The sequence below is a fragment of the Diabrotica virgifera genome, chromosome 7 (genome assembly GCF_917563875.1).
Source record: "Diabrotica virgifera virgifera chromosome 7, PGI_DIABVI_V3a".
In the NCBI taxonomy this organism is placed as follows: domain Eukaryota; kingdom Metazoa; phylum Arthropoda; class Insecta; order Coleoptera; family Chrysomelidae; genus Diabrotica; species Diabrotica virgifera.
Genome location: NC_065449.1, coordinates 235204924 through 235349102, shown reverse-complemented (window position 1 = coordinate 235349102; position 144179 = coordinate 235204924). Strand labels below are relative to the sequence as shown.

The following is a 144179-nucleotide window of genomic DNA, read 5'->3' as shown; positions in this document are numbered from 1 at the left end:
ACAGAATTACCTGAATAATTACCATTTAATTATTTGAACTTATTTTCGTTTTAAAAAAAGTTTTATCATCAGTGGCCTGCTTTTGGCCGCCCCTATTGTTGGCCGCCCGTGTGCGATGCACACTTTGCACACATGGTAGCGGCGGTCCTGACCTCCTATTTTGGTAAACCTCCATCGATTTGCACGCAAATTGGTGACTAGTTAGAGCAAACCTCAAGAAATAAAACTGATTTGGTGCCAACTTGCACTTTTACCCAGGTGGTGAATACCACCCCTTAGATGGAGGGACAAATGTTAAGTAAAATTTGTTATATCATGTTATTAAAATAAATCAATACTTTTTAAGTTTTTAAAGATCAAAGATTTGTCTATTTAAGAGGATATGCGTGAAGTTATGGATGATAAAAGAACATATTAATTAATTGTATGTTAGTAAAATATTATTTTTATATTATTTGGATATTTCATTAAATTTTTTCTATCAATATAAACTGAATATGTCCAGAAACTGGGGGTGTCCAATAATGGGTACATTTGACATATTCGAATACACTTTTGCTAAATTTATAATATAGAAATTATATAAAAATAATATTTTAGTAACATACAATTAATTAATATGTTCTTTTTATCATCCGTATCTTCACGCATGTGCTCTTAAACAGACAAATCTTTGATCTTTAATAACTCAAAAAGTATTGATTTATTTTAATAACATGATATAACAAATTTTCCTTATAATTTGTCCCTCTATCGATTTGTGGGGATATTTTTAATAAAATAGGTTTCACCCCCAAGAAGGGGTGGTATCCAACCCCAGGGTAAAAGTGCAAGTTGGCACCAAATCATTTTTATTTCTTGGGGTATGTTCTAACTAGTCACCAATTTTCATGCAAATCGATGGAGGTTTAACAAAATAGGAGGTGAAAACCTTTAAAGACTACACTAACTTTCCCCTTTAAACCCTTGTTGCTACTTCCAGTATCCACTAAGGTGTTATCCTGAAAGGGGTCATAATTATCAATACACAATAGACAAATTTCACATGCCAAACTCCATATTACTTATGACGATGATTTTTTGGCTCTACCTCTTAGACTATATGGTCGCTCCACCAGATTTCAATAAACCATTTGGTGTTACATTTTTGTCGAGGGTTTCTGTGTTCTGTTAGTGTTTTTTATACTGTGTGCTTTCTTATTCGGAATACTTCATTTATGGTAATTTCTGGTGATTGTGATTCCAACGCAATATGTTGATTTCTGTATATATGTATAACTTATTTAGATGTCTTATACATGCATCCTTTGATCTCGTATAAAGCTATTAGATCGAATAGATTGAAGAGTATGATCAGAAAATCTAAAACTTTAATCGTTGGCATTCAATTACTGGTGACAATCTGAATTCGTGAATTCTGAAAATTTCAAGCTGAACGAACGATGAATAAAGCAGATTAAGGAAATCTAAGATTGCATTTCACAATCCATCAATTCATCTAGGTAAAATTCCAATGAAACTGGTTTCCTTGTACTCAGATAAGAGGAGTAAAACTTAAAGAAAATGGAATACAGTTAATATTTAATTTAGTTAATATAATTTCAAACTTAAATTGTGGCATACTCCCAAATGAAATACTAAATTGCATAAGATGTCAGAATGAAATTGTTTTAGAAGTTAATTATTTCATTCCATTTCAGCAAATTATTTTATATAATTTTACTTAGTAATACGGTTGGTTGTCGTTATGATTCAAAGCAGACTACATGCCTCTCTGAAGATCCCAAAAAGGGCGAAACGCACGTAGGAGGATAGTGGTTGTATCTGAAACGGGACTAATTATTAATATTAACTGGCTTTTCTATTTGATATAGTCTTTTGCTTAATAGTAGAATATTTCGATTTTATTTTAAAATAAATTTTAAATTTTTTTTATAGTTATGATGCAGAAAATGGTATCTCTGCCCGTGAACAAGGTCGACCAAAATCTGCAGAAATTCTAGGAGTCCAAGGTGACTTCAAATACACCGGAACAGATGGCGTACCAATCCAGCTAACATACACTGCCGATGAAAATGGATTCGTCCCCCAAGGAGCTCATTTACCTACTCCTCCACCAATCCCAGAAGCTATCCTAAGATCTCTTGAGTACAACGCTGCCCATCCCGAAGAAGATGAGAGCGGAAGACAACCTGGAGGATTTAGAAGACCATAACTGGATTTAGGAGTATTTTAACTATACGAAATGACGTTTCTGTGGTATTTAATTTATACGAATGTGATGTTTATATGTTGTAATATATTTTTGTGAATAATTATACGTGCAAATAAAATGAATGAATTGTACATTTTTTCTACTACATATAATATTGCTCATAATCATCATCATCAGCCCTTTTGAGCCCATTGTTGAACTATGCCTCCCGTAGATAATTCCATTGCATCCGATTTGGAGCAGCCCGAATCTAGTCCTACTGGATGCGCTTGATGTCATCCGACCACCTTAAACATCATGTCTAGGTCTCAATTCTAAAATTTTCGTTGTTCACTTTCCATCTTTTAATCTGGCAACATGTCTTGCCCAGTTCCATTCATCATCATCATCATCATCATCCTCCTCCACCCTTTGCGTCCACTGCTGGACATAGGCCTTCCTCATTTTTGTCCATTGTGCTCTATTTTGAGCACTTCGCATCCAATTTCTTGAAATTTTCTTGAGATCGTCAGTCCAACGAGTAGGTGGTCTTCCTCTACTTCTTTTGTCTAGTCTCGTCCTCCACATAAGTAATCTCTTCATCCACCTTCCATAACTGATTCGGGCTACGTGTCCGGCCCAGTTCCATTTCAGGGTGGCAATTCGGGAAATTACATCGGTAACTCCTGTTCTTCGTCTTCGTTTCTAACTCGGTCATGAAGCGATATACTCAGCATTGACCTTTCCATTTTTCTCTGGGCTATTTGCAGCATTTTAAAAGTTGTAGCAGTCAATGTCAAAGTTTCGGCACCATAAGTCATCACAGGCAACACACATTAGTCAAATGTTTTACGTTTTAAAGAAATTGGTATAACGCTTTTAAAGATCTCTTTGAGTTTTCCATACGCTGCCCATGCTAGGTGTACCTTTCTTCGTAGTTCGCTTGTTTGGTTGTCTCTTGTGGTCTTTATTTCGTGTCCAAGGTATATGTCCTTTTCCACTAGCTCTACTTCGTTGTCTCCAATATTGATATTTCCGCTAGGTACTAGGTTTGTCATGAATTTTGTTTTGGAGTTCAAATACAGCGTCATAATTCTTTTAACAGCGTCCATGATACAGTTATTTCCTAATTAATATTTTAAACAATGATCTCTCCATTGCTCTCTGTGCTACTTGTATTTTATTGAATACTTTTCCGGTAATCGTCAATGTTTATGCTCAACATTTAGAACTGGGAGTACAAACTGATCAAAGACCATCCTGTTCAAGCACATAGAGGCACCTGTTCTCCTGTTTAACTTTGTTGTTTGATTATCTCTTCCAAATTTAATCTCGTGGCCCAGATATTTTTAACGCTGTATATTTGTTCAAGTTACGTACCATTAATTAAGATGATTTTTGTCCATACAAGATTGGTTATGTATTGTGTTTTGGAAAAGTTAATTTTAAAGCCAACTCATGTACACGAGCTCTGAAGGTCTTGAAAAAATTAGAAGGCACAATCTACCCGGTCTGCAATAAGGCCTACGCCATTTGCAAAAATTTTTAAGTTGGTCATAAACTCCCCATTTGTGTTGACTCCAATATTTTTCCAATTATTGTTTCTCATAACACTCAGTAACAGAGCGGTAAATAGTTTAGGAGAGCTGGTGTCTCCTTGCCTAATACCTCTCTCTAAGGTGAAGGGAACTGTATTTGCGTCTGCAGTGAGAATTTATTATAGCGACACAAATGTAATTCATCTTGAAAACATAAACAGCACTATCAGATGTTTACAGCGTATAAAGATATGGTGGAAAATAATAGTAGGGGAGGAAAGTATAGTGGGAAGGAACAAGGAAGCAAAGAATGTGGAGTCGCATTTGTGGTGGATAATGATTTTAAGTCAAAAATCATCGACTTCCAGGCAGTCAGTGAAAGGATATGTAAGTTGAGAATTCGCACCCACTTCTTCAACCTAGCAATGATAAACATTCACTGTCCAACAGAAGATCAAGAGCAACATACAAAGGAAAGCTTTTACCAACAACTGGATATAGTATATGATAATGTGCCAAAAAATGACATCAAGATTATAATGGGTGATATGAATGCTAAAATAGACAAGGAACCGCAGTTCTATGGCACAATAGGAAAACACTCTCTGCACAATGAAACAAGCGAGAATGGGGAGTTTTTGATAAACTTTGCCACCAGTAAAAACATGGTTATAAGTTCCACATGCTTCCCACATAAAGGCATACACAAAATGACATGGATTTCACCATAACCACAACCAATCAAATTGACCATGTCTTGATAGACAAAAGGGCAGCCAGTAGTATCTCCGATGTGAGAACACGACGAGGAGCATGCTGTGGATCAGACCATATTTTAGTACAAACCAAATTTAGATGCAGAGTTAACAGGAAAAGAAACGAAAGACAACAAAGAATAAACAAACTGGACCTGGAAAAACTGAAGATTCAGGAATGTAAAGAGAAGTTCGAACAAGAAGTCGCAAATGAGTTAAGGACGCTAGAACTGCACTCCATAGAAGGCAAATGGACTAATATCAAAACAGCAGTACTGACAGCAGCAGCGTCCAACCTGGGAAACAAGAAAAGGGAGAGAAGAGCAGCATGGTTTGATGACGAGTGCAGACAAGCAATAGAGGAAAGAAATGAAGCACACAAAATGTACATAACAAGAAGAACACGGGAAAGACGGGAAAGACGAACATTATTTGAAGTCGCAAGACGGAAAGCGGACAAGACATGTAGAAATAAAAAGAGAGCCTATGAAAATGGACAAATAGAAAAAATGGAAGAAAATTTCAAAAACAACGAAATTAGAGGGGCTTATGAATACCTAAAAAAGATAAAAAGTGGGTATAAACCTCAAACAAGTCTATGTAAAGATGAAAGTGGTCAAATAATCAGTGACCAACAGAAAGTCACAGAAACCTGGAAGCATTATTTTCAGACACTACTTGGAACTCAAGTAGACATGGAAGATGAAATGGGTATGATCTACGTAGAAGAGAATGGAGTAGAAGCTCCAACCATAGAGGAAGTTTTCGAAGCCATTAAGGCCCAGAAAAACAATAAAGCTCCGGGAGTTGATGAAATACCAGCAGAACTATATAAGGTAGGTGGCGACCACCTAGCAAGTCACATCCACGCGCTCATCAAAGACGTATGGCAAGAAGAGAAAATACTCGACGACTGGAAGAAAAGTATAGTATGCCCGATCTATAAAAAAGGAGAATAACTCCAGTGCAAAAACTACCGTGGAATCTCTCTACTATGTACAGCATATAAAGTCCTCACGTATATTATAAACCAGCGGCTCCAACCACTAGCAGAAAATATTATTGGAGAGTATCAGACAGGCTTCCGACGGGGAAGATCGACACTGGATCAAATATTAACAGTGAAACAGATCTTGAGCAAAGCATGGGAACACGATGTTGATGTTCATAACGTGTTTGTAGACTTCAAACAGGCATACGACTCAGTCAAAAGGAACAAACTATACTATATATTGGCTGAATTGGCAATACCACACAAGTTAATAAGACTCATTAAAGCCACAATGGATGAAACTCAGGCATGTGTACGAATACAAAACCACCGGACAGACTTTTTTAACATTTCGCAGGGACTAAAACAGGGAGATGGGCTGGCCCCAACATTGTTTAACCTGGCACTGGAGTATGCGGTTAGGCAAATGCAAACTGGACGAGGAAATCTACTGACCAACCGAACGGTTCAACTGGCCGCTTATGCTGATGATATTACAGTAAACAGCGACGCACAAGCCCTTTTAGGAGTCCGTGTATGGAGAAGAGCAGCCACAGACAGGCAAGGGTGGAGGCAAAAAATAAAGGAGGCCAAGGCTCAATTTGGGCTGTAGTGCCGTAGAAGAAGAAGAGGAAAGTATGCTAAATTTGCAGTTACTCGAGCGTTATGGAGACCTATTGGGTTGTAAAGAGTAGGTCCTAAAACCAAAAAAAGTTAAGTACAGTTTTCCATTTAAGTGGGAATTTTCATTTTTTTAATTTAATTTTCCATTTCCAACAACAGTTTTTTCCGATTATAGCGCCATCTATCCATATTTCGAAAAAATGTCTCGAATAAAATTTACTTATTTTTACGTAAGGAATTCAAATCTGTAATAAAAAATGGGTGCTCCTATTTAATACTTTAAAGTAACCTCATTCCACTTCCGTGGGGGGTCGTGTTTGGTGCCATTCGATAATTTTTCAAAAATATTGTTTTCAAAAATATTGTTTTCAAAAATATTGAATAAGCGTATTTTTCGGTTTTTCGATCTGATGTTTATTTCGTGAAATATCGCGGAATTATCTATTTAAAAATTTTTAAATTACCCCCCTCTCACCGTGGGGGTCGTGTTTAGTATCATTCGATAGATTTTTAAAAAATATTGAGAACATATTTTTTAGTTTTTTGATCTGATCTTATTTCACGAAATATGCGCCTTTTTCTTGTGAAACTTTGTAAATCACCCATTTCCTTACGCCCCGCTTAAACTGTCAGATATTTTAAATATACACTGCCTGCATATACTTAACTTGCCTTAACTCCACTGTATTAAGATCCAATATATGGTAGGGGTATATTTACAGGGTACAATAAGGTTTCTTCCCATGTCATAATCTGACGCGTTCGAGTAACTGCCAAAAATTTCTGCTTGGGTTCCCCTACCATAAGTCTTCGTGATAAATTTCATAAAAGTCATTTAGAATAATACATTTCACCATTAGGACTGCCATTTTGTATACTACATAAAAAATATACATAAAGAGTCCACAATACACGTGGAGTTAGTATTGTAGCTTGGTCATGAAACTGCACATGAAAATAGACACTGCAAATGACACACTTGAATCAGAGCTATTAGACTTTAAATAAGTCATTGAAAAAATCTGAAATATAATATTAAGGGGTACGGAGCAAAATACAAGATTTTGACGAACGTCAAAATTTTAAATTTTTTAAATGTATTCATTTTTTTCGAATCCTGAGAAAACTAATACTTACCTACATATTTTTGAAAAATTTAAACGCAGATTGAAAGACTACATTATTACCAAGGGCCGAAAGTCCCTGAAAACTTCTATAATGTTTATTTTAATAAGTTAAGGGGAAGAAATTAAAAAAATTAGTGTGATTTTTAATTCCAAATATTTCATTCAAAAGAAATTTTTTATTTATTATGCGACTTTCGTCACTCGGTAATAAAGTAGTCTTTCATTCTGCGTTTAAATTTTTCAACACAGTTTTCTCATGATTCGAAAAAAAAATGAATACATTTTAAACACATTGAAAATTTTGACATGCGTCAAAATTTTTTGCATTTTTCTCCGTTCCCCTTAAGGGGAAAGACGCAAAAAACGTCTCCTGTCAAAATTTTCAATGTATTTTAAATGCATTAATTTTTTTCGAATCCCGAGAAAACTAATAGGTATTTTTGAAAAATTTAAAAGCAGAATGAAAGACTACGTTATTGCCGAGGGCCGAAAGGCCACTAGAATAAACAAAAATAAACAGTTTCTTTTTAATGAAATATTTGCAATTTAAACTCGCACTAAATTTCCTTTTTTATTATTCCCCTGTAACTTATTAAAATAAACATTCTAGAAGGTTACAGGACCTTTCAGCCCTAAATAATAATGTGAGTTTTCATTCTACGTTTAAATTTTTCAAAAATACTTATTAGTTTTTTTAGGATTCGAAAAAAATTAATACATAATTTAGAACATATTGAAAATTCTAGTTCTCCAAGATGACTTCACAAGTACCGGAATAGATGACGTACCAATTCAGCTAACATACACTGCCGATGAAAACGGATTCGTCCACCAAGGTACTCACTTAGCTACTCCTCCACCGATCCCAGAAGCTCTCCTTAAAGCTGGTTTTCGCCATTGCTACGATTTATCGTTTTTTTTTATTACGGTACATCACAGCGATTTATCGTTTATATAAGACGATAAATTAAAACTACTCGATCGTTACGATAAATTGCTCGCATCTTTGTCCAGTTTTTTATTTGGTTCATTGATGCTTGTGGTCCAAGCGGGGATTTTTGGAGTTACTCGAGTGCGTCAGATTATCATATGGGGAGAAACCTGGTACCCTGCAGATGTTACTCTACCATATATTGGCTCTTAACACAGGGGAGTTCGTTAAGGGTGGCCCGAAAAAAAATCTATCCTTAAAAAAACTCGAAATTGTCAGATTAAGATAAGGTAAGTTCAGTACATGCAAGAGAGTGTAAATTTAAAAGTCTGACTATTTGGGCCGGGCGTAAGGAAATGGGTGAGTCCCAAAGATTCAGAAGAAAAAAGCAAATATTTGCGAAATGAATGACAGATTGAAAAAATTAAAAAATATTTGCTCAACATTTTTTTAAAATCAATCGAATGATACCAAACACGACTTCCCACGGAGAGAGGTGGGGGGTACATTTAATATTTTAAATACAAATCCCTCGATATTTCGCAAAATGAACATCAAATCGAAAAACTGTAAAATACACTTATTTAACATTTTTAAAAAATCTATCGAATGTCGTCAAACACGACCTTCCAGGAAGGTGGGGTGGGGGTTACTTTAAAATCTTAAATAGGAGCCCCATTTTTTATTGCAGATTTGGATTCCTTATGTAAAAATAAGTAACTTTTATTCGAAACTTTTTTTCAAATTATGGATACATGGCGTTATAATCGGAAAAAACGATTGTTGGAAATGGAAAATTAAATTAAAAATGGAAAGTCCCCACTAAAATGGAAAACTTCACTTAACTTTTTTTTATTTTAGGACCTAGTCTTCACAACCCAATAGGTCCCCACAACGCTCGAGTGACTGAACAGTTAGCATACTTTGCTCCCCTACTAATTTTCTTGCTGCATCATTGTGGTCTTCTCTTACTGAGATGGTCGTATTATCAGCTAAGCTAAGGTATATAGCTGTTGTTTTCTAAAACAGGACTCTCGCTTGTTTATATAAGGTACAAGACCGGGTCGAGTATACTTCCTTGTGGCATTACTTCTTTGATTCCTTGTTAAACTTTTTATAGAAATCTAGCTTCAGGAAACAAAATCTTGACAACTTATAGCATAGTAAAAACCATTCTATTTAGCTAGATAAGCCTTCTAGATCAACAAAGCAAAAAATGTTGATCTGGGAAGTTTATATCGAAGCTAGTGCATTCTTCTCTCTTAACACGATCCTTTTAAAAATCTCCCAATTGGCTGAAAAATACAAGTAATCATGACATCCATACTAGTATGAAAGACTAAAGAAATTATAATTGCGTTCATTTTTAAATATAATTAAAATTTTTATTTACATCATTAAAATATAATTAAAATTACAAGAATATTATTTGATGAAACATTATAGTAGGGTAGGAAAGTATGCTAAATTTGCAGTTATTCGAGCGTTATGGTAACCGATTGGTTTGTGAAGAGTAGGTCCTAAAACCAAAAAAAGTTAAGTAAAGTTTTCCATAACGTGGGGGACTTTTCATTTTTTAATTCAATTTTCCATTTCCAACAATCGTTTTTTCCGATTAGCGCCATCCTATCCATAATTCGAAAAAATGTCTCGAATAAAAGTTGCTTATTTTTATGTAAAGAATCCAAATCTGCAATAAAAATTGGGGCTCATATTGAAGATTTTAAAGTAACCCCTCACCCCACCCCCGTGGGGGTCGTGTTTGGTGCCATTCGATAGATTTTTCAAAAATATTGAATACGTGTATTTTGCAGTTTTTTGATCTGATGTTCATTTCTCGAAATACCTCTCTTCTTGGGGGGTCGTGTTTAGTATCATTCGATAGATTTTTGAAAAATATTGAATACGTATTTTTCAGTTTTTCTATCTGACGTTCATTTCGCAAAATATTCGCTTTTTTTGTGAAACTTTGTGAATCACCCATTTCCTTATGCCCTGCTTAAACCGTCAGATTTTTTAAATATACCTTCTTTTTGCATGTAGTTAACTTACCTTATCTTAATCTAACGATATCGAGTTTATCTAAGGATAGATTTTTTTCGTGTCCTCTTTAACGAATTCCCTTGTATTAGTATATGGTAAAGGTACATTTATAGAGAACAAGTTTTCTCCCCATGTGATAATCTGCCGCGCTCGATTACTGCAAAAATCCCCGCTTGGGCTCCCCTACCATTATAGTGATATTAAAAACTGTAACTGACAGTTCAAAATATTGTTCTAAGTCTATGTCCTTGTGGCATATTAATGCAATTTGCTTTTATAGTTAAACATAAGCCACAATAATTTTTTTTGAAATTAAGTCTGACAATGTGACCGTTCAAATAGCTGTCTTCTAATCAAAAATGGTAGGGGTTATTTAAAAAGAGGAGTTTAATACTTACATAATAATTATTGTACAGTGGAACCTCGATAAGTCGGCCCACGATAACCCGGAAGTCCGGTTAATCCGGACCGATTTTCATCAGACAAACATTTCAACAATAAAAATGTATGTATTTTAAAACATTTTATCTGTAGCCGCTTCTGGAATGTCTTAAAAATATCGAGTGTCATTGATAAAACTTGGCTTCGACCATAATATAATATTTGAGAGATAATGGGTATTTGTGTAATTTGTACGGTAAAAATGACTCATGGCACACGGCGGCAGCGGCGCTGAGCGACGTTCATTATCCATTATCGGGCTATCGCAAACAACAGGCACCTTTTATTCCTTTATTTATTTTCAACTCTCTTTTAAAAAATTATTTTTAGAACAATGGTCTTTTAAACTTTAAACGATGAAAGAGCCACTGTTCTTAAATAACATAACATCGCTCCGATGGCAGACGAAATTGACACAACCGAAACTGACTGAGTTTTTTTACCTAGAAATGAACAATACTCTATCTATACTGTCTATACTACAACTATAATAGGTAAGTTAGATGTGTACTGTGCATATATATTTCATGTTGTTTTAATTATAACGGACTTTATCTATAAGTATACCGTATTTTATTAATTTTTACAATGCTCTCCGGCTAATCCGGATTTTCGATAACCCGGATCGGCCGCGGTCCCGATTAATCCGAGTTATCGAGGTTCCACTGTACTTACTTACGCTTACGTAGAAAACATCCTTGTAAAATCATCAAAGAACTTGCTGTCTGTTTTTTTTTTCATTTCTAAAGAATGTCTTAAAGCAACTGCACCATTATTCTTTGTAGGGGTCGAGATATAGGTAAATAAGTGTTACGAAACAATAATTTTTAATTTTCATCGAAATGTTATTTGCCTTAAAACCAATACGCATATAATGGCTTGTACAGCTGTGTATTTATATATTCACAATCTGCCTATAGTTAGTAATTACCATATAAAATAATTTAAAGAAGGCTTAACTAGGTACTGCTCATTAACAAATATAAATAAGAGAAAATAGGACATATTACCAAATAAACAACTAGACCCAGCAAAATGCACATGGTACACCACACCTTTCTATAAATTATTAAATATGCACATCACCTATACCATCCTGATGACCTTTTGCATAGAACTAGATGTATTTAAATGACAGAAATGCAGTTAAAAATATGCAAAATACTTTGAAAAATAAGAAGTGGTCATTGCAGATGATACGTATTCACTTAACTAGATTTTAGTATAAATATGTACATATTCAGAATTTGATGCACTTGAGTTTAGTGTGGCTTACTGGCAAGATGATTTCTTTGGTGAGTTTTCACGACCTTTTAATTTTTTTTTTATTTCAGTTTTATGTTAACAAATATTTTACTGGTAACTCTAATAAACTGCTAAATAATATAAAATAATGCTAAATATTTTTTCAAAAATGTCTTTAAAAATAATTGTTTTTTCATATAAAAAAAAACTGGGGCGTTGATGCAAAACTGGTAAATACCATTAATTTTTTTTCAATTTTTTTTATTGATTTCATGAAGATTTAAATGGATTATTTTGTTAACACTACAGAACTCTGCTTGTGGAGTATTTGACCCTTATGTGTTCCCAACAGTGTACAAGGTTGTAAGGTTGCTGGCTGGCCGGGTCAGCTCATCTTTCTTGTTAATTCTCTGGATAAACTATGTAGTTACTACTTACTTCCAGTCTGTTCTATTTCTAGCTCCGTTTTTGACTTCACTTCATTTTAGCCCAATTTTTTCGTGTTCGCTCGTTGTTTTATTCCAGCTGTGTTCTTGTCTTCCTTCTGGTATTTCCACAAAGTATGGCCAAACCATTCTATTTTGCTTGACTTTAGTAGATATTATATTAGTTTGTTTTTCATTCGTTTTCTTTCTTTCTTTCCCATAGTTTTATATTCGTTTGTATTCGTAGTAGTTTGATCCTGTTCCCATGTTTATGCTCCATAAAGTAGTAAACTTTTTATGCGACTGTTAAAGATTTTAATTTTTGTGTTGTGAACAAGGGAATAAAACAGGGAGATAGCCTCAGCCGACTCCTATTCGTCATAAATATTGATAAGTTAATTAAAAATGTAAAGATAAGGACCAATCAGTTAAAAACAATAATAGGCTATACACACCTAACACCAGTTATGATAGAAGTATGCGGACGACGTAGTTCTCATAGCAGACAACACGAGAAAGGTGCAACGACTAATAATTGATATATTGACTGAGGAAACAGAGAAAATGAACTTAGAAATAACTATCAGCAGACAAGAATTAGAGAGGGTGACAGCCTACGAGTACCTGGGAAAGCTAGACTCAGCCAGGAAACAAAAATACATGTATATAATGCAATCACAGTACCAACTCTTCTACATGCAAGCGAGACATGGGTCACAAATAAAAGACATAAAAGTGCCATAAATGCAGCAGAAATGAAGCAGCTGAGAGAAATAGCTGGAAAGACGAAGATAGACAGGGAAAGGAACGAAAACATCAGAAACGTGCTAAGCCAGGAACCAATAGAGAAAAAAAATTGAAAAAAAACTGAATTGGTTTGGATATATAACTAGAATGAACGAGCACAGACCAGTGAAGAAGGTGACAGATGCCAAAAGACAAAAGAAAAGAAGAAGGGCCAGACCTAGAAAGGGGTGAATGGTGCAAATCGAGGAAATCGGGACAAACAGAGGGAAACAGTGCAACAGATAAAGGAGATGGTAGGAGACCGGAAGGCGTGGAAGAAATAGGTAAAAGATGGATAGGTGATGCTAAAATCCGACGCTTTTATAGGGCATAAGGAAAACCAGAAGAAGAAGAAGAATTTTTGTGTTGTTTCAGATATTCCGTTTGCTAAATTTGATTTAAAGCGTTGAATGAATATTGAACTTTTATTATTCCCTTCTCTATATCCCCTTTACACTTACCGTTTCTTTCCATAATTTTTCTCAAATATGTAAACTTGTCTACTTCTTCTACTTCCTTACCGTTTATCATTTTATTATTTCTACATTCTATTGTACATACTATTGTACAGAATATTGTACTTCATTGTACATACTATTGTACAGAATATTGTACATTCCGTAGGTTGAATCTTAGTATATACTTAGTTTCCTTATTTGATTGAAGGGATTCCTTTCAGTAAAGAAGTTTTGGGTTAACTTTATATAGGTTGGGCATGATACATTCAATGGTCGGTAAGCATTTTTGGATGTACTAAGGGTTTTATTAGAAAGTTGGGCTAATTTTTCGTGATACGTTAGGTCTATTTTTGACTAATTCTTTGTAAAAGAAATGCTTAAGCCTGAGGCACTATTACATTTAATATGTACCAATTATTTTTATTATCTTGCTTGAATCATGACAATACCGGATTTGCTAGCAGAGTCTACAAGTATGTAAGAGAAAATAAATTTCAGAATTGGCCAGAATTCAATGCCCTACATTTATCATTTTTAAGCTATAGTGTTGTCTATTAATAATTTGTTAATATTAGAGGAGTTTCTTACAAATAACCAGTAAAATTTAAGTACTTGACAGTTGATCTGTTTTCGGTTTTTAATTTTGTATTTTCCTAGTAAACATAAAATATAGATATGACAAGGCAGTTAGACGAATTTTCCTTTTGGAATGACTTTTTTCCTAGTAATGTATTATGATGAACACTTACAACTCTGTTTAGTGAAATCAGGATAGAAAAAATTACAGTCATTTATTTTGATTTACTATTTTTTATGTAATTTTCACCAAAATTTTCACCAATAAAAGACATTATTCGTTTTTATGTATAATACCGTATACATGCAAAATATAAAATATTTAAGTCTCAACTTAATTGTTTCAGGTATTATTTTTGACAATATGTGGGTGCGCTTTTGGTCAATATAGAGAAAAAGTACTAGTCAGGCCCAATATTGCCATTACTCCTGGACAAGTAATTAGAATTATTAGTCAAACCCAAGAGGGACCCAACCTTGATGGATCATACGCCTGGAGGTAAAAAATGATAATATAAATTGTGGTATTATGGTCAGAATATAGGTTTCGTGATCAAATTGCATATTTTTAGTCTCTTCCAAAGTAGTTCTAAGGGATCTGTCTCCTCTATGGATATGGTTTGAAGCATATCTAAGGCACCTTCTCGAAGAGCAATAATCAGGTATACAGTCTTTTCTATCTAGGACCATCATGTAGTTTTTCCATGACAATTTTTCATCGTAAGTTGATGCTTTAACACGAACAGACCCTCCACTCTTTTCATCTTCTTTTCAATCTCTTCCATGTATTCTTCAAAAGAAGATATCGGCAACAACTTTACTTTTTAATGAAGCTATTTTATCGTCAAGTGAAGAAATTTCAGAAATGATTTTATTTTCTAAAGAAACAATATCCGCAAAACTTTGGAAATATCAGAAGAAACTTCTGAAATATTACCAGAAACATTGCTTTTCAGAGAAGAGACATCATTAGAAACTTTAGATCCTAAAAAAACAGTATTTACAGAAACTTAAAAATATCAGAAGAACCTTTATTTTTTAACGATGCAAAGTATATGTTTAAGTACAGCATTTCTGTCCTCAAGCATATACGTTTATGGATTAAGACCCTCTTCTTTTAGGGGGTCCTTTATCCGTTGGATCTATTTAAGCCTTTTTCCAACAGAATCTAATTCTCTATCTTCAAGTTCACGTCGTAAGTCCGTTACTTCTAAGTCGCTAATTCTCGTAGCCATTTTTCCTAGAATTTATTTAAATAACCCAGTTCTGCCACCAATATAGTACTCATTTTAATTTATTTACAGTCTTACTACACACCAACACTACTACTAAAAGTACAATTAATTTACAATAATATTGATTACTTGACCGAACAAATTTATATTTTAACCTGATCATCAAATTTAAATTTCTCCAGAATACCATATATATTTCTCGGGACTTGGAGACACATCTGAACCCTTGCAACCGTAGAATACCTTGAATTTATATCAACAGCTGGTGGTCTCACTGAGACGCCAAATTTTAAATGAATCTGTATTTTATAATTTTATTAATCAGAGAAGTTCTTTTGCTAGTACTGTCAGGAGAAAGCCTCTATAAATTGTGTCCAATATGTTACTCTAGTTTATCATGTTATATATTATTCATCTTCTTCTTTAAGTTCCATCTTCTATCGAAGGTTGGAAATCATCATGGCAATGCGGACCCTGTTGACTGCCGCTCTAAATATCTCTGCACTACTGCATTCGAACTATTCCCGTAAGTTCTTAAGCCAGGATGTTCTTCGTCTTCCCACATTTCGCTTTCCTCGGATTTTGCCTTGCATAATAAGTTGTAATAATGAGTATTTTTGCCCTCTCATCACATGTCCCAAGTACTCAAGTTTTCTCTTTTGATAGTTAGTATTATTTCCGGTTGATTTCCTATCCTTCTAGTTACTTCCACGTTCGACATTCTTTGAATCCATGATATTCGTAGGATTCTTCTGTAACACCAAAATTCAAAGGCGGCCAACTTATTCAAATGGACTTGTTTCAACGTCCACGCTTCCAAGCCATAAAGAAGAGTAGAGAACACGTAACATCGAAGCATCCTTAGGCGTAGTTCTAACCTTATATCCCGACAACAAAGAAACTTTTTAAGTTTAATGAATGATGCACGTGCTATTTCAATACGTGTCTTAATTTCTTTGGTTTGGTCTACATTTGATGTTATCCATATTCCTAAGTATTTGTAGTTATCCACACTCTCAATCACAGTATCTTCAATAGTTAATTGGATGTTTACGTGTGCTGATTTAGTTATGATCATGCATTTAGTTTTCTTTAAATTCATCTTCAGTCCGTACTCATGACAGCGTTCATTAAGGCGTTGCATTACGTTCTGTAAATCATTGTTATTATCTGTTATTATTACTGTATCGTCTGCAAAACGTAAGTTGTTCAAAACTTCTCCATTGATAGATATACCTTCTATTGAATTTGAGAGCGCTTCTTGAAATACCGCTTCACTGTAGACATTGAAAAGTAGTGGAGACAGCACGCAACCCTGACGGACTCCTCTCTGTATTTTGATATCTTGGGTGTCCTGGTTGTCAACTCTTATCTTGGCAGTTTGATTCCAATATATATTAGATGTAATTTTCATGTCACGACTGTCAATATTTTTGCTTTTTAATATATCTACAAGCTTTTTCTGTTGAACTTTATCAAATGCCTTTTCAAAGTCTACAAAACATAAGTACATATCCTGATTCATGTCCATGCATCTCTGGGCCAGCACATTCAAGCCGAACAAAGCATCTCGTGTGCTCATACCATTTCTTAAGCCAAATTGTGTGTCACTGATTTCATATTCGAGAGTTTTAACAATTCTACTGTGTATTATTTTCAAAAATGCTTTAAGTGTGTGACTCATTAAAGATATTATTCATAGTTTATTTAATACAAAGAGATATCAATCCTGTTTTAGTTACGAAACCGAAAATGGCATCGCTGGTCGTGAAGTTGGACGACCAAAAGCCCAAGACATCGAAGAAGTTCAAGGTGAAATCAAATACACAGCTCCAGATGGTTCACCGATTCAATTAACTTATACTGCTGATGAAAACGGTTTTGTTCCACAAGGCGCCCATTTGCCCACTGCTCCACCAGTTCCTGAAGCAATTTTGAGATCTTTGGAATGGAACGCTGCTCATCCGGAAGAAGATGATTATCTTAGGGGAGCTAATACTATTGAGGGTTCTGTTAGATATAGGAGACCTTAAAGTAAATGATTAATGCTATGTATTTATTCTGTATATGTGATTTGAAGGTGTTGTTATGGTTATATTTTTGTAAAATAATATTCTAGCAAATAAATAGTGATCTCTATGGAGAGGCCACTAAAAAACTCTTTCATTTATTCATTTTGTACATTATCGCGGCACAAATCTGAATCTTTTATTACTATTTCGTTTTCTTATTCAGTTTGCTCTTGTTCATAGTCTAGTGAACATATATTATTCTTGATCAGAAGTGAAAGTAATCTTTATATTATTGAAGAGTTTTACAAGGAAATTTTCGTCTTCTAAGAGCTTTACAATTTCACTTTGAATGATATCTGGACCAGATGCTTTTCCAATTTTTATTGTTTTTTAAATTAATATGGGTAAATTATTATTATAAATTAATTATTATTATATTCAAATTTAAACGGCTGGTGATATATTGTTCCCTGATTATATATTTTTTAGTTCTTTCATTTTCTTTAGATTTTTATTTTTATTTATTTTTAAATTTGGAAACAAGTAAAGTGTGGTTGGTTGGAAAATCTGCACCAGAGAAAGTCACTTATAATGCCAAGTTTAAATAATCATTATACAGGGTGTCCCGAAAAGATTGGTCATAAATTATACCAAACATTCTGGGGCCAAAAATAGTTCGATTGAACCTAACTTACCTTAGTACAAATGTGCTCATAAAAAAAGTTACAGCCCTTTGAAGTTACAAAATGAAAATCGATTTTTTTCGATATATTGAAAACTATTAGAGATTTTTTATTGAAAATGGACATGTATCATTCTTATGGCAGGAACATCTTAAAAAATATTATAGTGAAGTTTGTTCAGCCCATAAAAATGTTATGGGGGTTTTGTTCCCTTAAACCTCCCCATACTTTTGTATACGTTTCAATTAATTCATTATTGTGGTACCATTAGTTAAACACAACGTTTTCAACGTTTTAAAAACTTTTTGCCTCTTGGTATTTTTTCGATAAGCCAGTTTTTATCGAGATGGGGCTTCTTTTTTAATATATTTATATAAAAATTTTATGGGGTTTTGTTTCTTTAAACCCCCCAAATGTTTGTGTATGTTCCAATAATTAACACTAGAAAGTCGGAGGGGCCAATTTGGCCCCTGTTGCGATTTGAAGTTATTGTAGTTTTTTTATTTGAGGCAATAATAATTTTATATTTTATGACCTTTAATATTTTGATACAAAGACTTATTTAACAGAAAAAAATATTGTTTACTAAATTTAATAAATGGCTTTTCTAACAAATCTACCATACAAGTCTAAAGGGGCCAAATTGGCCATGTGTAAGTTATTATCGTTTTCTGGGAAATTCGAAGAGCCTTTCTTTCAAATTCCTGTCGAATGTGTAAAATTATACTTATGTATGTTTATTGTAAATGGTTAATGGTTACACTTATACTGGTACTGATCATCTACGTAATAAAGATAAAATTGTTGGTGAACACATGTGAACAAAAAGATACAATTTTATTGTGGGTGTAGAGGACCAAATGACGCGTCTTTATACTACAAACGTAACTTCAAGACGATGGCCTATGTACTTACGTGTTTTATAATACTCTTGACTTGGAAGTAATAAATGCATGGATTATTTATAAAGAAATAACTGGAAGTAGACTCAGTCTTTGTAAGTTTATTCTTCGGCTGTGTGAAGAATTATGGGCCCCATACCTTGCCTCTTGAAATCTGGAACTACGCTTAGCAACACCAGGTCTAATATCACTGTTACTATCCAAAAACGACAAAAATATCAGTTGAAAATATTTTGTAAAGGAAATTATACTTCCAATCATTGCCGCGGCTGTAACAAGGCAATGTGTGGCAAATATCAAAAAATGCAAACTGTATGGTGTTCCGAATGTTTTTGATAGGCAGAGAATATGTTAAACAATGAAAGTAAAAAATAAAATCAGATTCTATCGTCTAGAGTAGATTTAATTTCTTTAAACTGAGTTTTAATTGATTAAAGAACGTTGGGCCAAAATGATTTTGATGATGACTTTCTAGTGTTAAAGTATTGTTGTGGTACCATTATTTAACACAGTGTTTTTAAAACTTTTTTGCCTCTTAGTCTTTTTTTGACAAGTCAGCTTTTATCGAGATGTGCCTTCTTTTTCAAAATATACCTAAAACTGTAAATTATAAATAAATTTTTAGATTATTAACAGGTCTCTATAATAATCGTACCTACTTAACCATATACAAATATGTGGTGGATTCGACAAATATTCAAAATAAGTCGATAAACACTGGCTTATCGAAAAAGTACTTAGAGAAAAAAGTTTCTTTTTTTAATTGGAACGTACAGAAAAGTTTGGGGGGGTTTAAAAAAACAAAACCCCCATAAAATTTTTATAGGGTGCACAAATTTCACTTTAATCTTTTTTTAAGATTCTGCTGCCATAAGAATGCCACATGTTTATTTTCAATCAAAAATCTCTAAGAGTTTTCGGTATATGAAAAAAAATTGATTTTCATTTTGTAATTTCAAAGGGCTGTAACTTTTTTTGTGTGCACTATTGTATATAGGTAAGTGAAGTTTAATCAACATATTTTTTACCCCAGAATTTGTGGTATAATTTATGACCAATCTTTTCGGGGAACCCTGTATAGTCTGTCTGATTTGTGATTATTTTTTTATTGTCTTGTGGCGCTTTCGAGGTACATAATCTGTGATCTGGTAACGTCAACCATGTACTCAAAACAATCATGCTCTATTGTTTGCAGAATTGAAGAAGTCTGTTACCTCTTTCATAACATACTTAAACTCTAGTGCCGTTTATTGCAATCGAACATCATATACATTAAAGCTAGTTTGGGGTCTGAAAATCATGAGTCCAATCTGACCGGAAATATAGAAAATTTAATTTGCGGTACAAGATACCGTGCTCGTGCTTAATAGTTAATTTAGAATAATTGAAATAAATTAACTAAAGCACTATATATTATAAACAAAACAACAGATAAATGATCATTTAATAAAAAATAAAGCGAAACTAAAAAATTAAAGATAATATATGGAACCAATACTGTCAATAGCTCCTCAGAAATCAAGTGTAGACTAGTGAAGGCCCTAAACAGCTAAATTAATTAAAATCTGAAAAAACCGAAAAATTGCAATGATTACTAAGCTCAATGGAAGCCCTTATTTTTCCCATTGCTATACATACACAACTGCATTATGGAGCTGAACACTAAGATCGAAGCCTTTGAAATGAGGGTCTACAGAAAAATTCTACGTGTGTATTGGACCTCTTTTTTTTGGGAGGTGAGAATCTTCTAAAGACTTCTGGGAAAGTGTCCTAGGTGTGTTGGATTCAACTCTGTACGCCTAACCGTAGCGAGCCGCCTACCAACTAAACTCACCTCCTCTTTCTACAACCGGCGATCCAGGAACCGACCTTAGCGGGCATAGCTCTGACCCACCAGCCTAACACAGAACCACCCTCTCAATTCTGAAAGCTTCGTATAAAACATAGGATATTAAAAAGTAAACCGAGTACACCTAAATTATACCACATAGCCAGAAGGATTGGACTATAAGTAATAGGCCAAATGAAAACTCTGGAGGAAAAATATCTATGAAAATCCGTCCATTTGGCACAGAATCGCTGCCAGTTAAGACAACAAGCTCATTATATTATTTAGAGTCTTTTCACGCCCTAAACAAGGGATCAAGGAATAAAGATTAGGGAATAGCAAATGCAAAATATAGGAATATTTAAAAAAATGTACTATGTACTTGAGGTAAAAAAATTGTGCTGAAAATTTCAAATTATTTTTATATTTCACACATAGGTACTCTAGAGACATGTCGATATTCTGATCGCCCAAACTTAACTCTTTTGATTACAAATTAAAATTATTTAAGCTAAAAATCTGAAATTTGCAAGATAGTGAGAATGATTTTTTGCTAATTTTTGATTAGTTTTACATTTTCAAAATGCACAGTTTGGTCACTAAAATATGTCCTTATTTGAGGATATCGTGAGTCTATAGAATTAACATATTAGATATATTATTCTTTTTAAATAGTGACAAAAAACAAAAACTAAAGTATTTTATTCACTAATGTATGGTATCTTACAAAACAATTTTTTTTTCATTTAAGTATACAGAGATGAAAATTGCATTAAATAGGTAGGTATGCATTGTAAACACCAGTCATAAGTAAGTATAGAAACATATTTCAAGTCAGCACAAGTACTTAGTGGACGAAATAGGATGTCCATAATCGGGGACAATAATGACAATATGTTACAAGGGTAAAAACACGTGGAGTTACATAAAAGAAACTGTAGAATAGGTTGACCCCAATTGAGGACATGGTGAACGAAAGAGTTAAGGCATGCCAATGAATCCGAATAGTAATATTGCTGAAAACTCAGTCCTCTTAGATTCGGACATTTTACAAGGCGAGGAAGGCAAATAAACAAAGCATCTATTGAAGCAAGCTAGTTTATAACAGCTTACCAAAATATTTTGTTCACCTTGTAAGAGTTTTGCATACCTAATTGAAGTTAATACTCCAATTAGGGTTACAAAATGGTAAACGAACAAACTGTAAACAACATATAATATGTGATAAAATGTAAATAAATATTTTCTTGGCTTCTTTTTTTATAACGGATAATTTAGTTTTATTACACTAATTACTAATTATCCACCTTGTATAATATTTAACTGCTATTTTGACCCATTATGTTTTAATAAATTTTAAAGAAATATAAACCTCTAAATAATAAATACAATTATTATCATTTTAATAATAGCAGTTGTTATAATAACATGTAAACAAGAAGTTTAAATCATTTGCTATTGTTGTGTCCTAATATATTCAAAACTATAAAGATATCTCTAGACACCTGCCTTTTGTTGTCTATTATTATGTAACTCATAACTTACAGCTATTTGAATAAACATAAAGTTACGTTTGAATGTATTATACTAGGGTTTTTTTCAATTGATTTAAATCTTGGAGAATTTAAATCGAAGCGAACACGAACGAACGAACGAACGAACGAATTCGTAGGTGTTCGTTTTATAGTTATTGCAGGACTTGCCGAAAAAAAAAGGAGGAAGAGAGTGTGGTATTCGAGTTTGTTACAAAAGAGAAAAAAGGAGGAGGTGATGCCTTGTTAAGAGATTTAATGACTGACAATTTAAGCCAAGTTACAAATTTCTGTATAAAATAGAACAGAATAGAAATATGCCTTATTGTCACTGAAAATTTTTACAATTTTATTGACAAAGCTTACATACACTCAAAAGAAAAATAATAGAAAAATAATATTAATAACAAATAAAAACTATAATTTACTAAAATTATATAAATCGTCAATGTACAGTATATAAGATATAAAAGAAAAACAAAAACAATTTATTGCAAAATTTTTATATATTGCAAATTGAACATACTTACAACAACTAAAATACAACATTAGGAACTGACAAGTTTAAGCTACTGCTATGAAACCCAATTTTCTTAGTTATTCATTAAGAAATTCTTCTATTGAATAACATGGTCTTTTAGATAGATGTCTTTTAGTCAGACAAATAAAAAGAGAACACTGGGAGAGTCTCTCAAAACAGATGGAACACGACTTCTACGGAACACAAAAGGAAATATGGAGAATGATCAGAGGACAAAGAAAAGAGATGAACGAACTAATAAAAACGAAACACATTCAGAAGGAAACTTGGGCAGACAATTTTCGATCCCTGTTTACTAAAGATAACGATAACGAACCACCAACACCTGAAGTGACAACAAACGAAGAAATAAATATTGAAGAAGCAGAGGTAACGGAAGCATTAAGGAAATTAAAGAATAGAAAATCACCAGGAGAGGACAGAATATCGAATGAACTCCTAAAGTATGGAGGACAAGACCTGACAAAACAATTATTAAAACTAATCCAAAAAATAATAAAACAAAACAGAATACCACAAGAATGGAGATCAAGCATCGTAACACCTCTCTTCAAAAAGGGAGAAAAATCGGACCCGGAGCATTACAGAGGAATTAATTTATTAAACACAATACTAAAATTAACGACCAAAGTGATAACAAACAAACTGAATAAAATTATAACAGCAGAAGAACAACAAGGTTTTAGGTCGGGAAGATCATGCCCCGACGGTATATTTATAATGAGGCAGATTCGAGAAAAATCGTTAGAATAAAACAAACCGGCATACTTATGTTTCGTGGACCTTAAGAAGGCATTTGGCACGGTCAAATTAAAGGACGTTATCCATTTATTGTACGCAAGAGAGGTACCTCTAGAAATAATTTAAACGATCGAAAATATCTACCAGAACAACACAATAAAAGTAAAAGTAGATGAAGAACTAACTGACCCAATTGAAGCTGGCAAGGGGATAAGACAGAGAGATTCCCAGGGTCCTCTGTTATTCAACCTGATCATGGACGAAATAATAAAAAAAGTAAGAACAAAAAAGGATACCAAATGGGAGAAAAAAAACTTAAAATAATCTGCTATGCAGACGACGCAATACTAATCTCTCAAAGTGAAGATGATTTACAACGTATGCTGCACGAATTTAATATAACTGCTAGAAAATGTAACATGTTAATCGATGGTAAGGCGCTGTGGGATAGAGCTAAAAGTGCAGATATACGAAGGAGATGCAAGGTGGACAACATTACTAACTGGGTGAAAAGCAGAAGAGTAGAATGGAACGTCCACATAAGCCGAATGACAACAAATAGAGTAGTAAGGACGGCGAGAGACGGTTCCCCAATAGGAAGACGATCAGTGGGAAGACCACGAAAACAATAAAAATTTCCTTTAGAATGAAATAATTGAAATTAAAAATCACACTACATTTTCTCTTAGTTTTTCATCCCTGTAACTTATTAAAAGAACCATTATAGAAGTTTTCAGGGACTTTCGGCCCTCGGTAAAAATGTAATCTTTCATTTTGCATTTAAATTTTTCATAAATACTTATTAATTTTCTCAGGATTCGAAAAAAATGAATCCCATATAAATAGCATTGGTGCCGAAAATACGTACCCATCCCCTTAAGTGAGTAGTCGCAGAATGTGTGGATTACCTTCAGGTTGCATCTTGTATTTAGTTTGAAGATAAGATATAGAACCCTCGGGCTTGTGCACTTAATTTTAACTATATTTTCAAAGTAGATTCAGTTATATGATGTTAAGACGATGTATTGCATACAAGAATATTGTTGTTTTTCATACTATTATATCATTAAACGGTGAGTAAGTTATTGCATAAATCTAAAATGCAAATGTGTTTTTTAAATATTTTTCAAGATACATATTAATACCCATTTTACAAAATTATCAATTCCGACTGATGTACGTTGCAAAGTGCAACAGTTTAATTGGTGTAGTCTGTTATTAACTATTCTAAACAACGGAGAAAATAATATAGTTACATAAAGAACACTTAGTTGGTGAGTAGAAAAAGCTTTGGACTTCATTCTATTTTTGGCTGCAATCTTTTAAATCTATCATTAAAATGATAGCAAGCTAGTATGCAAGTGAATATTATTAACTTTATAATTGCGTGAAATTTTAATTATAATATCGTTGGTTTACACAACAATATTGTTTACAATATATCAATATTACCAAATACATCAATGTATTAATATTAATGTAATATATTAATGCGTGAATAAAAACGACAACACAATTTATACCAACGTAGAATTTAATCATCATCTTCTTCAGCTCTCCCCTTTTCATGGCTGCTGTTCCTTACTCTTCTTCTCTACTCATTTCTGTTCATCGAGTCATCTTCATTTAAAGCTCGCTAACATCCAACAGCCCCATTATCATTATCATTAAGCCGTACTCATCCGCTGCTGGACATAGGTCTTTCCATCTGTCGCTGTTTTGTTCGGCTTACATCCAGTAACTATTAACACTAGTGACTTATGATTAAGTGATTCTGATTCAGTGATTCTGCTCGTGATCTCCTCTCGACAAAACGTTTTGTCCAGCGGTTGTCTGATCATCTGGCCATATGTCCTCCTCAGTTCCACATTAGCGACACGATTCTTTCAACAGCATCTGTTGATTTTATTACACGAGGTATTTCTTCATTTGCGCTTCAGTATTACAGGAAGATACCCAAAAGCTGGCGCTCCATAGCGCTCTGCCCCGTATAGAAATATTGAGAAAACAAGGGCATTCACCAGTCTCATCTTTATATTTTGAGAGATAGATCTGTCTTTACAAACTTTAGTTAGGCGACTCATCGCATTTTTTGACATACCAATACGTCCCCGAACTTCTGCTTCAGTTACCATCGTTAGTTATACTAGACCCGAGATAGACAAAGGTGTTTAATATCTGGTATTCCTGCAACATGTTAGTCAGTTGAATAGTGTCGAATCTGTCGACCACCATTATTTTTGTCTTAGCTTTATTGATTTTCATACCAACTTTATTGATTTCGTACTCAACTCTTCGCAGGAGATCTGTATGGAAATTTCTGTAGTGAAATGGAATAAATATAATAGGAGCTTCTAAGTTCTACCCTGTATGTTCCGCTACTTTATATTAGATAATTATGTTTGATGAATTAGTCTATAATTAATGTTTCCTAGTATCAACAATTAGAAAATCCTCACGCTAAGCTATTGATAGATTTTTCCTGTATAGATTGTGTAATGGTATCTATAACAAATTTATATTTGACCAAGAAAAATTAGCAGTGCACAAAGGTCACTATCATAAACCTAAAACAAAGCACAAATACCCATGAAAGACCAAAGAACAGATTTATCACGATTATATCACTGTACTCAAGAAGTAAAAACAATATCTATTAAAAACAAACAGCGGCTATTATAATTGAGGAGCATTTAACAGCTGACAGATGACGATAAATAGATATGTACGACAGGGATATATACTGTCTCCATTATTATTAAATACGTGTTCAGATCACATTAAACATAAGCCGAATGACAACAAATAGGGTAGTCAGTACAGCGAGAGAGTTCCCCAATAGCAAGACGATCAGTGGGAACACCACGAAAACGATGGAACCACAACTTACTAGAGGCACATTGAAAAAACAGACAGAGTCACGTCTATACAAAAAGAAGAAGAAGAAGAAGAAGAAGAAGATCACATTATGAACCTTGCTCTAACTGATATAGACGAATAAATACTTATAATTGGAGAAAGATACGTGGATGACATTGTCATTTTTGCACACAGTCTGAGAGCTCTCCAGTTGCTTGTCCCCATAGCCCAGGCGCCCAGGGTGGAATATACCAAGTATAGCAGGATAACGCCAACTAGCGCCATCTTCACAGACTGAAAAATAAGTCAGACGCCATGTCACCGGCCCGGAATACGATTGACGTAACTGCAAATTTTGTCAATTCCTGTTTATTGCGTAATTAACTTCTAAAATACTGTGTACAGATGATACAAAAGCGACAGAACTGTAACTATATGCTGAACCACCACAGGGTAGTTGCGTTGTTATTGAAATACGCACCATTTTATACCTTGTTTCAGATGAAGAATGGCGCAACTGTAAATACGCTCGAAAATGGGAGGACTATTATATTAAGATAATGAAATTTGGATCAATAGGGATGAAAATAAGAGCCATCGCTGTAAAAATAGACGGCATAATAAATATTTAAAAATATTTTTTTTCATGTCAAAAATGACGCAACTGTAGATAGGCTTGAAAATGGGGGGATTAAAATAAATTTAGATAATGAAATTCGAACCCATGGGGATAAAACTAAAAGCCATCGTTGTTAGAATAAACGCCATACAGACACTCCGGACCCTTACTGTTTATTTAATTACTATTTTAAATATTTAAAAAAATTTAGATGAAGAATGACGCAACTGCAAAAAGGGTTGAGATGGGAGGATTAAATTAAGGTAATGAAATTCGAACCATTGGGGATAAAAATAATAGCCATCATTTTAAGAATAAATGTATATACCGATACTCCTGGACGATTATTCCTCATTTAATCCCTATTTTAAATATTTAAAAATCGTTTTTTTGCTCTCCTGAGAAAGTTGGCTTTTTGCAGTTACGTCATTCTTATTCCGGACCGGCGATATTGCTTTCGCAACGATAGTGCTAAGTTAGTCCAGAGAAATAGGGTTTTTGTTGGGACACTTGAGCAGCCAGTTCGCAAATGGGTTTTTTGGGTACTATATACCTAATACATTATAAACACAAAAATGCCCGTTACAGGTAAAAACAGGGTAATTAAATATCTTATTTAGAGCATTTATTTTTTGTAGATGAGCAAAGGTTCAAAATGGCAGTTTTTAAATTTTGGTTCGATCATTTGTTGCTTCGCTAATTGTAAAATAAAAATAAAATTTTGAAAATAAAAAATTTGCTAAAATTCCTACGAAAATGAACTTAAGACTTTGAGGTTACATGAAATGTTGACACAACCAGTACATATCATACACAAAAAATTTCAAGACTAGTCGTCAATTACTTTAAATTTTATTCAATTTGTTTGAATGTCATGAAAGAAGAACACTTATATTTTCAAATCATTTAAAAAAATCAATAAAATGTAATTTTTATCATTCTGAAAACATTTTACTAAAGTAGAGCTACTTTTTGGCTTAAAAACAAAAAGAATAACTTTGTTAATATTGACTGTAAAGTAAATCTACTTTGGGATTTCAAAAGCTGGTATTTTTACACGAATTTAAAATAAAAACTTTTCGCCTAGGTTAATTGAGATCAAAGTGAGCAACTTTTATTATTTAATTCACAGTTGCTTCTATATACATACATAAAATTCTCCTGTAATAGTATTAGTTACCATACTCCTCCGAAACGGCTTGACCGATTTTTATGAAACTTTACACGCATATCCCGTAGAACTGAAAATAGGTTTTAAACTATTTTTCATACCCATAAATTATAAGGGGGGTTGCTCCCCTGACATTTTTGGACAAAATTGTCTACCTTAATTTTATATGGTGTAGAATTAAAAAATACATACAGTCCTTAATTTTCACTCTTCTATCATCAACCCCTATTCTTTAACCTTCGGATGACCAAGCGGGGGAAATTGTGACCCCAGCGTATGTTTTTCTTTGATAAATTCAAAAGTATTTTCAATTTTTAACTCATTATTTTTTTATTTGACTTTAATATCATTCTAAATATCCTCATCTTTTGAAATAAAAAAAATTCCCTATATTTTACGAATAAAAAATATATTCTGAAGTTGATGTTTAGTAAAATAGCGTCTATTATATGTAATTCCAAGTAGTTTTACGCTAATGATGTCGACTTTGCAAAGTAACAAGACACTTACTCAACATACACACTACACATGACGCTAATACTTATGTTGTGACTGGCTGAATGATATAAAGTCCATGCCATAAAAAAAATAAAAAAAATAAAAAAAAACTTCATTTTCTTGTTAGCTGTCATTTTTGACATTTTTGAACTGGGGTCATTTTTCCCTCCCTTGGTCATCCGTGTAATAAAAAAAGGTTGGTCATCGGAAGGTAAATAGTCATCTATATTTACATCTATAAAATTCACTTGTTACAGTGTTAGTTGCCATACTCCTCCGATGCCGCTTGACCGATTTTTATTAAATTATATAATATGTATATTCGGTAAGACTTATAATCGATCGTAATCTATTTTTCATATCCCTGAGTAATAAGGGGGGTTCCCCCTAACATTTAGGTCGAGATATGCGTACATAACGTACTCTACAAGACAACGAGTTTATACAAATTAAAAAAATGATAATAATCCATAAACAAGCTCCGGAGATATTAATCGCAGCATATGTTTGCAGACTCAATTTTATTTTTTGAGTGCACGGATTTTAATAACTCCCTCCACCGACCATGAATCGATTTCGTTAGAACGTCATTTTTAAAGCTTTATTAATCACTTTTTTGAAGTTCAAAGTTTACTCAGATTTTTACACATAAACCATATACCTTGAGCTTCAAAATGGCGTCAGTTAGGTTGCTTAATTGTTATAAACAAAGTAGCTGTGAATTAAATAAAAAAAGTGGCTAACTTTGGCCGTAATTAACCTAGGAGAAATTTTTTTTTTTGAAAATTTGTGTAAAAATACCAGTTTTTTAAATCCCAAAGTAGTTTTAGTCTAGAATCAGTATTAACAAAGTTATTCAAATTGTTTTTAAGCCAAAAATGACTCTACTTTAGTAAAAGTTTTTTAATAATAGACTTTTTAATAATTTTTCCTAAATACTTTGAAATTATAGCTATTCTTCTGTCACGTGGTTTCCACAGAACTGCTAAATCGTTATTATTTTCTGGACAATAATATTATAAAAAAATCACTTTGGGATAAACCAATTGAATAAAACTTAAACTAATTGACGAATCTTCTTAAAATGTTTTGTGCATTATAATATGGACTGTTTGTCTCAACTTTTCTTGCAATAAGAAAGTCATAAGGTAATTTTCGCAAACGCTATAGTAAATATTTTATTTTAGAGATTTTAGTTTTATTTTTAACCCTGCTGTCCCGTTCGAATCAACTACACAAATGTACTGTTCGGGTCAATATGACCCAACTATGGTTTACGCTCCTTAATGGAAATAAAATAAGCTAATGGTGATAAATAAAACTTAAAACAAGAAATTATGGTTAATTAAACAAAAATTATGTTGTTAATGTAAATTAAACCTTATTAACAGAAACAAAAGGCATTTTTTCTTTCAAAAACGCCTAGTAACAAATATCTACAAAAATCTAATTCAGCTTAGAACTGGGACAGTAATTAAAAGAATGGATTTTACAAAAATATGTTTGTGATATAATCCAACATAATAATTTGTCTTGTTATCATTTTTACGGCAAGTTTACAGCGTGTTCGTTTAGCAGGCGGAGTTAGATTTAATAGACGTTCACTAGCATTTCCATCATGTCTACTTGTTCCTGCTCGTGTCCTTTTTACGAATTCGTAAGAGCCTTTAGTTATTGGTATATTTTTTTGGAAACGATGACAGGATTTATTAGTTTTTTCCCAATTCCTCAAGAAAAATTCGCCGTTTTTTCAATTGATTGGTATTCCATTGGAAATTTATTGATGCCCGTAACACGAACGCGTTGTAGGCAGAAATGTCCAGTAGATTATAAAAAACAATCATTGGCCAGCGATTTATCTCTTCTCGTATACGTGCCAACAAGCTAATCTAGAGTATCCACTGCTCTCTTATTGGAAATTTAATCTAAAATAATTTGGGGCTTTTTCATTTGATGAAAGTGATGCATGATGCATCGATTCATGATGCAAAGTACTCATAAGAACAATATTTTTATTATTTTTGGGAATATTGTCAAATCTTGCATGAAGCAAAAAAGACGAGCTATGATCTTCTTTATTCGCGATTTTTGCTGGAAGCTCCGGTTTATTTTACTTATAATCCCCGGCATTGTATCTACTTTGTTTTAGAAGAAATTGTTCTAAATTTTACGATGTAAAAAAGTTATTATACACGTAATATTGTGGCATTCCAAATCACTACTCAAGTCACACATCACACGCATTTCTGTATCGATCTGCAATTTTAGAGCATAAGAAGTTTTACTGTTCATAATTACATAAACCCCAAAGTTTTGTGCCATATTTCGCTGGCTTGCTGGAATGTACCATTTGAAGGGAGAGCGGCCTCTAAAGGCAACTAGTTGCTTATCGACGGTAACATTTTCATCAGGGTTAAAATTTATTTTTACATTTTCTACCATGTTTCATAAATTTCACGTATTGCCGCAAGTTTATCAAAACGTCTTTTATCCTGTCTAATAGTTTTGTTATCAAAATAGTATTATTTGCAAATTTTTGTAAATATATCAAGCGACATTGTTGATCTAAATATAGTACGACCCGTTTCTTCATTCCATAAACTTTTAGTTGATTCACCATGGGACTTATAAACTCGAGCTAAAAATAAAAGACCAATGTATGCTTGAAAACCAACTTTATTCATGTCTTTCCAGTTGGTTCCAAATACACGCTGTCCGTCCATGTTGGTCATACTTATAATTTGGTTTGCAACATCGTCCAGCTATACTACAGTTTATTTTACAAGTTTTAGCTTGCAGAAATCTGTTTTTATTTACAGACGTATCCGGCTGACAAACACACAGGTACTGCCAATATAGAATACTGCCAACTAAACACACATACACAGGTAATTTTTAACGGTTTAAATACGCGGGTCACATTGACCCGAACGTACCCTAGGTAACAATTTCATTTTTATCAAAAAAATCAGGAAGTTGAATGTTTATCTCATATGCAAATGAAAGACCTCATATTAGTTAATAAAGTCACGAAACACCAAATCGTTACGCCGCGTAATAATTTGTAAAATAAGAAATAAATTATTTTTTGGGTCAAATAGACCCGAACAGGACAGCAGGGTTAAATTTCCGAAGCACCAAATGATCGAATCAAAATTCAAAAACGGACATTTTAACCTTTGCTCATCTACTAAAAGAAGTATACTATAATAAATAAGATATTTAATTATCCTATTTTTACCTGTAGCGATTTAAACGAAAAAACTGCCATTTTTGACCCTTATTTGTTAATAACTAAAATTCTCGTCCGAACTGTGACGGGCATTTTTGTATTTATAATGTATTAGGTATTCAGGGTGATTCAATAAGAATATCCAATCTCTGAGTTGTAGATTCTAGACCTCAAAATATTAAGATTTAACCCAAATCACTTATATAAATTGTGCGTCGTTACTAAGTTACAGGGTGTTCTATTTAAAAATTTAATAACGATTTTTACCCAGTACTTTAAAACTATTTGACATATCCTTGTCATACTTTGCAGAAAGTGTAGTTGCCGTACACCCTACTAAATTATGATAAACAAACGTTTCTGGCTAATACCAGAGGCGTACATGACAGGGGACAGTGCATGGTTTCCCCTTCCCAAATTCTACGCTACTGGCGAAATTGCTATTTTGGCACAATCTTTCGATTTTCCAATACTTTCTATGTAAATAATATACTCTTCATTCGTAACGTTAAGGTCATTAGTTTTCGAGATATTTGAAGTTAAAATTAAACTTTATAGTTATTTTGATTAATGTATTGTGCCCCTTCATTTTAACTTCAAATATCTCGAAAACTCATAATTTTATCGATACGAATGAAGAGTATATTATTTGCATAGGAAGCATTGGAGAATCTAAGAATTATGCTGAAATGGCAATTCCATCAGTGGCGTAGAATTTGGGAAGGTTCAACCATTAATTTTCCCCTGTACGCCTCTGGTAATAGCCAGAAACGTTTATTTAACATAAATTAGTAAGGTGTGCAGTACCTACACTTTTTGGAAAGTATGATACGGCAATTTCAAATACTTCTAAAGTACTGGGTACAAATAATTTTTAAACTTTTAAATCAATCCTCCCTATTACATAAATATTAACTATTTGTATCCAGTATTTAAAAAGTATTTGATATATCCTTATCATACTTAGCAGATAGTGTAGATACTGTACAACCTACTAAAATATGTTAAATAAAACTTTCTGGCTAGTACCAGAGGCGTACGACAGGGGAAAGTGAATGGTTGCCCCTTCTCACATTCTACGCCACTGGCGGAATTACTATTTTATTGCAACTTTTCGATTCTCCAATACTTTCTTTGTAAATAATATACTCTTCATCCGAACCGATAAAATCATTAGTTTTCGAGATATTTAAAGTTAAAAATGAAGGAGCACAATACATTAATCAAAATAGCTATGCCGTTTCATTTTCAACTTCAAATATGTCGAAAACTAATTACTTTAACGTTACGAATGTAGAGTATATTACTTGTATAGAAAATATTGGAAAATCGAAATATTGTGCTAAAATACAATTTCGCCAGTGGCGTAGAATTTGGGAAGGGTCAACCATTCACTTTCCCCTGTCGTACGCCTCTGGTAGTAGCCAGAAAAGTTTATTTATCATAATTTAGTAGGATGTACAGTACCCATATTTTCTGCCAAGTATGACAAGGATATGTCAAATAGTTTTAAAGCGCTGGGTAAAAATAATTATTAAATTTTTAAATAAAACTCAGTAACTCAGTAACGAGCCATATTTTATTTATATGATTTGGTTTAAATCTTAATATTTTGAGGTCTAGAATCTACATCTCAAAGATTGGACATTCTTAATGAATCACCCTGTATAGTACCAAAAAAAACCAATTTGCAACCTGGCTGCTCAAGTGTTCCGAACATGGTATATTTTTGCCTTATTTCCCTGGCGTAAGTGTGTTAACTAAAATAAATTTATAGGTAAACAATAATAAATAAAAAAATAAAAAATTTGCGTTCTTATTTGCTAATTTCTAGTACGAGTAGACTACCTACTGAACCAAAGTCCGAATATAAAGGCGCCAATGCTGAAGCGTCATTTGTATCAGACCTGCAGTATAATACTATTATTTATCTTTTGTATATCCAATATTATTAATATTGTCAATCAAACTAATAAAAAAATTGATCATGCATGCTATATTGTTGATTCTAGGTATATCATTGGAATATTTTAATTGGATTGATAACGCAGTTTTTACTTCATAATTTGGACATTTTGATAAAAACTCTTCAAAACTAACTTTTCTAACCATCTGAATCATAAAATATTTGACATTTGAACTAACACAACGCACTAGACGAGAAGTGTACAGGGTGTCCAAAAACTCTGCTGACAAACGAAGATCGAAGATTCCCAGATATTTTTAAGACAATTTAACCCAATTCACCAATAGTCCAGAGAAATAAGGATTTTCTCAGGACACTCAAAGATTCAGGTAGCTGACTACTTATTTAGTTATTGTAGACCTATAATAAGAAAACCTACCTGTTTCCTGCCTAGAATTCGCGTCCGTTTTTTAATTAATTATTAACACTTCAGTGCAAAAATCGCAATTTTTTCGATTTTTCGCACCCCATTCAAAAGCTAAATAGTTGGCATAAAACTACAAAATTTAATTTTTTAGAACATTGAAAAACCTTCAAAATGCCGATTTTTAAAAATTACAAAGTTAATTTGTTGCTAAGCAAACTACAAAATCGTGAAAATCGTTATTTGTTAAGAGGAAACAGTAGCGATCAACAGGTAGCGAAAACGCGTTCCAAGATTGCGGCTGTAATTTTGAATATTTTTTCGAGATATTTGGCACACGTATTCGTAATATAATAAAGAATGGAGGGACAGAGCCCAATTTGAAAAATATACTAATATGTGGAAATTACTCTGTAATTAAATACTACATTAAAAAAAACGAGCCTGTACCGCCATTAAGAAGAACAAAAAAATACACTTTCTTCAGATAAACTTTTTTATCCGATGCCTAGATTTTGTGTCATTTTGGAACTACTAATGAAATAAAAAAATTTAGTAGTTCCAAAATGACACAAAATCTAGGCATCGGATAAAAAATTTTATTTGAAAAAGTGTATTTTCTTGTTCTTCTTAATGGCGGTACAGGCTCGTTTTTTTTAATATAATATTTAATCACAGAGTAATTTCCACATATTAATATATTTTTCAAATTGGGCTCTGTACTGCCATTCTTTATTATATTACGAATACGTGTGCCAAATACCTCGAAAAAATATTCATAATTACAGCCGCAACCTTGGAACGCGTTTTTGCTACCTGTTGATCGCTACTGTATCACCTTAATAACTTTTACTAAAACTACTTCAGAACTTTAGTGTTTCACCCAAAGTTGGGTATTGGGGTACTTAAGAAACCCCAAAATTTGAGACCGACCCATTAGTTAGTTGAAAAGTTATTCTATTTGTTTATCTCAGGGTCCTTTATTTTGCAATGACATAAGACAGAAAAAAATGAAGATAGGGCAATTCTGCGCATGCCAAATGAAAGTAGAAAAGTGATACTATCAACATGTACTAAAAAAGATAAAACAATTATCTAATACAATCAAAAATCCTAATGACACATTTTTGAAATTTTGTAGAACCTACCAGTTTTCTATAGGCAAGAAACAGATAGGTTTCCTTCCTACAGTTTTACAATAACTAAAAAAGTAGTCAGCTACCTGGATCTTTGAGTATCCCGAACATGGTCTATTCCTAGCTTATTTCCCTGGAGTATTAGTCCGAAAATGCTTCCTAACAAGGTAGAGAGAGCTCTTTGAAGATGGCGTCTTGTGATTAGTTTTTTTTAATCCCTCCAGAATGCTTCTTTTTAGAAAAACGAAAACTGGTACACCTATTTATCTTCCAGCGACCCATCAACGCCATTAACTGCGGATTTCTTGTACCGGTCATAGGCGTCGGTTATGGGTATGCCAACGGTCATTTTTTCGCATAACTTTTTGTCTTAAACTTTTTAGCATTTTTGATACTAAATTATTAAATTATGAGGTACTCTAGTACTAAAATATACTTTTGATTCAAGTCGGTCGAATGTACCGTTTTCTGGAAAATTCGATTTGAAAATTTTTCGTTTTTTTTAATTTGAAAAAAAATATGGAAAAAAATTTTCAGATACGTATTTTCCCGATTAAAGAGTAATTAAATATTAAAGAGTAATTTTTATTACTAGAATATGTCAGAATTTGATAATCCACTGTCAAAAATTCTAAAAATTAAAGACAAAAAGTTATGCGCTAAAATAAACGATAAAATCGATAAAACGATAAAATAAATAATCGATGAAATCCATTTATATCTGGAAGATAAATAAAGTTTCAAATCGATTTTTCTAGAAAACGGTGTAGATATCCTTCCGACTTAAAGCAAGAGTACATTTTAGTACTAGAATACATACTTCACAATTTAATAATCCAGTATCAAAAATGCTTAAAAGTTAAACACAAAAAATCTTACGATAAAATATATGTTGCCCTACCCAAAACGGACGTCTATGACCGGTGCTAGAAATTCGCAACTGATAAAATCGATTTATCCTGGAAGATAAATATGCGTACCAGTTTTCGTTTTTCTAAATATAGGCGGTCTGGAGGTATTTAAAAAAAAACTAAATACAAGAGGCCATCTTTAAAGAATTCTAGCTCCGTTCTTGGACTAGGTGAATTATGTTATTAAGCTGCCTTAAAATTATTTGAGGAATCTCCTGTCTTCGTTTGTCAGGATAGTTTCTGGACAGCATGTATAAATAGTTGTTACAAATAACAGCGTATCCCGGATGCGCATACAAGATTACAAGACCGGAAAAGTATAATGAGAAAATTGGCAATTAAATTAAAAAAAATCGTAGTACACTTACGTAGTATCTCAAATTCAACAGAGATCGATTATTTAAAGAACATTACTTGCCCAAACAGTCAATCAGGCTTAATTTTTAAGGGATATTAAGAATCTTTTATATTGTATTAAATTTATTATTAAAAAACAGTTTGAAAATAGGTCGACTTTTTAGCCAAGGTAAGTATTGGTCCAAAAGCTGTGAGACATTTTTGAGTAGGTATTTTAGGCAACCTGAAAATTTTTCAGGGGACTCTTCCATGATAGCCTAATACAAAACTGTCGGTCTGGCTGGAGGGTAGCGGTTATTTTCCCCAAAAATCCCCCCCAAATTTAAAAAAAGGGTAAAAATTGTTATTACAAAAAATATCAGTGGCGTGACTTTAAAGTAAATTTAAATATTCAAATATAAAGAAAATAAACAAGCCAGACGATTTGAGGGCGATTTTAACTCTGCATGATACTTGCATGGGCGTCCCAGGATTATTTCCAGGGGATGCATCTGAACTTCAGAAGATTTCATCTGAATTTGTACACACTATTAACGAGTATAAAATATACAACTATACATACATAGCTATGTATATTTATGCCGGAGAAGGAGGTGCAATTGTTATTTTGACAGGGTATTTTTTAATATTAAAAATAAATATTCTAAAAAGACAGGTTTTTGGTGAAATTTTCCAACTGCCATATCATCAAACAAATTACCCGTGCATATAAATGAAAAGCGCTATAGGTAAGCTGCACTGTGAGAAAGGGCGTATACCGATAGCTGTTTGCGTCCTCTGTTCTAGCGGAGAGAGTCCGTTTGCTCGAGAAAAATCACGTGACCTGGCGATACCCATGTTGTTGTGCCTCGAAACGTTAGAATAATTATTATATATTATAGTTTTTTAAGTAACTTTTTCTTAATTAAAAGAAAATAATACGTACTATACAATAGATTTTGCAAATATGATAGAAAAAGACAAATTTATTATTATAAATATATAGGTAAAAAAGTATAAAACTATAAGCTAAATGAATTCGGTGTCCGAATCTTGTACTTCTTCTTCAAACTCCTCATCTGAGCTTAAATATGCATTCACTTCTTCTTCCTCAGACTCGTCAGTCGAAGCCTGCACAATCACGGGCGCATCTGAAGAAAGACTTGCCATTGTTGAGATGTGGTGTTATCGAATAATGTAAAAAATATCATGGACACAACACGTAGCAAACACGGAAACATTAAGAAAGATGAAAAAGGAAAAAGAAATACTCAACACTATGAAGGAAAAAAATGAGCTACTTTGGTCATATATTAAGAAATAAAAAACCTGATGTGATTGGTTAAATAAGGAAAAGTATTAAGTAATGGTTATATTATAAGTAAGAATACGTAGCAACTCAATTAATTAATCACTAATTAATTTTTAATTAAGTCTAAATACATTTTACCACTATTTACAGGTCAGGTAGAAGAGGAATCTGAGTCTCGAGGGCAGTCTGACGAAGAAAAAGAGAATGAATATTTAAGCTCAGATAAGGAGTTTGAAGAAGATGTACAAGATTCGGACACAGAATTAATTTAGATTATAGTTTTATACTTTTTTACCTATATATTTATAATAATAAATTTGTCTTTTTCTATAATATTTGCAAAATCTATTGTACAGTCCGTATTATTTTCCTTTAATTAAAAAAAGTTACTTACAACAACATGGGTATCGCCAGGTCACGTGATTTTTCTCGAGCGAACGGACTCGCTCAGTTACAACAGAGGACGCAAACATCTATCGGTATACGCTCTTTCTCACACTGGTGCTTACCTATAGCGCTTTTCATTTATAATGCACGCGTAATTTGTTTGATCACATGGCAGTTGGAAAATTTCACCAAAAAAAACCTGTCTTTAAGAATATTTATTTTTAATATTAAAAATACCCTGTTAAAATAACAATTGCTTCTCCCTGTCCGGAAGGAATGTACATAGCTATGCATGTATAGTTGTATATTTTATACTCGTTAATAGTATGTATAGATTCAGATGAAATCTTCTGAAGTTCAGATGCATCCCTTGAAAATAATGCTGGGACGCCCATGCAAGCATCTTGCAGAGTTAAAATCGCCCTCAAATCGCCTGGCCTGTTTATTTTTTTATATTTGAATATTTAAATTTACTTTAAAGTCACGTCAATGATATTTTTTGTAATAACAATTTTTACCCTTTTTTAACTTTGGGGGGATTTTTGGGGAAAATAACCGCTACCCTCCAGCCAGACCGGCATTTTTGTATTAGGATATCATGTAGAAGTCACCTGAAAAATTTTCAGGTTGCCTAAAATACCTACTCAAAAATGTCTCACAGCTCTTATACAGTATGTCCCTGTAAGTTGTATCCATATGGAAAACTTTTTTATTATTAATTTTACGAAACAAAGTTATTTTTCATAAAAAGCTCTGCATGGTCCAAAACCTAAGATTCAACCATCAGATATCAAATTTTATGAATATTATACCAGGTATGTCAAAAAGTTTGAATTTCACTCAAGAGTAAAGTAGCTTTATTTTTCACAATTTTGAAAATTGCTATTATGAAAAGTTGTTTGGAATTAAAAACTATATTCTAATATGCAATTACATCCTTCTAATTGAAAAAAAAAATTTTTTTTGAAAAATTATGGATAACATTATTTTCAGTAATTTTAATTCTAATAACTCTTTTATTATTAATTTTACGAAAAAAGTAATTCGTAATAAAAAGTTCGGCATGGTCTAAAATAGTCTAAAACCTAAAATACAACCATCTTATGTCAATTTTATACGAGGTGTGTCAAAAAAGATAAATTTAGATCAAAAGTATAGTACCTTTATAGTTCAAAATATTTCAATAAGAAGGATGTAATTACATACTGAAACATTGTTTTTAATTCTTAATAACTTTTCATAATAACAATTTTTGATATTGTGAAAAATAAAGGTATTTTACTCTTGAGCCCAATTCATATTTTTTGACATACCTTGTATAAAATTGATAAAATTTGACATAAGATGGTTGTATTTTAGGTTTAAGACCATGCAGAACTTTTTATTAAGAATCACTTTTTTTCGTAAAATTAATAATAAAAGAGTTATCAGAATTGAAATAACTGAAAATAAAGTTAGCTATCCATAATTTTTCAAAAAAAAAATTTTTCAATTAGAAGGGTGTAATTGCCTATTAAAATATAGTTTTTAATTCCAAAAAACTTTTTATAATAACAATTTTCAATATTGTGAAAAATAAAGCTACTTTACTCTTGAGTAAAATTCAAATTTTTTGACATACCTCGTATAATATTCATAAAATTTTATATCCGATGGTTGAATCTTAGGTTTTGGACCATGCAGAGCTTTTTATGAAGAATGACTTTTTTTCGTAAAATTAATAATAAAAAAGTTTTCCATATGGATACAACTTACAGGGACATACTGTATAATATGGTTGTTGCGTCCTTTTCCACATTTTTTAAAAATTTTGCATCGAAGTCGTCCAGCCCTGCGACTTTTGTGTGAAGTGTGAATTGTTCTTCCAGAGTTTTATTTTTATCTTCTCTGATAACTTTTCTCGGAGCTTATCCCTCTCTAGAGAGATATGCGTCGTAGTCTTTTCCCTCGGATTCTCTTCATATGTCCATCATACTTCATACTGAATATATTGCCGGTAGTCCACGGTTTTTTTCTATTTAGCTATCTATGTTAGCAGTAAAATGCGAAATTTCTCGGGAGAGCAAAAAAACTATTTTTACAACGATGTGTACATTCTACAACGATGGCTTTTATTTTCATCCCTATTGGCTCAAATTCATTTCCTAGTGGCTCGAATCTATACACAATATTTTAGAAGTTAATTACGCAATAAACAGGAATTGACAAAATTTGCAGTTATGTCATTGTTCTTCCGGGATGGCGAATTGCCATACTCAATGCCATTAATCTCAATAATTATAACAGCCGCCCTGTATGCGTCTTTTATTTAAAGCAACTAATTATCATTTGTACTTTTTATTGGCAATTAACCATAGGTTAAACGTGATTTGATATCACTTGTAAATTTAAATAAATGAAAACAATTCCATTCAATCCGTCTTTATTTACATTAAACACCTATTGGCTATCGATTTATGAGCTTAAATTTTTTGACCAATAATTTAGAACAAAACCTGTTTGTTATTTTTACGAAGGTGATTAGCGATTTCCGAAAAACGTTAAGTTGACAGATTGCTAGATTATTGAGGTAGACCTAAATGAGTATGATACAACCTGTTTTTGGCGACAAGTATATTATTTATTATTTAAAATCCCAATCAATGATGGAGGTCACAGATTTCTAAAATAGTTTTGAAGAATTAAACCGCAAATAGCAGTGAAGATTGAAACACAAAAGTGGAGACAGTTAAAAGTTAGACATAAAATTTTTGAACCAGACTACGTTTTTAAAAAGGAGAATTTATCGGTCAGTATTAGAAAAGGTCAGTAGATATTTGATCGTTATGTTTCTGTTCTCGTGGTGTTATAGCGTAGATTTTTTCTATATAGGTCTTATTTTATTTCACATCAACCATGAAACTTTTAAGCGGTGGTGGTAGAATATATTGTAAAATAAACACAGTTATAACATGTCACCCAATAAAATATCATGGCTATAATTCTGGAAGACTTCGTGTTTCGAAGATCTGTTCTTTTGGGCTTGACTCACTACAAAAAGCATGCTGGTGCTAAGCCCGAGAACCTCACTAAATTTATTTGAGGTATTCCTAGTCATATAGAAACATAGAGTTATAAAACCAACAGAAATGTTTAACAAAAAGAATTAGGCTAATATACATACAAAATTGGAGAAATATGATCATATTATGGAATATGCATTAAATAATAATTAATTATTATTTATTTACAAAAGTATAATACAGCTATAAGGAAATATCAATGACTGAGGTCAGTGTAATTATCACTATTATCTGCTAAATTAATTACAATAATTACAATAAAAAATTGTCTGTATAAAGACAGGAATTTTCAACTTTTCTCAATGCGCAATTTCTCCGCTCCTTTTATATTCCCACGGTCTCCAACTTATAAAAAATTTGTTCCATCGGTCTTCTTTTTGTCTTATAGTGTGACGGGCAAATCTCCATTTCAATTTTGCAACTTCTTGTCTAACATCCCTAACTTTGGTTTTCTCTCTTATCCACTCGTTCCTCTTTTTATCCATTAGTCTTATGTGCAACATTTACCTTTCCACTGCTCTTTGCGTTTTTATGATTTTGTCCTTGTTTGCTTTTGTAAACGTCCACGATTGGGAACCATAAATAAGAACAGGGAGTACACGTTGATTATATAAATTGGGCTTAAGATGTTGTGGATATCTTTTTTAAGGATGTCGCTTTATTTGCCAAATGCTGCCCATGCCAATCTAACTTGTATTTTGATCTTTTTTATAGCTACGGTTGTTAAAATTCGCAATAAATCTTTTTTCGTTTATATTTCTTCAAAACAAATATTAATAAATATCAAGATCTCCATGGACCCAACCCAAATAAGATGTACATTAATGCCATAATTATCTGGAAAGTCACTTTTTAACGTGGATTTAGTTTTGGCTTCTTTGTGAATCATATTTTCTTTTTGTAGCAGTTGGCCCCTTCTCGTTTGGGGGCATTAAGTGTATTATTCAAGCCAGGATTTTCCCATTTCTTTCCCCTTCTGCAGTACTGCCCTTTTTCAAGTTTTTTGTGTCTGTCTACTCTCCTTCGGCCTTGAAGATTCCAACTCAGCGCACTTCTGGTAATGTCATCTGGAGGTCTTGTGGGGTCATCATTTGGTCTTATGATAGAACACGTGATATATCGAATATTTAGATTTAAAATTAGTACAAGGAAACCACTTTAAATGTTTGACTAAGCAAAAATTAATGAGTTATTTTTATTTTTAGTAATTATTTTAAAAATAAAAACCTTCCAATAAATTTTAATACATGATAATTTAGTAACACTCAAACTACTAAATTCAGGTATTAGTCCAGGAACCGAAGCTTTTCACCTCGCAATTTTTACAGAATGGACCGATTTGCTTGAAAATTTGAGAATAAGTAGTGGATAGTTCAAGGATCAAAAACTATATGATGCCTAAAGGCGCTTTTACCATGGGGGTGGTTGCTACCTCATGTCGGGGGTGGAAATTTTTTATTATATTTTAACCGCAAAGGTTGATAAAAACATTCATTCTAAGCAAAAAATGTTATATACAATTTTTTGATAAAATTAATAGTTTTCGATTTATTCGCTATCGAAAGTGTTAGTTTTATATCAAAAATCAATGTGCTATCGAAAAAATCAATGTTTTTCCATAATACTCATTTACGATTCACTCAATTTTTGCCGTAGAAAAACTTGTTTTAAACCAAGTTCTTGGGAATTAAATAACCGACAATTTCATATTTAAACATTTTTCGTATCTCTGATGGTAATGTTTCTATTCTGAAGAAAATGGCATTTTTTACCAAACTACAAACATTCGTTATTGGCTTTTAACTCCAGTTTTTTAAAAACTAATTTTTCTAAGCCAGTCAAACTTCTAGAATCTATTAATAATACATAAATAAAGAAGAATGAATAAGGCCAATGACTAAAAACACCGCTAACTTACATTATTATCCTTCCAATTGGATTTCTCTTCTTTTTTTCTTTTTCAAAAAAAATATATTGATTTTTAACCGTACCTTTTTTATTTTTTAAGATATTTTTAAATTCTTTAAATTAGTTTCAACAAGTTATCCTCGAAAAATGCATAGTTCTTCCGTCTTTTGACTTTGAAACTGCAATATTTAACATTTGACGAAGAAGAGCTAACATATAATAAAGTATAGCTCGATTACTATTGGTCTTAAAAAAAATTTAAAAAACAGTTTTGTTAATTTTTTTAAAAGGTACATTTTTGTTAAAAAAGTTGTTTTGATAAAACGAAAACTTTTGGAGTTATTAGCAGAAAACTTATTAAGAACATTGATTTTTCCCGATATAAAACTAACACTGTCGATAGCAAATAAATCAAAAACTATTAATTCTATCAAAAAAATGTATAGAAAGTTTTTTGCTTAGAATGCACGTTTTCACCAACTTTTGTGGTCAAAATATATTAAAAAATGTCCACCCCTCAGATAGGGTGACATCCACCCCTATGGTAAAAGCGCCTTTCGGCATCATATAGATTTTGATCCTTGGACTACCCACTACTTATTCTCAAATTTTGAAGCAAATCGATCTATTCTGTAAAAATGGCGAGGTTTTGTCCTATTTTAAGCTTCATAACTTGGACTATATTATGCTTACGTGGGTTTATTTATTGGGTTCTTAATGTAGTGTTATTTAGTTTCGTAGTATGTGGATACATATTATTACGAAAAAAAAATAGAGTGGTTCTTTAGTGTATCAGAAAATATTTTTTCTATTGTCCTTTTGTATTAAGACCGTCGCGTCGTTGTGTTAAATAACTAAAATTTATTCAGAAATTAAAAAGATGTCGGCCAGTTCAACATTGTACACCACGACAAAAGATCTGAAAGAGATCTTAAATCTAATAGAAGAACCTTAATATAATACCTTAATAATACTTAATCAATTAATGTAAATACAATATGTAATCATTCATTTTGTTTAGGATGTTTTAGGTGAAAATAAAAAAAGTACTTAAAAATTACTATGAAAAATGACAAAAGAGGAGTCATGCTCACAAGCCTCTCAGGAAAAGCTATGGACGAGGAAAAACAAGTTGATCATTCAACTGAATTATTAAGTGATAATGTAGAAAATGTAGCTAAAGGTAAATATGTTAATATTAATTATTTTTCTGGTTTTTTTTATTCAAAGTCGAGACTACAATTCCGTAGCTTTAAAAACTGTATATGAATAAGGCTCTTGAACTCCATATAATGTGGAGCATAGAGATCCAGTGAAAACGTGCCACCAAGTCCTGTTTTGTGTTAAAGTCTTCACCTTATTATAGGAGATTCCTTGACCGCTCATCTCGTCCTTAAATGATGTTGGCTAAGTTTGTGTTAAGCTTCCTTTCTTTTTCTTTGGGGATTCCTCTCTAGGACAGTCTTTGCAATTCAGTGACTATTTTTACGAAGTGTGTGGACGTGTGGACGATCCAAGCTTACTTTCTGGACTTTATTTCATTCTCTATGACCGTATGTTCGGTCAGGTGTAGCACATCAAAGGTTTTTGTCTATTATAATACAGTGGAACCTCGATAAGTCGGATAATCGGGACCTCGGCCGATCCGGCTTATCGAAAATCCGGGTTAGCCGGAGAATATGGTAAAAATTAATAAAACACGGTATACTTACAGATAAACTCCATTATAATGGCAAAATCATGAAATATACAGGGTGAGGCAGATAACTGGCCTATTAGAAATATCTCGAGAACTAAAGGCAACAGAATCATGAAAATTTTAATTATGGGGTTTTGAAGGATGATCTATTAAATGAAAATATTTTCATCTGTTTGCAACTTACGGTTATACCGGAAGTTGCTCATAACTTCGTTTTTTTAATGGGACACCCTGTATATTTTTACATTTTTGGATTCTCTTCGATGTATTCTTTCTTAAAATATGAGGATTTGTAATGTTATACATGGTATTTTAAAAGATAATTACGTTTTTTTATTAATTTCGTAGCACTATTCACACCCTGTAGAATTGTAGTAGTTTGACAACTAAAACTTTACTTACGTTCAAATGATTTTTAATATAGTCTACTATTATTAAGAATCATTAATATAGCTAAATTATTAATTCTAGTATACAGGGTTGGTCGAAACTCGGAATGAGTATTTTCTGAGTTTTCTTAAATGGAACACCCTATATTTTAGTATTGTAATGGAGTGATATTTTATGGTACTTTTTTATTTCTTAAGCATTCCCTATACCTAACTGCTTTAATTTGTGCTTAATTGTTAGTCGCACCAACAATCTTAACTACGTAGGTATTTTTATATCTAAACCATTATTGGTAATTTTAAGGATCAGTCTGGATTAATACGTATTTATTTATGAAAAATTATTTGTGATTGAATATTTTCACGGCCAACCTAATAAAATTTTACGTATTTTTTGTTGAAATTAATGTTTAGTTTTAATCACCAATAACTCACAAATTAAAGCAGTTAGGTATAGGGAATACTTATAAAATAAAAAATCACTATGAAATATCATTTCACTGCAATACAGGGTGTTCTATTTAAGAAAACTCAGAAAATATTCATTCCGAGTTTCGACCAACCCTGTATACTAAAATTTCAAAATTAGCTATACTAATGATTCTTAACAATAATATACTATATTAAAAATCACATGAACGTAAGCAGAGTTTTTAATGTCAAACTATTATAATTCTACAGGGTGTGAATATTGCTATGAAATTAATAAAAAAACGTAAATATCTTTTAAAATACCATGTATAATATTACAATATCTTATATTTTAAGAAAGAAAATATTAAGGAGAATTCAAATATGTAAAAATATATAGGGTGTTCCATTTAAAAAACCCAAGTTATAAGCAACTTCCGGTATAAACGGAAGTTGCAAAGAGATGAAAATATTTTCATTTAGTAGGTCATCCCTCAAAACCCTTATATTCCAATTTTCATGATTCTGTTGCCTTTAGTTCTCGAGATATTTCTAATAGGCCAGTTATCTGCCTCACCCTATATATGCACAGTACATCTAAATTACGTATAGTTGTATATGTTACCGGCCAAACCAGATTTCAGGATTTTGGCCTAGGCCAAACTAGTTTGTCATGAACGCGTTAGGATAAACTAGTTCGGCCTAGGCAAAACTAGTTTGTCCTGAACTCGGTCGGAACGCGGCCTAGGCCTAACTAGTTTGTTCTAAACGCGATAGGATAAACTAGTACGGCCTAGTGTGAACATTATAATATATCTACAAAGCCAAAATAAATAGATAAACTGAATAAAATACTCTGTAATTGGAATATAATTTTTTTTATTAAAACAAGAATGATTCGTCGTTAAAACTAATGGATCATTGGTGATACAATTATATTATACAAAATAATCAATGTTTTTTTATAAAGGCAACAATTCTTATAGCTTAATTATAAAAATTATGATTTATTTTCCCATGTAGTGCTTTGGTGGCACTTATAATTGCGGAGTATCATTGCCTTCTTGCACTTGTATCTGTTTGTGGAACCGTTTTTGTTACAGCTGCGTTTGACAAAATCTTGTCCTGATCCAAGTTAATGTCTCCTAGCTGCAACCTTTAACGATATTTTAGAGCCGTAGTTTATAATATGTGCTTGCTCTCAAAAAGTTTGGTGGCAAATGACGAATTCTAATTTGAAAAAAAATTATCCAATGCACCTGAAAAAAAAACGTGTTTCACAAACAGTTGGAAGTGCAAGAAGGCAATGATACTTCGCAATTCTAAGTGACAGCAAAGCACTTGCTGTAAAAATAAATAATAATTTTTACAATTAAGGCACATATACAGGGTGAGTCACCACTAACGGGACGGAAGATTACAGCGAAATGGTAAAAAATTTGAAAAAAATTTTAAATGAATAGTTTGTAAGTTGATAAAAGTTACATTTTAAAATTAATTTGAAATATACAATGTGTCCCAATAAATGGCGGCGTATCAAAGTTATATTTTTCTTATCGAATACCCTGTATTTTATTGCATTTTTTAATTGTACCCAAAAAATAAGGTATAGTTTCATAAGGCTTCCCTATACCTATGTACAGAGTGTTCTGAGTTATGCTGGCTTTTCTTAAAATGTAAAGTTTTAAAAGAAGGCTTATTCTCAAGTTATTTAAGAAATTATAAAAATATTACTTTTACATATAAATTGTTGGATATTGGTTAAATGTAATCCATGATTAATTATTACACATTTATCTAGAGGGTGTTCAAAATTTACAGTTTCATTATTGAAGTATTCAATGTGTCATATGATGCTTATTTTAAATGGAACATTATGTATATTAATAAATAATTATACTTAACAAATTTACCTCTTTCGAATGGTATATGGATGTCCTATACCTAGGTCTCATAGTTCTTGTGTAATTTACAATTATATAAGTTATTAATCCGTAAATCGATTTTAAAACAAAAGATGAAGTTAATTAATGTCATTGTATGACATTGTCATTTTATGACAATACGATCTGGTAATTATCTTATAAGTAATGCATTCCATGATTGATTATTACACATTTATTTACAGGGTGTTCAAAACTTACAGTTTCATTATTGGATTATTCAATGTAGCATAATATGATGGTTATTTTATTAGAACACCATGTATATGAATCAATGATTATACTAAACGCAGGTTTCTCTTTCTAATGGTATATATATGTTCTATAACAAGGAGGCATAGTTTTTGCGTAATTTACAATTTTCTTAAACGGTACATCGATTTTAAAAATATTTATAGTCACTCTCGATTTTTAAACCCATCATCTTGGCATAGTTGTTATGAGTGTAGTTGTAAATAAATATGTAGGTATATGTTTATTTGCTGATTTGTAAAATAAATTTTTTCGTTATTAAAAATAACTAAATACATAACGAAACATATAGAATCTTAATAAAACAAATGCATAAATAATACAAAATGAACCACAACTTAGTATAAGTAAAAAATTATCAGTTGTGTAATACATGTTCAAAATGTTTATACAACAAGCGATTTTAAATGATTTGTTTACATTATTTAACATAGCTGGTGTTATAGACGCAGAAGCATTCGAAATTCTTAATTTCATAAAAAATATCATCTGAAGTAGTAGAGTAGGAAGTGTGGCATTTACAATATTTTTAATATAACCCCACTTAAAAAAATTCATCTTGGTCAATCCTGGTGACCTAGGTGGCCAAATATAGGTATGGACCGAATCTATCTATCCATTTATTTCTAAATTTTATGTTGAGGTTAATCTTACATCACGTCAAAAATAAGCTGGAACTCTGTCGTCCAATTGGAGCCACATGTTTGTTCGCACGCTAAGTTGAAGGTTTTAAGATGGATCCAAAAAACTTGTTTTAAGAAATTTAAAAAAGTTGCTCCATTCAGATTTTCGTCAAAAAAATATGGGTAGATAACGTATTCGCTCAGAATACTGCCCCAAACATTAACACTTCACCAACACATCGGTGTTGGTGATCAACAGTAAAATGTTTGTTTACTGTACCATAATAAAATGAAAGCTATGTCTATTAACTAGACGATTATTATGAAAAGTAGATAGATTCGTCTGTACACAATACATTCTTAAAAAAAATCAGGACCATATAAATAATTAATCAAAATCAGGACCTTCTCCAAATTCTTAAGTCTATAAACGAAAAGGTAAACGTTCCTGTTCTGTCTAATGCTGGTGTAGTTGAGTTTTATACTGATGATAGTGGTTTTTCTTATGTATTCTACATATACTCGTTTTACTGATTTCCAATTGACTCGAAATTTTTCACGTGCTAGTATTTGGGTTTTCCGTAACAGAAAGCAGGACATCAAGTTCGTTGACGTCATTAAAAATAAATGGTTCATTTTTATTTAACTTATCGTACCTATGCAACATTACCAGTAGCACGGAATCTATCGAGAAATCTCTCAAAAACGTCATTTTTCTATCAGGATACTACTCAGAGACAATTTTAAAAATATTCCCCAGTGCAAAGTAGCATGTCTACTCTTTCATTGATTGCGTGATTATTCATTTTTAGGAACAATTAAATTTGAATGTAAAAGTCATTTTTAAGTTAAAAAAAAATTTGAATATTACACACGGATGTTTATAGTTTTGATAATTACCAGGCCGTACTGTTATAAACTGGCAATGTCATACAATGACATTAATTAACTATATCTTTTGTTTTAAAATCGATTTACAGATTAAGAATTTAAATAATTGTAAATTACGCAAAAACTATGACACCTAGTTATAGGACATCCATATACCATTCGAAAGAGGTAAATTTGTTTAGTATAATTATTTATTAATATACATGGTGTTCCATTTAAAATAAGCATTATATGACACATTGAATACTCCAATAATAAAACTGTAAATTTTGAACACCCTGTAGACAAATGTGTAATAATTAATCATGGAATACATTCAACCAATATCCAACTATTTAGATGTAAAAGTAATGTTTTTATAATTTCTTAAATAACTTGAGAATAAGCCTTCTTTTAAAACTTTACATTTTAAGAAAAGTCAACATAACTCAGAACACTCTGTACATAGGTATAGGGAGGCCTTATGAAACTATACCTTATTTTTTTGCGGACAATTAAATATGCAATAAAATACAGGGTGTTCCATAAGAAAAAATATAACTTTGATACGCCTCCATTTATTGGGACACCCTGTATATTTCAAAATAATTTTAAAATATAGCTTTTATCAACTTACAAACTATTCAATTTAAAAATGATTACACTCTGTGTGGTAAATATTTACATTTAGTCTGTGTGGAGTATGAAGGGAACCATTCTCGTTGGAAATTTACCGCGCTGAGCAGATGGGACGTGAATTGTAAATTGTAGAATTCCCTCATCTTCCTTAGTCTCAGCATCCGTATGGCTTGCAAATTGTAGAAGCCTCGGAGGTGTAACCAGAGAAGGTTCCCATTGTTTTCATTCTGGTGGGATGTAGAATAGCATTATGTTGTTTTATATGCCATTAGGGTGAAAACTTAGTCTCTTTTTATTCAATTTAAATTTTTTTGAAATCTTTTACCATTTCGCTGTAATCTTCCGTCCCGTTAGTGGTGACTCACCCTGTATAATGACTATTGCTTTTATAAAAAAAATACTCATTATTTTTTATAGTATGATTGTATTACAGAGAAGAGTATTTTATTTAGTTTAAATATCTATTTATTTATAGTTTGCAGGTATACTATAATGTTTATACTAGACCGTACTAGTTTATCCTATCGTGTTTAGGATAAGCTAGTTTGGCCTAGGTCAAACTACTTTATCCTGAAATCTGGTTTGGCCGGTAACATATACAGTATTAAAAATAAAACGGGATAATACCCGAAGGTTGGCTGTATACCATCTAGTTAAATAAAATTAACATGAAGTAAAACTCCCTAGTGTAGTTGGTATATTTAATAAAAATTCTAAAAAAATTTTAAAAATCCAAACGGATTACGTTCAAAACGTTTTCGGACTTATCAGTCCATCATCAGTGAACTCTCTGTCCTTGCTAAATAGCCACAATGCCAAACACTGATCAAGATGTATGTTCTAAATACATGGTGAAATTTGTTAAACAATTTGGCTTACATTGGATGCCGACGGATTAGTACTAGGTACATGATGTTCTACTCCATTAGTTAAGAGATTTGTTTATTATGAATAGGTCTACATTGAACTACGTTTAGTCTGTCAATGATGGAATCGAAAATTGGAGAACTTATTCTTGTTTAAAGTTTTTTGTTGATCAGATCTAACCTTTAAGTTAACCAAACGTTGTAATTTATTATTGACTGTATTGAATTTAACTGAGCGAGAGTGATCAACCTTATCCTGAATGTCTGACATTAAAAAATTGATGTTAATATAACCTAAAGTATCAAGTAGAGAATCATATGTTACCTTTAGTTTACAATTGATGTAATTAAGCTTACTGTAGTGCTTAGATTGACAGACTAAACGTAGTTCAAAGTAGACCTATTCATAATAAAAAAAATCTCTTAATTAATGGAGTAGAGCATCATGTACCTAGTACTAATCCGTTGGCATCCAATGTAAGCCAAATTGTTTAACAAATTTCACCATGAAGTTAGAACATACATATTGACCAGTGTTTGGCATTGTGGCTATTTAGCAAGGACAGAGAGTTCACTGATGATGGACTGATAAGTCGAAAACGTTTTGAACGTAATCCGTTTGGATTTTTAAAAATTTTTTAGAATTTTTAATAAATATACCAACTACACTAGGGAGTTTTACTTCATGTTAATTTTATATACAGTATTGTTTATTTCTTTTTAAAAAAACTTAGTCAAAGTGAAAAAAATTTTGTTTTATCTGATGAAAATCGGTCCGGGTTAGCCGGACTTCCGGGTTATTGAGGCCGACATATCGGGGTTCCACTGTACTTCCAATGTATGTAAAATTATCCCCATTTTCAACTGCGAGTTGTTATTAAAAAATAGCAAGTATTTCTGGCATTGATTCACATGTATTGGTTTTTGTTACTACATATAAATTTTCTGACCTATCTTATTGGCCTATTACAGACCTATTCAGTGGAAAGTATTGCCAATGGGTAAGTCACATCTCGAAACCTTTTACACATAGTCCATACTGTGTATATATGCACGCATTTAAGTGAAGTTATCTAACTTCATTGTGATAAAGCCTGTGTATAAAATGTGTCATCTTTACAAACACAAGAAATATATTTTTTATAATATTATCTACTCTAAAAACTTTTGATAGAAATGCCGTGTGTGATGATCAAGAAAAATTTTGTTTAAATTAAAAATTAAAAAATAGTGTTGAATTATTTATTTATAATATGCGTGACAAATATAATAATAAATTTACCATGACCTCCTAAACTAAAGAAATTTTGTCAAATAAACAAAACAACGGCAAATTCCAATATTATCTGCGACTTAAATTTAAACTAAGTATGGTAAGCAGACACCATCAAATAACAAATATTTAATGAAAGAAATTAGAAAGGAGAAAACAATTAATTTAGTAATTGATGTTTTTGTAGCAAGCAATGAAGTACAAAATAAAAATATTTAGATAAATAACATGAGAGTTCAAAAATAGAAAATAATTGAAAATAGTAATCCAGAGAAAATTGTAAAAAAATTTTAATAAAAAAACGAAAAATCATCGATCAATTAAACAATCTGTTAAATTTAACTATTAATGTAAAATTGATCAACAACAAATACGTCAGGAAGTCTGATTGATAAGTCGAATAATATAGAATTTCTATAATTTCTTATTTAACAAAATATATAAATAAATAAATTTAAAACATATTAATAACATAAATCGTTTCTTGATAAAAAATACTGAAAACATACTTCATCTTTAGGAATCTTATCTTATTTTTCCTATGAATTGTTATATTTCAGTAGAGTAGTGGAGAAAAAAAAAACAAAATTATCTTAAAAATAGCCTAAATAATAATTACTAAAGTTGTCTTATTTTTCATAATTCTTCTATTTTTAGTTAATAAAATAGGAAAACGTCATTGGCAGGTCCTTAACATATGTTTTCTAATATTTGCTGCCTACTATTCACGGAACAGTCTACCAGTAGCCATTGTTGCTATGAATGATCGCAACTCAACGATAAATTCAGATATTCCTGTAAGTATTGTATATAACATAAGAATGATAAAACATTTTTACAAAATCCACAAGGAAAAATACCTGGCTGTATACCGTTCATTACAAAAAAAAATATTGAAAACCCTCAAAGTGCTACATGTAAATCACAGAACGTTTTCGATCTTAAAATATCATCATCAGTGGTGATACAGGCTAATCACATGCTGAGCCACCAAAAATACATCGGTATAAACGCTTTAAATGATTTAAAAATATATTATTATATCCATTATTATTAATAAATCCATGCGATGGATAAAATTAACTTTGATATCGTATGGATCCTTACAAGGCATATGGGTTGCTTGTCTGAAGGATATAATATGTCCTTACATTACATATCCACCGTTCGTAATGTAAGGATATATCCTTGAGTCAAGTTCCCAGTTGGGGAACCTCCTTGGAGAGTCATATGATGCCAAAGGGTAACTATATTAATTTTTATCTATCATTTGAATTTATTAATAGTAATATAACATATTTTTAAAAAATTTAAAGGGTTTTTACCCATGTATGTATTCTTGGTGGCTCAGTATGTAATTAGCCTGTATCAGCACTAATGATGATCTTTTTAGATCGAAATCGTTCTGTGATTTAGATGTAGCCCTTTAAGGATTTTTTGATAAATACATATACAGGGTGTTGCATTATTAATTGTCCATATAGTTACTAGAGAAACCACAAAATACGAAGATTTAACCTAAAACACTTAAATAAAATATGGTTCCTTACTAAGTGTTTTATCTAAAAATTTAAAAATTATTTTTGCTTAGCATTTTAAAACTTTTCAAGGTATCCTTTTCATACTTGGCAGGAAGTATAAGTACTGTACAAACTACTATATTATGTTAAACAATCGTTTCTGGATATTACCAGAGGCGTACGACGGGGAAAAGTGAATGGTTGACCATTTCCAAATTCTACGCCACTGGCGAAATTGCTATTTTAGTTCAATTTTTGGATTCTCCAGTACTTTCTATGAAAATAATATACTCTTCATTTGTAACGATAAATTCATTAGTTTTCGAGATATTTGAAGTTAAAAATGAAACGATACGGCTATTTTGATTAATGTATTGTGTCGCTTCATTTTTAATTTCAAATATCTCGAAAACTAATCATTTTATCGTTACGAATAAAGAATATATTATTTATATAAAAAGTATTGCAAAATCAAAAAAATAAACTAAAATAGCAATTTCGTCAGTGACGTTAAATTTGGAAAGGGTCAACCAGCCACTATCCCCTGTCGTACGCCTCTGGTAGTAGCTAGAAACGTTTATTTATCTTAATTTAGTAGAGTGTACATTACCTACACTTTCTGCCAAGTATGACAAGGATGCGCCAATAAGTTTTAAAGTACTGGGTACAAATATTTTTTAAATTTTAATCATATGAACCATAATATATCATAAATTAATCACAATAACTGTGCCATTTCATATTTAACTTCAAATATCTCGAAAACTAAGGACTTTATCGTTATAAATTAAGAGTATATTATTTACGTAGAAAGTATTGGAGAATCTAAAAATGGTACTAAAATTGTAATTTCTTCAGTGGCGTAGAATTTGAGAAGGGTCAACCATTTACCATCCCTTGTCGTACGCTTCTAATAGTAGCTAGAAACGTTTGTTTATCATAATTTAGTAGGGTGTCTTTAGTAGTCGCACTTTCCGCCAAGTATGAAATGGATGCGTCGAATAGTTTGAAAATGCTGAGCAAAAATTATTTTTAAATTTTTTAGATAAAACACCCTGTAACTCAGTAAGGGTGTTTTAGGTTAAATCTTCGTATTTTGTGCTAAGGTTTCTCCAGTTACTATATGGACAATTATTATTGAAACACCCTGTGTACTCTTTATAAAGAATTCTTAATAAATCTTTTCTACAACCGTGTTAAAAATGCAATTTTTAGCACTCCATAGGAGCGTTAAAAATGCTACTTTAGGGCAATAGAACTTTAAAATTTTTAAGGCACTGCAGTTAAAAGTGAATTGTCAAATTGTGAAACGTCAAAATACTTATTCTTTTTCTCATGATCATCTTTCAGTGCGTCACAGTTTTTCAATTTCTTTCTAACGCATTAAATTGTATGTGACAGAAAAAAAGGCACGTCGGTGATTACTTCTAGTTCTGTGATTATTCTAGTTGTCGATAGATGGCGCCATAATTAAAAAAAATAATTTTTTTTATTAGATAATAATATTACAAATATAATCTGTACAATTTATAAGACTATACAAATCAAAGAAAATACCATTTTATAAATGCAAGAAACACATTTGATTTGTTTTTATTCTAAATTGAAAATAAAATGTGACAACTGTCAGATTTAACTAAAATGTCATGTTAGAATAAATGTCATAAATGTGTATTATCACGGACTTACCCTTTTTCCTATCATTTGTGACGCACTGAAAAATGATCATGAAAAGGACAATATTTCATTTATTAACATTAATATTAATAGTACAACTTGCGCAATTTGAAGAAGGTCGTTTAAAAGGTTTTTTAAAATTTAATTTAAACTGTATTATTGCATTTTTAACACGTTTGTAGAAACAACTATTAAAATTTGTTAGAATATAACAACAATAAAAGTAGATGTTATCCTATAGTTGTTATGATTTACATATTGACAGTATAGGCAGTTTTGATGTAATGTCAGGAAAAATATAAAAATGGAATGCCAGTCAAGTTCAAGTTAAAGTTTTTGTAGGTATTGTCTTGTTAAGTCCTTGATTAGTGGGATGTCCAGATCATTGTGAAGTGTCTGGTTGGATACATACCATGGAGCTTTACTTATCATACGGAGAATTTTGGATTGGAATGTTTGGAGTATCTTCGTATTTGAAGGTTTACTGCAGCCCCATAGTTCTATTCCGTAAGACCAAACTGGTATAAGTATAGCTTTGTAGAGAAGCAGTTTATTTTCAAGAGATAACTGAGACTTCTTGTTAAATAGTTAGTTCATATTTTTTAGTTTAAGATCTAATTGTTTACGTTTAATTTTAATGTGTGTTTTCTCCAACGAACTGTCAACACTGTCAGTGTTGACAGTTCGTTGGTTTTCTCCCAAGTATTTGACAGCTGGCTTGATGGGAATCGGAGTATTATTTATAGAATCTTGAGGACATGTAGATTTTCTGGTTGTAAAAGTAACTTGGACTGATTTGCTGGCATTAACATTTATTTTCCATCGCTTGACCCAGTTTTGTAATTGGTCTAAATGGTTTTGAACTTTTTGTGTTGCTACATTAGGGTCGACATCCACTGCTAAGATTCCCTTATCATCGGCAAAAGTAGCTAAGAAGGTATCAGTTCTGGTTGGAACATCGGCTGTAAATATCAGATATAGAAATGGGCCAAGAACGCTACCCTGTTGTACGCCAGATTGGATGATGTAATAATTTGAGAAGTTGTCTTCAATTTTAACTTGGAAATATCGGTCAGTAAGATATGATTTTAGAATAAAGTATAGTTGGTCTGTTAGGTGTAATTTCAGTTTATAGAGGAGACCTTGATGCCATACCCTATCAAATGCCTGTTCTATATCGAGAAACACTCCAGCGCAAAACTTTTTCTCTTCAAGAGTTGTTATAATTATATTTACTATTCTGTGGCATTGTTGGATGGTTGAGTGTTCACGTCTAAATCCGAGTTGGTGTTGTGGTATAATTTCGTTTATGGGGACAACTTAATTGAGAATGAATAAATTATAATTGTTGATATATAAGACGTTTGTTGAAAAAATATTGTATAATATACGTGTTAAAAAGTACATTTTTAAAGCACTCATGTGAATTGCAGGATTCGCTTCGCTCATTCTGGAAACTTTCACATGCGTGCCTTAAAATTGTACTTTTAACACTTATACCATAAATAACTATTTATAGTCGGTTCGCTAAACTCAAACAAAACTGGCTAGTGATCTTAGTAAGTAATCTTGCCAATTTCGTAAAATTGGCAAAAAAATAATTATCAAGTACCTAGTTAATAATTACTAAATAGTTATTAATTTTGCCAATTCTAGCAAAATTGGTCAAAAATAAAAAAATTACCTAATAAAATCACTAGCCAGTTGTGTCTGAGTGTAGCGAATAGACTGTAATAACATTTTTGATATATTGAAACGTGTTATGAATACATTTTGGGGTTGCTTGTATCTTTGGATCTTTTAAATCTTTGGCATCACCTCAAAGTAATATAATCATTTAAGCATGTTTAAATATACTTTTAGATCCTATAAATTTTCATTCTCAAGATTAGTCAGCTTATTTGGCATTCTATGGGTACTATGGTTATATTGTAATATTTTGTTGATGAACTGTGCTAATTGATCTGTCATCACTGCAATTTTGTTTCTGTTATTCCTTCACTTTCACTAAGCTTATCGTGGTTTGTTCATTAGTTTTAATTTGCGGTATTTTTGGTACTGTTGGACTCGCCTGTTCTTCTCAGTAGATGCTTTTCAAGTAATACTCGTATATTAACCTGTTTTCCCCGATGCCTTTGATTTCTACAATGTATCTAATTTTTTGCCTCTATCCCTTTATGAATAATATTCACATTTCCTTCTGTAATTCAGATCATTGCATAAGCGTTTAATTATCCATGTAGTCTAGGTATGCTTTTTTGTTTTCTTTACATTTTTCTTCTATTTTCTTACAGAACCATGGCGTTTTGTTGTAAAATTATTTATTCTTATTTATTACCTTTTGGCCGAAGAATTCTTTTGCACCGATTAAAATATGTATTTGATGTTATTTTTAAACAGCTCTACTCTACCCCAAGCTCCTGTTGTTACAGACCGGAAGCTATTTCTAGATCAATACTCTAGCTTGAATTCTCAGAGGGGTTGGATTTTTGGTCAATAACCAAGGATCTGATGAAGTTCTTATTCAGATTCTTATTCTGGTAGAACTAGGTTTTATATCAGTATCTACTCTGTTTTATAACTTTGCCAGTGTTCCATTTCTAGCGCGCATCGAATGGAAGTGGTATGTAACAGTGAAAGTGCGTGCGTTCAGAGCTTGGCAAGCAGGTGGCGCTAGCTGGTGATAAAGTCCTTTTCATGAGCATTTTTCAGTGCGTCACAAATGATAGAAAAAAAAGTAACTCCGTGATAATACACATTTATAACATTTATTCTAACATGACACTTTAGTTAAATCTGACAGTTATCATATTTTATTTGCAATTTGGCATAAAAACAAATTAATTGTGTTTATTGCATTTATAAAATGATATTTTCTTTCTTTGATTTGTATAGTCTTATAAATTGTACAGATTATATTCGTAGTTATATTATATAATTCGTAAATTTTTTTTTCGATTATAGCGCCATCTATCGACAACTAGAATAAATGTTATAAATGTCTCTAATCACAGACGTGCCTTTTTTCTGTCACATAAAATTTAATGCGTGCGAAAGGAATCGAAAAACTGTGACGCACTGAAAGATGCTCATGAGAAAAAGAATACTAGCGTTATAAGTTATCATTAAGTAATTTAGATATTATGTCTCATATACATAATTTAATTTTATTTTCAGACATTCAATTGGACCAACAAAAACGTAGTCATCTCTGCTTTCTTTTTTGGTTACGTACCAGGCCAAATTATAACCAGTTGGGTTATTACCAAGGTAGGAGTAAAATGGTTTGGAGTTTGTGCAATGGCGATATGCTCTCTTGTAGGAATGATTACCCCTCAAGTGGCGATGTGGTTTGGATATAAAGGAGTAATAGCGGTGAGAGTTATTCAAGGCCTGACTCAAGGATTTGCGTTTCCCTCCGTGCAACATTTACTAGGTGCGTGGGTTCCTCCTAATGAGCGAGCTGGTTTGGGAGGAACTGTATATTCAGGTAAAGTAGTAGTATATTTATTCAATGGGATTATCCCATTATAATGGGCTGTATACCATAGTTTAAAAAACTCATACAGAAGTAAAAACTTTAAATTGTATGCTGGTATAGAATCGTTTATTAAAAACTATCAAAAATGTTATCCAAATGGATTTCAAAACGTTTTCGTTCTAATTCAGAACATCTTCAGTGCCTAGAATAAATTATTTCCACGTTAGATTAAAGCAAAAAAGTTGAAATTGGGACTGTTAGAAAGAAAAACATGTGGGAATACTTATATTCTGCTGAGTAGTTTGATGAAACTAAATTAATCTAAACTAATGAATAAAATGAAACTAAATTAATCTTTCATCTTGGCAATTTACAATCGATGACGTCACACATTGAACCATGAAATATACCCGCATTAAATCTAAAAAAAATCCATAAGTTTTTTCTGGAACAGGGAGTTGCTAATTTAGACTTTACAATAGATTCTAATATGTCAATAATTTAAATTGCATTTTCAGACATTTATTAATTACCATTAAATTTTACTAAAAATCCAAATCAAACTACACTTTTGAAGTTTTTAACCAAAAATTGGCTTTATCTTGTCATGTAACGCCACTCTTGTCATATTGAATATCCATTTCCTATTTTATCAATTGGTCTGTGCCCTGTGCCCATTGAACTGGCATTTTCGAGCAGGGAAACATGTTGCCCTTTGAGCATGTATTCTAATATATCTAACAATATCGACTTGTAGTCACCATATTTCATTAAAATATAATATGTAAACCATATATTATGGGGTTACCACTTTAAAAAGTGTGCTAGTTTCAAACTACTCAGCAGAATGTAAATATTCCCACATGTTTTTCTTTCTAACAGTCACAATTTTAACTTTTTTGCTTTAATCTAACGTGGAAATACTTCATTCTAGGCACTGAAGATATTCTGAATTAGAACGAAAACGTTTTGCAATCCATTTGGATGACATTTTAGATAGTTCTTAACCTTTAACTACCCGCGCATCGAGTTATAACATAACTACTTATAAACCTTATTCGGCATCAGTGAATACTTGGAGTTCCTTTTCAGTAAGCCAATTGGGATTTATAACTGGAATCATGGAATAACTGGATTCCATGATAAATAAAATTACTAATAAAAAATTTTTTTAAATGTGATTTTTTACAGGAGAAAAAGTATTGTTTACAAATAAAAATATATTTTTTGCCATAATGACTAAAAAACAATTAAAATATGTACTTATATTACGACTTAGTAATATAATCCTGGGGTATATTGTCCACCACCGGAAACAACAAATAATAAAATGTAAATTACGATCTTTCCAGAACGCCGATTATAACGAAACTAAAACCAAATTGTAAAGCACATTCCAGTGATAGGTTAGAAAAATAAGCAAGGTCAAAAATTAAATTTTTAAATATATTTAGAAAGCAGACTAGATAATATAGACTTGAGAATGATATCTAATTTATATTACAACCAAACTGCCAACATTAAAGTGGATGACCACTTCACAGACACAGTCTTCATGGATAAAGGCGTAAGACAAAGATGCATTCTGTCCCCGGTGAGCTGCTGAGCAAACACTGGGGGAACTACAAGAAGTAACCAATGTTCAGGTCATACGTAGAATGGGCAAGGAATGAAAGATTATTAATACAGTCAAAGAGCGTAAATTAGAATAAATTGGTCATGTTATGCAACATGAGATATGGCATATTGCAACTCATTATTCAGGCAAGATATTTGGAAAGAGACGACCAGTGAGAAGACGAATGCCTTGGCTTTAATACCTGAGAAAGTTGTCCAATACATCTACTACCAGACTACTCCGAACAGCAACAAGCAAAGTTAGGATAAGCAGCGTGTTAGTGAGCGCTTCATAAAAAAGGGGTCTAGGACGTTTCATCGCCGCCAGTTCATCGCTGTCGTTTCGATGCCGCCAGTTCATCGCCGACCGATTCATCGCTGACCGATTCATCGCCAGTCAGTTAATCGCTAACTGATGTATTTCCGACTTTTCGACCAATTTTCGACAGTTACATTTATTATTTATTTTTAGTATTAATTAGGAATTTTAGGAAATGCAAGATATGACCATTCCCGTTGCCATACTTAATATTTTAATAGACTTTTAAACTTTTATAATATAAAATATAATTTAACACTACAAATTTTATGCTATTTAGTATCAAATTTAGGGGAAGTAGAAATAGAACAGTAAATTAATATAATAATAGTTTTTATCTTTTTATTTGTCATGAGTTTTAAACTGAATTTAACGTTGTGTAGTGTCATCTCCCATAATACAAAATCAACTGACTAACTGGCGATGAAACGGCCGGAGATGAAACGGACGGCGATGAAATGGACTGGCGATGAACCGGCGGCATCGACATGGCGGCGATCAACCGGCGGCGATGAAACGTCCCATTCCGATAAAAAAAGGACTTCCGGTGAGCAAGTGGTGATTGTGAAAGGCATGTGTGACGAGATTTTATATTTTAACTAGTCTTAGGACATATTATGTTGAAGAAACTGATGAATTTTATGTTATGTAACAGTGCTAATTATTAATTTTTTATTCTCATTAATCTTGTATCAGAAAACAGAACAACTAGGTACAGGTAATATTCCCTTTTGCTTAATTTTTGCTTATGATGTGGTGTTAGCAGAAAACACTAAAAGGATAAAAACTTATGGAGAATAAAATAGTTGCCAAAGCCAGCCCGCTTAGGGATATTGGCAAAGAAAATGATGAAAAATATATATGTTTATGTATATACGAGTACTATGACAAAAAGTTTAAAAGTCCTATATTTTAGTTCGTTATTTTTCATTCTAGCTCGACCAATTGCAACAGTAATGTGTATGCTGTTTTCTGGATACATAGCAGCTAGTTGGTCAGGTTGGCCAATGGTGTTTTATTCTTCTAACATAATTGGATTAGTGTGGTGTCTATCGTTTGCCTTGTTCTCTCATGATACACCAGCTGCACATCCGTCGATTACTACAAAAGAGAGGATATATATTGAGAAATCCTTAGGATCAGTAACCATTGCTCAAAAAGTAAGTGAAACCTTCAAGCCCACTCCGGAAATCGCTTTCAAAAAATTATTAAAAATTGTGTTAAAGAAAATGTATAGACGCCAAGGTGTAAAGGTTTTTATCTCCTCAACACCTTGGCTAGAATTAGAAGAAGTTTTTTTATACAATTATTGCTTAGAGATATGCTAATAATTTTTATTATGTAGCTTCTGTATGACTGAGTAGTTCTGTATGATGAATACTAATATTTTATATGTAATTACGTGGCCAAAGGTTAGGCTTTTTAACATTGTACGTATTTTATAAGTACATAGGAGTTAGCTCGGTGCCTTAACCCCCCAACCTGGAGCCCCAGGGATTTTACATCACAGTATCCTTCTCCTATTCGAGTTGCTTCTACTAGAGCAAGAGAGTCCCACCTACCCCGATATTATACTATCCCTAAAATCAAGGGGTTGCCAGCTCCGCCATCTTCGCCGTACCTAAAAGTATTCTTCGTCGTCTTGGATGCCCTTCTAGACTTCATGCGTGACCCTGGACAAGGGACCCTTAGCAGGTGCTAGCTTCCCTGGTCAAGAAGCTCCTGGAATATGCGGACGGTAGGGATTGATTCACTTTCCCTGACAGGATTATCCAATAGAATTCAAATGACTCCAAAGGAGTTTCTACCCTCTACCCATCAGAGCAGCAGCAGCAGTAGGCAAATCAAGAACAGATCGGATACCAAATGAGAGAATTACGAGAAATGATGGGAGTCATACATACAATACTTGATGACATAAAAACAAAACAACTAGTATGGTACGGCCATGTACAGAGAATACCAGATGACAGGATCCCTAAGCAGATTTTGGCGTGGACACCACAAGGAAGAAGAAAAAGAGGAAGGCCGAGAAGAAGCTGGAGGAACGGAATTGAAAAAAAAAAAATTGAGAAAAAGAACTAGAGAAAGAGAATGCAATGAATGAAAAGAACTCCAGCTATATGGTTAAACATAGAATAATCGCGGTTAGGATTCGAAAGGCGTCGGAAAACTCTGTAAACCGATAGTAGTAGTATTTGGCTACTTAGTCGTACATTACACATCCCCAAAATCTGGAGGAAAGCTAGAGTGGTTGCCCTCTTAAAACCAGGAAAGGATCAGGCAAATACAAGGAGTTTTAGACCTGTTTCTCTTTTGTGCCACCTTTTCAAGGCATTTGAAAGAATGATACTGAACCGGATCGCTGAATCTGTAGACACTAAAATTATTCTAGAACAGGCAGGATTCAGACCCGGTAAGTGCTGCTGCAGTCAAATTCTTAATCTCACCCAACATATAGACGATGGTTTTGAACGGAAAGAAATAACAGGAGTAGAGTTCATAGACCTAACTGCAGCCTATGATACAGTTAACCATCAACAGCTACTCGCAAAGCTCTACGAAACTACAAAGGATTTTCGACTAACAAGGGTAGTGAAATGTCTTCTCCAGAATAGACGCTTCTATGTAACGCTCCATTCCAAGAACAGTCGGTGGAGTGATCAAAAAAATGGGCTCCAACAGAGAAGTGTCCTCACGGCGATTCTATACAACATATTATACACCAACGGCCAACCCATACACCAATAAACAAGGCAATTTATTTACGCTGATGATACAGCTGTGGCAGCTCAGGGAAGAACCTTCAATGAAGTGGAAGTGAAACTGACAGATGCCCTGGGAGACTCAGCTCTATACTTCTTCTTCTTCTTCTTCTTATAATAGGCCTCTTGGCCTATTCCTTACCGATTTTGAGCTTGTATTCGTAGCTGTGATGTTGACTGCCAGCTATTTCGCCACCTTTTAAACGGCCTTCCTATTGGTCTCTTGAAAAAGAGATCAATAGAAATCAATAGATCAAAAAGAGATCAGAAAAAACTATCTGAAACCCAATCCCACAAAAACCCAGGTATGTACTTTCTACCTTCAAAACAAGCATGCCCGAAGGCTACTGGATGTGGAATGGCGTGGTGAGATGCTGGAACACAACGAGACGCCAAAATACCTCGGCGTACGTCTGGATAGAACTATGTCTTACCGATACCAATGTCAAGATGTCAAGAAGAAAGTAAGTGCCAGCAATAATGTCATCCGAAAGCTAACTACTACAAAATGGGGAGCACAACCACACACTCTCCGAACTTCTGCCTTAGCATTATGTTTTTCGACCGCTGAGTTTGGAGCACCAGTATGGGCAAATTCTGCTCACGCAAAGAACGTTCACAAGGCTATAAATGAAACGGTTCGTATAATATCGGGTTGCCTGAAATCGAAACCTATCGAAAAAGTATACCCCATAGCTAGGATTGCTCCACCATCTATCAGGAGGAAAGTCACGTCAAAGGTAGAACGAGAAAAGCAGGAGACGGACCGAAGACACTCCTTATATGACCTCCAAACTCAGCCAAGTAGATTAAGATCTAGGAAAAGCTTTCTGAAAACATCAAGATCCATCCACGAAGCACCAGAGACGCGCCGAATACACGGCGCAAGCGTCAGCTACCGCAACACATTTTCCTCCCTCAGAGGAAATGGCTGCTGGACAAAATTTACCGTATCTGACTTGGAAAGCGCTAAATAGACTAAGAACCGGTGTTTCACGTTGTGCTAGTAACCTGAAAAAATGGGGATACCAGGAGCACGATATCTGCGACTGTGGCGCGGATCAGACCAGCCGGAATCTACTGTCATGCACAGAGATGAGAAAGACCTGCACAGAAGAAGACTTAATTTTAGCAAATGACAGGGTCGTCTGTGTGTCCAACCATTGGAAATATAGAATTTACAGTTGTTGGTGTTCCGGACACGGAAAGTAAGTAAGTATGTGGCTAAAGGTTCTGAATTTAACCATAGCCAAAAAAAAAACAAAAAAAAATATGAAAGTTAAGTTTTAAGGTATTCTTTTTCTCATGATCATCTTTCAGTGCGTCACAGTTTTTCGATTTCTTTCTAACGCATTAAATTGTATCTGACAAAAAAGGCACGTCCGTGATTACAGACATTTACAACATTTATTCTAGTTATTCTAATTGTCGATAGATGGCGCTAAAATAAAAAAAAAATTTAATTAGATAATAATATTAAAAATATAATCTGTATAATTTATAAGACTATACAAATCAAAGAAAATACCATTTTATAAATGCAAGAAACACATTTGATTTGTTTTTATTCCAAATTGAAAATAAAATGTGACAACTGTCAGATTTAACTAAAATGTCATGTTAGAATAAATGTCATAAATGTGTTTTATCACGGACTTACCCTTTTTCCTATCATTTGTTACGCACTGAAAAATGCTCATGAAAAGGACTATAGTACAATATTTTAAAAAGCATCTATTTTTGACATTTTTAGAAGCAGAAAATTCCATGGAAACATATATTAATGTCTGGTCCATTTTGGGCTGTATCTATTGCACAGGCTGGATTTAGTTGGTGCTTTTGGACACTTCAGACACAAACTCCTATGTACATGAAATATGTAATGAAGTTTAACATTGAAAATGTAAGTAGAAGCAATTATTTGATATATTGTTCATATTAATTTATTATTTGATATTATGCTATAATAATATTTTTTTCACTTTCTATCTATTCGACGAATTGCTTAATTTTTAGATCTTGGAAACCTATACCACTTGAACTGCTTCTTGAACTTCTAAGTGCAGCATAGCTTCAGTGGAAATGCGCCATCGAGTTATATTTTGCACTGAGGCCTTTACCTCATTCCAAGACTTTCCTTAAACTCTTATCTCGTCCACGATTGATCTGCTCTAAGTTTGTGCTGGGTTAACTATTTTCCTCTTCACTGGTTTTCCACTCTGAGGCAGTCTTTGCAATACTGGAGCTATTTTTTCAAAGTGTGTGACTGATTCAACAACACTTTCTGGAATTTACATAATTTTCTACACTCTTTTGATCGATCAGGTGTAGCAGATCTTCGTTTCTAATGATGTTAGGCCTGAAAAAATGGACAATTCTTCGCAGATATTTGATAACAAAGACCTGTAGTTTATCTGCAAGGATTTTTGTCACTTTGCAGGATTCACATCCGTAGAGTCATAGCCACCTTTACTTAACAAGCCATGAAGTTGAAACTTGGCAGCATCTATTGGTAGACCGATTAATTCTGACAGTTCTCATTTGTTTTTAAATAATTTTCATTGTATTTACAGAGAAACTGAAATATTTTACAATATTTCGTGCTCCAAATTATAAAGAACATTAAAAGGTATGTTATTAAGATGATTTTAGTTCAATATAATATATTGTTATATAAACTTGCGTGCATATAGAAATCCGTCCACTTAAAAATTTTGTCATTTTTAATGTCTTATATTTCCTAAACTTGTTGGCAGATTTAAGTGATTTTTTTTAATATGTTATAGCCTAAGTCTTTAACAATACCGCTGTAATAATATTGTTGCTAACCAGTTAAATTTTTATGGTGTACCGGGCATTTATAAAATACTGAAATTAAAACCCAACTATAGACTCCGGTTTTCTTAACATTCTGTTTTTTGATTAATTCGCTTATGTTTAACAACTAGATTTGTTATTTATCAACTCAGGGTGTTTCCAAATCAGTGCGACAAACTTTAAGGGGAAAGGAACAAAATGAAAAATTTTGACGCCTGTATTTTAAATGTAATCATTTTTTTCGAATTCTGAGAAAACTAATAAGTATTTTTGAAAAATTTAAACGCAGAATAAAAGATTACTTTATTACCGAGGGCCAAAAGTCCCTTATAATGAATAAAAAGTTTTTTTTTTAATGACATATTTGAAACTAAAAATCACACTAAATTTTCCCAGTTTTTCACCCCTGTAACTTATTAAAATAAACATAGAAGTTTTCAGGGACTTTGGGCCCTTGGTCCTAACGTAATCTTTCACTCTGCGTTTAAATTTTTGAAAAATACTTATTAGTTTTCTTAGAATTCGAAGAAAATGAATCCCGTTTATATTCTTGTTATTGGTTTTTTTTTTTGTATAATAAACGTTACTTACAAGGAATTACTTTTAATATTATTTTGTACAAGCTTTCAATTAATAATATTTTCTTGTTCGATTCAAAAAATACTATAAATTTTACCAGAATTTGTACTTTAAAGTCGTAGTTTCGAAAGCGGTAGTCCGAAAGTCAGACTACGGACGTCATCAATTGCGACGTTGCCTTTTTCTCTTCATGGCTTGTAAAGTAAAGGTGGCTATGGTAGAGTAGAACACACATGATATTTGACTGCAATATTCGGATCTTTACAGAAGAAACAGACCTTGATGATGAAATCGAAATCGAAAAGCCGTCATATGAGGACTTTTTACATGTGATAAGAAATCTAAAACAAAAGAGAGCAGTAGGCCTAGATGAAATCCCAAATGAGCTTATAAAACTAGGCAGAAAAGAACTACAACGGAAAATATACAAAAATATAAGGATTTGTAAAGAAGAAAGAATGCCCGAAGAATGGAAAACTGGATGGATATTTCCGATTCTTAAGGAAGGGGACACCACAAAATATAACAACTATAGAGGAGTAACACTGTTAAACAGCTGCTACAAAATATTGACATCATTAATCAGACAAAAACTCTCAAAACACATTGAAATTAAAATAGGAGACCAGCACGCATTTAGGGAGGGAAGGTCAACAATAGACGTAGTTCTGCAGTTCACATAATTACACACTCAATTGAGAAATGTTACGAACATGATATCGACTTACACATCCTTTTCATAGACTTCAAGCAAGCCTTTGACAACTTAACAAGACCCGTCCTAATAGAAGACATGAAAAACCTAGATATACCAATGAAACTTATAAAGCTTACGAAAATGACAACGAGCGGATCGACTGCAGCAATAATTACAGATAACGGAATCACCAAAAATATAGAAATAGCAAGTGGAGTACGATAAGGCGACTCTTTATCAACGTAACTATTTAATGTCGCTATAGAAGGAACAATAAGAGCTACAGAAATAAAAGGTACGATTATAACATCGACGTCGCAACTTGTGACGTATGCTGACGACCTAGCATTAATTAGCAGAAATCTAAACAGTGTAAAGGAAGAATTTACGAAGTTATGCAAAGAAGCATCCAAAAGAAATAAATCAAAACAAAACAAAGAACCTAATATGCTCAAGAAAAATCCCAGTTAATATGATAAGCTTAAATATTGGTGAATATGAATGTGAAAAGGTAGAACATTATAAATATCTTGGAGTCTCAGTTAATGGAACTAATGATAGAAGTATCGAAATTAATGAAAGAATCCGGGCAGGAAACAGAACCTACTGGAAATACAGTAACTTCCTCAAATATAAGAAGATTACTCAGAACACAAAACTGAAAATTTACAAAGCAGCAATTAGACCAGTAATCTCATATGGTGCTGAAGTAATGTATCTGACACAGAAAGAGGAAGAGAGATTGAGGATCCTAGAAAGGAAAATAATTCGGAGAATAGCAGGACCACTAAGCTTAAGTAATAATGAATTTAGAAAACTCATGAACCACGAAGTAAGAGGACTTCTGAAAGGAGAAGACATCGTCAGATTTATCAAGGCACATAGACTCAGATGGATGGGACATATAGAAAGTAGGAATCCAGAAGCCGTTATTAAGAAAATTTCCAAATGGAGACCTGTATCAGGCAGACCACGAGGAAGACCCAAAACCAGATGGGAGAACTAGATAGTGGAGGACCTTAAGAAGATGGGAGTCAGAGAATGGGTAACCAGAAGCAAAACAGGAACGAATGGAGGAAAGTTGTAGAAGATGCCAAGTCATACATCCAATTGTAAGACGAAAATGTTAATGCGGATTGATTCAGCGCGACAAACAAATCGGAAGAGCCCAAAGAGGGCGGCATTCGCTCCGCTAGGAGTGTAGATGCCATGATGATGATTCGGTTCTTTGTCTTTGTAGTATATTGACCAGACTTCTAAACTGGTTGAATAGCTGAATGCTTGTTGAGCTTTTTGTATCCTGATATAAATGTCGTCTTCTGTGACTCCGCTTTCTGTTGTAACACTGGTTATGATCTCTTAAGAATGAGGATCTTTAAACTAAAGCAGTTTCATCTTCTGTGAAAACTGAAAAGAACGTACAGAGTATATTAACAAAATATTAATTTATTTAAATGAAAGTAGCAATTTAATAATAGGTGGTCAGCTAGCTAATTGTTGAAACTATTTTAGAGTGGAACCCTTTCAGCACTTCCATATCTAGCTCAATGGATTGCATGTTTCATGTTTAGTTTCACCTCAGATTATCTATTGAACAAGAATTTTTGGAGTATAACTACGGCAAGGAAAGTGATGAATTCCATTGGTAAGTAAAAATTTGGTATCTTTAACAGAATTTATGACACTGGGATATTAGCAGCTGATTAGTTAGTCGACATTTGTCACAATACACTCAAAAAAATTTAGTTCGTAATATTGATTAACAGTGATTATTGAATAGTATTTCTTTGTAACAACAATTTAATTTTTTGTTTCAACGAACTTTTAGACATTGGTCAATGTATTTGGTTATTGTCACAATGATTGAATAATAATTGTGAAAATAACTAGAGTACATTAATCAATGACACTCAATTTATTCAGCCAATAAGTTAGTTTCGTATATTTAATAAATAATTTTAATTCTGACAGCAAAACACCTTCTTGATTTCGTAGATTAGATGATAAGCAATTACCTTGGTTTATCGTGACAACGTACAGATTTCATTAAAACAAGGTACAAATGTTGTTAATATAGAGTAATATTTGATTATTCCATAGATATAAACTGATTGTTATGACAACGAATGCATTAATCAATCTACTACTGCGTTTAATAATCACAATCAATGCCTTCGTGGTAACAATAAACGCAGTTGTTGAAACAATAACTGTTTTGCTTGACCATTTGAAATGTAACAGCTTTTCCTTATCGTGATACCTCGAGCTTCTCTGTGTTACCATTGTTTAAAAAAGAATTATTTGTTAAACAATGCTGTTACCTCTGCCAAAGTGCCGAATAATTTCATTTCGTTTCCAAGTGTAGTCCGTACTGGAAGGAAGTTTTCGTGTGTCTATTATTGTATTCATTTTTTTTGAATCCTGAGAAAACGAATCAGTATTTTTGAAAAATTTAAACGCAGAATAAAATATTGCAGTATTATTGAGGGTCTGAAGTTCCTGAGATTTTCTATAATGCTTATTTTAATAAGTCACAGGGGCGAAAAAGAGCAAATTTAGTATGATTTTTAATTTCAAATATACCATTCAAAAGAAACTTTTTGTTTATTCTAAGGGACTTTCAGCCCTCAGTAATAATATAATCGTTTATTCTGCGTTTACATTTTTCAAAAATACTTTTATTAGTTTTTTCAGGATTCCAAAAAATGAATGTGTTTAAAAAGGATTCTATCGAAATTTTGCACCTGCTCTCTCAAAAATGATTAAAGTGTTATAGATGATTAGTCAACTAATATCATACATTGAGCTAATGGATTAAGTAATTATTAATATAAAATACGTTCATAGTAGGAATGAACGAAACTGATTGTAGGAATGAATAGAATTGCTTGTAAGAATAACTATATTTATTGTGGGAATGAACGGAATTAATTGAAAGAATAAACGGAAATAATTGTAGAAACAAACGCAATTGATTGAATGCATGAAGCCGTGTACGTTAGGAGAAATAACACTGTTATTGACACAACGAATAGTCTTCGTCGGTCAATTAACGACGTTGTTGTTTTAATAAATAGTGTTCGTTGACTCGTTGAACAGTGTTCGTAATATCAATAAAGTGTTCATCCATTCAATAAATGTAATACATCGGATCAACTAACGAAAATAATGAATTGATGAACATCGCTTTTTTGTTCCAATAAAACCAAGAATTGGACAAATTTTAAGTATTGCTTTTGTTGCCTGAATTAACATTTTTATTAATATTACGTACCTTTTTCGTTAAGTGTACCAAAGAAACATTGTGCGAATACAAGCAGTGATTATTGGACAATAAGTCTGATGGTTCACGTTTTGAAGGTTTTCCTACGAGTAATATAAGCTTGTTCAATTGAAACATGTCTTTGTTCAGGTTAGCCTTGGAAACAATAATTGTAATCACTCAACTGACGTTTGGAAATGTTAGTTATGTTTGTACACCTTACACTGATCAATTCTTATAATTTTAATTTGACTGTTATTTTATGTAACGTGGCTTCAAAATGGTGTTTGTTGTTAACAATCAGTCCAAAGATAATCAGTGTGCGGTCATACCAATTTCAACCTTCTGAGGACAAGGTCGTGTTAACATGTTTTTTCAATAACGAAGGACCCTTGCTTATGGAGTTTACGGGACGTAGAGTGCATATTAACGAAAACCTGTATAATGAAACTTTAATAAGTTTAATCAGGCAATATGACCACAACGTCCAGAAAAGCTTGTCATTCTTCTGTACGAAAATACTCGGTCTTTTTCCGCCGAATAAGTGAAAAAATCTAGAGCGATTAGAGAAATCTAGAGAATTATTACCAATATTCAATTCAGGTTTAGGAGTGGCTTAGATACAAGGGAAGACTTGTTTGGTATCCAAGTACTAATACAGAGATGTAAAGATATAAATCAAAATGTATACATCTGTCCAATTAATATTGAAAAGGATTTTGACAAGATCCGACATAACAAAATGCTAGGAATATTGAAAACAGCTAGATTGTACGATAAAGATGTACCTACGTATAATTATTACAAATCTTAACATCAAGTGGCAAGAATAAAACTGGAACAAGATCTGTCAGATGATATAGATGTAAAAAGACGAGTAAGATAAGGCTGTATACTATCGCCTATTGTTTTAACTTAAATTCAGAGGAAATATTATGTAAGGAAGCTTTTGGGACAACCGAAATCATCCAAAGCTTTTCCATCATATAATTAGGGAAATCAAACTTAACTTTAATGCAAAATTTTGGCTTATTCCCAACACAAATAGTAAATGTTAATAGCTATTTTACATACAGTAGGAAAAATGAAAGAATACCCATGAACGAACATATAAAACACGCTGTATTTTCCTGTCACCGTGTCATACAAAAAATTGGCTAGCGCAAGTACATGTAATAATTATTATTACATGTACTTGCGCTAGGCAATTTTCTTTGTGACACGGTGACAGGAAAATACAGCGTGTTTTATATGTTCGTTCATGGGTATTCTTTCATTTTTCCGACTGTAGTTTTATTTTAATGTGTTTTAGGTATGTTTATTCCAGCCATAATTCTCATATTTTTCGCAAACACGGGCCCAGAACAATCAACATTAGCTGTAATTTTACTGATATTTGGTGTGGCAATTAACGGTGCTACTTTCTGTGGTTTTATGATAAATCAAGTGGATCTATCCCCAAATTATGCAAGCATTTTGGTTGGGATAAGTAATGGTCCTGGACAAGTCACTGGATTTCTAGCTCCGCTGTTTGTACAGGCTATCGTTAAAGATGAAGTAAGTATTTTATTCAGTAGGTACATACTCCCATTGTGGAGGATAACAAATTATAAAAAAGATAAAAATTATATTTCGCAAATGTATAGAAATATATGAACTATCCAGAGCTTAGTTAAATGCTTTTATAATACTGCTATTTGAAAAGGAAAATGAATATAATTTAGAAAACTATATAGTCTGTAGAGAATTTGGAGTCAAATTGAGTACAAAGAAGAGAAAAAAGATGGTCATCAGCAGGCACCAAAACAGAAGGATGAAGGTAAATATCGACGGAGCAGATCTGGAAAGAGTAACAAGAATAACGTACCTTGGAAGTCAGTGGCGGCTCGTGGCTTTAGGGACAGGGTCGGCAAGGTTTTGTCTCCAAAGGCTTCAATTTCATAGGAGATCTTTGGTTTTTGTTTTTTTTTATTTTTTTTTTGTTTTTGAAGTTATACTTCTTTAGGCGCGATTTCATTGAGGGTGAAATTTGATTAATCTGCGCGCATGCGCACACCGACAGTATGGTATTAGTCGTTATACGGGCTCTGATTGGGTGTTGAAATTATCTGTCAATAATTGTTCAATATGGGGGTTATCAGTAAACAAAAATATTGTATATATTAGTTTTATTGTTGTGAGGACAGAAATAAAATCAAATTTATAATTATAGTGACTTTTTAAATAGTTTTGAAAAGCCGCAGGTACGTAATTCTAAATGTTTCAGTTGTATTCCAATAAAAAATTACCTTCATACCTATCTATTTGGAAAATGTAAAAAAAATAATGTAGTTAGTAGGCAATGCTTTAATTTACATAATCTGATTACGAACAAACGTTCTACAAATCTTCATCTAATGTATCGTTTTCTTACTCTATATTTTGTCATATAAATAAACAGTTGACAAAACATTTGTCAATTTGATTAAATTCATATAAATAAACAAAATGTCAAAAAGTTTATGGTGTAAACGTTTAGTTTGTGTATATTCCCACATGACGTATACGCGAATGTGGTGCAGTGGGAAATCGCTTCGACTTTCGTACGGCGCGATAGACGTGAAGTGGGTTCAAGCCCCAAGCGAGTTGTTATTTTTTTTATAGATTTTATGATTGTAAGTATATTATTATATAATTGTTTTCAGAAAATACGTATTTAATTAAAATTTTTGGCAACAATTATGGTTCGGAAATCATTTGTGGCATTTTTCAATGTGTTTGTGTGTGTTTTATTCTTTTATTTTTTTAATTTTTGGTATTGTTTTAATAAAAATTTTTGGAAAGTAGTAGAGAAACTGTTTAGAAGTATAACTTCTTACGTGCGTACAAAGTACACACATTCTTTTTTTTTCCTATAAATTTAGAAACTCTACCTGTTTATAAATTAACTCTAGTCTATGTTGTTTCGAAGTAGCAAAATGGGTTATAACGTAATTGTAAAATTTATTATTGTTTTGGAGGGATTTTAAAAGTTTTTTTCTATCGACATTTGAGACAAGTTTGACATTCTCTCCTGTTTCATGGTGTTTCGACAATACGTTTTGACTCTTTTGAGACAAGAGAAATCCCGTTCATTTGAGACAGAATTTTCCCACATTTGAGCACAATAATTTATTAATTTCGGGAACAGTTTGTTGTAACTAATGAATTGCAGTATATAAAATTAAACATAGTCTGTAATTTATCCCACCTTCCGAAAATATTTGGATCAGAATATAAAACTGTTAATCCATTTTCTTATTTTATTTGATTAAAAAATGATGGATAATTTTTAATGAACTTGTCTAATAGATATTTTGAAAATTCTTTGGCGTAACTTTTAAATTTTGAATAATCAAAGAGGTCAATGACTTATAACAGTGAGTAAATAATAGTTTTGCTTGGTGCAATTGTTTTAACTTTTGTCCGGAAACCATACAATTCACTGGACATCAAGACAGCCCCGTCAGAAATTTGCCTTACCAATTTATTTTGAAGGTCCGTAAAGTTGGCTTGTCCACTTTTATATAACAATAAAATTTTCATGCCATAATTTAGTGCTCATTTAGTGCTAATTTTGTACCGCAGTCCCGAATTTTGTGCTCTTTATTTATTTAAAAAAGCAGGTGGACAAGCCAGCTTAACGTTAAGCTGGCTTGTCCACTCTTAGTACACAATGAAAAAATAAAATTATTCAGATTCTAAATAGGCTATAATTTAGTGCTCATTTAGTGCTAATTTTGTACCATAAACATTATAATGAAATATTTGTTTAAACAATTTGTTATAAACAAAATTTTAAAAAATTAAAAAATAGAAAATTTTTATGCTAGAATTTAGTGCTCATTTAGTGCTAACAAAATATCCATATCCTGAATTTTGTGCTCTTTATTTATTTAAAAAAGCAGGTGGACAAGCCAGCTTAACGTTAAGCTGGCTTGTCCACTCTTAGTACACAATGAAAAAATAAAATTATTCAGATTCTAAATAGGCTATAATTTAGTGCTCATTTAGTGCTAATTTTGTACCATAAACATTATAATAAAATATTTGTTTAAACAATTTGTTATAAACAAAACTTTTAAAAATTAAAATATCGAAAAATTTTTTATGCAATAATTTAGTGCTAATTTTGTACCATAAAGATTATTATAAAACATTAAAATTTTAAACAGTAATAAAAACGAAAATTTTTAGTAATCCAATTTAGCGCAAATTGTGTGCAAATAACTAAATAAGACATCGTGAGATCAAATTTGGTGCTCTTTATTAATGTAGAAAAGAATTACAGTCTAAATATAAAGGCATGGTGATATAGTTTTAATTGATTTTATTTATACGTTTCTTCAACTTTAATGTATATTAGAAATTCTATGTTGACTTTTTTGTCCACATCTTTGGTTAGAGTTCTTTGTGTTCCTGCATTGAGATCATTAAACTCGGTCCACAGATTATTTCTGCGACAGATTGTTGTGTAGTGTCCCATGGACAGTTTTCCTAATCCATTAGTCGAGGTAAGGTCATTGTTAATGTAACGGATTACTCCTACCAGTAAATAATAATCAGAGGTCCCAAGTACATCGGAAAATTTTATCGGGATGTTATCCAGATGAGTTAATGTCCTGATGTCCGTTAATTGAATTAAGATAATTGGACCTGTAAAGAAATTATTCTAAGTATATGGATTTTCTTTAATTTATGTGTACACGTGAAGAATAAAATACTTTTGTTGATTTTAATCATTTAAAACGTACCACTTGAATCATATTGCACTTCTGATTGTCCTAAGCATCCTCTTCTGCTACAATCTCTGTCAGCTGTTAATGCTTCTTGCATTTCCACTTCGCTTAAAGCTTCCTTAAAGAGTAAGTTATCCAAAAAATAATAATTCGTTTCTCGGGTTCTTTATGTGTACACGTGAAAAATAAAATACTTTTGTTGATTTTAATCATTTAAAACGTACCACTTGAATCATATTGCACTTCTGATTGTCCTAAGCATCCTCTTCTGCTACAATCTCTGTCAGCTGTTAATGCTTCTTGCATTTCCACTTCGCTTAAAGCTTCCTTAAAGAGTAAGTTATCCAAAAAATAATAATTCGTTTCTCGGGTTCTTTGAGGGCAACCATTATTACAGTTTATGACTATTCTGTTAATTGGTAATTTTTCAATTAATTTTAACATCATGTCAAAAGCATTTGTGTTGCAGTCTACGTGTATTACTTTTTGAAGTTCATTATTTGTTTTGTTTAGTGTCTTCTGTATAGCACTTTCATGAAACTCCAGTAAAATTCTGCCTCGTTTTACATAAGATTGTGCAACTCCCATCTTTTTTATATATAGTGCAAGTGCAATAAATGGACAATCCTTTTGTAATGTTTTTAATGCATTTTCGACTTCAGAATGGTCTATTGCTCCAACAATAAACGATTGTACAATTGAATCTATTGCACACGTGTTATAAAATGAATACAATTGTTTTTTAATGTTCACACCCTAGAATAAAAGAAACCGGTATAAAATTTTAAATATTTTAATTATTTTGTTTATCGTAATAAATTCATAATTTGATTGAACTGAGTTCATTTAAATTAAGTAATTATTCACTATTAACTATTTTGCAACACAAAGTAATATTTAATATAAACTGATTAATTTTACCTTTAAATTTAAAGCATTTCCATTCTTCAGAATAGGCACTTTCTGCAAATTATCTTGAAACAGTGAATCAAAAGTAGTTTGGTTTTGATCCAAGTATTTTGATAACTTTGCAGATTTTGTTCTCGATTTTTTAATTGTATTTTTTGATGCCTTAGTGACTTGACCACGCCAATTTTCTTCTTTTCCTAAGTCGATTATTTGTTGTACGTTGTTTACAGCATTGCAGTTGTTGCACAACATTTCACTACTCCCTTTTTTTTTTGTTGTGCACAACTGGATGAACACAATTGGCATATTATTTCTTTGGTATTAATTATTCTTACGTTCTCTTCTTGAATTGTATCTGTAAACATGAGAGAAAATAAAAATAGTTGTAAAATATATAACAAGGTGTAATGAATAAGAAATACCTACTTCATTTAGAAGCTTTTACATACCTTTTACGAATTCTTTATCTTCCTTAATTGAGATTGACTTTGGTTCAGTAGCAATTATTAAATTTCTTTCTGCATCAAGATTTTTCTCCGATTCATTTCCAGATCCTTTAGTAATTTCAACGTTATCTTCTTTGTTTTCCATTGCATCAGTTTTCGCTTGAATTATATTAGAGCGACCAACCAGGTACTCTAAAATCGCATTAACTGCTGCATCTGCTCTCAATTTTTTTTCAAATAAATCTTTTTTTATATTTTTTATTTCGCTTTCTACTGCAGAACTGGAAGCCGGAATTTTACCAAATCCAAATTTTTGTACCCAAATACAAGACCATAACGGGAAGCTTTTAATGTCTTTCTTTAAACGTGCGCAAAATTCTGGCAAATTAAATGGATTGTCATGTATTCCTATTTCTTTTGTTTTCACCATTTCGACTTCTTTTTCAACATTTTCAAACCAATCTGACCAACAATTTATTGGTTTATCTGTTAAGTTTTCACTTTCTTCGTTTGTGTCGTCAAAAATAGATTCATTAGTTGGCCTCATTGATTCCCATTTTTCTGTTACTTCTTCGTCGAAAAGAGCCTCTTCTAAACCATGTGGCTGAACTATATTTTTTAAAAATTGTTTTTGCGTTTCACAACTACTGTCTTCATTTGAATTAATGAGTAATCCATCTGTTTCGCAAGAAGCCACTATTAAAATTGCTTTTAGAATAGTGGTTGCTCTTTCTATAGTTTGACATAATAATAATTGTCCTATAGCAGCTTTATAAAATACTTTAACTTTCTTAGATTTTGTCAAGTCACTCAAAAAATTAACGTACAATTTAATGAAATGAGCAACATCCATTCTAATAAAACATTGAGGGAGGTCAGAAGCATTAACATATTCTTCGACGGTGCGGTACTGAGTGAATGCTGTAATGCTGGCGATTATGAGCGCTTTTCCTCCATCACACGTGAATTATTTAGGTTGAGGGGCACCTAAACGAGTCCACTCGTTAAGGAAGTACATAACTGCATTAGTATTATGTACTGAGCTCAGCATTTGTGCTACACTAAATTGTCCTGCATCGTTGTTAACAACAATCGAATATAAATAAACAGGGCCTGCTTTTGTTCCTCCAATCGTTTCAATGCTATTTGCAATATTTCCTGTCGCATCTAGACAAACGCTTGTAATTTAATTTTTTGGATAATAAAAGTATAATCTTGTTTGATGTGCGGTCCAAAAGTGCACGAAAAAGGGATCATAACCAATGCCACGAATTGCGTTATTCCAGGTAGAAGTTTTCATAATACGTATTGCTTCAAAAAGGTCTGAATGAATGTATTGTGAACGGACATGTCCAGCTTTAGCAACTCTTAAAACAGGTGCACTAGGCATAAAAGGTGGTTCTTGATCGCCTGGTTCCATATTTCCTCTAGCTTGTTCAGTTCGATACATTTCTGTTCCTTTATTAGTCAATTCAATTGCAACTTCCGTCCGAAATGGTTCCCTCAAATAGCGTTTTTTGCATTTGCCAAAGTTTTTTCCTTTCTTGACAACACATTCCATTTGCACATCTTCAAAATAAGTTTCATTATCAAGTGTACAAAGAAGTTTGCTACCACAGCTACAATATCCTAAAAAATTACATTTTTCTAAATTAAATTTTTATATGATTTAAAGTTTAAAAAATAAGATTATAATGTAATAATAATAACGTAAAATAAGTCTTGTACACAAATTTTATAATTAAAATATTGAAAACAGGAACATATTTAGGTATCAATATTATTTTGAAATGTCACTTTTCATACTTAATGAAATACAAATGTGGAGAAATTCGATTTGATAAATTTTTATTCGTATTAAAAATTAGAAGCGTATCATTGAACATTTTGTGGGTTGATAGATAGATTTTTGTGGTTTATTTATTTATTTATTATTTAATCTATTTATCCATAATCTATTAAGTCTATTTATTATGTAATAGGAACTCAAAAATACTTAAATACCTAGGGTAGACCGGGGCAAAGATAATAATCTAATCTAAACTTCTTCACACTTATTTCGAAGATATTTCGATTATTATTTATCGATACAGTCGCTATTCTGGACAAAGGGAATAGCCAGGGCAAAAATAATAATCGAAATATCTTCATAATTTATTACCCCCCTAATACTTATATGTGTACGTCCGCATGAAAAGGGCCCATTTTGTCGATTTCATTTTAGGAGATAATCGTAATTTTCTAAGAGTTTAACTGTTAAACTGTTTTGGTCAGTCAGAGTCAGAGATATAAAATCTCATAGTCCTAATATTACGATTATAACAAATTTGCTATAGATAATTATGTAGGTATTTCGGAACCTTATTTAAAATAAAAACTTATTTGAGGTGTATTTATAGTCTCTAAATCTCATTTGGCATCAATTTCATTTGACTGAAATTTCTTTTGGCTTTTATTTCATTTGGCCGAAATCTCATTTTCCATCAAACTTATTTACCATAAATGACATTTATCATAAATTTAACATGTATAAATTTATGACAAATAAGATTTAGGGAATATTCATGCTCAAAGAGTTAATGAAAGAAATAAACTATTGCATAATTTTAAATTATACTACTAAATTTTTTTGTTGTGTCACTAATTCTAATTTTGATTTTAAGTTATAAAGAATGAAGAAAATGTTAAAAAACTTACCTTGAAGAGTACCATAATTACCATTATCAGTAATTGAATGATTCAGAATATTGAATCCACAGGGTATTTTTGTTCCAGCCCAAATTGCAAACGTAATCCATCGCGAATAATTACGCGATGAATCTAAACGCAATGACTCCCTTTTATAAACTTTGTTTTTTCTTGTTTCGCGTCTTTTATATGTCTTTTGTACTAATAAGGCTTCATATTCTGATTTTTTACCATAAATTATAAAGCTAATTTCGTCACTGTTCGAAAAAAAAACTGTCTTGATCTTTATTAATTACACATTTGCTAATATTTTCATCAATTGTGGGTTCGGTGAATTTCGTTTTCCTTAAATTACATACTCTACTATATAACGTAGTATGCTTTAATTTGCCACCCAGCTCTTCACAGAAGTCAAGCCATACACTATCTTCTTTCCTTTTTAGTTTTTTAAAATCGTCATCATAATAAAGCAGATGCTTCCACTTTTCATAAGCAGTTTCCACTCTAGATGGTGAAATGTTCCTTTTCCTACCAACGTGAGGGATACTCATTTTCACAACTATTTCACTATTAAGGGGGATATTCGATATCTCTTCTAGTTTTGTCAGGAGGCCTTTACAAAAATCGCTAAAATTGCATATACTTTTACATATGTAAGAACCCCCTTAACAAATATCACTCACGTAAATACATAAATCACATTCAATAACAACGCAATTATTAAGTGCCTGTTTAATAAACAAAATATTACAGAAGTGGTCAAGTCAACGTCAAGACGAATACTGACTTCAGGGTGCGGAAATTATTTCGACTTTACAGATTTAAAAAAAAGTCTTTCTTATTATTTAGTAACCCAATCATAAAAGGATTTAAAACATATGTTCCTGTTTGAGCCTTAGTGTCTCCAATTTTTTCTACTGTAGTTAAAAACCATGAGAAAACACTATTGGAGGTATATTTCACGCATAAAAGTCCCTTTCAATACAAAAGGGTTTATGACGTGCCATCTTTAAAGATGTAATATCCTGGCTCCTAAGGTCAAATTATCTTAAACGGAATAAACTATTTATAATACATTACAGCAGGGGTGGGCAAATAGTTTTAAGCGCGGGCCAAAATGACATTTTCAACATATCTCCCGGGCCGGAAGACTATACCGTGAATGCACGCTGTGTACGCATCTTTTTGGTTGAGTTTTTCCCTGAACTGCCCAAGAAATTTTTTTGGCACAAACGCTAGTATTATTTTAAAGCATTTAGACAAAGAAATTTGACGAAGAAGAATTTATCAACGGGCTGGATAAAGTAAGCAAAAGGGCCGGATCCGGCCCGCGGGCCGGCTTTTGCCCACCCCTGCATTTATTTATTATTAAGCTCAACAGGCCGTGAAGGCCTAGGGCTGAAAGATTTAATTTTTCCTTACAATTACTATTACATATTTATATATAATGCTATATCCTATACTACTATAATATATACAATATTACATTTGTTTGTATAAAACACTTAATACTACACTTAACATTATAGTCTTTCCATACATTTCTTCACCACTTCCTTCCATTGTTTTCTGTCCAAAGCTTTTTCTTTCCAGTTTACAATATTACTTTGTTTTAAGTCTTCATATACGCTGTCCTTCCATCTCCTTCTTGGTCTTCCTATTCTTCTTTTTTGTATTGGCTTACGTAATAGAACCATTTTTGGCATTCTCGCCTTTCCCATTCTTTCTATGTGTCCTAAGTATCGGATTCTCTGTGCTTTGATTGCCGTCGTTATTTTTGGTTCATTATATAGTTCTTCAAGTTCCTTATTATTTCTTCTTCTCCATTGACCGTCTATTTTCACGCCTCCATATATTGCTCGTTGTATTTTCCTCTCCCATCTTTCTAAAAGGTCTATTTCTGATTTTTTAAGCACCCATGTTTCACATGCATATGTAGCTGTAGGTCTGATAACTGTTTTGTAGATTCTTATTTTTGTTTTTCTTGACACATCTTTGGATTTCATTAATGGACGCAATGCTCCATACTTTTGGTTTGCTTTTGCTATTCTTGCTTTTATTTCCCCTTCCCCATGTCCCTTTTCATCTACTTTTACACCCAGGTATGTAAATTCTGAAACTCTTTTAAATGCGCATACATTTTCTCCTTCTATCTCCAATGTGAAATTGTCTTCATTTTCTTTATCTGTTTCTCCCATTATCATGTATTTTGTCTTTTCCTTATTTATGAGAAGACCAAAAGGTTTGGCTTGTTTTATTATATTGCTTATTAATTTTGTTAGCTCTTTCTTACTTGTCGATAATAATGTTAGATCATCTGCGAATGCAATACATTGGTGGCCATTTTTAAAAATCGTTTCCTGTGTGCTTATTTTACTTTTCCTGATTATTCCTTCCAGTATTACATTAAAAAGAGTCGTTGATAGTGGGTCTCCTTGTCTTAATCCTTCCTTTGTTTCAAAATTATTTGATTTATGTCCCTTCCATGCTATTTCGTTTGTGGAGTTATCCATAGTCATCTTTACCATCCTGACGATTTTACTTGGTATGCCCATTTCTTTCATTAGTGCGTACATCTGTTGCCGCTTTACCGTATCATAGGCCTGTTTAAAGTCGACGAACAGGACGTATACTGCTATTTTATGTTCGTAGCACGTAGTTTGGATTTCTTTTAACGCAAATATTTGGTCTGTCGTCGACCTATTACTTCTGAATCCTGCCTGATATTCGCCCAATATCTTTTCCGTGTATTGATTCAGCTTTTTTCTTAAGATGTTTGTCAATATTTTGTACACGACTTCTAGCAACGCGATACCTCTATAATTTTCACATCTCATTTTATCACCTTTTTTATGTATGGGGCATATCCTTGCCCTGGTCCATTCTCCTGGCATTCTTTCTGTTTCCCATATACTTTTTATCAGGCTATGTATCTCCTTGTGTAGTCTTTTTCCTCCTGCCTTTATCATTTCCGCCGATATTTCCGTTATTCCTGGGCATTTATTGTTTTTTAGCCCTCTTATTTCATTTTCTATTTCTTCCCTCGTAGGTGTTTCTATTACTATATGGTCATCTTCAATTTCCTGGATTGTTCCCCTTTCTTCTTCGTTTTTGTTTAAAAGTTGTGTAAAATAAGTTTGCCAATTTCTCATTATTTCCCCGGGTTCATTTATTAATATTCCTTCCTCATTTTTCATATATGGGTTATGTTTCTGATATCCCCTTTCCATTTTTCTTGTTTCCTGGTAAAAGGATCTTATTTCCTTTTTTTGGAATTTTTCCTCTATCACTTTGAGTTTTTCTTCGTTGTATTTTCTTTTTTTATTTCTGCATGTTCTCTTCATAATTCTCTTCAATTCTCTATATTCTTGTGTGCTAATGTCACTATTATTTCTTAAGTTTTTTATTCTTATTTTTCTAATTTCTTCTGCTATTTTTTGACATTCCTCATCATACCATTCTTTTGCTTTTTGTTTTCTATTACCTTTAATTAATATTTCTTTACTGGTGTTTAAAACTGCTTCTTTTATGCTTTCCCACTTTTCTTCCGGGTCTAGTGTTTCTGGTTCTTCGTTTAGTCTGCTGGTTATTTGTTGTTCGTACTTCTTCTGTGTCATATTATCTTTTAGTATTGCTGTGTTGAATTGTTTTTTGATTTCTTTGTCCCTTTGATTGTCTTTCTTTATATTAGCATTTATTCTATAGGCTGCTCTTACCAAAAAGTGATCTGAGTCACATTCCGCTCCTCTCATACTTTTTATATTTATTATATTATGGGCGTGCTTCTTCTCTATTAATATGTGGTCTATTTGATTTATTGTCCTTTTGTCAGGGGAAATCCACGTTCCTTTATATATATCTTTTCTGCGTTGGTATGTGCTTTTTATTACCATTTGTCTTTCTGTGGCAAAACCTATAATTCGTTGACCATTATCATTTGATACATCGTGTTTACTGTATTTTCCTGTTATATTTTCATATATATCCTCTTTTCCCACTTTAGCATTGCAGTCTCCCATTACTATTTTGATATCAAATGCTGGTAATCTGTCATATTCTCTCTCTAGTTGCTCATAGTATGCATCTTTGTCTTCTTCGGTGGCGTCTTCTATTGGTGCATGTACATTTATTATGCTTATGTTTCGTTGATTCCCTTTTAACCTGATTGTGCACATTCTATCTGATATCGGCTTGAAATTCATCACTCTGGTTTTCCATCTTTTCTGTATGATAAAGCCTGTTCCTAGCAATCTGTTATTCCCCCCACTTTTAAAAAATACTCTATCATCTATTTCTACTATTTCTGTGTCTAATTGTTTTGTTTCTTGTAAAGCTAATATATCTATTTCATATCTTTTTGTTTCTCTAATTAATTCTTTAAGTTTTCCCGTTTCATAAGTGCCTCTTACGTTCCATGTTCCCAAATTAGTTTTCATTTTCTTGTTTTTAATCCCAATCGTCTCCTTGTCCATTGCCGTTGTTGCTACTGTTTCATTTACGTCGTTTAGTTTTTTTGGTTTCTGTTTTGGTTTTCTATTTTTAAGAGTTGTTGCTGATGTTTATTCCATGTCCATACCTCCTCATTTATTTTTATTTTTTGAAATCCTACCTTGACGTTTTTTCCTTCCAATTTAGCCTCTTTTGCCTTCGTTCTGATTTTACCCTGTATCATCCGTTCATTTTTGTCCATGTCGTCATTAATATATATTTCTTTTCCCTTTATGTCTCTCAATTTGCCTTTATTTTTCATAATTTCTTCTTTGTCCGTTGCATTTTCGAGCTCAATCAAGCAGGATTTACTTCCAATTTTTCTTGCGCTTTTTATTTTTGTCTCAACTTTTAGTGCATTGCATAAAAAATCTTGGACGTTATCTTTTGTTATGTTTTGATCCTAGGTATCTATCTACTCCCTGCAGTATTATATTATTTCGTCTTTTGTCCTTTTCCATTCTGTCTATTTTATTTTCCAATTCTTCCACTTTTTGTTGGGTTTCTCTGTTTTCCTGTTTCAGCTTTTCATTTTCTTGTCTGAGTTCCTTCATTTCCGCTCTGTACTCTTTTTGCTCTTCTCTTAGTTCCCTTATTTCCATTGTGATAATATTTAGGCTCTCCAATATTTTTTCTAGTTGCCTATCATTCCCAGGCGACCGATGTACTTTTTTACTTCTGCTATCGTCTGCCTCATCTTCCGATTCATCTCCTCTTTTTCTTGTCTTTTCGTCCACACTATACTCGTTCTCAGCCATTTTGTACGTAGCGTTAACTGGGCACACCCGTTTCAACCACGAGGAGGTATGCCCAATTATCCACGCACCAAAATTGCTTTTGTTTTTCGGCAGGTGTTTCTATTTTTTTTAAATCCGGCAACACCGCTTGAAATTTGACCAGCGTTCGCCAGTGTTTATAAGCTTATCTGTTAGCTGTTAACCTCACTTTTATTTGTCCGTTTAGTATTTTATACTATTTTTTACCGTTTTTACTTATATTATTCTTGCATTAGGTAGGGCACAGTTTATACCTTACCTTTTTCACTCACTCAGCATTCAATGTTCGCTGCACCACGCGAAAATCGGGTAAAATGCAGGCGAAAATTAAAACACTTTGTTTTCTATCTAATGCCACGTTGCCACCCCACCCCTGCATTACAGTATATAAATTATTAAAATATTTTTTTATATCACATAATATGATTTAGGCTCGATTAAAATAAACGAAGGACACAACATTCAAGGAATATATATTTTGTTAGCAAAAAGTAAGTTATTAGTTATTATTACAGTAAAGGACCGAAAATAATATATATCTGGGTTTTACTGTAGTTGCAGAATAAACATATTTAAATTTTTATACCTTTTTAAAGTTTTGTTTATAACAAATTATTAAAAAAGAATTTATTTTACTATTTTCAAATTTTTAAAAATTTTATTTATAACAAATTGTTTAAACAAATATGTTATTATAATGTTTATAACTATCTGAGCACTAAATGATAGCCTACTTAGAATCTGAATAATTTTATGTTTTCATTGTTTATACTAAGAGTAGACAAGCCAGATTAACGTTAAGCTAGTTTGTCCACCTGATTTTTTAAATAAATAAAGAGCACAAAATTTGGGATATGGATATTTTGTTAGCACCAAATGAGCACTAAATTCCTGCATAACAAAATTTTCGATATTTTAATTTTTAAGAGTGGACAAGTCAGCTTAACGTTAAGCTAGCTTGTCCACCTGATTTTTTAAATAAATAAAGAGCACAAAATTCAGGATATGGATATTCTGTTAGCACTAAATGAGCACTAAATTATGGTATACAAAAATTTTCGATTTTTTAATTCTTAAAAGTTTTGTTTATAACAAATTGTTTAAACAAATATTTTATTATAATGTTTATGGTACAAAATTAGCACTAAATGAGCACTAAACTATAGCCTATTTAGAATCTGAATAATTTTATTTTTTCATTCTGTACTAAGAGTGGACAAGCCAGCTGAACGTAAAGCCTAGTTTGCCCACCTGATTTTTTAAATAAATAAAGAGCAAAAAATTCAGGATATGGATATTTTGTTAGCACTAAATGAGCACTAAATTCTAGCATAAAAAAATTTTCGATTTTTTAATTTTTTAAAATTTTGTTTATAACAAATTGTTTAAACAAATATTTCATTATAATGTTTATGGTACAAAATTAGCACTAAATGAGCACTAAATTACAGCCTACTTAGAATCTGAATAATTTTATTTTTTTATTGTGTACTAAGAGTGGACAAGCCAGCTTAACGTTAAGCTGGCTTGTCCACCTGCTTTTTTAAATAAATAAAGAGCACAAAATTCAGGATATGGATATTTTGTTAGCACTAAATGAGCACTAAATTCTAGCATAAAAAATTTTTCGATTTTTTAATTTTTTTAAATTTTGTTTATAACAAATTGTTTAAACAAATATGTCATTATAATGTTTAGGGTACAAAATTAGCACTAAATGAGCACTAAATTATAGCCTATTTAGAATCTGAATAATTTTATTTTTTCATTGTGTACTAAGAGTGGACAAGCCAGCTTAACGTTAAGCTGGCTTGTCCACCTGCTTTTTTAAATAAATAAAGAGCACAAAATTCGGGACTGCGGTACAAAATTAGCACTAAATGAGCACTAAATTATGGCATGAAAATTTTATTGTTATATAAAAGTGGACAAGCCAACTTTACGGACCTTTATTTTGATATCAAAAAATTTTGATCTGTCCTTTAAATTAAAACACCAAAAATATATTCTGTCTTATGGCTTCTACTCACGTCTGAAAACCTAACAACCTCTCATAAATATTAGACGTAACGCGTATCGAAGAACAATTTTATTGGTAATTGATGGATTCGACCGTTACTTGATAGAAGTTCATTTTATCTCACAATAAAACACTGAAAAACGTTTGTTTTTCTATACTTCCACAAAATTTATTACAACTATGTTATTACTACAGCTGTTTCGGCAAAGTGCCTTTCTCAAGTGATATATTTTACAATGTGTTTGCCTTTTTAAGTCTTTAACTGAAGAGGTTGAGGAGTGGGGAGCTGTTTGTCTCGAGTTGGTCATTCAGAATTATATCTGTATTTTTCAATTTATTAATTTCCATTGATTCTAAAAGTGATAGCTTAAGGCCTTTATTTTGAATATGTAGAATTTGAAACTCTTCATTGAAAGAATGATTATGATCTAGAAGGTGAAGTGCGTATGTAGAAGTGTCTGTTTTTCTATTGTTGAAAGCCCTTTTGTGTTCTGCTATCCGTTTGTCAAAAGTTCTGCCAGTTTGACCGATGTAAGTTTTCGGACAGTCACCACAAGTTAGTTTGTACACACCACTCTGTAGTTGCTTTCTCTTTCGGCTTTTATTGTTTTTAATATGTTTGCTTAAGTTGTTGTTAGTTCTGAAAGCTGGTGTTATTCCTTTCTTTTTTATGTATCTGACTATTTTTGTTGTTATTTTGCCAGTATATGTGAGAGAGCAGAAGGTACTGGGTTCTTTCTGTGGTGGTGGATACACTAATTTCAAGGCTTTCTTATGGAGTTTTTGGTTTAAAATGTTGTTAACTGTTTTCGTTATAGCCATTGTTTACTGCTATTTGTCTAATGATATTTAGTTGTGTCTCGAAGTTATTTTTTTTCATAGGAATTTCTGTCAGTCTATGTATCATACTATAGTAGGCTGCTAATTTGTGTTGTGTAGGATGGGATGATGAATTGTGTATAGTTGTGTCAGTATGGGTAGGTTTATGATATACGGAGAACTCATGTTTGTTGTGTAGTCTAGTCCATAAACTTTCTAGATGTAACGATTACCAGACTACACAACAAACATGAGTTCTCCGTATATCATAAACCTACCCATACTGACACAACTATACACAATTCATCATCCCATCCTACACAACACAAATTAGCAGCCTACCATAGCATGATACATAGACTGACAGAAATTCCTATGACAAAAAATAACTTCGAGACACAACTAAATATCATTAGACAAATAGCAGTAAACAATGGCTATAACGAAAACAGTTAACAACATTTTAAACCAAAAACTCCATAAGAAAGCCTTGAAATTAGTGTATCCACCACCACAGAAAGAACCCAGTACCTTCTGCTCTCTCACATATACTGGCAAAATAACAACAAAAATAGCCAGATACATAAAAAAAAAGGAATAACACCAGCTTTCAGAACTAACAACAACTTAAGCAAACATATTAAAAACAGTAAAAGCCGAAAGAGAAAGCAACTACAGAGTGGTGTGTACAAACTAACTTGTGGTGACTGTCCGAAAACTTACATCGGTCAAACTGGCAGAACTTTTGACAAACGGATAGCAGAACACAAAAGGGCTTTCAACAATAGAAAAACAGACACTTCTACATACGCACTTCACCTTCTAGATCATAATCATTCTTTCAACGAAGAGTTTCAAATTCTACATATTCAAAATAAAGGCCTTAAGCTATCACTTTTAGAATCAATGGAAATTAATAAATTGAAAAATACAGATATAATTCTGAATGACCAACTCGAGACAAACAGCTCCCCACTCCTCAACCTCTTCAGTTAAAGACTTAAAAAGGCAAACACATTGTAAAATATATCACTTGAGAAAGGCACTTTGCCGAAACAGCTGTAGTAATAACATAGTTGTAATAAATTTTGTGGAAGTATAGAAAAACAAAGGTTTTTCAGTGTTTTATTGTGAGAATTTTATTGGTACTTGTGAATGACATGTTACCTCTATCAGAAGTTTCGTCTACTTCTACCGAAAAGGATCAAAATGTAACTACCAATTGAGTCTTTCATTCTGTGCTGTTTTAGGTACGCCGCTATATTCTTCGAGTCAGAAAATAAATTAGAAAATTCCAGATCGTATTTGTTAAACAATTTTATTTGTTCTCTATAATTAACTTGATTTAACGAATGCTCCGATACATCCTGTCCCCTAAATGGTAATTCCTAACAACTTAAAAGAATTACAATATCAATAATAATTAAACGACGTAAAACTACTTATACCCTATTCCAAGAATATACGCCTGTTTTGGATTGCTTCGACAACGAATATTTTACTGTGCAAAATTAGAAGAACGAAAGTAAATTGCAAATTACATTGTTGTTAACTGGAATAATTATTAGCGTAATTCGTCGCCTTAGTACTATAACTTGATAACTCCAAAATTGACGTTTTTGAGATAACTAGTTCACAAGATGTATTTTATTTGCCTCCATATTGTGTAAAAACTTGATAGCTCACTTCAAACGGGTTAAGTATTTATTTATTATTGACGAAAGTTGATAAAACTCAAATGCCACTAATATTCAGTGCTAAAACTTGACAAGATAAGTTATCAAGCTATTATTTAATCGAAATAATCGTGAATACGACATACACTGAATGCTATAACTAGATAACTCGAGTTATCTAGTTTTAGCACGTGTTTCTCTGAAACCATTGAACTTACCACATAAATGCTATCTGTTTATTCGATTCATTTTAATGCAAGAATTCGAGAATTGTTAGCAGATCTGGCAACCCCCATGGCAGAGGGCTAATTTTCAACAAAATAATGTTTAAAATATTAGTTGTGTTAAAAGGTTCACTTATATGCGACTTAGCACAACATGCGACATTACCAAATGTTAACATTATGGTAGTGCTAAAAGTTGATAACTTTAATTTTTCATGTTTTTTCCATATTGGAAAAAGAATTTACACCATATTCCTAAATAGATCAGTTGCCAAAAAGTTAAGGAAGAGTATTTTACAGCCGCAGAGTGAATTCCGTATTTACCAACATCATGGTAGCAGCACAAATATCTTTAAAATCTTTAAACTCGTTTATCTCAAAACTACTAATTTCGAGTTATCAAGTTATAGTATTAAGGCGACGATTTACTTTCGTACTTCTTATTTTGCACAGTAAAATATTCGTTGTCGAAGTAATACAAAACAGGCGTATGTTCGTGGAATGGTCCATACCAATTTCATAATTTTATCCCGGGCGCGCCAGCAAGGCAATACGTGGCTACGTACGTGCCTTTCTGCCGTTTGCAGATCACCGCTCGGCAGAGGTACCCGCTGCCGTACTTGCCATTCAAATAAATACAGGGAATGTATAATTGGTTGCCTATCGGCTAATATTCCATAGCTTCTTATTATAAGCAAATTGTCGATCTGGGGCCGGCATGCCGTGCCGGGCTTTATAATAAGAATTCACACAATCGCAAACGAATGCGGGTGCATGGCTATAGGATCATTAATTTGAAAAGTCTCTTGCGCACAGCGCACAGGGATCACTTAACTAACGTATCGGGATCGAATTATTTTAAAAACAATAAATAAAATTTAGTCTGTATTATCTCACAGATATATTTTTTATTTCACAGAAACGAATATCATCAACTCCGATTAAATTAAATATTTAAAAAATCTATAATAATGTGTCCATAAATGTGTGGGTCGGCACTGCCGACCCTGCCGACCTTGACGAGCAGCCACTGTTGGACGTACTAAGGTTGATGAAACTTGGGACCACGCACTAGAGATAAGAACACATCTAGAAAAGGCACGTACAGTGTTTTACAAAATGCAAAAAGTTATATGCAACCGCCAGCTGGATATCTCATTGAGAACTAGAATGCTATGTTTTCTCTACCTTGCTCTATGATGTTGAAGCCTGGACAATGACAGAAATAACAAAAAAGAATCCAAGCATTTGAACTCTGGTGTTACCGTAACATGCTCATAAAATGCTCAGTTACAGCCCTTTAAGGCATACTAATAAAATATAACTTTTATAAAAAAAATTTGCAATGTTTTTTTTTTATTTTAATGAACCTTTGTTTTTTTCAGACAAATCCTCTTGAATGGCGGTATGTATTTTATACGTCAGGGGGAGTATATATTTTATCTGGAATAGTTTTTATTGTTTTTGGTTCAGGCAAAGTTCAGTATTGGGATGACTTGGAAGAGCATAAAAGAAGTAAGTAGAGTTTGAGAGAACAGTTAGTCAAAACTATTGTTAAATATAATTTTTATAAAGCAAATGAGAAATAATTATTTTCTATAAATTTGCAGATATTTTTTATGTAACAAACAAAAAGACGGCATTAGCTAGATTTTTTAAATATGCAGTGTGGACCAAAGAAAAGAGTCCACCCCGATATTTGGCAGTATTTACCAGATTTTAAGGAAATAAAAGAACAGGTAAATTTTTGATCTGAGGGGGACACATTTTTATGGTATATAATATATCTGTCATTTTTCAACCCCCTTCCATCCATTTTCCCCACTCCTTATTTTTAAATAGGGAATAGGGGTCGTGCGCTAGCTTATTTGAAAGGTTGTTCAATTCTCTATTCAGTAATATTAACATTGACATAATCATTTACACAGGGTGTCCAAGAAAAATTATTTCAAATTAAATTAATTGACACAAAATGAAGAATGTATGTAATTTATTTAACTCAGAATACATTCTACTGTGGACAGAAAATAAAAAAAAATGTTTATATAATAAATAAACATTGTTTGTTGCTTAAATTCAATATTCAACCTACCAAGAGGCAGATGAGTGGCAGCTTGAACATTGAAATTGAGCGAAAAGCAATGTCTATTTATCAAAAAACATTTTTTTCTGTTTTGTGACAGCATTAGAATGTATTTTGAATTAAATAAATTACAAACATTCTTCTTTTTGTGTCACTTAATATAATTGAAATATTTTTTTTCTTGGACACACTATATAAATATTTATGTTAATGTTGATAATACTGAATAGAGAATTGAATATCTTTTCAAATGAGCTAGCACACGACACTTATTTCCTATTTCAAATAAGGGGTAGGGGAAGTGGAAAGAAAGGGGTTGACAAATGACATATGTATGTACCATAAACATGTGTCCCCCTTAGATAAAAAATTAACCTGTTTTTTTATTTCCTTAAAATCTAATACATATTGCCAAATATCGAGGCGGACTCTTTTGTTTGGCTCACTCTGTATATGCCATAAACAAATTAATTAGAAATTTTTTTGAAATTGAGCCCGCCAGAATCAAAATCTGCTAAATCCTAAATTTTTCATTATACTAAATCCAAACTAAAAGTAGGTACAAATTGCTGAAGATGTAAGGCGCATGCAGAAAAGTGACAAATGAGTGTGCCATTTTATGATATTTATTGACGCCCCTTTGATTGAGAGATGCCAAATACTTTTTGGAAAAGGACATCGCACACATCTTATGGAAAATATAATGTCACTCAAATTCAATAAAATTTATACGAATAGATTCGTTTTAAATTAACGGCCAAATCTTATCATTGCGCCAACTCTTAATTATGATTAATTACGGCGCAAACTGCAATTAAAGTTTATCGAAATCACATTTTTTGAGTCAGTAAAAGTGTCAGTTACAATTACTATTGCTCTGGGTGCTATTCACAAGAGCTTAAACCCCTCTGGGTCTAAGCGGATTAGTGAAACTAATCCGCTGATTTATGGAGTACCGACAATTTGGGTATTTTAAAATATTTTTTCTCTCTCTAACTTATGTACGTACCCATTTGATTTCAGATTTATTTATATCAATTTCTGCTCTTATTATTGAAAATATAGAGTTGGCGCAATGATAAGATTTGACCGTTAATTTAAAACGCATCTATTCGTATAAATTTTATTGAATTTGAGTGACATTATATTTTCCATAAGATGTGTGCGATGTCCTTTACATTTTTATTGTTTTTTAACCTTCTGACAAAATTTCAAAACACGGATCTAGCAGGTTTCTATATGCCTCAATTTTTAATCTTTAGCTGTTATCACCTTTTTATTAATAAAAATAAAGTAATTTTGCAAACCCTTTTTCAAGTTTAAATCATTATTACCTACATTTAAAATGAGGCCGGATTGAAAGTTAATAGCAGGTATGAAAGCTGATTATATTTGGAAAAGCCCCATCGAATGTCCATGTTGCAATTGTTTTTTTACCAAATTTGTTATAACTCCTGTCGTAACAATCGGATCAAAATTTACCCAACGCCATTTTGATCACTTTTTCAAAAGGGACAATTTTTATTGGTAAAATTAAATATCTCCTTATAGTTTACAAGATACAATTATTTAAACAATTCAATTGTTAATAGCAAATTATGTGACGGGTTTTCGTGCTCAACCCTCCTTGGCTCCTAGACATATAATAGAGAGATATTGCAGAGCCTTTTTTGCACTTGCTGTATTACAGCAGGCGTTATTTTGACAGTAGAGCATGCGCAGATGTGATATCTGGCTTACGCTGCGTTATTGGAAATGCGGCCTGCCGTTATTAGGGGAGTCGTTACGCTGTGCGGTATTCGTTGCGCTATTTTCTTTTCAGGTTATGTTTGTTGTTTATCTTTCATTTAAACCAAATTTATTCGTAATAATTTGCTAAAATGGGTACCTCAGACAGTAGCAAACGAATTAGATTTACGTCTGATGACGATTTGTGTTTATTAAAACAAGTTTTATGTCAAAATCCATATTGGCTTCTCCAGAAAATTGGACGTTAGTTCAGGAAAACATGAAGAGTGCAACAGGAAAATGTTTTATTTGTAAGAACATTCAAGGATCATTTATTTCTCTTGCTCGATATTTGGAAGAAAATACAAACCTGCTTTCTCTCATCTAAATTAAATTCTGAATTTTGAGTACAAATTAGATAAACAACTAATCTTAATCGCGCCGTAAAATACCGCAACCAAAATGTTGAGCAATATCTGCATTTATGAAACATCTGAGAAATGTCAATTCTGTCAAAATAGCGCGGTGTAAATAGCGCAACCTAGGCTCTGTTAAATTTGCAATATATCTCTTATGACAATTTTCACATAGGACGCCCGATGTAAAAACTGATCAAATTGGCTATTTCTACATTACACATGTAAAGGTAGTTATTCTTGAAACTTAGGCCAAAACCAGACGGGCCATTCTTCAGCGCTACTCTGTGGATCCACAAAGCAGCTTCCAATAATTTACCGTGGATTCTTATGTGAAGTGGACGTCGCACCCCAGACGAGCGACTGTGGCCAGCCACATTCGCCGAGCTTCACTGCTAGTGGCATCCACTAGTGGCAAACGCATTCAGACGGACCACTTTTGTAGCTGTCGCAGATGTTTACGAGAATTTATAGGGTGAACACCTAAACTGAATTCAGATTCGGAACGGTTTTTGATTGAAGTGCAAAACAGACCGGATATATGTGATACAAGAACCCGAGGGCGTATTTATAGGCATTAAAATGAAAAGCGTGGGACGTCATCTTTGAATTATTTGTTTCCGATTTTATAGAAGGTAGCCCTATCGAAAAGAATAAATCCCATAAGCAATGTTTTCTCTATTTATATTTACATTTGATTATACATTGGATGCATTTGAACTAAACGAAACAAATTCTTACAATCTTTTTTGTTTATTTATGTTAAATAGTGGGGTCCCATCCTAGGTCAAAAAAGGTTTCATTGTTTATTGTTGAAAACAAAACGATAAGATATCAGTTAAAAGTGGGTTGCAAGCTAACATGTTTTTCACTTTCACTCAGTTGTCAGGTTGTATCAAACTATTTTACGCCTGCAGGATACCAGATGTACTGGTTGATTCTTTATGTGCTTTTTTCTGTAATATAGCTGTTTTTGTCTGGTTCATCTTAATTCCATTTATGGAGTTTATTCGTATTTTTTCAAAATCGTTGAAATTTTATAAAATATTTAAAACTATGGACATTACAAACACTGATTTTGACGAACACATTTTTTTTTTAATATTAGTCGGCAAGTTTTTAACCATTTGATTAAACTTACTGTTTTTTCTCACACATTAAATTAAACGCCGCACCCTTCCAAAACGATATACTTCGCATCGTAGTCGCCGGCGCTAGAAAATCGCCTGATTCAGCCACTCTGTGGATCCACAGAGTGGCGCTGCAGAGTGGCCCGTCTGTTTTGGGCCGAAGCTAAAAATTTTAGTAATATTGAAATAATTACTAATAAAAATTTTGAATAATTTTTTTTTGTTTTTTATAACTTACTTAAATACTAACGAATAATGAACTAATTAGAGGATTTATTCAAGTTTCAATATCTAAAGTTGTTTTTATTTTTTAGAACAACGAATAAATCCATAAATCTGGATAGTGCCCAAAATACATCGAGAAAAAGCCTCTTCATTGAGTACATAGAAGACTGATACTTATCGATATGAACAAAACCAGCAGAGCGTTAAAGTCTGTTTCTTCGTAAAGAATGGTTAAAAGATTATATGCCCTGTGGGTAAAGTGTTTTTAAAAATTATGGATTTTATATTAATAAAGAATTGTATTTTATACTGTGTTTTAATATATCATAGTTTTTTTTTAATATTCTACCACATTTTACTGAAACATTGTTGTCATCTCTACAGCGCGTCACTGATAATATAAACAATTTGTCATTATACTTACAGTCCGTTTAATGTACTTACCGTTGCACGTCATTATCTACGTCAGAGATCTAAGTTGACATTGTTGCCCAATAAAAAAAATTCTTGAATTCATGTTAAATCAAATATATATCACAAAATTTTCGCGGAAGTGGATTATACAACAAAAAGAAACTTTTTTTATAAACAAAATGGCGCCCGAAAATCGTGTTTTTTTTTCAATTTTGGCTCTATTCTCCTTTTTTTGCTCTAACTCCAAAGATTTTAATTTTACATCAAAAACACTCAAATAAAAATTCACCGTAATTAAATTCTGCATAGAGACATGTCTTTGCCGTTTTAATTTGACGAAAATTTTCCTCGCAAAATGCGGGTTTTTCCAACAAAATCCTTAAGTTTCAACTAAAATTTTAGGTAAGCAATTACTTATCAATAATTAAATAACTTGGTAATATAAAAGCTCCCTTGGTACAGATTACATTTACAGAAGCCGATGGATTTTGAATGAACAGTTTAGCAACAATTAAATTGCAAATTAAAACTATACGGTCGCTATAATAACCACAATAATTATGGTGAAAAAGAATAGCTATGATTTTTGTATAAAAAGGCACCATGCCTATCTAATGTACTTTACAGAATTGAAATTGGACTACTTAGGCGGCCTCAGGAATATTTTAGAATGATAAACAATTTTTTGGCTTGTAAACAAATAGAATATCTCGGGAAATATTATAGGTCTGGATCCCGCGCATGAAAAAAAAGTTGATTAATAGCAAGCTGAAAAATTGTTAATAGCTTAAGGGTGTCTACTTGGACATACTTTGATATATGGGAACACTGGAACAGGGAAAGTTTTAATTGCGGAACAGGTTAAAAATTTGGAACGGTCAGACCACGAAAACGGCACGTGTATTTTGTCCGACAGAACAGACTTAAACTCTTCGAACAGACATTAAACTTATATGCAAAAATCAGACTGCTGTTTATCACCAAATGTGCATTTTAATGAGTGGAACATGTAGAATATGTGAAATGACAGGCGATAAATAGCAGTCTGATTTTAGCATGAGAGTTTAATCTCTGTTCGGAGAGTTTAAGTCTGTTCTGTCGGACAAAATAAATGTGCCGTTTTTGTGGTGTAACCGTTCCAAATTTTTAACCTGTTCCACAAGTAAAACTGCCCCTGTTCCAGTGTTCCCATATATCAAAGCTTATCCGACTAGACACCCTTAAGCTATTAACAAATTTTCAGCTTTTTCAACTTTCAACTTTTTTTCATATGCGGGATCCAGACCTATTAAACTAAATTAAATCTTGGGAACGGTAACGATAAATAACTTTTCACAAAAATGGCCTATTCTCCGATAATCTGCCCAGACGAAGGGTTAGAGAGCGGAATATATGCAACACAACATTACCAAAATATGCGCATATATATGCATTACTTTTACTACAAATATGCAGGTATTTTTTCTAAATTTGTCTAAATATGCAAATGCATATTAAAAATACTCAAAAATAAAACAATATATTAAGTCGTAAGATCTTCAGAAAAGTTGCCTTCAAAAATACGTACAACTTTCCTCAAACCATCGAAGCCCTAATTTTTTTCTAAAACATTTTTTAATTTATTTCTAATTGTAATCCCTGTATTTCCGGGAAATTTTTGACAATGAGCAGAAAAAGTGTTAACAAGATTAACCGAATCACTTAATTGTAAATTCCTTTGTAAATGACTTTATTAGATCTAGTAAAAAACTAAAATTAACTTTTATGAACATAAGTTCTTTAGCAATTTGTACGTTACTTAAAGAACAAAGTACGTTACATAAGCTGAAGAACAAAAGCGGAATTGTCTACAATTTGATGGGTTTTATATTTTGATGCTTCTCTCTATGTTCGTCTTTATAGAAGTAAAAGCGAATTTGTCGAATAAAAACACTCTTTCCAGAAAAATTTCTTTTGTGGGATATGATGCTTTTGTTTGTCAGTTCCTCATTTAAAAAATGAAATGTGAAAATGAATGTAACTTACGATTTTGGAACAGGCCTTGCAAAATACTTTGTCTCCACTTAGCTTTAACTCGGGAAAACACTTTATCCAAGCACTTTTTTGAATGGTAGACATATTTAAATTTAATATATACCAATTACTTCAAAAACACTAAATACCATACAACGTTTACTTTAAACAAATGTTGGCCGGAAACTGACAAAATAATTATTAGATCCTTAAAAGCAGGTAAAAGGACTTGCTACGCTAATAAAATAATATTTTTCTGGGAACACCCATAATTGTTAAATTCAGGTAGTAATGGGAAACTCCAGATGAGCGATAGATAGATAAATATCGAGCTCGTTCATATCGAAGTTATAAAATTCCAACTAAGAGAGGAAAATTTTATTATATAATTTATTTTTAAAATATGCAAAATAAATCGTGTTTATCTTAAATATGCAATGTTGTGTTTGTTGTCTGAAAATATGCAATATATGCATCTATATGCACTTTGCATATATTCCGCTCTCTACTAAGGGTATTATACTGAATGGGTACCGGCCAAACAACATCAGATATGCAGTTGACACCATAGTATTTGCGGACAACCTAATCGGAAGACCTATAAGTTCTTATGAACAAAATCACGTATTACAGACAATAATGTGGTCTAAAATTATGACAATTAGCAAGAAAAAGATAACGGAACGTCAACTATACGTCAACCAAACCCCTGTAGAGTGAAGCACTACAACTAGCTTGACACCATAAGAAATGAAGAATGGACCAACAACTAAAGCCTGGGTTTCCTCGAAAGCGGCATCGACAACTGCGACCGTAACACTGCGATGAATTACGTCAGATTACGGTGAAAAATTCAAGGTTCTTCACTGCGGCAATGGAATGTGCAAACTCAGCAAGCGGTGGCTTCCAACGCATCCTTGGAAACCACAGCTATTAATTGAGCCGCTCAGAGCAACAGTGGCCTAACCCACAAATTGAGCATTTTTAGATTAATACATCAATAAAAGCAGAAACATTGGACCTATAGATCAACAGTGGTCTACACAACCTAGCTCTATATTTGGCTAGATGGCACTATATAATTTATTGTTGCCTTGACAAATATACTGGAAATACGAATGCAACAGTGGCCTAACCCTCAATTGCATGGCTCAGGCCACTGTTGCTTTTACAGCTAGTAAACAGCTATCAACAATAGTTGTTCATCATATTAGAATAATACGCATAATTCATAGAAATGACTTTTTAATCTTATAAAGTAATAAGTATTTAATAATAATTTAATTTGTCATATCAATTTCCTATTTAGTAGCCAATTTTGTGGCTTATTACGAACTAAAATAGTAAATTAGTAATACAAAGTATTAATTTGTATTAATTGTATTAATTAAAATAAATAATTCTCCAAGTCTTATTTAATTTTTGTAAAGGTTCTTTCTGTCGGTAGCCAACTCTGTACAGGTAATGCTAACAATTACCATAAACTTCTCGGAAGGCTTTGTACACAATGATAATGGCTTTGTACAGACGATACCGAAGTGACGACACAAAGATACGAAAAATGTATATTGGCTAAGTAATAATAAAAATTTTTACTACCTATTATTATTTTGAGGAATACCCAATTAACTTTATGCAAATTATTTAGTCTCTTTTAAAATTCTCCCAGGGTACTTATACGAAAATATCAACCCATCTTTTCAATAAAAATAGATAGATTTACATAATTAGTTAAGTCTGGACTATCAACAGCAAAGTATCTGGAACGAGATCGATTTCTTGTACATTATGTTACCAATTTTGTAAAAACTGAAACGTTGATCGTGTATTCAGATCAATGTGGCGGTCAAAATAGAAACATTAAAATCGCCCTACTATGCAAGCATATTGTTGACTCAAACATTTTTTTCTGTGAAAGAAATTCACCACAAGTTTCTAGTAAGTGGCCATTCATACTTGCCATGCGACCAAGATTTTGGTTTAGTGGAAAAACAAAAGAAATTCTTTAGGGATATCTTTATTCCAAATGATTGGAATAAAGTAATTGAATGTGCTAAAAAAACTGCCATTCAAAGTGATATCAATGACTTCCAAAGATTTTTACTCTACTGTTAATTTGGAAAAAAAATGTTACTAACAGAAAAATATCCATGAATAAAGCAAAAGTCGAATGGCTTAAAATTCAATGGCTGCATTATAAGGACACCGATTCATCAGTAATTGAGTACAAGTACTCTAATAATGAAGAAGTGTTATTTGATTCGGTTAACATCGCAAAACGAAACTCTGTAAATGCGAAGACAACAATAAAACTTGATCTTATTTATTCAAAAGGTCGTAATATTGACTTAAAAAAGAAAAAGGATCTCTTGGAGCTTATAGCGTTCATTCCACCGATACATCACAACTTTTATGAAGATTTAACGACAACTTCAACCCCTATGGAAGAGATTATTTACTCAGAAGAAGAATCCGAAACATAAGCTTTCATTCTTTGATTTTATCTTTTTGTTAAATTTGTATTTTGTTCATTAAGTCTTAATAAATAACTAAAAAAATTAAGAATTCAATATTTATTGGTAAAAGACTTGGCCTATCCAACAATTTTAAATAAAGCAACAATGGCCTAACCAACATTTTTTCTTTAAATTACTATCAAATTTTTTCTCATTATGCATCATTCGAAACATAATAAAAAAACTAAATTAAAAATATCTAATACAAATTTTAATTACCATAGTGTTAGAATACTATTAAATCAAATTTGTTGAAAAACTAAGATCATAATAAAATATCTCATCATTCGAAACATAATAAAAAAACTAAATTAAAAATATCTCAATGTAAATTTTAATTACCATAGTGTTAGAATACTATTAAATCAAATTTGTTGAAAAACTAAGATTGGCATTTATCTCAAAACTACCTGTTTGGGGTTAGGCCACTGTTGCCCTGAGCGCCTTAATTTGCGTGGTACAGTTTTTTATGACGTCACTTATCGCAGTGTTATGGTCGCAGTTTGTCGGTGCCGCTTTCGAGGAAACCGAGGCTTGAGAGATAAGAATGAGCATCGTAAAAACTAGATACACCTTCAACCGGATGGGGGCTTTTTTCAAGAGCCACAACCTCTCTCTTGGTATAAAGAAAGGATTGCTGCGATACTACGTCTTCTCTGTCCTTTTTTTGTGATCTTGAATCGTGGACCATGAACGAAGATATATGCAGAAAATTGAATATATTTGAGATATGGCTATATCAGAGAATATTTAAAATCTCGTGGAGTGACCGAATCACGAATGACGAGGTCCTCAGAAGAATGAAAAAAACACGAGAAGTAGGTACTGACCACTATCAAATCTCAAAAGTTAAAATACGGTATGCATCAAAACAAAGGACACTGAAATCAGGAAGCCGGTGAAATATAATCGCGTCATATGAAACAAGTGACAATAGTTGTCGTGGTATCTTTAAACATTTTTTATTTTAACAAACTGTCAAGAAGATTCGAAATGGTGCTTACAACGCAAGAGAAATATTTATTATTGAGTATTATTTCCGCCTATACGGGAATGGACGATTAAATGGACCTAGTTTGTTAATGGTTGTCAATCAATTTCGGGAAGAGTTTCAGAAGCCTGCAGCGACTAATAAGGTTTGTTAAGAGTCGTTGCAAATTTTCGACGAACAGGAAGCGTTCTAACTCAACGCAAAAGCTATACCGGTCGTCCAGTTACCGTGGCAACAAATGCGAATCAAGGAAGGCTATTTCAACAGGTGTTAGAATCACCAAAAAGAAGTCTCCGCAGAACATCTCTAAAAATTAATTTGAGTGAAACGTCTACCCGAATAATGTTTAAGAAGATTGGTGCTTTTCCCTATAAAATAGAGATTGGGCAACATTTGACAAGACAAGAAATCAAGAGTTGTTTATTGTGCTTCAGTCTTGGCAATGGTTTATGAACAACCCCTATTTATTTCTAATGTGTGGTTTACAGACGAATGTCACGTCCATCTGAATGGATTTATCAATTGACAGACAAATCGTTTTCTTGGTTTTGAACGACCAGACCGGTGACCGTGTAACAATTTGGTGCGCAGTGTCAGGTAATGGATTATTGGGCCCTTACTTCGTGGAAGACGAGCGTAGAGGACCCGTTACACTAAATCAAGTGCGATATAAAGAACAAATTTTGACACCAGTTTTTATTGATCTCAGACAATTTATTATGTCGTGCCAGAAACATACAGTTGAATACCCAATGGTTCCAACAGGATGGGGCTACTTATCATACCACGAGAGCATCCTTAGATCTGATTTGAGAAAATTTTGAAGACCGCCTAATTTCCCGTAACACAAATTATCATTACCTCTCTCATTCACCTGATCCAACAACTCTTGATGCTTACGTATGGGGTACGCTGAAACAAGCCGTTTTTACAGGAAACCCACCGGCAGCTAGTGATGAACTCCGTGAAAAATTTTTGACCTTTTTCAGAAGAATGCAGCAGCCTATTTTTAATAACATGCTAAGCAATCTTGTTAAGCGTTATGAGTGCTGCTTGGAACGCAATGGCGAGCACTTTGAACATATTTTGTATAGGAGCAAAACTTACAATTCGCATTACATATTTGAAATGTTGTTATTTACTTTTTAATGTTTAATAAAGCTTTAGTTTTTCAGTGTCATTTGTTTTGGCGCATACTGTACTTCAGACACATTATGCGAAATGAATCCAGACGAGCTCCTAAAAGCTATCCCGAAAGGAAAAATGTATGGAAAGTGGATTTCTTGAAGAAGAACAACATTGTGGTTGAAGAACCTAAGAACCTGGTTCAACACAAAATCTGTGCAGATTTTCCGGGCTGCTGCAGATAAGGTAACAATTGCCATTAGGGTCGCCAACATTAGTCACGTATAGGTCGAATCAAGAAGAATCAGTTAGTAGGACAGTGCTCATCTGCATATCATATTAGATATTGTTATTCTCTGATGTTGAAATTTATATACTTTATTTATTTAGTTGAAATATATTTCTTTCATATGGTGCAATTTAACGAAATTCCATATCGGACAGAACAAATTTGTTTTCATATTTAAAAATTAATGTATAATATTTATGATAGTAGAATTCTTTATAAACTATAACAAAAACAACTTTTTAAATAATATTTTTTGAACTCTTTATCTTTATACACAACCTTTTATTATACGAGGGCAATATAATAAATTCGTATTTTTTATTTTCTGTAAAATAGCTTCAATTTGTCCATAAGTTCTGATACCGATAAATCTATATGTTGTGGGTACTAACTGAAAAAAAAGGGGTCCATTGCTTTTCAGTATTAAAAATACTAATTTAAAGGAGTTAAATTATGTAGCAATAAGTAAAAATTTAATAAATATGTTAAGGATTGGATAAGTATAAATAAAGGGGTAATCAACGTAGACATGAAAATAAAAGAAAGAGATTTACTATATTCATAATAGGGGTATATGCCCTCACTGATGAAAGTAAATGAGAAGAAAAAGTTCAGTTCCACGAAATTCTACAAGAAACACTAGAAATCGTAGAAAAAAGACGTAAAATGATTCTATTGATGGTAGACGTTAATTCAGAAACTGGAAGGAAAGATAGGAACAAAATAGTAGGTTCATATGGAGAAAATTTCTTAAATGAAAATGGAACGAGAGTGATTGACACCTATATATGTATAGCTGTTCACGTGAACTCACAATGGTTTGACACAGCCATGTTTTATTTTTAAATTAAAAGAGAATTCAGATGTGAAATTTTCTAATTTTAAGGGTTTTACCCGATATCTGTGGCTTTTGCCCAGTATCCATGATTTTTTATGTGATTTTTAAGAATTGCTTTTCTATGAAGGATTTATAATAGGACGAAGCTCTGATGATGGCACGTAATGTGTTGAAAGTACTTAGCTGATTACTAAAAAATTTTTACACACTTTCAATTTCTTTGAGAACATACACCTGTTTGCCGGTTTGATTTACTTATAACTGTGTAAAAGTCATACAGTCTTTTATAATTCAAAATCTATATATGTCGCCAGTATTCGTTAAGAATATGTAATGTTTTCTAGACATAAAGAAATACATAAATATGTAATATACAAATCATCTAAATGTTGGAAAATAGTGTATTATCATGGATCAAGAAACGAGAATATAGAGAAGAGCCATCTGTGGATCAGGCCACCATTTGGTGAAATCAATAATATACATAAAAATAAACAGTCTATAAAAATATAATGTTGTGATTGTAAAAAATGTACAACCAGATAGGTATCTTACAGATAAACTAAACGACGAGTCAATAAGTATTTTCCTAATAAATTGGGACTAGCGTAAAAAATGAAAGATGTAAAGGAAATATTAAATAAGAACGATACACCTAGCAGCAAAAGTCATTCGAAAGAAAAGTGACTAGATAACTAATTATAAACCACAAAATCATATGGGTGGACAACAGAAATAGAAAACCAAACTTACGAATTAAAGGAGACATAAAAAATCAGAAAAAACCAATTTTATTAAAAAAATGTAGAAATGTAGATAGCTTAATGGGTAGCTCAAATGCAACGCAGCGATGGTAAAGAACCAATACAAATGAATGAATGTGTATAATATTACTTAGAGTTATTACCAGAAAACAGATATTTTTATAGTCTCCCAACCTACGAAATAAGATACAGAGAGTCACAAGTTGTAAATATGCTTATCTGAAAACGAAATAATAAATACGCTATAAATTATAAAAAATAACAGAGCAACTGGATCTGTCTAATCTTCGGGCTCAGCTGGAGATCTATCGTCTGTATTGATATAGACCGACACTAGGGTACCTGAACCCCCGGGAGACGTTGCTGTACCGATATGTGGTTCGTAAGAAATTAAAATGAGACTACTATTATGATGCTACATGTTGAATGTATGAGGTGACTCGAAGGAATGAAGTTAAAGGCACATCTTGCCTGGTTGAGTTGACTCTAGTGCATGAACCTAAATGTATGTTCTCTCTTGTTGGCAACATGAATTGGTTCAAAGCCCACACGACCAAAAGAACATAGGTTTTGATTTAGCCAGCACAATTACTGTCCATTGCCGAAATATTGGTTACGATTTGCAACAATTAAACAAATTAATGGTTTTTACCCGCACGTTTATAGAAAAAACAATGGCATTAATTCCTTTGTAGTCCCAATTTTTACTTCATATTGCTCCATTTCCAATACAAATATCAGCTGTTTTTCGCTCAATCACCTCCACAAGTTTGGTCTGTCTTTTCCAGGCCATACCACTCCATAGCACTATGACGCTATCTCGAAAACGAACGCTCTGTATGAGATTACAACTTCTGGCATACTGTTGGCATTATGGAAGCTAGATTGATGAAACTTCGTCTAAAGAGAAGTTAGCGAATGGTATGCCAGCTGTAACCTCATACAGAGCGTTAGTTTTTGAGGTGACGGCTTAGAGCTATGGAGCGGTATTGCTTGGAAAGGACTAACAGGACTTATGGAGGTGATTGGGCGAATGACAGCTGATATGTAAATATTGAAAATGTTTTTGAGAAGCATGTCTTGCCATTTGCCAGCTATAATAAATATTATCTTCGTAATAAGATATTTCAGCTATATTGAATATGAGATTCGTGCTAATGCACCATAACGCACATCCTCATGTCGTTAGAATAGTGAATACTTACTTCACGACATTCAATTTAAAAAATTTCATAGGCCACCATACAGCACAAATCAGATTTTTTTTTATTTAGCTAATGCCTCGACAACTAATGACCATTGGCATGGCAGGTACGGTGAATTTTTGCAGTCAGGTACCTAGTGTCATGTGTAGTATGTGTGTTGAGTAAGTGTCTTGTTACTTTGCAAACTCGACGTCATTGTCTTTGCAAAGAGACGCTAATTGTATCCGAACATCTGCGGTCCCTCCGGTGAGTACCGATCCCACAAGAACAGAAACTATTTTAATTTATTAATTTATATAATAAACGAAAAATTTCTGACCTTGGTGAGATTCGAACTCAAGACCATTCCGACCTTTCGATTCAAAGGTAGGCGCTCTTACCACTGAGCCACAGAGGGGGTCATATCAGATTTAAATCCTTTAAATCAGAAAAGAAATCATATTCATATGACGCTGGTGCGTGGTAAGGCTAAGTACAAAAAATTTTACTTGGTAATTTCAAAATATTCTATGGTTTTGTCCATGGCTGTATATTTCGTCAAATGAATATATTGAATAAATACTTTTTCTACGGCCGTGCTAAATGCGTGCTTTTCACGCACGCATTTCGTTGCACTTTCCCGCACGGCGTGCGTGAAAGTAAATATTCCCGCACGGCGTGCGGGAAAGTAAAATAAAATGTAATATGGCATTATAATATATTATAATACATACAATATATTTAGATATTATTTACTAATTTATTTCAAATTTATGGTATTGTGTTCATGTTTTAATGAAATTAGCGCGAATATTTCATTCATAGGAGATTCTGGCCAGTAGAAAGCTACAGAAATAAAAATTAAATTGATAATTTTTGATAATATCCCGTCGTCAAGTATATTACGTCAGATGCCCTTCGTTGCTACGAAAAAATATATTCAGTGAAATTAATTACAATTATTGTTTTAAAAATTATAAAAGTGATGACTTTCAACCGTCAAATCTTTTATTATAACAACTGTGTGTTTAATTGTACTATTTTGTACTTACATAAATAAATTACAATAAAATTTTGGTTTTGAACCGTTTTATTCATAAAATAATCGCAACAAATGGCACTCGATCTCTAAAATTATTATCGAATTTTTGCCCTTGTGACACTTTGACATAATTTCACTCCCCTTCGGGTCGTGAAATTAAAACTGTCGAAGTGTCACTCGGAAAAAAATCGATAATTTTAGAGCTCTTGTGCAATAACTACAGATAATTCGATGAAATAAAATTATTTTGACATAATATTTAAAAGTCAGATCAGTAGACAATTACAATGGGTTAAATCGTCGTCATGAAAACCAATATCGTCGTCATGGTAAACCATTATATTGAAAGTTTGTTTTTGACAACCTTGTCAAAGAACTAATTTGTGTATTTTCACTTTGTGAGAATAACTAGAGTACATTAATCAATAACACTCAATTTATTCAGCCAATAACTTAGTTTAGTATATTTAATAAATACTGTTAATTCTGGCAGCAACTCACGTTCTTGATTTCGTAGATGACAAGCAATTACCTTGGTTTATCGTGACAACGTACAGATTTCATTAAAACAATGTACAAATGTTGTTAATATAAAATATAATATGATTACTGAATAGATATAAATTGATTGTTGTGACAACGAATGCATTAATCAATCTTTTACTGTATTTAATACCCACAATCAATGCGTTAATTGTGACAATAATCGTAGTTGTTGAGACAATAAATGTTTTGCTTGACCATTTGAAAGGTAACGGCTTTTCCTTATTGTGATACCCCTAGCTTCTCTGTGTTACCGAAGTGCCGAATAATAATTACATTTCGTTTTCAAGTGTAGTCCGTAGTAGAAGGGAGTTTTTGTGTGTCTATTATCGTGAAATTTCGGTCGAATTATTTTTAAATTTATTAATTTTTTTCGAATCATGAGAAAACTAATTATTATTTTTGAAAATTTAAATGCAAAATAAAATATTACAGTATTATCGAGGGTCTGAAGTGCCTGAGAACCTCTATAATGATTATTTTAATAAGTCACAGGGGTGAAAAAGAGAAAATTTAGTATGATTTTTAATTTCAAATAGGCATACCATTCAACAGAAGATTTTTGTTTATTCTAAGGGACTTTCTGCCCTCGGTAGCGTTTATGCGTTTAAAAAGAATTCGATCGAAATTTTGCACCTGCGCTCTTAAAAAGGATTAAAGGGTTATAGATTTTTGGAATCACTATTTCAAACGCGTTTAAATAAGCTGTCACATGACGTACTTTGCCATTAAACAAAAATCAAAGTTACGCCGCGCCTGTCACCTGAAGAGGGATCGTGTAAAGTTCGAAACATTGATGTTATAATATACTTTGATTATTTTAAAAATCGACCTGTCCGAGCGTTTTGCTTATGTGCTAAAAATAAATAAGTTAATAAGGGGATGGAGGAGTGTAACACTTATTCCAGTACACTGTATAAGTGAAATCATATGAAAAATCACACAGTGTAAAGTCCTTTAGGTTAAGGACAAAAAAAGGGGGATTTAAAAAATTATTATTAATCAATTAATATCATACATTGAGCTATTGTATTCAGTAATTATTAATATAAAATACGTTCATAGTAGGTATGAACGAAACTGATTGTAAGAATGAATAGAATTGCTTGTAAGAAAAACCGTATTTATTGTAGGAATGAACGGAATTAATTGTAACAATAAACGAAAATAATTGTAGAAATAAATGAAATACGTTAGGAGAAATAACACTGTTATTGACACAACGAATAGTCTTCGTCAGTCAATTAACGACGTTGTTGTTTCAATAAATAGTGTTCGTTGACTCAGTGAATAGAGTTCGTAATACCAATAAACTGATATTATGGGATACATAATGAATGTTCATCCATTCAATAAACGTAACACATTGGCTCAACGAACGAAAATAATGACCCACAAGGAAAAGAAAAAGTTTTCCTGTAGTTGGCTGTATACCATCAATCACAAAATTGGAAAGAAATCCTTTGTAAAAGGTATAAAATTTTTTTTTATTAAAAATCCCTTAAAAGGGCTACTTCACAACAAAACGTTTTCGATTTTTATAAAAAATCATCATCAGTGTTCGATAAAATGGATGCTAGCTGAGCCACAAAAGAAAAATATCTGGGTAAAAACCCAGATAGGGATTCAAAGTCATTGAAATGTGATCAACTCAATTTGGATCCCACGTGTTTGGAAACCTGTATACCTTACCTTAGGGCATTATCCTGTTTGCCATGTGACCATCACAGACCTTTTTATTGAAGTATGCACTTTTAAGGCATCTATATTTTATGTAAAGGGTTTTTACCCAGATATTTTTCTTTTGTGGCTCAGCTAGCATCCAGTTTATCGAACACTGATGATGATTTTTTATAAAAATCGAAAACGTTTTGTTGTGATGTAGCCCTTTTAAGGGATTTTTAATAAAAAAAATTTTTATACCTTTTACAAAGGATTTCTTTCCAATTTTGAAAATAATGAATTGATGAACATCGTTTTGTTGTCCCAATAAAACCAAGAATTGAAAAATTTTTAAGTATTACGTTTGTTGTCTGAATTAACATTTTTATTGATATTACGTACCTTTTTCGTTGAGTGTAACTCATGCGGAAAGTGTCTTCCCCGCACTCGACTGCTTGCCCGAACTCCGCTAGCGCGTCGTTCGGGTCAACGGCAGTCTCGTGCGTGAAAGTATCACTTTCCGCACTAGTTAGGAAAATAACTACTTCAAACGATCGATTGTACGAATCTAACAAACATATGTGTTATACCTCTTTCAGCAATGATATTTCTGTGTACCAGACCAGAGTGCGAACATTTTTCGCATCACCCTCGTTTTATCTTTTTATATCATTTGATGTTAAATTTTAATGAAATAATAAAGGTTATTGATCGAAATACTAAAACGACGCACCAAATCAAGTTTGGTTTCAACAATTCTAAATTCAACTCTTTCACTTCTCCACGAACAAGGAAGACAACCTCACTTCACGCGCAAATTATGTGAATGTGTGTATTTATTTTTAGAAGTGGTACCTGAATTAAATCAATAATTATGATTTCAATTACTATTTAAATACGTTAAACACCATTAAAGATATTGGTAAGTAATTTTTGCACATAATATTGTTAATAATTAAAAAATGGTAATGATAGATTGTTGATAATGTTCAAGCATTATTAAAGGATTTTTGGAGGTTAGATTTCCCATGCTGTTATTTTCAGCATGAGAAATAGAGATTCTATCAAATGTAGGGATATTTCAAATTATTATTGTACACTGGGGTGCAAAATTAACCGGACACCTTAAAAATGGGTCGTTTTTTATGTCTCGAATTTCCTAAACCTGTTGTCCAATTTAAGTAATTTTTTTAATATATTATAGACTTACTACTCTTTAACAATATCGCCCTAATAGTATCGATGCTAATCAGTTAAATTTTCATTGTATACCGAGTGTAACAATCAAACTGTGTATTTTCTCAAAGTTCGCATCACCCTGTGGAATATGCAAGCATTTATAAAATACTGAAATTGAAATCCAACTATAGCCTCAATTTTCTCAACATTTTGTTTTTTGATTAATTCGCTTACATTAGACCATAAAAAAGTTAGGTACTTTAAAAACTAGCCATGTTTTTACGGGTCGTATTACCCGTATGTACGCCAATGGTGAATATTTAATTCTAACTTGTATGTAAAAAAAACGTAAAATAACTATATCTTATAACCCACCAAATTTTATTTGCATATCTCACCCGGTTTTACAGCAATAAATAAATCGTCAGTTTGTAAGAAAAACTTTAACACCCTCTATCTCAGAAACGAAGCATTTGCGGACATAGGTTTATAAAGCAAACTGTAATTATTTTTTCATGTAGAATTACCCCTTGGAGTTTGCCATACTTATTAAAAAAAAAAACACCCTGTATTGATGAAAAACATGGCTAATTTTTAAAGTAGGTACCTAACTTTTTTATGGTTCAACATAAGCGAATGAATCAAAAAGAGAATGTTGAGAAAACATAAGGCTACAGTTGGATTTTCCATTACATACAGTTTCATTGGTACGCCCAGTATACAATGAAAATTTACCTGTTTAGCAACAATATTATTATACAGCGATATTGTTAAAGAGTAAGGCTATAATATATTAATAAATCACTTAAATCGGACAACAGGTTTAGCTAATTCGAGACATCAAAAATGACCCATTTTTAAGGTGTTTTTTACAGGGTGTAATTATACAGGGTGTAACAAAAATACAGGTCATAAATTAAATCACATAATATTTTGGGACCAAAAATAGTTCGATTGAACCTAACTTACCTTAGTCTAAATGAACATACAAAAAAGTTATAGCCCTTTGAAGTTACAAGATAAAAATCGATTTTTTCCGATATATCGAAAACTCTTAGAACATCGGAAAAATATTAAGAGGCAAAAAAGTTTTAAAAACATCCTGTTTAACTAATGGTACCGCAATAATAGTTTAATTGGAACGTACACAAACATTTGGAGGCTTTAAAGGCACAGAACCCCCATACAATTTTTATGTAAACATATTAAAAAAGTATGTATACATCTCGATTAAAACAGGTTTATCGAAAAAATATTAAGAGGCAAAAGAAGTTTTAAAAACATTGTGTTTAACTAAGGGTACCACAATAATAATTTAATTGGGGCGTACAAAAAAGTTTGGGGGGTTTAAGGGAACAAAACCCACATCAAATTTTTATGGGGTGCACAAATTTAACTATAATTTATTTTTAAAACGTTTCTGCCATAAGAATGGCACGTGTCCATTTTTATTAAAAAAATCTCGAATAGTTCTCGATATATCGGAGAATATCGATTTTTATCGTGTAACTTCAAAGGGCTGTAACTTTATTTTGTGTGCATATTTGTACTAAGGTAAGTTAGGTTCAATCGAACTATTTTTGGTCCCAGAATATGTGATTTAATTTATGACCTGTATTTTTGTTACACCCTGTATTTTTAGTGGATATAATAATTGCATTATTATTTGTAGGAGAAAATTATTTAAAACAAATATATAAATTTTCAAACTTGATTTATGGAGTTATAGTTTTTAAACATAATTAAATCTAAATCTAAATCATCTATAATTTTTAAATTACTTACTTTCTTTGTTTTTTACACATATATGCACTTTAAGAGGCAAAGAAGAAGGGAAAAGCCCAAATTGTGTTTGAGTTAGATAACTACTACTTAATATTCTGCAGTGGTGTTACTAAGGAAAGCAGAGCTAAAGAAAGAATCACTCATCGAAAACGTATATCGAAACAATAAGGTGGAATAGATCACTTCATGAACTCATAGATAGAGGCAATGGAATAGTGGAATTCAGTAAGCTTTATGCAGTTTAATCTAATCATGGATGAGATCATTAAGGGCATCAATAAAAAAGAGAATACAGAATGGGTAATAATGAAATTAAATTCTCTGATCCGCAGACGATGCAATTTGGAAAGCCAGAAATAAAGATAGCCTTCAAAAATTAGTTCACAGTTTAATACAAAAGCAAACCTGACGATTTTAACTCAGAGTACTAGAACAATAGTGATAAGAAAAAAACAATGATTTTCAAGTTTAAGTCTTGCAAACTCTCAAACAAGTAATGGAAACAATGTACATACATATATCTAGGTATAACACTTTCCAACTAAGCAGACATTAATGGATGCCTTCATCGTCCTATTTGGCCTAACCGACACATTAACTTTTGTTATTCTTCTTCTTCTTTTTGTAAAGACATGACTCTGTCTGGTTTTTCAATATGCCTTCAGTAATTTGTCGTTCCATCGCTTTCGCGGTCTTGGGAAACCGTATATCGCCGTCCTTACTACTCTATTTGTTGTCATTCGGCTTATGTAGTCATTTTATTCTACTGTTCTGTTTATTACCCAGTTATATTCTCCACCTTGTCTATATACAGTGTGTCCACGGTTGGGGTGCCCAAGTGGAAAAACTTTTTTATTTTCAATTTTAGCGAAAAATGTCATTCTTGATAAAAAGTTTTGCTTGTTCTAAAACCCCTTAAACGAAATAAAATTCAAGTTTTTCAATTCATGCGTAATTTTGTAGCCAATTTTATCTAAATCCCTATAAACTTTTGCACTAAGTTCGAAATTGTAACAATAATAACTTGGGAGAACAACCCTTTCGCTTCTTTGGATTATGAAACCAAACTTTGTCGTTCTCCTTGAAACATCCAATTATGTAATAATTAAATAATTATTATTAATCCACTAATTTTAACAACAAAATTGATCACAAGTTAAATTATATTTTGAACGCTTAACATTGTCGAAAAAAAAAATGACAATTCGCAAATTATTTATCGGAATTGACAGTTACTAAGCTACATTGCGGCTTGGCAACACTAGATTATATTGTTACCATTTCGAACTTAGTGCAAAATTATATATATAGTCCAGAAAGCCACTGCGCATCCGCTAGGAAAAATATTCTAATTCGGATTTTTTGCACAATCTTACTCAAAAAGGACCCCTTTTAACAAATTTGCATGTTGCCAGGACCAAAAGGTGGTCAAAAATTTTTTAAACGTTTTTTTTTGTTTTTATCCTAAAATTATTTTTTTTACATGGAAAAAGTTTTTTTAGGTTTTTTGGATCATTCCAAAGAGAAAAGGTCTTTAGTGACTTTTCTCTAAAAATGATAGTTTTTGACACATAAGCGATTAAAAATTTAAAAATTGCGAAATCGGCCATTTTTAACCCTCAAAAACTGTGTGAAAAACTGAAAATTTGAATGTTGCCAAGGTAGGTAGATATTCTTTAAACATCGGTTGATGAAATCCCGAAGAGTTTTTTGCAATACAGTATTCAAAACTCCTTTGTTTTTTAATTGCTAATCAAGTGTGCGCGACACTATTTGCCACCGACAGTATGGTGCAAATGAAAGGAATAAATTCGTTATTTCGTAAATCGGCGACTTTAAGGAAAAATCCCGAAACAAATCGATTTTTATTTTTAAGTTATGATATTGTGGCATATATGATATACTAGTGACGTCATCCGTCTGGACGTGATGACGTAATCGATGATTTTTTTAAATGAGAATAGGGGTCATCTGCTAGTTCATTTGAAAGGCTCTTCAATTCTCTATTCAGCAATATAAACATTTACATAATTATTTATACAGGGTGTCCAAAAAATTTTTATTAAATTAAATTATTTGACACAAAAAGAAGTAGAAGGACACCCTGTATAAATAATTATGTAAATGTTTACATTACTGAATAGAGAATTGAAGAACCTTTCAAATGAGCTACCATACGACTCCTATTCTCATTTAAAAAAATCATCGATTACGTCATCACGCCCAGACGGATGACGTCACTAGTATACCATATATGCCACAATATCATAACTTAAAAATAAAAATCAACCTGTTTCGGGATTTCTCCCTAAAATCGCCAGTTTACGAAATAACGAATTTATTCCTTTCATTTGCACCATACTGTCGGTGGAAAATAGTGTCGCGCACGCTTGATTAGCAATTAAAAAACAAAGGAGTTTTGAATATTGTATTGCAAAAAACTCTTCGGGATTTCATCAATCGATGTTTAAAGAATATCTACCTACCTTGGCAACATTCAAATTTTCAGTTTTTCACATAGTTTTTGAGGGTTAAAAATGGCCGATTTCGCAATTTTTCAATTTTTAATCGCTTATGTGTCAAAAACTATCATTTTTAGAGAAAAGTCACTAAAGACCTTTTCTGTTTGGAATGATCCAAAAAACCTAAAAAAACTTTTTCCATGTAAAAAAAATATTTTTAGGATAAAAACAAAAAAAAAACGGTTAAAAAATTTTTGACCACCTTTTGGTCCTGGCAACATGCAAATTTGTTAAAAGGGGTCCTTTTTGAGTAAGATTGTGCAAAAAATCCGAATTAGAATATTTTTCCTAGCGGATGCGCAGTGGCTTTCTGGACTAATAGGGATTTACACAAAATTGACTACAAAATTAAATAGGGTTTGTAAAACTTGAATTTTATTTCGCTTTACGGGGTTTTAGAACAAGCAAAACTTTTTATCAAGAATGACATTTTTCGCTAAAATTGAAAATAAAAAAGTTTTTCCTCTTGGACACCCCAATCGTGGACACACTGTATGTACTTCTAGCTCTGTCCCATAGTGCCTTACCATCGATGTTTCGAAGGGGTTTCATCTCCGCTATTTCGAGCAATATTTTTGTCCTGTGTGTCAGTTCGTGTTTCTGCCGCGTATTTATATTTATACTGTGAATTGACCATTTACCACTGCACCACTTATTGATTATTCCATTGTACTTCTTAGATTAATTAGTATTTATTCGAATATTAATACTAATGCTAGTACCAAACTTTGTTTTAGGTCCAGCAAAAATGCATTTATTCATGGATACCTACCTACAAGAACGCAAACGTTTTAAGAAACTCTTAACACGTCTTTCCAAGAAAACCAAAAATGATAAGAAATACACTCTCACATCTACTGCCAAAAAGGCTGCTACCGATCACAGCCCAAAAAACAAGGAAATCATCGACAGTTATATCTCCTTCTGTTCGTATAAATAGGTTACTGTACATATTACAATATTTGTAAATCAGTAAGCAAATAAATGAATTGAATAACTCCATATTGACTTTTACTCCCTTCATACTTCTTCTTCTTATGGTGCCTATCCGTTACGGATGTTGGACACTAACATGGCTATTCTGACTTTGTTGACTGCTGCCCTGAAAAGTCCGGTAGTGGTTAAGTTAAACCATTTTCGCAGGTTATGCAGCCAGGATATTTTTCTTCGTCCTGGACCTCTTTTCCCATGCACTTTACCTTGAAGTATGGTCCGAAGTAGGTCATATCGTTGTTCATTGCGCATTATATGGCCCAGGTATTCCAGTTTGCGACGTTTTATGGTTACGACTAGTTCGCGCTCTTTACCCATTCTATGTAGAACTTCTTCGTTGGTAACTCTGTCTATCCAGGAAATCCTCAACATGCGTCTATAGCACCACATCTCAAATGCTTCGAGTCTCTTCAGTGATGCTTCAGTTAAGGTCCATGACTCCACGCCATATAAAAGAACGGAGAATACGTAGCATTTTAGTAAACGAACTTTTATTTCCAATTTTATATCGTGGCTGTTAAAGATTTTTTTCATTTTGACGAAAGCTGATCTTGCCTTCTCGATCCTTATCTTAATTTCCGTCGATTGGTCCCAGTGTTCATTTAAGTTTGCACCCAAATAACAAAAGTTGGTGATTTGTGTTATAGGTTGTTGGTTAACTAGTAATTGACCAGGTGGTATCCTATTTTTGCTTATAACCATGTATTTGGTTTTTTTTTATGTTAAAATCAAGCCCAAACCTGCTACTTACTTCTGCCACCCTGGAGACAAGTGTCTGCAGACCTTCAAGACTGTCTGCAAAAATGAAAGTATCATCAGCGTATCTTATGTTGTTCAATCGTTCTCCGTTTATAAGTATTCCCTCGTCTATGTCCGTTAGCGCTAGCTTCATAATGTGCTCTGAATATGTATTAAACAATAATGGGGACAATATACATCCCTGTCGCACACCTCTTTTTATCTTTATGTCGTCTGTTAACTGATCCCCTACTCTAAGGGCTGCAGTTTGTTCGTAATAGATATTGTTTATTATACGGCGATCTCTGCTGTCTAGACCAATTGAATTTAATATTTTCATCAGTTCGTCATGTTTTATTCTATCGAACGCTTTCTGGTAATCAACAAAACACACATATACTTCATACTTCATCATACAAAATCGATTTTCATTTGGAATTTTATTTGACCAGCTTCACTTGGAGCAACTCAAAATTTGCAACTCTTCATGCAACTTTAACTTTTTACCTACTTAGAATAAAAATCTGGTCCGACTATCATTTACTCTAACGTGGATTAGACAGTGCCACTATTATATAAAGGAGTTCTCTAATTTTTGCTTCTTAATAACAGCCAGATCAATACCAATGATTTTGTAAAGTTTCTTGTTACTTTTATAGACATCAAGCTTAAATAGCCCCATCAAATCGATTTGTTAATTAAGAAACTAGCCTCAGCTTACGATGCAGTAAGATCTGTTTCGAAGGAAATCAATTTAGCATCTTCCAAAATACCTAACATAAATATCATATTTTTCTTTCTTTAATATGGTCTTTCTTTTCGGTGTACTCGTATAATGCTACCCAATCTGATGTTATTTTTAAATTAAAAAAAAAGAGCAATTCGGTATCTGTTCAGCCTCAGAACAACAACACATTTCAGAAGCTACTTCAAATATCACGGAATTTTAACGCTTCCCTATTTATATATTTTAGAAACTATTTGCTTAATTCTCAAACACCTACATGTTTTTCCAACAAGTCCTAATAATGACTACTCCACCAGAAATTCAACATTTTTTATGTTTATTTACGGATCCTGTCCATACTGAGTTAGTACAGATATCTATATTATATTCTTCAAAAAACTATACAACCATCCCCCATTACAACTTAAATCTACAACATCTTTTCTCTAGGCCCGTGCAATGAAAAAAGCCTATCTATCTGAAAGATGATTTTTATTCAGTAAAAGAGTTTCTTAATGAATAACTTATGAGTAACTTTATGTACAACTATATTTGGGTATCATATTATGTGGCAACTTACTTAGTCGTTCCTACGGTTTTATTATCCAATTTTCAATTTATTAAAATTTTGCAATAGATCCTTTCATGTTTATTTCATTATCTTTTATTTTGTAATAATGACGGTTTATCTAATTTCAGTAAATTATTACAACTACTGTCATTGTTACTTTTTTAAGTTTTTGTAATCGTTGTCCATAAATTTTCAGCGACAATAAACCATAGGAAGTGATGTAAAATTTCCGGGAAGATTCGAGCACCGGAAAGTTTCCGGAAACTTCCCGGAAATAACTTTCGGAAACTTATGGAAATATTGCATTTTTATTAAAATTATTATAATAAATTACACGAATCAGTAGTTAGGTTTACTTATTGTTGTTGTATTCCGACTGCAGAAAAAATCTATTAAAAATTACATGTCCAAAAATACTACTAAAAATTTATTTAACTTAATTCAAAAATACTCTGAATATTTGTTATTAGTCATTATACTTAAAACAAAAAAAGTTATTTTATTTAAAAAAGTATTAAAATAATTAAGATAACATTACAATGAACAAAACAAAATTGATTATATTATAGGAACTTACTTCAGGTAATCTGTATTCCTATACAGGGTGAGGCAAATAAAAGGTCTATTAGAAATATCTCGAGAACTAAAGGCAACAGAATAATGAAAATTTGAATTAAGGGGTTTTGAAGTCATCTTTTTAATGAAAATATTTTCATCTATTTGCTACTTCCAGTTATACCGGAAGTTGCTTAGAACTTCGTTTTTTTAATGGGACACCCTGTATATTTTTAGATTTTTCGATTCTCTTCGATGTTTTCTTTCTTAAAATATGAGGTTTTGTAATGTTATACAGGGTATTTTAAAAGACAATTACGTTTTTTAATTAATTTCGTAGCAACATTCACACCCTGTAGAATTGTAGTAGTTTGACATCTAAAACTCTTTTCTCCCTCTATGACCATAAGCATCGGTAAAGCACTTTTAGACGGAATAATGTTATATACAATTAAGGATTGAACCTCATCTAGTTTTTACAGGAAGTTTTAATGATATAACTTTATTGTAGTTTTGAATTTTTTATCTTTATTTATTATTTCACTTTTGAAATATTCCTATGCATTATATCTACTACAATTATAATAAAGATACACTAGAAATAAACAAACCAAGATATATTGAATGTACGAGGAGCACTCCTAAATCATGATTTACAATGTAGTATATACATTGTAAATCCCAAATCATGATTTGCAAAGTTTATACATTGTAAGTCATGGTTTGGGAGTACTCCTAGTAACTTTTAACGTGTCTTAATTTGTTTATTTCTAGTACATCTTTATTGTGATTTTAGTATAGCTTTAGGCATTTTTAGTATAAAATTAATGAAGGTAATGTTCAAAACAATGTTCCTTCTGTAATTGGCAGTGGTATAGGTTCGCCGGCCGTGTGAATTAAATAGCGCTACTTCCATGTAAATTCAAATTACGTCACTGACTCTTATGTCCAAAAGGCTCTTGGAAATATTCTCAAAAGCTCTTGGAATCATTCTCAAGAGTTCTCGGAAATATTATGGAAACATTCTTGAAAGGTCTCGGAAATATTCTCGAGAATTTTCCATTGAAAGTTTTCCGGAATATTCGCGGTCAGGAGAATATTTCCATTTTTTATAGGCGAATATTCTCGGAAACTTTCCAATGTTCTCGAATATTCGCTTGGAATATTCTCGACTCACATCACTAACCATAGGTATTCCAAACTAATTATAATTGTAATCCAAAGACGACAAAAATGTTAGACAACAAAGCCAGATTTACACATGCCTGTTACTAGCACAATGGCATACCAGTAGCTAATAGCAAGCGCCAGCTACCGCATCCAAACTGACAAGTACGAACGTTTACTAACATTCCAGGTTCTGACATGCTAGCTAATCGCAAGCAATTTGATTTTTACTGTCAGTAGCGTGGTGTTTTTTCTGCCAGAGAACACGGTTCTTAGACTTTATTACGGTTGTCTTGTCCGACGGTGGTGGGGAGACTTATATTTTTGACTTTACGTCACAAGAGTTTACATTCCCATATTTTTAAATTATTTTCGATCATTGAATGTGTGTTATTGTGTATATTTGTGTTATTATGAAATAATAAGACAAATAGTACACATTTTATCTTATACCGGGTGGTGAATCGTAAAAAGGGCCATAGGAAACTCAATGTAAAATTCTGAATTGTTGAATTCCTGCTTCCCTAATTATTCTACATCAATGATGAGAGAATACTTGTAGAGAATTAAAATCTGTATTAAAATCAAAAGTTAAAATTGTTCTACGATTTAAATGCATTCCAAAATTTTGAAAAATATGATACATTTGCCAAAATAGGTATGCGTGTAAAAGTAAGGCCACACGTTACTATTTAACTGACAGTGCTCACACCATTGACTGAATAAAAAAATCTTTATTATTAATCCTTTCTCCGCAACTGAGGGTATCTTATCAACTGTATTGTTTTTAAACAATAGATGATAAAATAAAAATATTGACAGTTCAAAAATGTGAACATTATTGCATTGTGTGTGGCCTAAGTTTGGGCTGAAAACTAAAATGTATTACATTTTTACAAAATTTTGGAATATGTTTAATTACGTAGACCAATTTTAACAGTTATTTCCAATACAGATTTCAATCCTCTTCAAATAGTTTCTAATGTCTTTTGATGTAAAATAATTATTAGGGAAGCTGGAATTCAACAGTTCAGAATTTTACATTGAGTTAATGCAAAACTTTGACGCATGTCAAAATTCTCAATGTGTTTTAATTGTATTCATTTTTTCCGAATATTGAGAAAACTAATAAATATTTTTGAAAAATTTAAACTCAGAATGAAAGACTACATTTTTATCGAGGGCTGAAAGTCCCTGAAAACTTCTATAATGTATATTTTAATAAGTTACAGGGCTGAAAATAAAAGACAAGTGTGATATTTAATTTCAAATATTTCATTCAATAGAATCTGCTTGTTTATTCTAAGGGGCTTTCCGCCCTCGGTAATAATGTAATCTTGCATCCTGCGTTTAAATTTTTCTAAAATACTTGGTTTTCTCAGGATTCGAAAAAAATCATATTACGATTGAAATGACAGTAAACTCTCGTGACGTAATCTCACCCTTAATGTTCATTGGTTAGTCGATTTAGGCATCCGTAGTAATGTCTAAGAACCGTGGCCAGAGAACACAAAAATTTTAGACAACAAAGCCAGATTTACACATGCCTACTAATTGAAAACGCCAGCTCTTCTTCTTCACGTGCCATATCAGAATTATCCGACGTCGGCGATCACCATTGCGAAGGCTTCTCGATCTTCTGCAATATGAAATAATTGTCCTGCATTTGATATCTGAGTCCATTCACGAATGTTTTTTAACCAAGAAACTTGTTTTCTTCCTACACCTCTACGGCCCTCTATAGGATCAGTTGTAATATTTTATATCGACTTCCCCTCACTATTTGTCCCAGATAAGACATTTTTCGATGTTTAACAGTCTTTAGCAGTTCTCTATCTTTGTTTACCTTCCTTAGTACTTCTTCATTAGTTTTTCTTGCTGTCCAGGGTATCTTCAGCATCCGTCTATGAATCCACATTTCCACTGCTTCAATTCTGTTCATGATCGATACTTTTAGCGTCCACACTTCTGCACTATACAAAAGTACGGACCAAACATAGCACTTGACCATTCTTTGTCTTAGTTCTAAACTGAGATGATTATTGCAAAGAAATGACTTCATTTTCATAAAAGTAGTTTTAGTCATTGCTATTCTACGTTTTATTTCTATGTCTGGATCTAGTTGGTCCGTTATCACAGTTCCCGCCAGCTACTGTATCCAAACTGGCAAGTCTGAATGTTTACTAGCATTCCAGTTTCGGAAGTGCTAGCTGATCGCAAGCAATTTCATTTTTAGTGCCAGTAGCGTGCTGGTTGATGTAATACGCATGCGTGAATTCACTTCACAGGCATGTGTGAACTCAGGTGATAGCTTCTGGTATGCCAGTAGATATTGAAGTTTTAATTTCGTTTTAAGTTTTTGTCTAATTCACTCTAAATACTTTCCATTTTTCTTTTAACAAATTCAAAAACTTAAAAAATTACTCTTTAGTAATTTTCGACTTTTTAGTACTTTTCACGTGGAAATAAATCTGATTGTTGCCATGTGTAATATCTACTGCTCCTGTTTTTGCCTTGCTAGTACTGCCGTCCTTAGCCAAAACGCCGTATCTGCAGATATATATTTGATGTGGTACACTAGATGTCCCATGAAATTCCTATTAAACTGAACACCTCTATACCGAGGCATATTTGGATATAAAGGGAAAAATGAAATCGTAAAATACGTATGTTTATTATTCTTTATCTATTTTTAGCGCTGTAATGGCTATAAGTAAATACCCTAACTACCTGTGTACATAAATCCCCAACATCTGCGCGGTTATCGAGGGTAGTGCTGTAATAAAATCCACCGCCTAACTATAATAAACTTCTTCCTGTTCTGTTTACTTATTGTAGAGATGGTACAGAATAGCATTTTTCGGTAATAGGTTGGAACTGAACCTATTCCAAACAAATACCTATTCCAGAAACCTAATGCGAGTTTCTGATTCCGACGTGAAAATAGTTTGTTCCTAGTTGTGCGACTATTGTCTTGCGCTGCATCAAATTCAAACGATCGAACTAGTGGGTACCTATAATGTATTTTTAATCTAGAGGATGTATTTAATTTGATTTTTAAATATATTTATTATTCCTTACCATGTTTTTCCTACAATTCGTAAATCTATATACATAACAACTATTAAAACAAATTTTTCTTGCATGTAATTATGGGTTTTTAATTTACCTAACGTCGAGGTTTATTCAGAACTCGTTTGTGCAAATGGAAAATGAAGATACTAAGTTATTTATTATTATTATTATTATTATTATTATTATACATAAGCAAGGGCAGAGGGACAAGTCCCTATTATGCCCAAAAACAAAGAAATTACATAACTAACCTACTAGTAGATACAATATAAAACAAAAGAAAAAAGATATAATTTTTGTTTACATAAAAAAAAATAAAATAGTTCAGCTATAATAAGAAACGGTCAAGTCTGTTTTCAAACGTGTTAGTAGAGGGGGCCGTGACAATGTTATCACTAAGGTTATTCCAACTCTCGAACACTCTATTTGGTAGGAAGTTCTGCCTTGATCTCGTAGAAAAGTTCTCTTTTTTAAGTTTGAACTGGTGACCTCTGAGGCGTTCATCTTGGTTTATAGTAAACATTTCGTCGAGATTTCCGAAACTGAATTTTAATATTTTAAAAGTGGTTATTAAGTCTCCACGTTGTCGACGAAGTTCGAAGGAAGTTAGATTGGCCATACTAAGTCTCTCTGCATAGGAGGGTCTTCTCAGTCCCAATGGAATTCGAGTTGCTTTTCTTTGGACGTTTTCCAACAATGTTTTGTCTCGAACCAAATCAGGATGCCACGTTGGACCAGCGTATTCAAGAATCGGTCTTACGTAAATAGTGTAAAGTTTACAGAATGACTGCATTGAAACTCTCGAAAAACACCTCCGAATAAGATATAGTCTGGAGTTCGCACGTTTACAAATAGAAGTAATGTGGTCGGACCACGTTAGACTGCTGTTTACGATAACACCAAGGTCGTTATACGAGAACACTGAATCTAATGGTCGCCCGTTAACAAAATACGGCACAAGTGGGTTATTTTTACCAATTCTAAGCACTACACATTTTTCCGCGTTTAAGGGTAGTAACCATTGGGAACACCAAGTAAAGATAGAGTCCAAGTCCATTTGGAGGGTTAACTGGTTTGTCATAGGATTGGCATATATTTTTGTGTCATCAGCATAGAACGATATTTTACTGGAAACATAATAAGGAACATCGCTGGTATAAACCGTAAAAAGCAGAGGTCCGAGGACAGAACCCTGAGGCACTCCACTTTCCACTAACCTGTCCTGTGAGAAAGATTCGCCAACTCTAACTTTGTAATGTCGATCTGTCAGGAAATCATCTATCCAACGAAGTAAAGTACCGCGAACTCCGAAATGTTCTAGCTTATGTAGAAGTCTGCGCTTAGGGACACGGTCAAAGGCTTTAGAGAAGTCTAGATAAACAACGTCGACCGGCTGCGAACTGTTAAGGGATAGCGTCCAGTCGTTAACACAATGTAGGAGATTGGTTAGAGTAGAGCGGCCAGACACAAATCCATGTTGTTGTGTTGGAATGACATGTTCCTGGAGAAGGAATTTAGTCATCTCCTCGGAAATAATGGCTTCCATGACCTTACCAACTACTGACAGCAAGCTAATCGGACGATAATTGTTGGGATCGAGTTTGTTGCCTTTTTTAAAAATAGGGGTGACGGATGCTAATTTCCAACTAGGGGGTAAGGAATTCTGGATAAAAGAAGTCTGCATAATTAACGTTAAAGGTATTGCAAGCGTGTCTGCGCATCTTTTTAACATTTTTGGTGTTAAACCATCTAAACCAGGTGAAGCGACTGTGCGAAGTTTCATTAAATGTTGTTTGACATGATCCACTGTAAATTCGACTTGCTCTAAGGATGCGCCGACACGGTTACACCTAATAGGAGGTAGATTGCCATCATTCGATTCTTTAGTAAAAACCTGTGAAAATGCTAAGGAGAGAGTTTCGGAAGAATCTGTGTCAGAAGAGCATAAAGTCTGATTAGGTTTTTGTAGTAAAGGTATGGACACTTTAGATGTCAATGAGGATCTTATGTATTTGTAAACTTTTTTAATGTTACCGCTTTCAATAACACTTGTTTCAAAATTACGTCTTAAAGTTTTTAGAAATGTTTGTAAATTATTTGAAAATCTGCGGTGGTTTTGAAAATCGCTGTAAAGCCCGGTCTGTTTAAATTTCCGCCAGAGATGTCGTTTGTGATTAATTTTTTCTGTTGCCGTTTGATTAATCCACGGTTTAAGATTGTTTTTATAAGTCTTACGGATGGTAGTATTTTTAGAAATTATATTGTGGACGGTATCGAGAAATGCAGTCCACATTGATGAAGGGTCGTTTAAGTCAGCAAAAAACAAATTCCAGTTGATTTGAGAGAATTCAGCGTCGACTTCAGAAAAATCTGTTATGGTGTATGTTACAATATTATTTTTGCGGGGTAGAATTTGATTGAATTGGATGTGAGCCGTTATAACTGCATGATCTGACTTTCCTATAGGAGAGCTGATTTCGAGAGATGAAATCAGCTGTTCGTCGTTAATAAGCACCAGATCTAAAGTAAATGGTTGGTTATTAGTTCTAAATCTGGTAGGTTCTGTAATGAGCTGTATTAAGTTCGAATTTACTACAAAACTTTTAAATAAATTATGAGAGTTTTCGGTGTCAGATAACGAAGTTATTGGCCAGGTGATCTCCGGAAAATTAAAATCTCCAGTAATAATGAGATTATCGAGAGATGATAGTTCTTCAAGTTTAGTAAACATAATATTATCGAGTGCAAGTACTGTAAGAGGTGGACGGTATATACAGACTAAATTAAGGCAAAATGGATTTTTAGTAATAGACACGTGAATAGCATCTATTCCAGGAATATCTAATGGGTTAATGTTAATTTTGAAAGTTGTGGTAATAATATTAGATAAATAAATGCATACACCACCACCGACACGATTTTCTCTGTCTTTACGATAAATTGTATATCCATTGATGTTAACAGAAGAATCAGGGATTGAGGGTTTAAGCCAGGATTCAGCAATACACATAATGTGTGGCTGAAGAAGTTGCACTGTGCATACAAATTCATCAAATTTTGCAGAAAGTGAATCTAAATTCGTATATAGAAATAGCCAATCATTAAATCTATCGGTAGAAAAATTATGAACGAAATTTCGTGATTCTGGGAGTGCCATTAATGTATTTAATTGTTAAGTCATGTTCACCGTTATTTTTGCGAATTTCTAGTTCATTTCGGAGTTCTTTTAAGCGTGTTTGTTGGATGGGCGTCTTATCGTCAATTATTGAGAATTTTTCCGTGGCTTTGTTTTCCAAAAGTTTTGCTTTATTTCTCAAAATATCTTTAACGTGGTATTCCGAACTCATTACTACCTTTATCATTCGGGGAAAACGTTGGTTCGCTTTGCCGACTCTGTAGAAAGTGATTTGCTTTTCCTGACAGCCAACAGTTGCCAAGACAAGGTTAATCTTATTTGCGTCGTCATCTTTTCTGCGTTGTGCATCCCCAGAGGAAGATTCTGGAACGCCTCTGATTAGAATATTCTTCGCACGTGTCATGCGATCTACAGCTTCGTTTGCAATATTATCCGTGAATTCGGTAGACTTAAACAAGTCAATTTGGCTGAGCTTGTTATTTAACTCAGTTATTTTACTTTCAAAATCATTAATTTTCGTACGAATTTCCATTTTAAAGTCCAGCAAAAGATCTTTTATTTCCGAAAAATTAGAGATATTTGAGCTGCAAGAATTACATAGGATACTTATCCCACGAATTTTCTGTCGAGTAACGCGATCGTCGGAAGAAAGATCCGTGCATGTGATATGTATTTGTCGCTTACAACCATCGCACTGAAGTTTACGGTCAGCTGTTGCTATGTTTTTGGAGCAGTTAGAACAAACTGAGGTAGAAGGCATGATCGGGTTTTTTACTGGTATGTAATTAGTATAGTTTGTTTTATTATTAATAAATTGTGAAATGGTACTCACAGTTGTTTATGTTCACTGTAATTGCACTTTTTTTACACAAAATTTTTTACAACCACTAATGACTATTGGTATATGGAAACTGGTATGCAAAATTTCTTTGCGAAATTATTATTATTTACAGCGTAATCTTGAAAATTACTAGGAGCACAAAAATGTACGTGTGTCGTTAATCTACTAGCGATATAATACCAAAATAGCGATATAATATTACAGAAGATAGGATCGATTAGGATTATAGGCATATAATATTATAGGCATATATACGGCCACAGCCGTATAGACCTGAAATTCTTTTGAACTCATCACATTAAACAGATGTGAGATGTTGGAATCGAAACAGACGCCGCCGATGCGTTTCTCTATGGTACCTATTTAGTCCAGGGCCCATCTGTTTTGAGATGGACGTTGAGAGGTGACTCAAATTTTTTGCAGAAATTTCTTGAAAATAACTCAAATAATAATATTTGAGTTATCCTCCCTCTCGAAAAGGTGCGGAACATTGTTTAAATAATCAAAATGTCAAAAAATGAAGGAAAAATTCGATTTTTTTCTTGGTTTTTTGATTATAACTTTAAAAGTATTCATTTCCGAGAAAAGATGTACTGACATAAAAGTTGAGTAATTAAATTTCCTACAATGAGGAATTGGTTAAAAATTGAAAAAATAGTCACCCCTGTTGCAAAATAGCAATAATTGCGAAAAAACCATACAAAAACAAGTATTTGTATTTTACGTTTTTCAACCATTTATGCTATACTTATGACCTTCATATTTAACTCAGAAAAACTATATGATAGAGTTAAACAATACTGTAAATTTCATTAAGATCGGTTCAATAGATTTTGCAAAATAAATTTTGCAATCCAGCTTTCGCAAAAACAATTCATTTTTTCAAAATGTTACAGGACTGAAAATAAAGCAGATAGCAAGTTAAAAATTGTTTTGCATATAGAAGTGTACTCTACCTTTCATTTGCAATATGCAAAACTAAAATCGATTAATTACCACGGCGGCACAAATTTTTTTAAATAAACATTAAATATTGGTGCTACGCGCAGGACAGCGGTGTTCGATTCACATAAAGTTGATTTCCACCAAAATTTATTCCAATCTTTATCTAATATATTATTTTCTTACTCTATATTTTGTTGTATTTTAATATTTTAATTCCACAAAAATCAAACTAATTTTATTATTGTTTGTGAAATATTGTTTAAACAATTGCACTTTTATTCTCTAAGTTAAAATATATGAACAAAGAAAGTTTTTGCTAAAAAAAGTGTTATTTCAAAGGATAGAGTATGTGTTTTTATTTTGCAATAAACAAATTTATTTATTTATATCGAAATGTAATAAAAATTAAAATGTATCAATCATTATCAAAGGTAATTGGAATGCCCAATCAGAGCAAACTATCCGGTGTCCTGCGCGCAGCACCAATCATTAATGTTTATTTTAAAAAATTTAAAAAAAACACAACTTTTATGTCAATATAACTTTTCTCGGAAATGAATAATTTTAAAGTTATAATCAAAAAACCAAGAAAAAAATCGAATTTTTCCTTCATTTTTTGACATTTTGATTATTTAAACAATGTTCCGGACCTTTTTTAGAGGGAGGATAACTCAAATATTATTATTTGAGTTATTTTCAAGCAATTTCTGCAAAAAATTTGACTCACCTCTCAACGTCCAAATGTACTAATATTTTTACAGATGCGCCCTGGTCTAATTCCGAGAGATCAGTAGTTCAAGTTTCATTTCAAATCTCTTGCCCGGTCGTTCCGGAAAGTGTACTCAATTATGGCCGGCGCTGGAATCGAAACCGATGCCGTCAAAGTTTTTTCACTTGTAATACGTGGAATAGTCGATTGAAACATATTCCGACATACCCACTTCAGTTCCATCATGCCATCCCTAAATCGAAACGAACGTCACCGATGCGTTCCCTACTTACCCTACGGTGGCTCTTTCGATGTCTAAATGGCTGTGCTTAAACCTATTCCGAGCGAGAATCCAGTATAAATTTCGGATTGCGGTCGATGCGGCGCCGTTGGAGTCGAAACCGATGTCGTCGACTTTTTGTCACTGGTGCGTGGAATAGACGATTGGTGTACATATTCCGACCTGCTCCAGTTCCATCATGCCATCTCTAATTTATTAACCGATACTGAATGTTGTAAAAAAATTATAATTTATGATGGCGGAGCCTTATTGTCGAGGAAATAATATTTAGCATCTTATATTGCTCCGAATGGCTTCACTATAGAAAGTTAATATTTTAGAAAACTATATAAATATTCAAATGTATGCACAATATTATTGTTGTCTGATATAACGAGATCCGCCTATAAGGAGGTAATTAGTCTGCCATTTCAGTTCTCGTTATAGAGGAAGTCTACGGTATATTAAATACAATATGACGAGGAGAATAAAAAAATTATTTATAAAAGTGAGTCATGAAAATGAAGAAAAAAATTGCTGGAAATAATTTTGGAATTAATAAGTTTGCCGCAAGGGCGTTTCTTGCATTTTAAAAACATTCCAGAAACGATTAACATTTACGATGAAGTTTATTTTAATTATTAATTAGTAGACATTGATTTAACTATGAAACTTAAAAAAATATTAAAAATGGATATTCATTTTTGATTACATGTTTACTCTGATTGGAGTACGAAGGACACCATTCTTGTTGGAACTTTGCCGCGCTAAGCAGATGGGACGTGAATTATAAATTGTAAAATTCCCTCATCTTTCTTAGTCTCAGCATCCGTTATGGCTTGCAAATTGTAGAAGCCTCGGAGGTGTTACCAGAGAAGGTTCCCATTGTTTTCAATCTGGTAGGATGTATAGTAACATTTTTGGATGTTGTTTTATGTGCTATTAGATTGAAAACTTGGTTTTTCGCTAGTAGTTACCGCTAGGGCATCCCTGCCATTTCGTTCGCTGCAATCCGTGACTACACGCCGGGGTTTGTCCTAGTTGGGTCAGAGAGAGTTGCATATGTGCCTCCTGATGAGAGACTAATAAGTTTCGAAACCGGTAGAGGTGCTTGCTGCACTCTCTGATTGGACTGGAATAGTGATGCGGTTGTAGTTTCGTGTTGCAACGAAATTAAAAATGGTTATTCATTTTTGATACGTGTTTAGATTTTCTGTTGATAAAGAAATAGCCTTCTGCAGTACTAACTTTGTTTTATTTAACATATTTAAAAAATTATATCAAACAACCGTTCTCGTTGAAAAATGGCAACAAACTAACCTTAGTTAAAACGCGGCAAGTGACATTTAAATACGGAGTTTTGTCTAAGTATTTTTCAGATGACGCAAGTAACGCATAAAATGAGATTGTGTTTAATGTATTTTGGCATAAATTACGTTATTTTTAGTAAGCAAATAAGATAGATATGCACATTTGGGTTAGAAAAATGTATAGATCTAATTTTTAAAATTTTTGCAGATACGGCGTTTTCGCTAAGCACGGCAGAGTACAAGTAGGTACATGCATGCAAGCTGCTGACATGCCAATTACTCGGATATTTGTTTTGTGCATACCAGTTACTGGCTTATGCCAGCAACTGGTATATCAGCTACTTTACTAATTGACAGGCGTGTGTGTGTACCCAGCTTAATGTAGCTCGAGCAGCATTTTCTTAAGTTCGCCCTGATTTTTTTCTAAGATGTATCTCCCTTCGGACATCTTCGATATTAGTGCACCCTAATATGTCTATGTAAATTTTGGCATTGGATCCGACCATCACTTGTAACACCGTTGCCGTATCCTCTATTTTTTCATACCTCAAAAAAGCGCTTAGTTTTCGAGATACTGACCACGGAGGGGTGAATGGCTAATTTTATTCATACTTTATATTTTTGAGGGTGCTGAAAACGAAAATGAGGTTTATTTTGAATTTTATATAGGGGAACATTGTCAAAATCGCAATTTTAACCTAAAAATAAAAAAAAATGAAATCACGTTTTTTGCGTTTACCTCGCTACAACTCTGTTCCATTTTAATATTTTTTTCTGAAATTTTTACACTATATAGCTCTAACATTTCTGAAGACAAAGGGTACCTGCTTCAAGTTTTTATTTTTATCATGATAAAGGTTATGAATGTTTCAAAGAAGAAGGTGCGGATTTGTGCATTGCAAAGTTTAATAGCAAAAGTTGTGTGACGAAGTTTAAAATTTAGCTTCTTGATCACATTTATTTGAAAGTAGAGAGTACAAAGAAATTTTCTGGTAAGTTTTAGATCAAAATGTTTTATCGAAAAAAAAAATAGTGCAACTTTTAATGTCGACATTAGAAATTCCTAATATAACGCTTATTTTTTGAGGGACAGACAATCTAGGTCTAATTTCTCACCTTTAGTACTATCCTTGGATTATAAGCTTTCATTTGACACCTCATTTGTCATTCTACCTAGTATAATGATGGAGAAGTAAACGTTCTTACTTATTCTATTATTCTTGTAGGTACATTTAACATTGATTGAAATTATGAAAGAAATGGGATGGCAACACTGTGTCGCACAAACATAAGATTCAGCTGTGCGTTACATAGGGTCAGGGTTGCCGATTTGTACATAATTATCAGATTATAACATAATTTTTATGGCATTCTGATAATAAATATTTTTTTAACATAATTGATAATTTTAACATAATTTTATACGGATAGATTTGGCAATAGAGTTTAGTAAATTTTCAAGAATTCTTCAATTTGTTTGTATTTGCATTTACTAGCTTGCGACTTGCGACACATGTTCAGCAGATACAGATATCAATTTTATGACCACCTTTGTCCTTTTATATTTGATTTTGGGACTAATGTACCTACCTGAATAGTGAATACTATTGAGGATTGTGGTTTTCATATAAAAAATATCATTAATATCAAACTAAGTAACTTATGGATTAAAAAAAATGAAGACAATTGCTTTATAAAAAGCCGAGAAAATACATTTTTAACGTAAACCGATTTTGAACTTTGAGTGATTTTTATGATGAATGATGATTATTGATCATCATATTATGACGAAGGTAGTTTATTTTTGAATACTTGTACCTATAGAAGTATAATAAAGTATCATTTTTTTGCAATGTGATAGCAAAAGAAGTAAAAAATAAAATCAACCGAAATTTGACGATTTCTACCGAAAAATTAGGATCAATTCTACTGAAATTTTGTCCAAGTTCTGTCCAAAAAAATTTTAACATAATTTTTGGCAAAATCTGATAATTTTAGCAACCGCTTAACATAATTTCATATCGTGACATCGGCAACACTGCATAGGGTTTACTAATAACCAAGATGTCCCTCCCTTCTAGGCCTTAACCTTTAATAGGCAACTTTTGAACTGGGTACCTTCCTATATACAAAATATTATCGTCAGATAATCTTTTTTTGTAAACGATCATCATAATCGTGCTGTTACAGTAGTAATTAAAATAAAAATAAACAATTTCATAAATGTTAATATTTTGTATCATCTAGTCCTAGTGTTTATGCAACACTTTATACGCATACATAATTATACTGCTTTACTCATAAAGTTCCGAGCCTGATAGATAGACATTATAGATATTAACTTACTAATACTTTAAAATAGACAATAACATTCCATATAATTCGCCTATTATAAAATGTACCAGAACATGTATAAATTGTCATAAATAATTCAGATAAAATTAGATTATACGAGTACCTAATTAGCAGTTTGGTTTCTATCTAACGTAACTTAAAAAACAAGATAATCTGCCCATTTCTAAAAGTTGTTTTTGTAAACAACTTCCTATCTGGAGATTGAAATTTCAAATATAATATTTGCTTTTAAGTAGTGACTCATTTCGGATAATTATAGTGGATAAAAATAATATTTTCAAAGAAATATTTTCTTCAATTTTGACCAGTGTTCAACGATATCAACCAAATGGGTTGTTTATTACCTACATAATTATAATTATTTTTCTTAATAGCTACATTAATATTAGTAGGCATACCTATTTAATATTAATATTTACATTAACATTAATATTTCTGAGAAATATTAATTCTTTACCGATATACGCTCTGTAGAAATCAATTTAATTCACTATAATATCTTCTATGGAAAGAGAGACAGGTGATGCTTGCCAGATGCCTGAGTTGACGATCGAAAAATTTCTCTATGGGATTAAATCAGGGCTACAGGCTGGCTAGTCGTTCATGGTTTGTACAGTGGCGGCTCGTGGGTAAAAATATCGGTGGGGCACTTTTATTTTGAGCGGCAAATACGAAATTATTAACAATTAAGTTAGTAAAAAAGAGTTTTACCATTTTATGCTCAAAAGAGTCAACATGAGAAGAGTCAACAAAAGACTGGAAATATTGGAAACCATCAAGACACGAAAGCTGCAATAACTGGGGCATGTTATGCGTAATGAGAGATACAACATACTTCAATTGATTATACAAGGGAAAATCCAGGGCAAGGTAAGTGTAGGAAGAAGAATCTCATGTTTGCGTAACTTGAGGGAATGGTACGGATGCACATCAACCGAACTATTCAAAGCAGCAGTATCTAAGATTAGAATAGCCATGATGATTGCCAACCTCCGTCGCGGAGATGGCACGTAAAGAAGAAGAAGATGCTCAAAAGCTGCCTTGGATACAATCAAATTAAACTGGTGGGCATAACAATGGATTTAAAATGAGCATACGGAAAATAATTTCAACTCCACTAATTTTGCCTGACATGACTGCGGCGCCATCATAACTTTGGCCAATTGACTTATTAGGAGTATTGTTCAAGTTTAAATTATTAAGTTGCTCTCAAATACACTTACTAATTCCCTCTGTATTATGCGAATCAGGTAGGTATATAAAATATCCCCATAATCGTTCAAAGATTTGATTGCCAAGGGTATACCCCAAAATTAAAAATAAAATCATTTGATCTTAAACGGAAGCGTCAGTAGTCTCATCAGCCTCAATTGGTACATAAGGAGCCATTTCTACCTCTTTGCTTATTAATCCACGACCTATAAATAACATTGAATCCAGCAGTTCGTTTTAAATAATTTTTGAAGTTTCCAAAAAGGTTGTACTATTTTTGGTTACATGTTTTTGCAATATAGTGTTAACTTCTCCCATTAAGTTGATAAGTCCCCGAAATACTCCAGGATTCGTAGATGTCAAACTTTCATCGTGACCACTTAGAGCTAATTCAAACGCTCCGCAAAATTTAATGCAGTCGATTATTTTATTTAATACATATCTGTTTTTGGCCACTATCTCGTTATGTTCTTTTATTGATCTTCTAAAAGCCGAGTCTAACTGTGATTGAATATTTATTGATCCTAATAATTGGTATTATGTTTGGAGCCTTGGAGCTAACACAGTTTTTTAATTTTCTCTGAGATATGTTTTATCATTTACACCCCGGATAGTCCAAGCTTCGTCCACTTGTGGTGAAAACAATAAACACTTAAAACAATAGAAGCGATATAATCAATTTGCTAACAAATAATGTTTCTTACTGCATTTTCGATTGAAAGTTCTATTGTCTATTACCACTTTGTCCCGCCTGAATTATGTCTAATTTTGGTCTAGAATTAGAAGGTCCTAATGGTTTGTATTTAACCCGCCGTTACACGCGTCTTCTATTGTGACGTGGTTGCCCTCACCTACACCAATTCGACTTATTTCGAGGAAGAATGAATGTCAACTTGCATAAATATAAAATGGATTATACTCACATATCATGGAAAGTCTGGTAAACCAATTTTTTTATTAATTTAACAAAACAAAAGTAAAAATAATATGTTAATAGACAAAAGAGATATTCAATACACAAATGAAAAGTTTTAAAAATATTGCACACATCTAAAGATAATAAATACATCTACTCAGATTCTTCCTCCTCTCTTTCCCAACAGGAATTACACTAGTAATTACATTACATTAACTTTTTATGTGTTCCTTACAAATTGATCTTCTACAATTTGGCTTGCAGCATTTTGTCTGAGTTCTTCTGTTCTTCTTCTTAGGACAGTATGCACATTTATTAGATACTTGGTTCATTTCTACAGGCTCTGCTTCATCACTAATTCCTAAATCGTCCCTTATTTGCATTTGTAACAATACAGAGATAGTTCTTATGTTCACGGCAATTCAATATTAGTACATATTTTCATAATATTATTCTTTTCATAACCTTCTCTGTTTTCTTCATTTTAAATTTCAGCAAGCCACTGAAGTAATTGACGTTCTTTAGAAGAATCCATTTTACTAAAAAAGCAAATTAAAATTAATAATTGTTCTGAAGCTATTTCTTTGTGGCATTTATGTAATTAGCTATTAATATTTTGTATTTTGATAACGACGTCCGAGGTGGCTTTCGAAATGTCAATAAAACCAAATTTCAAGTTAAATTTTGGCTTATTTCCCTTAACCAGTGGCGCACCTAGAATTTTTCTCGGGGGGGTTGGCTTGGGCACCGTAAGTTTTTTGTATTATTTGTGAAAGACAAATTACATTTTCCTACTTTCTTTATATATATTTCTATATGCTCCCAAATTTTAACCCCCAAACCGCCCCCCTCGGTGCGCCACTGTTCCTAACCTAACCTAAACAATATCTTAATTAAACTTACCCAAATATTAAACAAAAACCTAAAAGTTTCTTTGAAATAACAAAAACGCGATTTCACCGTGATTGCACCCGCAGTGAGGAATTCTCTCACTTGAAGAGGGATGGTCACTTCTTTCAAGTATCACAGCAAACTGACCGGCTGAAATATTCTATAATTTTGTCATACCCTCTCATGGACGATGCTAAAGACATTCCTGGGTGCTCAAGGTTATCGCATTAGTTAAGACAATTTCATTGGTTATAAACAAATATGGTGAGGTATTCCCTCATAGCGCATGTAATGGCGGGTTAAAAAAGTCCAAAGTACTTTTGTCTTAATAAAGCGTACCTACACTATTAATATTTGTTGCCATATCGAATTATCGGATATTAACAATAATGAGTTCAGAATTATTAAGAATTGTACACTTAGAACCTTAGAATTGTACACTCTAACAGACCGAAAACTAAGCTCGGGCTGTGTCCGGAGTGAAGTATACTGATGCGATACCGATTGCTAAGGCAAATACCGTAACGTTGCCACTTACTACCTGAATCTGAGGATTATTTCTTTTTTAGCACACGGCAAGTCATCATCTACCGCCCGATATTTTTCTAACTTGACACAGTGGCCTAACAGTGGCCGCGGTCGCTCGAAAAAGAGCCCATCATCGGGTGCGGGCATTGATTAAAAACAATGGTGCGGTGAACGCTGTTAAATTATGTATTTGTATACGTTTTGGAGCATCGCGTCAACTGAATATTTATTAGCTTTTTAAATAAAGAAAAGTTCATTCAAAATAAATTGTATGCGATATCTACTACATTCAGTGAGCTAGCGGGAGGGCAGTGCCCCTAGCGCCTCCTTGCCAGAGCCGCCCTTGGGTTTGTATACCAACATTGTCCAAAAAATTACAGACTATACGTGCAACGTGTATTATTGTTCAATAAAAGAAACTTATTAGCTATGTAAGGAGCAAAGGGAACTAAATGGTTAGACAAAATACCTGTAATACAGCTTTCACTTGTTACGGAACCTTGCCGTAAAGAAACAATGGCCGCTCGCATAGTAAGAGATATTCTTCTGGAAACCACCATTACATATCCACCATAAGTAAAATCATGGATCATATGCTTCACTATGCATAGCATTCTCTTGGACGTCGAATAAGTAATACACGTTTATATCAGCTATATACGAAATAACAACATAAACACCTAAATTACAGTTAAGGCTGCAATATTAAGGATACTTGGGATTAGGGATGGGAAACACCTACCGGTTTAAACCTAAAACCGGTTTTTTTACTTCGCAATAACCGGTTCTGCCGGTTGTTTTTGTGTCCCGGTTATAACCGGTTTTTTCTTTTTAAAGTAAAAACCGGTTATTAGGTTTTTACGGTGATTAGGATTAGGTTAGGTATTATTTTGGATCCCAATCATAATTATCATTCTCAAGTAATTATTCAAAACAAAACCAAAATTCAAATTTAATTTTATAAATACAGAAACAAACTAAAAGTTCAAACTCACATCAGCCAGAAACAATAATTAAATTTTATTATAATATTTCGTTGAAAAGGTATTTGTAATCATAATATTTAATAAGAAGTGGTGTGGTTGAAGTAGACGCAAACATCATCTATTTTTTACACTTGACTCTTGACACTGAAAGTGGGTGAATGACATTTTCTGATTAGGTACCAAAAATAATGCTCTGACTATGAATATCGAATTAACGATTATGAATACGAATCTCCAAGGATTTCCCTACGCTTTCAAAACGATACACCCATACAGGAAGTAATAAATGAGTTAAAATGTACCTATTATACAAATATACAAACGTGTTAAATATTACATGATAGATTTTTTGATGGTAGTAAAAATAAAAGATAAATTGGATTATCCAATTTATTTTTAAGTAAAATATTTATGTTGACATTATTTTTTTTTAAATCCCATTTCAAAGAGTCTGGAAATTTTTTTATAAGTCGAAATGGCTGGGGAATTTTTGGGTTTGGGAGGAGAGGAAAATTCGTGGGTATTTTAGGGGATTATATTTTTAAATGTTAAATTAAGCATAATGTGAATTGTAAATGTAACATTGTAACCTATTGGATTAAAAAAAAACCGAAAACCGGTTTTTGGAAAAACCGGTTTTTTGGCCGGTTATAACCGCCAGGTTAAACCGCAAGAAAAAAAACCGGTATAACCGAAAACCGGTGTTTTGTCAAAAACCGCCATCCCTACTTGGGATCATAGCTACGAAATAAAACTCATATAAAATGCCAGAAGCTCTTTTAGCAGTCTTAGGAAGATTCGCTATAACTTATCTTTAAGTATCAATATACGTATAAGAATTCTTGATGTTACTTTTTAGTGTCCTTCTCTATGGAGTAAAATGCTGGAGTCTTACAGAGGATGTCATAAATCGATTAGAAACATTTGAAATTTGGTGCTATCGACACGACGTATCTTCAGGGTCTTATATTATACACGACACAACTAACATAACTATTATACAGAGGCTAAGAAAATACAAAGAAATTATTAGCACCTTAGAGAATAGAAAATTGTTATTAAAAATGAATAACCATTTTCAATTTCGTTGCAACACGAAACTAAAGCCGCACCATATTCTAGCCAAATCAGAGAGTGCAGCAAGCACTTCTACCGGTTTTGATACTTATTAGAAGCCTTGGAGGTGTAACCAGAGAAGGTTCCCACTGTTTTCAATGTAGTTTCGTGTTGCAATGAAATTGAAAATGGTTATTCATTTTTGATTTACATGTTTACTCTGATTGGAGTACGAAGTGAACCATTCTCGTTGGAACTTTACCGCGCTGAGCAGATGGGACGTGAATTATAAATTGTAAAATTCCCTCATCTTCTTTAGTCTCAGCATTCGTTATGGCTTGCAAATTTCAGAAGCCTCGGAGGTGTAACCAAAGAAGGTTCCCATTATTTTCAATCTGGTGGGATGTAGAGTAATATTTTTAATATTATTTTTTTGTGCTATTGGATTGAAAACTAAGTCTTTAGAAAATTGTTAATTTCGGGCATAGGGTAAAACTCCTAAATATTGGCACTGAGTCATTTGTTGGCACCTTAGTTGAATTTTTTCAGTTTTTGTAAAAATATAGCGTTATTTAGAGAAATTATTATGTTTAGTAATTTGGCAACATTTTTGGTAATACAAAACAGCACGTATTTATAGTATGAGTTCAGTTTGATCTGTGAAATAGGTCTGTGATTGTCTGTCTCCATCAACAAGGTAAGAAATTTGTCTCAATCCTTAACAGAGTAGGAATTTTAAAAATCGATTTAGTTTCATTTTTAGATTGAAAACGTTGTTTTCGATGATAGTAGTTATTATATAAAAGTGTATAATTCATGCTCTAAAATAAAAAAACGTTATAACATAAAAAATATTGTGAAAAAAAGGGGTGCCAATATTTGGAATGCAGTATGATAATTTTTTCAAATATTGGCTCATGCATGCCAATTTTACGTTAATAGTATAATATTTTAGCTAATTTTTGGCACCGATAATAATTAACAAAATTTCTTTAATTTAAGAGAAAATACGATAAAATTGGATCTAAATGCTTCTAATAAAAACAAGAAAATAAGATCAGGAGTTCATAAACGAAAGGTGAGATGAAAAATAAAGTTGATTAAACTTACGACTTTTGTTAGGTAAACATGTATGGTCCCAGTCAATAACCAATAAATTTCAGATATTTAACAATAGAAAAAATATGTATTAAACATACGCTAAAAAAGTATATCTATTAGTCTTAATTTGAAGTTAGAATTTGTCAAAAAGACACTTTCCGTAAAAATTATGAGAGTGCCAACATTTAGAAGAACTTCGGATGTTTTTCCTAAATGTTCAGTATGGTACAAAAATGTAATTATTTTATTGAAATGAAACTTTTTAACCCGCCGTACCCAAAATTGAGAACACAATATTCACTAGGTATATGCCATTTTAATCACGTATACCTTTTTTTTCAAAAATAGAGAAATCAAATAAACTTGTAACTATCAATTGCTTAAACGAAGTAGGCTTACTAAAACTAAATTTTTATTAGAATATAAAAATTGTCATAAAGTCATTCTGATAACAGTGTCTATTTTTTTAGATACAAAAAATATATATAATGAAGAACTGCTGCAGAAAGCTCTTGAGGAAGTTAGACAAGGTGTATCTAAGAAAAGAGTTGCTGTGAAATATTCAATTCCTAGAGCTACAATTTAATATAGATTAGGGAATAAGTTCACGAAACTTAAAAAAGGCAGGAATACGTTTCTGTCAGAAAATGAGGAACTAAAACTGGTCAATTGGATTATTGAAAATGATCGAAAAGGGTTTCCGAGACGCAAAATTGATTTACAAATGGCTGTCAAATCATTTTTAGACGTAGAACATAGATCAAATCTGTTTAAAAACAACGTGCCTGGCGAACGTCGGTACAAATTATTTATTTAACGCCATCCGGAGTTGTTAGAAAGAACACCAGAAGGAGTAACAAATGCGTTATCCGCTGTTTACGAAAACGATATGAGAAGTTGGTACAAACATATTGAAACCTATCCAAAAAGAAACATCTTTTTTCTATAGTTGAGTATCCTAAACTTATTTATTTGGCTCCAAAAGGCAAAAAAATGTGTATAAAATCAGATAAATCAAATATAATAAATTTTTTTGATGCCGACTTAATAGACGAAATTAATTCTGATACAAGTGGATGTTTATCTCACAACTGTAAATATTTTCACATCTTAAAAAAGTTTATAAGGAAATTAAGGTGTCATCGTCCTTAACTTATTTCAGAAATATTGAAGCAATGGTGATTTCAAAAATGATGACATTGAAAATATATATGTCTGTTATTATCGACAAAAGTCAAAATATAGATTTAAGTAACTTAAACTTTAACATTGATATAATATTTTTAGAGGACAAAAGATTACATGAAATTAACCAACCAGAAACCACCTAATAAATATGTACCAATGCAGTTAACTTTAATAGTACTGTAAAACATATTTGTTCTTCTGACTACAAAACCAACGCCGAAACAAAATAAAAAGAAAAAGACGAAAAATAAAAGAAACAGAAAATAGACAGAAAAGACTATTGAAAGTTGCAGAAAGGAAGGAAAAATAACGCAAAATCACAAATAAAAAATAAAACCTTAGTAAAAAACGGTATAATGAAAACAAAAAAATAATAACAAAAACATAAGACATCAACAATGAAAGAAAAACATGTTAGAAATTTAAATCAGGCATTAGGCGATGACGACTTTTTTACAGACATCCCAAGAAAGAATATTGTTCAGTATGATAGACTATGTTTTATATGTACTGAACAAATTTACGAATGTTTACCACATAAAATGTTTAGAGAAACAGAGTTTGTTTAAACAAGAATAATTGTACCTATGTATTTAGTTTGAGTATTTTTGTATTTTTTCTGATTTCACTATATTGACTTTGTTACCTTTTTTTTGTTAATTTTTATTATTCTTAACCGTACACACAAGAAAAATGAATTCCATAAATGGGTGCCAAAAACTAGACAAGTGCCAACAAATGAACAAATGAGGTGCCAACATTTAGACCCATGCTAACAAATGAGATGCCAGCATTTAGACCCATGCCAACAAATGGGGTGCTCATCATTGGGTTTAGGGTGCCAACAATTAGAAAATTAGTTTTTTTGACTTTACTTCAATATTAACAAAGCTTATAGTTGATATGTAAGTAAATTAATTAATTTTTTCAAAACCTGATATATTGTGCGTATCTCACTCCCAGACACAATTAGATAAAAATATTTTTAGAGTTTTTGCAAACGAATTTGTAATGGCAGATTCTTAAAGGTGTTAACTAATGGGTAGTTTACCCTATTATGTTTAATAATAAATACCGTCTTCTAGAGTCGATTTTACACGGGAAGATTAGACACGTAGACGTATATTCTGACTGGTCAATTTTAGGAAGTGGACTGGTCTAATTTTAAGTGATCTATTTCGAGTTGCAGTGAATAGAATAAGATGGGTCAATATGGGTAAATGTGGTCGCCAACATCTCTAGAAGATAAACATCTTCAGAAAAAGAAGGCGAAGAAGAAGAAGAAGAGAAGAAGAAGAAGAAAAATAAGAAGAAGAAGTAGGTAGTAGAAGAAGAAGAAGAAATAACTCGATTCATCTGTGAATATAATAAAATGATACAAATTACACAGACTTCATTCTATTAGTGCTCTGCATTCTTTCATAATATGTCACCATGGTAATTTTGAAACAATCGATCATGGATCTTCTATGTATAAGAATTGATAAAGAAAATATCGTTTAATATCCATTAGCAGCTCTGTAGCAAAAGTTTCCAAAATACTTAAGAGAAGCACATAAGCGTAACTAGGATAAGAATAATAATTGTATGAATTCGAAACCAAAATTATTACAACTTTAAAAAGGGTAAACCCTTTTAGTTGGATGTATACCTTCGATAAAACAACGTGGAATAAAGTAAAAACTTCTGTTGTATATAGGTATATGAATTTATTAAAATTCTTAAAATTTATCCACGAGGGAGTGGAAAATGTACAAAACGTTTTCGGTCAAACTGACTATTATCAGTGTAAACGTCCAGTATACAAGTAATTGAAATTAGCCACTTCAATAGGCGTAAAAACCTCTAAATTACATTATTGTTACATTATGTATTAAAAAGTATTCGACATTAAGTCGATAAAAGATATAGAGAATCAGTTGCAAATTTGTGTTGGAATAAAGTGTGAGATAAAGGAGAAAACGAAACTGAATAAGAGAATGTGCAAGTTAGAGTACATATGGTGATAAAGCAGACATAATGAAAAGTAAGAACAAGTTACGATATATTAAAGGAAGAAAACTTTTTATTGATGATGACTATACGATCCAAGAAAGAGAGATTCAAAAACAACTAAGAGAATATGCAAATGAACAGAGACAAAAAGTAATGTTGTAAAAGTTAAATACCAGAAGATCATTATAAATGATGAAATATGGAAATGGAATATGGAAACTGGCACAATAGAAAAAGAGAGCAACAGAGCTAATCCAAAAAACTAATAAAAGCAGGGGCGGACAAAATGATGACAAATTCGGCAATGAAAACGGAAAAAGAAATGGAACTGAAATTTATTGATGAGAAAGGAGAGGTATGGAGAACAGCGACATGGAATGTTAGACGAATAAGTGGAAAAGAGTTAGAATTAGTAGAAACCCTTAGCAACACAAACTATGCTGCAATAGCCATTACTGAGACAAAAAAAAAGGGAGCTGGGACACAAATAATAGGAGATGGAAATCTATTAATATACAGTGGTGTAAAGGAAACTGAATGGACTAGAGTAGGAGTAGCCTGTTTGATACCCAAAGATAAAGTAAAAGGTACTTATAAGAAATTGGGAGTTCATCAATGAGAGACTATTGAAAGTATCAATGAATTGTAGTAAAAGCGATATTATAACTTTGATTGTAATATACGCACCTAGAGAAAGTGACAAAGTAAACGACAAAAATCAATTTTGGGAACAACTACAGCAGACAGTAGAAGATTATGAGGGAACACTCATAATATTGGGAGACTTCAATGCTACAGTGGGAAATGAAAACCGGAAATGGCAAGGAGCTATAGGTAGGCACGGAGAACACACAATTAATAAAAACGGGAAAAGGTTGCTAGAGTTTTGTATAGATAATGATTTGGTTATAGCCAACACTTTCTTTGAACACAAAGAAATACACAAGATAACAAGAGAAATGCCCCAGCGAAATGAAAAATCAATAATAGACTTCATAATTGTTCCTCGAGAAAAAAGGAGTAAAGTTAAAGGTGTCAGAGTGAAAAGAAGCTATGATATAGGTAGTGACCATTATCTACTAGAAGGAGTATTCAAGAATAACAACAAAGTCGAGGACCGAAAACAGATACAAAACAAAAACTATAGCGGAAGAATAAGAACCTATAAGCTGAGAAACTTGCAAACAAGAAACGAGTATATAAAAAAAAAAACAGAAAAACAGTTTGCAAGGATTGAAAAGAGAAGACAAAGTAGAAATGTGGAAGAAAAGTGGATCAGATTTAATGCAATACTATTAGAAACAGCAGGGCAAGTTTGCGGGTATACCAGAAGAAATAATCATAAAAAGCAGACAAGCTGGTGGAACAACGATATTAAAAAAGAAGTCAGAGAAAAGAAAAGGCTATGGAAAATGTACATACAAAAAAGAAATCAAGAGGCATACGATAAATACAAGGAACAGCGCAACAAAGTTAAAGTAAGGATAAAACAAGAAAAGCAGAACGCCTGGGAGGAATTTGGAAGAACTATGGAAGAAAATAGTACCCAAAATACAAAATTATTTTATAGAGAATTAAAGAATATGAGAAGTCAAACGGAAATTAAACTACAGCAGATAAAAGATAGAAAAGGAAATATAATAACTGAGGATGAGCCCATTATAGAAAGGTGGAGAGAATATTTCAATGAACTTTTAAACAATGAAAATACAACAGCAGAGAATCGCACACAGATAACAGATGAAACACCTGAAAGAGGGCAAGAAGTCGTTTATGAAACTAAAATAAAGATGGAAGAATTTGAAGATGCACTAGAGAAACTAAAAGTTGGTAAAGCAGCAGGGATCGACGGAATAGATGCTGAATTATTGAAATATCTTGGACAACAAAGTAAACAAGAATTACATTACCTACTAAATTTAGCGTGGACAAACAAAAAAATCCCAGAGGATTGGAACATTTCAATAATACTGCCTATACACAAAAAGGGAGACACGAAAGCGTGCAGTAATTATAGGGGTATATCACTACTCTGCTCAGCGTTGAAAATCTACGAAATTATCCTAGAAAAGAAACTACGAGAAATAGTTAAGCATCGACTGGCGGATATACAAAGTGGATTTAGACCATCACACAGCGTACAAGATCATATATTCACACTACAGCAAATTACTGAAAAAACACTGTTAAAAAACGATACACTGTACCTGGCGTTTTTAGATATGAAAAAGGCGTTTGACATGGTCAATAGAGAAGGAATATGGCAAAGCCTGATAAACAAGGAAGTAGATGAAGAACTTGTAAGTGTAATAAAGAGTTTGTATGTCAACACACAAAACCAGGTCAGGACAAGTAACTTAATCTCCGGCGAATTTTCTAATAACGACGGGGTTAGACAAGGTGGAGTGTTGAGCCCACTGTTATTTATTTCCGTTGGGGATGAAGTTATTAAAAAGTGTTGGAAAAAAACTAAAAAATGCGCTATAGGGTATAGAAATTTGCAACAAATAAAAATTGAAGCCTGTGCATTTGCTGATGACATTGTATTAGTTGCAAGAACTGAAAAGGCTCTCGCAGATAACAT

At 32.5% G+C, this 144179-nt stretch overlaps 3 protein-coding genes across 6 annotated transcripts in view; all 3 read left to right on the top strand.

Moving 5' to 3' along the window:
* Positions 1-2346, top strand: part of LOC114325711 (endocuticle structural glycoprotein ABD-4-like) — a 12052-nt gene extending 9706 nt beyond the window's left edge. For both annotated transcript variants that reach the window (XM_028273842.2, XM_050656329.1), the window contains one exon: positions 1939-2346. In XM_028273842.2, the coding sequence (XP_028129643.2) occupies positions 1939-2215 (277 nt within the window). In that variant the 3' untranslated portion in view covers positions 2216-2346. The remainder of the gene's footprint in view (positions 1-1938) is intronic.
* Positions 2347-11777: 9431 nt separating this feature from the next.
* LOC114325710 (endocuticle structural glycoprotein SgAbd-2-like) lies at positions 11778-17496 on the top strand. Its single transcript, XM_028273841.2, has 3 exons — positions 11778-11939; positions 14482-14633; positions 17108-17496. The coding sequence occupies exons 1-3, from the start codon at positions 11895-11897 to the stop codon at positions 17400-17402; spliced, it is 492 nt and encodes a 163-aa protein (XP_028129642.2). The 5' UTR covers positions 11778-11894; the 3' UTR covers positions 17403-17496.
* Positions 17497-24862: 7366 nt separating this feature from the next.
* On the top strand, positions 24863-95760 carry LOC114325709 (putative inorganic phosphate cotransporter). 3 transcript variants are annotated; one of them, XM_050656326.1, is made up of 10 exons: positions 24863-24882; positions 44391-44552; positions 52992-53131; positions 58709-59021; positions 61885-62108; positions 65467-65616; positions 69319-69451; positions 72381-72625; positions 91257-91386; positions 95543-95760. In XM_050656326.1, the coding sequence occupies exons 2-10, from the start codon at positions 44432-44434 to the stop codon at positions 95560-95562; spliced, it is 1476 nt and encodes a 491-aa protein (XP_050512283.1). In that variant the 5' UTR covers positions 24863-24882; positions 44391-44431; the 3' UTR covers positions 95563-95760. The 3 variants fall into 3 exon arrangements, with proteins under 3 accessions (XP_050512283.1, XP_050512282.1, XP_050512281.1); XM_050656325.1 differs by lacking the exon at positions 24863-24882 and adding an exon at positions 40918-41187; XM_050656324.1 differs by lacking the exon at positions 24863-24882 and adding an exon at positions 40920-41203.
* The last annotated feature ends 48419 nt before the right edge of the window (positions 95761-144179 follow it).

Bases quoted from the DNA above. Each gene is read 5' to 3' on its own strand.
- LOC114325710 (XM_028273841.2), top strand. From the start codon at position 11,895: ATGCACTTGAGTTTAGTGTGGCTTACTGGCAAGATGATTTCTTTG. The intron at 11,940-14,481 runs GTGAGTTTTCAC...TAATTGTTTCAG, and splicing joins CTGGCAAGATGATTTCTTTG to GTATTATTTTTGACAATATG. The intron at 14,634-17,107 runs GTAAAAAATGAT...ATCCTGTTTTAG, and splicing joins GATGGATCATACGCCTGGAG to TTACGAAACCGAAAATGGCA.
- LOC114325709 (XM_050656326.1), top strand. From the start codon at position 44,432: ATGAAAAATGACAAAAGAGGAGTCATGCTCACAAGCCTCTCAGGAAAA. The intron at 44,553-52,991 runs GTAAATATGTTA...TTCTATTTTTAG, and splicing joins TGTAGAAAATGTAGCTAAAG to TTAATAAAATAGGAAAACGT. The intron at 91,387-95,542 runs GTAAGTAGAGTT...TTTATTTTTTAG, and splicing joins CTTGGAAGAGCATAAAAGAA to AACAACGAATAAATCCATAA.